We start from the raw sequence: 126,246 nt of genomic DNA on the forward strand, positions 1-126,246 counted from the left end.
GAAGTCAAAGGGAAATAAATACCTTAAAACAAATGAAAATGGAAAGAAACAAAATTTACCAAACCTTATGGGATACTGCAAAAGCAGTTCAAAAAGGGAAGTTTATAATGATAAAGATCTATGTTTAGAAAAAAGATCTCAAATAAAACATCTAACTTATACCTCAAAGAACTAGAAAAAGAGGAACAAACTAATACCAAAGTTAGCAAAAGGGAAGAAATAACAGACTGGAGCAGAAATAAACAGGATGGAGACTAGAAAAACAATAGGAAAAAAAAAATCAGTGAAGCTAAGAGCTGATATTTTGAAAAGATAAAAAAAAAAAACCCTTTAGATAGACTAAAAAAAGAGAAGACTTAAATAAAAGCAGAAATGAAAGAGGAGACATCATAACTGATAACACTGAAAAAAAGGATCCTAAGAGACTACCATTAATAACGATATGCCAGGGACGCCTGGGTGGCTCAGTTGGTTGGACGACTGCCTTCGGCTCAGGTCATGATCCCGGAGTCCCGGGATCGAGTTCCGCATCGGGCTCCCAGCTCCATGGGGAGTCTGCTTCTCCCTCTGACCTTCTCCTCGCTTATGCTCTCTCTCACTGTCTCTCTCTCAAATAAATAAATAAAATCTTAAAAAAAAAATAACGATATGCCAAGAAACTGGATAACCTAGAAGAAATGGATAAATTCCTAGAAACACACAACTTACAAAGACTAAACTTACATGAAGAAAAAGAAAATCTGAACATACCAATAACGAGTAAAGAGATTGAATAAGTAACCCAAAATTTCCCAACAATGAAAAGTCCAGGACCATATGGTTTCCAAGGGGAATTCTACTGAACATTTAAAGAAGAACTGATGATAATCCTTTTCAACTCTTCCAAAACATTTAAGGGGAAGGGACACTCCCCAACTCAATTTATAAGGCCAGAATTATCTTGATACCACAGCCAAGTAAGGACACTACAAGAAATAATGAATACAGATATATAAATATATAAAAATTCTCAAGAAAATCTCAGCAAATGAGATTCAACAGCATATGATAAGGATCACACGCTATGATCAAACAGGATTCACCCTTTGGATCCAAAGATGGTCCAACATATGCAAATTAATAAATGTAGTACACCACATTAATAGAATGAAAGATAAAAATAGAGAAAAAGCATTAGACAAAATCAATTTGGGGTTGTAAGTTTGAGCTCCATGTTGGGTATAGAGTTTACTTAAAAAAAAAAAAAAAAAAGGAAAAAAACTATGATGCAGATCTGAAGCCTGTGAAGGGAAAGAGGGGAGGAAGTAGGTGTGGGTAGGCAAAGCATCAGTCTCAGATGCAGAAATGACAAGGTCTTATTGGTCTAATGGGAAGATCTAGATAGAACAAGGATTACCTATTAGAGAAGTCCCGCATTCAGTACTAAGGGCCAGGCCATGTTACTGGCTGGGGGCTGCTTGGGGAAAGTGTGATTTAGGCTCTACATCTGAGGTGGATCCTGAAGGGCTACAGTTGAAGGATACCAACCAGCCAACTGCACTAACTGAAGCTGACCAGCAGGCTATTTCATGAAGGAAGGTGGTGCACTCCCACAGCAGCCACACCCACTTTGTGGTCACTCGAGATTATATATTATAAACATACATATATCTATTTATTTAAGACTGGAACGTGCATATTTCAACAGATCAGAAATCACAAAACAGTATGTAGAATTCAGTTACTCAAATAGAAACTAAAGAAACGACCATTTGGAACCAGCATAACTTCCCCAAGAATGTGTTGCACCAGAATAACCAGCATTTCCTTTCTTTGATCAACTATATAGAAACGTGGCCTGACAGATCATAGTTTGAGGTTTGGTAGCAAAATAGCAGAGAGTAGTTAAAAGGTTTAAAGAACACACTGTGCTGCAGACACTAAACAGTATGCTGTAGGCTCATGTCTTACTTGCTTTTTTAAACACTGGAAAGGTATAGAAATTCTTAGGTGTGGTACCGAAGAGAAGGAAGAGAGAGTATAGCACATGATGGAATTAAAAAAAAACCCAAAAAAACCCCAAAAAACACAAGGCCCAATAGAATGGTGGAACTGAACAAAGTAAAATCTTATGGGAATAAGTAACCTACTTAAGTGGACCCCATCTCCCCGCAAAAAACAAATGGAACAAAACCAAAAACAACCCTACGTAGATACAAGAAAAGTCAATGATGTACCTTTTACTGATCAAAATCATGGGGCGTGGCTGCTAAGAAAGTGGATTAAATCTTAAGCTTTATTAAAAGTATCGTCTAAACTACTGTTTTCCAAACTTGTTCTTTATTTAGAGCTATTTAGAACTTTATTTAGAACTAACAAGTTCTAAATAGCAAATCCCTTCTCCTAATGTAATTTTATGCAGAATTTATAGGATATATATATATATTTTTTTTTTTTAAAGATCTTATTTATTTATTTGACAGAGATCGCAAGTAGGCAGAGAGGGAGGCAGAGAGAGAGGAAGAAGCAGGCTCTCTGCTGAGCAGAGAGCCCCACGCGGGGCTCGATCCCAGGACCCTGGGATCATGACCAGAGCCGAAGGCAGAGGCTTTAACCCACTGAGCCACCCAGGCGCCCCTATACGAGATATATTTAAGTGTGCCCTGAAGTACATCCAAGAAATTCCTGAGAAAGAGCTTAAAAACTCCTGACCTAAACCAGAGAGCAAATTCTGTTCTGTTTCGTAGATCAAACTATTTGTAGTAAGATCGGTTTTGATGACCACACTTTGAGGCATCTTGACCCTACAAAAGAATGAAATTATTTTAAAATGTATTCTGTGGGGGCGCCTAGTAGCTTAGTAGGTCAAGCATCCAGCTCTTGTTTTTTGCTCAGGTCATGAGCTTGGGATGCTGAGATTGAGACCTGTGTCAGGCTCCTTACTCAGTGCTTTCCCTCTGCCCCTCCCCCAACTTGTGCTCTCTCTCTAAAGTAAATCTTTAAAAAAAGAAATAAAGAAAATGTATCATGTAAAAAACCAGCAAGGGAGATATCTTCTTGAAACAAACAAACAAACAAACAAAAACATGTTTTCAAAACATCTGGAAATATCTGGAGAAGAGACCAAAACTTATTCCATGTATCTCCAGAAGGTAGAATCGGGAAAAAAGAGCTAGAAAGTGTATGATTAGTTTCCCAGAGCTGCTGTAGCAAAATACCACAAACTGAATGGCTTAAAACAACAGACATTTATTCTCTCACAGTTCTGGAGCACGAAGTCCAAGATCAGGTATCAGCAGGATCGTGCTCTCCAGAGGCTCCAGGGACAAACCCTTCCTTGCCTCTTTGAGCTCCTGGAGGTTCCCGGCAATCCCTGGTGTTCCTTGGCTTGTAGGTGCATTACAGCATTGTTACGTGGCATTCTCCCCTCAAAGTGCCTGTGTCTCTGTGTCTTCTCCAATTTGCAGGACATCACTCATATTGAATTAGGGTCCACCCTCCTCCAGGATGACCTCACCTTACCTAATCACATCTTCGATGATTCCATTCCCAAATATGGTCACATTCTGAGATACTGGGAGTTAGGACTTCAGCATTATCTTTTAAGGGGACACTCTTTAATCCAGGTCAGATAGTATGTAAGGAGACTTCAGTCTGAAAGAAATAACTTTCTAATAAGATTTATTCAAAAGTGCAGTAACTTTCTGAGTTAATTCCCATCAGTGAACGTAGTCAGGGGTGATCACTTCAAAGATGTTAAGAAATAACTAATTCATTGGTTAGGTTATTAGCCTAGAAAATATTAAATTCCTTGTTAGCTGTAGGTCAACAGGCAATAAGCTCATGACCTAAGTAAAATTACATCACTGTTTCATTAGCATTGCCACATAAAAACTTCGGCTTACATCTCCACTCACTGACTATATAAGCTACTGTACTCGGTGCTATGAGAAGTACAAACACATCTCCTCCCCCAGATCTGCCCCTCACCTGGTGTTTTGGTGAAAGTCATCAGCCTCCTCTCGGTTGTCCAAGCCAGAAATACGGGGTTCATGTTAAGTATAAGCATATTGACTTAGAGCCTAGATTCTGGAGTCAGTCAGATTCAGACTTCAATTCCTGCTCCATCACTTCTAAGCTGTCATCTTGGGCAAACTGATGATGGTTGAGCCGTCCATTTTCTTATACTCGACTTCAGGCCATTGCCATCCTTTGTCTTTATTGCTTAAAACTTCCTAATTCTAATTGAGGTATAATGTTCAGTAAACTACTAATGCTTAAGTGTGGAATTTAATGTTTTGACATACATATACACATGTGAAACCAGGATAATCAAGTACCCATCACCTCCAAATGGTTTTTCCCACCACCCCACATCTCCAGGCAGACACTTCTCTGATTTTTGTTACTATACGTAAATTTGCATTTTCTAGAATTTTAAATAAAAACATAGTATACTTTTTGTGTGGGCATTTTCACTCAGCATAATATAAATTTATCAATGTTCTATCCCTTTTTTATTGCTGAGTAGTATTCTGATGTATGGATATCCCACTTTGGCTACCCATTCACCTACTGATGGTCATTTGGAATGTTTCCAGTTTGGATATTTTGCGAACTTGATACAAACCCTTCTGTACAAGTATTTGTGTGGAGTGAAATGGCTGATTTGTATAGTAGATATATGTTTAATGTGGGGCTTGAACTTATAATGCTGAGATCAATGCCTGAGCTTAGATCAAGAGTCGGACACTTAAGTGACTGAGGCACCTAGGGGCCCTATGTTTAACTTCTTAAAAAGCTACCAGATAGTTTTTCAAAGTGGTTATACAATTTCACATTGCCATCAGTAGTGTAGAAAACTTCCCATTACTCTACATCCTTGCCAAAACTTGGTAAGGTCAGGGTAGCAAGTGTGCAGTGGTTATCTTGTACTTTTAATCTGTTGTCCCCTAATAACACATGATACTCAGCAGCTTTTTCATCTATTTACTTGCCATCTCTGTATTTGCTTCAGGTTAGTTCAAGTAAAAAAATTCACAAACAGTTTAAAATTGGGTTTTTTGCTTCATGTTATTATATCCTAAGAGCTTTTAAAAAATCTAACTACAAGTCTGGGGCACCTGGGTGTCCCAGTGGGTTAAGCCACTGTCTTTGGCTCAGGTCATGGTCTCAGGGTCCTGGGATCAAGCCCCATGTTGGACTCTGCTTGGCAGAGAGCCTGCTTCTGATCTGTCAAATAAATAAATAAAATCCTTAAAAAAAAAATCTAAATACAAGTCTTTATCATATATTTATTTTGCAACTATACTGTTTTGCTGTTTCAATTTGTCCTTTGAAAACCTAAATTTTAAATCTTATTGAGTCCAATTTATCAATCGGTTTTAGTAATTTGGTTCATGGCTAAGAAATCTTTGCCAAATCCAAGATCTCAAAGCTTCTGTCTACCTGAAGAAGTTTCAGTTTTACTCTTTGAGTGTATGATTCATTTTGGGCTAAGTTTTGTATAGAAGATTTTTATTTTTATTTTTTTACAAATAGTTTTTCAAATGTTCTAGTACCATTTGTTGAATAGACTATTCTTCCCCCCTACAAGGACCTTGTTAAAAACCAATTTCTAGACTCTCCTTTCTGCTCCACTGATACGTCTATCTTTATGCCAATACTTTATAATAAATTCAAGTCGTCATCATCATTTGTCTGGTACTGATAATGGTCTCTTATTTTTAACTGTCCAGTTTTCTGATCCTTCAAGTTCACTCTCCAGGACTACAGCCAAGGTATGTGTGTCTTAAGTGAAAATCTGAACTCATCAGTCCCGGTCAACCATGAGATAAAATCAAAACTCCACTAATATGGTCTTTCAAATTCTAGCTTTAGTTTCATCTTCCATTTTATTTTTACCATTCCCTCATCCAAATGCAATGCTCCAAACACTGCTCTCTCTCACCCTGGGTACCTCCTGTGCGTTTTATCTCGGATGCCCTCATTTTCATTCTCCCAACTTTGCCTAGCAAATGCCCACCACTTCCCCTGGGAATTCTCACCTGAACTTAAGACACCGTTGGCTGTCCTCGCCTTGATGTTCATTCAACACTCGGATTAGCCTATCACACCAACTGGCACACTATTTTAATTAACCACTTGTCTTCCCTACCAGATCATAAGCTCCTTGAGATACAGCAGGCACTCAATATTTGCTTTAAAGATGAACAAGACGGGGCACCTGGGTGGCTCAATGGGTTAAAGCCTCTGCCTTCAGCTAAGGTCATGATCCCAGGGTCCTGAGATCCAGCCCGTATCGGGCTCTCTGCTCAGTGGGGACCCGGCTTCCCCCTCTCTTTGCCTGCCTCTCTGCCTACTTGTGATCTCTGTCAAATAAATAAATAAAATCTTAAAAAAAAAAAAAAAAAGATGAACAAGACAGTTCCTTATTCTTTAAAAGTTCGCAACAGGATATGGTATGCAGAGCAGTAAACTGTATTAGATCCTGTCACTCCCCTCCACCCCCATACCTCCAGTGCTTTCTAGGTCTATTGTTCCATAATGTCTTGTTTCCTAGAAGGAATAACCCTGATCCCAGCGTCCTGGGACAGAGCCACACATCCGGCTCTTTGCTCAGCAGGAGCCTGCTTCTCCCTCTCCCTCTGCCTGCTGCTTTCCCTACTTGTGCTCTGTCAAATAAATAAAATCTTTGGGGTGGGGAGGTGGAGGAAGGGATGACCTTTGTGTATTGGTCACTGTATTAAAATAAATCATTTTTAAGTATAGTAAGTGGAGGAAGCTATTCTCTTCCTAGGTCTTCAAACTTTCATCTACTCCTTGCCTCCTTCTGAGGACACTGCCAGAGACATCACCTCAATCCAAATTCAAAATCTGACATTCCCTGAACCATTCCAAGATGAACATCTCAACAGAATTGTTTCCTCAGGGGCCCTTTACTCTGGGGATGGAACTCTGCTGGTTTCTGGGTTTCAACTAGTTCTGATGGGTGGGATGTTGGTATAGTGGCTCAGACTCCTGGTTTTATTTTCTGGGCAACATTCCCTGCCATACTGCCACTGACACAGTGGCTCAGCTTTATTATCTCCTAGAATTGATAAAGGAATGCTCTAAGGATGAAAGGAACAGAGTACTAGAGCCTCCACTGTTTACTGGAAACTGAAAGACCAATTTCTAACTTACCCTCACTCACAAAGCCCTACACATCATTTGGCCTTTGGCTGCTGCTCCCCCACTGGCTTACTCTGAACCAGCCACAACTTCAACTAGTTCGGCATTCATACAGGCATATCCTCTCCCAGGGCTTCTGTACTTGGAGTCATTGGACTTGCCAAGAACTCACCCACAAGGTTTATAATTTTCAAGTCATTACAGTTCTTGCAGTCAACTCACTTCTGTGATTACCAAAAACTGCTATTTGCTGCACCTTGTAGTGCTCATCACTTTTGATGCTGCATTATTTTTCTTTCTTATCCTGCCTATAACACAGGCCCTTTGAAGATAATGTGCTTTCTTTTATCTGTCATCATTTTTAGCATAAAAGTACTAAGTATTTGCTCAATGCCTGTTTTTAAGCTTAGTATTAGGTTTACCTTTATAATCTCTGGTCTCCACAAATATATCTAACTTAAACCAATTATATTCTTAATTTGTAAATAATTCAAGGTAACTGATTTTCCTCAGGTACAGCAAAATATATGAAAACTTTTTTTAATAAAATAAAATCAAACCAGTTACAAATGGTTAATGATTTACTTCAAAGTAGTTATTTTCAAACTCTCTGCAGTAGTAAGGATAGGGTGTTCTGCTTTGACACTTCACACAGATAGGTGGTTTAGATCTATGTTTCAAAATTGCTAGCACCTGAGTAAGTTTCTTGGGAAAAGTTAGTATAAAAATACAAGTACAATCAAATTAATTTAACAAACATTTATTAAAAGTTTATAGGATAGGTACTGTATACTACATGCTGAGGACACAAGCACCATTGAGACATTGTCCCTTTTATTAAAGAATCCAGGATAGAAAACTGGTAAGGAGTGGGAAGGGAAGAAGGACAAAGATACCCTGTAACTACATTTGAACTAGACTTTTCAGGTAGAAAGAGAGATGAACATTCTAGGAACATGGAAGAACATTAGCCAAGTACAGGTAGTCTTGTTTTGCTATTACTTATATGGAACAAGGTGTGTGGATGGCTGAAGAGCAGCCTGGGAACACCAGGATAACGGCAATGGCACTGGAGGGAAGAAAGAAATTTTAGATATATATTTTTTAAAGACAGGCTCAATAGAGATTAATGATGGAAAAGTGTCAGAGAGGACTAGTGATAATTCTTCATCTGGATAACTAGGTTGGATAGAAATGCCATCGTGACAGGAAAGAAGAGAAATATGTATTTGGGGGTGTGGGGGGGAGAAACATAAAAAACTTTAATATTAAGTTGGATACCTTTTCTGCAGGATATAGCCATCCTTATTATGTTCTTGCCTGATGAGTTTTATCTACCCACAGTAGGTCCTTGAAGGCCAAGTACCTATATGAGAAGATAATTTCTACCTTAGTTTCTTATTTCAACTTTCATTATTAAAACATTTCCACACTCCACTGAATTAGAAAGAGCACACAGGTCTCCCACTTATATATTTTGCCTTAAGCAAACATTAAAAAGAAATCTCATAGGCAATTTAAAATATTTATTGACAGGAATTCCCAGGACAGATATAGAACCACTGTGGCCTTGGTCCATATTACCCAAGCACAGAAAACCCTGAGTTGCAGCACTGGACTTCAATTCAGTTCAAGTTTAATTCTGCCATATGTTAGAGTGAAAAGTACTAAGGAATACAGGGATTTCAACAGAATCACTTATTCACAGTGGCTTAAACCTTCTATGAGAGGTAGAAATTATTTTAAGGATTATAAAGGGAAAGAGTGTCACCAAAGTCCAAATACAAAGGAAGCTGGACCTTACATTTATCTAACCAGCTATTCATCTAATGTTGAGGGATGCAGAACGAGCATGCTGAGATAAGGTAGTTTTATGATAGCACAGCTGCCCCAGTGAGGAGTAAGGTGCTCCTGGGCAGGCACATGCCCCGTGAATAGAAAACCTAGAAATCAGCAGAGAATATTAAATTTCTTCCTGCTATGAATAACAGAGATGCAGAGAGATACCCCTTCTTCTGCTTATCTCCTTTTCTCTTCTCATAGCTTCCGGAGTCACTCATCTAAGTAAGTTATTTGATCTGTGTGGATATTCAGGAAAACATCCCAAAGTTCTCTACAGAATATCCTTAGGAATCATACAACTTAAAGCTCAGCAACATCAGACTCATGGTAACTCTAAGCAAGTGCCTGAGTCTCAATTTCCACCTTTTCTGAAAACACCCACCTTTTACTCAGGATTTCATTAATTAAAGCATGAAGAACCACTAAGACATAGTAGGCTACACTACTAAGTAAACATTATCTGTTAAATACATAAGTGCTTTAGTGACTATCTTCATTTTGTTGCACTTATCTTTGGAAATGGGCATTTTACTGTTTCCACAATCCTTTGTAGATCACAGTCCTTTGTAAAGAGAAACTAGTACGTAAGTAAATTTTTACATTATAAACTACAAAGAGATTTAATATCTATTCAATTTAATATTCAAGTCTACATAAAATAAATCAATGACAACTGCTTTATTATTAAAAGTTACTGAATTCCATAAAGCACACAATGTAATTTATATTCAACTAACAAAAGTTTGATACATGTATTTAAAAATATATAATATATAGATTTGTCTTAACATTTATATTCTATTCAAAAAGCAGTAGCTTTACATATTTTACAACTTGAATTATAAAATATATATACATCCACCCTATTCAAACCCTCAAGCATGAGCTTCCATTCCTATTAATAAAATGCACAATCATATTTCTGAATATTGAGAGAAAAATGGTACCAACTAAAAACAACAAACCCATTTTAACTTGAACATTGACTTAATTCTTGGCTATAGATAACTGATATATTAATATTTTCAAATAATTATTTTACCCCGAGCCTGATAATCAATATTTATATAAATAATCTGTGGTTAACTATGAAGAGACTTGATTTTCACGGTTTCTATCAACCACATTCCTTACTCAACTTGTTTCCACTTTAAAATTAGAGAGGTGGGATTACGCAATCTTTCCATTAACTGCTAAATTTGACAAGTGATATCACAACTAATAAGCCAAAGCCCAGAACCATGCTTTGCCATTGAGAAAGCAGCTTAGAATGACTGCAGAAGCAAACTTTTCACAAAACCCTGACGATGTATGCATCAAGAAACTGTTCTCTTTTTCACTGTCAACTGCACTCAACTTGCTCAATTAGTTCTTTACGCATGTTTAAAATATACCAGCTTCTATTCAGGCATTCCTTCCACATATTCAAAATGTCTTCAGATATTACAATGTTTTATAAAAAATTTTTCATAAAAAAAGACATTCATGTAACCATTCTGGAGATTCATCCCTAAATGTAAGTCCCAATACCATTTGAGAATTAAAATCCAATAAACACCTCAATTACAGGACCATAGTCAGGAGCAGAACTTCAACTTTAAGAATAAAGGTCTAAGTCTGAAGTACATGTTTAGACTCCAAAGGCCTCTAATGATAATGATGCATACAAGCCTGTCTTTAATACACAGTTCATGCTGAGAAAACAAAAGTCTCCCACAAATTATTAAAAAATCTCAAAATGGCTTAGAAACTTAAATGGACAAACAGTTTTACCAAAACAAATAATTTAATTCATTTGGGAAATAATTAGGCTTTGGGAATTACTAGTTAACAGCTCATTTATTAAGCAATTATTCAACAAATTTAGCCACATACTGATGAACTGAAATAAGGTATCAGAAACTCTATGTATTTTATTTGTAGGAAGGAATCTTTTTAAAGAAAAAATTCTGATGTAATTTCACTAATCTTCCTCTTTTGGATTCCCTAACCTCAAGAACAGGAAAGGGGAAGAAAGGGAGGAAGGCAGGAAGAGAGGTAAGGAAGGAGAGGGGAAAACTTAGGGAAACTGCTGAAGACTGACATATTGGACATCTCTGAAGAGAAAGGAAGAAAGAAAAATGAAAGAGATAAAAACAAACAAAAGACTGCAAAGAGGATTAGGGCCAAGGGGTGCAGACTAAGACACACCTTCACAGATCTTAATCATGCAAAGGCATTAGCATAACACAGAACCATGCAGTAGCTGATTTTGTTAACAGTGAATCCGCAGAAAAGATATGGGAAAGCCTCAGTTCTTTTTGAAAACCAATTTATATACACTTAATAAATCCTAAGCATTCAGCTAAAATATGTACAAAAAACTAAATAAAAGTGAGACTGAGAAATATAAGCAGCAGTAACCATAAAGGCTTAGAACTAGTGACACTGAATTCTTTATTTAAAAAACTTCTGAACATACAGTACCTCCTCTTCTCATCTATTTTTAGGAAGAAGCTTTAACAAGTTTTAAATATCTCAATTCTCAAAAACAATAGGCTTTTTAAAAAATAAGACTTGATTACCAGAAACAAGTAATATGTGGTTACATACCATTTGCATATCACTACTCATTTCCATTATTTGTCAATTCATCTTTGATGCAATCTGGAAATAATTAAGCAGTCACTAGATACCTGCTTTAGAATCTGAAGAAATTATTATTTGCCACAGAAATCTAATGATATATATTTGCATATATTTAAAATTTCAGAAGGGAAAAACTAATAAAACTATCCTAGTTATTTTATATCAAATATTTATATACCTAGTCAAAACAATAAGGATTAAGATCTTTCTCCAGATGAACTGTATATAAAAGCTATTTTAGCATTTTCTTTTGGGGATTAAAAAAAGCTTTATTTCCCTGCTAGCTAAAAGGAGGAATTCATCCACTACAAGTTAAGTCCTTTAGAGGTGAATATTAAATTCCTTAAGAGAACAGCCATAAAATTTATTTTAAAAAATTTATCTTAAAAAAACTGAAAACCATTTCTTTCTTTAAAATCTATGGCATTAATACCTACTTCACATAATATTTTTGAGAGGGCACCAAGTTCATGATCTAAGCATGCAAAATAAGGAAATGAATGTATCACTGTCTTAATAGAATTTGGCAAACCAGAAGAATGGCCTTAAAATAAATAAATAAATAAATAAATAGAGAGTACATATTGTCTAAATATGAAAGTATAATTCTGTAGGCCTATGCAGCAGATAGTGCCCCACGGAGCAAGGAAAGAGGGAAGTAGCAAAATCCTATGTACATTTTCTTGGTATTCTGGTTGTTGTTCAACAACACATTACAGAGAAATATTCTTTTTATTATTACAAAGCCATTAAATGCCCTCTCTAGAGCAAAGACTTAGGTAAACGTCTTATGTCTTTTAATAATGTTTAACTTACATTTAAAATTAACTTAATTAAATCGAAGTGCAAAGGAGTTTCCAATAATTCCTAAGTTCAAGGGAGTACTGCAATGAATAAGGTGTTACCTTATTGCAAATGCTGAATGGTTGGTATTCCTATATTTTAGGTATTTCATCTTATCTTCTCTTTAAACCATAAAATGTACTGAAATTATTTGGTTTCCTTTACTTTCCTCTACTTTGTTTTATTTTATGGTATCTCTATGTAGAGAAAGAGGTATGTTAAAATACTGCTTCTTTTATTTTAAAAAACTCAATTGAGGCTATATAAGACCTATTAATCTACAGGACAGCACTGTTAATCTTTGACCTGGTATATTAATTCCTTTGGTGACTAAATGTCACAGGTCATTTCTTTATAAAAGAATTTTAGTACGTGGACCAGCAATACGGAGAAAGATCCCCCACCCCCACCCCTGAAAATGATCAAGTCAATCAGTAGTTTGGAGCAGTTGTGTAAAATATGAGAAATACATAATTTGCCGCTGCAGATTTCATATTAAAAAGCAGTTAAAAACTAAGAGTAGCTCAAAGCATCCCAAAAAACATTTTCTGTCTTAGTTAAACAGGCCAAATGATAAGACTGATAGACTATTATGAGAACTTATGTGTATCTAGTCAAGAAAGAACAAAAAATGTGTTTAATTTTAAAAAGTGTTAGTTGCTAACTATAGTATAAACAGTATCCACAATTTGGTGGCTGGCCATAGTTTTAATTTTTTTTTTTCAAGTTATTTCTACAGCAGACATATTTTTGAAGTCTACCCACCCCTGAGTTCAGCAATTATACTTTTAGAGTGTAAAATTATATGCCCTTAATTAACAACATGTACAAAGCTACAAAATGTCATCTATACAGAGATTAAAAACAATTTTGAAAATATTCCTTGCCAATTATTGATTGGATGTTTTGCTGGGGTACATACTTCAAACCTTTTAGCCAATTGGCCTTTATTTTTAAGCCCAAATTGATTCATATATTTATTCACTGCAGGATATGTCAAAAAGAGTGCAACAACAGGCATTAGTAAAAATAACATTGTAGTAGAAACAGATTTTTGCATATGTGAAAAGGTAATTTATAAAATACATAATTGCTTTTTAAAAAGAGAACCTAGTTGCAATATCATTAACTTACATGGTACTGAGAATTGGACGTTTCAACAATTTTTTTTTTCTATAGAAAAATTTTATCTAGCTGTAAGCAAAGTCTTTTCAACAACAAGAAAACAAAATAAAACAAATCCCTCCAGGAAAAACTGTACGGTTATGTGAAACAAATAAGCAAACATACCATTCTAGAGTGTACTTTTGCCTAAATTTTAAAATAAAAATGTCCACACTCTTTTGTTAAAACATTAAGCCTCTGTCAAAAATGTATTTCTTATTTTAGGGTACAGGATTAAAGGACAAAATGATACTTACAAGTAAAGAAAAAATTACAAGAAAAAACTTGACAAAAGCTTTTCAATTGAAGTACTGTAACATTCAAACTTGACTTAAAACATAACAAAAGAAACAAAATTGCAAATGAAAACTCTTTATGGATTTTTCAAACATAAATAAATGAAATAGTGTTTAGGCAGTAGGGCTCATGCTGATGGCTAGCAGGAAGTAACAGAGTGTAGATTAATCTACTTGGAAAAATCGTTACTGTACAAACAAGCCCCAATTAAGGACTGCAGCAGTTTCATCCTCACTGCCATTGTTCTTACTTCCAAGATCAAGCCTTGATTCAACCGTTCATACCCTAGATTTACTCATACCTTTACTCCAGAGATTGAGGAACTATATACAACAAATGAATTTATTTTCACCATAGGGATAAACAATATTGTACCTCTCTGCCAATGTTACTTGAAAACCTTCCATGTCAAAACAATTTGACAGCAGATATAAACAATTCAATAAATACGCAATGATCTTTCATTACAGTCCTTTAAAGACGCATGTTAATTCATGCTGTTAAACCTTAGGATCACAGTGCATAGAATCCAAATATAAACAGTTGGGGTGACTTTCAAAGTAATGTTGGATCCCTCACTTTATTTATAATCCCATTATAACCAGTAAGTTCATTTCATAGGCCCTATCATGCATTAATTATTGGGTGGCAGGAGTTAATGAAAATTTTTCCTGTTTAACGTCCATTGCCGGCAATGAACGTCCCAAAACCGCCAAGGAAGTCATTGTTATTGCACAATACATGAGGACCTGGAACTTTTCCAAAAGCTTAAAAAAATAAAAATAAAAAATGGAATTATATTGACATTTCCTGACACCTGCATTAATACTGTATGACTAATAAAAGCATGTCAGTTGCCTGGACTGAACCAGCGATCAACATGCGCCCAGAATGCACACGAGTAAAAATGCAGTAAAAGGAAGTAGTCTTCATTGCCTATAGGTCACTTCCAGTCAAAGGTTAAAGTTCAAAGACTGAATGATCAAAGTGCTCATTTTCTCAGTAGGACTATCTTCTGCTAGGAGGATGATAACAGTGGCATCAACAAGTATCATCTTTAAGAAAAGGAGAGAAAAAGACAATTAAAAAAGTCAAACATGCATAAGTAAAATCCATACAAGTTAGTCTAACAGAAATAATTTCAAGAACATGGTTTACATGTCTAACTTGCCTCCCCCAATCTTTACAAATAAAAAGTCCCATTTGTGTTCAATTATATAACAAACAAATCAAGTTCCATTCTTTCACAGAAATAGTAGTCCACACAAGTCTTAAATGATGCACCAGTATGTTAGTTCTATTTAAAATAATAAATTGATTATGTTAGCACATATTAATGATTTATCAGTCGTAAAGAGTTATTTTATGAGCAACAATTTTAAGTTGTAATGATAGGAAGTAAACTCCTGACGAACAATGTCATAGTATTTAACACAGGATAATCCATGTTTTGTCTTTATAAAGGAAATAACTTCACAAATGAGGCACAATTAACAAATTAATTAATACACTGTTAATGTTTAAGTGTATTTTCTAAAGATAAATTAATAACATTTTAAGCAAATATAGATACATATACAAACGAGGCCATTAAAAAAAAAACACCTCACAGATTTAATAATGCCTTCTGATAACCTCAACACATTATGTAAGATTAAGGAGTTCCTAACTTATTTTACAAAATTATTTCACAAGACATATCTGAAGGATTTATTTTGAGGACTGGTTACTCTTCAGAAAGCAGCTTTAGAAAGAAGACAGACTAATGGCAACTACCCAAGAGTTGTGAAAGCTCTCAAGGAGAGCGCTGCTGAAAAACTGGCCAAAATACTTTACAAACTGTTCCACCTTAGGATCCATACACTGTTAATAAAACTCAAGGAAAACTAAAAACCAGTAAATTTGATTTCTATACTGGGCAAACTCACAGACTATTACTCTATATTTTAATGCCAATCTAAAGGGTGAAATATACTAGATTTTTAAAATACATCATCAGAAATCTTTAAAGAAAATATCTTTAAGAAGAAAATAAGCAGATAGCCTATAGCTTCTAAGTGTCACATCAAAGTATCTGTTTCTTAAATTACTATGGAACTTGGAACAACAAGGAGATATGGATGCCATGGATGCAGAACAAACTTAAGAATGTAAAGAGGGTCCTTAAAACATCACTCTTCCAACGGAGTAATTTATAACTCCAGGGTCCTTGTAAAAAAAAAAAAAAAAAAAAAACAACTAATCACACAGACCTCTAAGCTAAGAGATGGCACTAAATTCTACCTAATAAGTCAAACCTTAAGTATTCTACCACATGACAATGTATACGGTAAGAAAAGTGAGACAAAATTCAACCTGAACATCAAGTACCTAATTAATCACCAATAATAAGATCTTATCTCCAAAAGGTATATCATCTTTGATAGACTACAACATAAATGTATTTCCATCAGGTTGCTCATTCTGAAGTACTCCAGTATAGTAAGTGCTGTAGAATGTGCTACAATCCACCAAAATGATTAAGAAATCCATATAAAGCTATTCTCCCTAGCCCAATCCCTACCTTGGATTAGATGTTTAAAAAACAAACAAACAAACAAAAAAACGACTAATATTCCCTGGCTTGAATACTCTATCTTTAGAGAAATAAACTTATTAGTAAGTTTTGAAAATAGAGTTCTATTATCTCTGATAGTTGGACCCACAGGGACACAATGACTTAAACATTACAAATCTGTCACAGCTCTAAGTAATCAAAGAATCTACAAGCAAATACTTAAGTATGGAGACAAGTATGAGCTAAAGCCATGGCTAACTTTTCCCCAAATAAAAAGGCCATCACTAAGAAGTAAAAAATCCATTTGTTATCAAAAGGAATACTGTTTCCTAGCTAGATGAAAAAACATTATTGAATCTAAGATGGTTTACAAAAAAAAAGTTTTTAGAGCAAACCCATCGTGGATCAAGACAAATATAAGTCTGTAAAACATGATCAAAGAATTCAATAAGTAAAGGCAGTCCTAAGGGGGAAATACATATCCATCCAAGCCTCCCTCAAAAAAAGGAACAATCCAGAACACAGCAGCTGTCTCTGCACCTTAAAGAACTGGAGAATCAACAACAAATCAAACCAACTCCACATATAAGAAGGGAAATCATCAAGATCAGAGCTGAGATCAGTGAGGTAGAAACCAAAGATACACTAGAACGTATCAATGAAACTAGAAGTTGGTTTTTTGAAAGAATCAATAAGATCGATAAGCCATTGGCCACACTAATCCAAAAGAAAAGAGAGAAAGCCCAAATTCATAAAATTATGAATGAAAAGGGAGAGATCACAACTAACACCAAGGAAGTAAAAACAATCATCAGAAGTTATTATCAACAGTTATATGCCAATAAGCTTAGCAACCTTGATGAAATGGATGCATTCCTGGAAAACTATAAACTCCCAAAATTGAAGTAACTAGTAACGAGATTGAAGCAGTGATCAAAAACCTCCCAACAAACAAGAGCCCAGGACCTGACGGATTCCCTGGGGAATTCTACAAAACTTTCAAAGAAGAAATAACACCTATTCTCCTGAAGCTGTTTCCAAAAATTGAAGCAGAAGGAAAACTTCCAGACTCTTTCTATGAAGCCAGCATTACCCTGATCCCCAAACCAGGCAAAGACCCTACCAAAAAGGAGAATTTCAGACCAATATCACTGATGAATATGGATGCTAAGATTCTCAACAAGATCCTAGCAAACAGCATCCAACAGCACATTAAAAAGATTATCCACCATGACCAGGTGGGATTCATTCCTGGGCTACAAGGATGGTTCAACATTTGCAAATCAATCAATGTGATAGAACAAATTAATAAGAGAAGAGAGAAGAACCACATGGCCCTCTCAATTGATGCAGAAAAAGCATTTGACAAAATCCAGCATCCATTCCTGATTAAAACGCTTCAAAGTATAGGGATAGAGGGAACATTCCTGAACTTCATAAATGCTATCTATGAAAGACCCACAGCAAGTATCATCCTCAATGGGAAAAAGCTTGCAGCCTTCCCGTTGAGATCAGGAACAAGACAAGGATGCCCACTTTCACCACTCTTGTTCAACACAGTATTAGAAGTCCTAGCAACAGCAATCAGACAACAACGAGAAATAAAAGATATCCAAATAGGCAATGAAGAAGTCAAACTCTCTCTCTTCGCAGATGACATGATTCTTTATATGGAAAACCCAAAAGACTCCACCCCCAAACTACTAGAACTCATACAGCAATTCAGCAACGTGGCAGGATACAAAGTCAATGTGCAGAAATCAGTGGCTTTCTTATACACTAACAATGAAAATACAGAAAAGGAAATTAGAGAATCGATTCCATTTACTATAGCACCAAGAACCATAAGATACCTGGGAATAAACCTAACCAAAGAGGTAAAGGATCTGTACTCGAGGAACTACAGAACACTCATGAAGGAAATTGAAGAAGACACAAAAAGATGGAAGACCCTTCCATGCTCTTGGATCGGAAGAATAAACATTGATAAAATGTCTATACTGCCTAGAGCAATCTATACTTTTAATGCCATTCCAATCAAAATTCCACCAGTATTCTTCAAAGAGCTGGAGCAAATAATCCAAAAATTTGTATGGAATCAGAAGAGACCCCAAATCGCTAAGGAAATGTTGAAAAACAAAAATAAAACTGGGGGCATCACATTACCTGATTTCAAGCTTTATTACAAAGCTGTGATCACCAAGACAGCATGGTACTGGCATAAAAACAGACACATAGACCAGTGGAACAGGGTAGGGAGCCCAGATATGGACCCTCAACTCTATGGTCAATTAATCTTCGACAAAACAGGAAAAAATATACAGTGGAAAAAAGACAATCTCTTCAATAAATGGTGCTGGGAAAACTGGACAGCTGTATGTAGAAGAATGAAACTCGGCCATTCTCTTACACCGTACACAAAGATAAACTCAAAATGGATAAAAGACCTCAACGTGAGACAGGAATACATCAGAATCCTAGAGGAGAACATAGGCAGTAATCTCTTCGATATCAGCCATAGCAACTTCTTTCAAGATATGTCTCCAAAGGCAAAGGAAACAAAAGCGAAAATAAACTTTTGGGACTTTATCAAAATCAAAAGCTTCTGCACAGCAAAGGAAACAGTCAAAAAAACAAAGAGGCAACCCACGGAATGGGAGAAGATATTTGCAAATGACAGTACAGACAAAAGGTTGATATCCAGGATCTATAATGAACTCCTCAAACTCAACACACACAAAACAGGCAATCGTATCAAAAAATGGGCAGAAGATAGGAACAGACACTTCTCCAATGAAGACATACAAATGGCTATCAGACACATGAAAAAATGTTCATCATCACTAGCCATCAGGGAGATTCAAATTAAAACCATATTGAGATATCACCTTACACCAGTTAAAATGGCCAAAATTAACAAAACAGGAAACAACATGTGTTGGAGGGGATGTGGAGAAAGGGGAACCCTCTTACACTGTTGGTGGGAATGCAAGTTGGTGCAGCCTCTTTGGAGAACAGTGTGGAGATTCCTCAAGAAATTAAAAACAGAACTTCCCTATGACCCTGCAATTGCACTCCTGGGTATTTACCCCAAAGATACAGATGTCGTGAAAAGAAGGGCCATCTGTACCCCAACGTTTATAGCAGCAATGGCCACGGTCGCCAAACTATGGAAAGAACCAAGATGCCCTTCAATGGACGAATGGATAAGGAAAATGTGGTCCATAGACACTATGGAGTATTATGCCTCCATCAGAAAGGCTGAATACCCAACTTTTGTAGCAACATGGACAGGACTCAAAGAGATTATGCTGAGTGAAATAAGTCAAGCAGAGAGAGTCAATTATCATATGGTTTCACTTATTTGTGGAGCGTAACAAACAGCATGGAGGACATGGGGAGATAGAAGAAGGGAGTTGGGGGAAATTGGAAGGGGAGGTGAATCATGAGACTATGGACTCTGAAAAACAATCTGAGGGGTTTGAAGTGGTGGTGGGGGGCTGGGAGGTTGGGGTACCAGGTGGTGGGTATTACAGAGGGCACAGATTGCATGGAGCACTGGGTGTGGTGAAAAAATAATGAATACTGTTATGCTGAAAATAAAAAAAAAAAAAAAAAAAAAAAAACACCTCAATATTTCTAACCTCTTGACTAAATATTTGTAGCAAGATGAAGGCCTGAAAAAAATGTCTCAGGTTAACCATTTAAATTTTTTTCTGGAACTGTAGAAGCCCTTATTAAAAGTATACCCTCAAATATAATATACAAATAACCAGTTCCAAAGAGATGACATCTATCATGGCTAACTTCACTGACTTTTGGGAAATATGAGTGAGAGAGAAATACATTAGAAGAAGGTCAGTTAGTTTTCCCCAGAGCATAAAACCTATCACATTTTAATGGACTTCACAACCATCACATTATATTGGAGACTACCTCCCTAGATATTCCCAAAGACTAAAGACTAGAAGAAAAGGAACACAGTAGTAAGTAGATATGAAGTAGGATTTCACTTCCAAGACAAAACTAAATCTTTGGAGCACCTGGGTGGTTCGGTTGGTTAAGCGACTACCTTAGGTTCAGGTCATGATCCTGGAGTCCTGGGATCAAGCCCCGCATAGGGGCTCCCTGCTCAGCGGGGAGTCTGCTTCTCCCTTTGCCCCTCCCTCCTCTTGTGCTCTCTCTCTCAGTCTCTTTTTCAAATAAATAAAATACTTTTTTCGATGAATTTTTTAAAAGATTTTATTTATTTGTCAGAGAGAGAGAAAGAGTGAGTGAGCACAAGCAGGGAGAGCAGCAGGCTGAGGGAGAACCAGGCTCCCCGCTGAGCTGGGAGCCTACCCAATGTGGGACTCGATCCTAGGACTCTGGGATCATGACCTGAGCCAAACGCGGGCACTTAACCAACTGAGCCACCCAGGCGTCCCATAAATAAAATCTTAAAAACAAAACTAAACTAAATCTTTTTTTTAAAAAAAAAGATTTTATTTATTTATTTGTCAAAGAGAGTGAGCACAGGCAGACAGAGTGGCAGGCAGAGGCAGAGGGAGAAGCAGGCTCCAAGATGAGCAAGGAGTCCGATGTGGGACTCGACCCCAGGACGCTGGGATCATGTCCTGAGCCAAAGGCTGCTGCTCAACCAACTGAGCCACCCAGACGTCCCTAAACTAAATCTTTACACATAGGTTTGTATGTCAGCAGTTTTAGGAATTAAAGGTTTTTTTGTTTGCTTTTATGAATCAACTAAGAAAGATTCCACAGAAGACAACAGAATTGTTATCCAGCAAGAAATACAAGGAAAAAAACTGTTAGACTGAGTAAAATCTGGAATTAGAAATTTAGAAAGTGATTCTCTAATCCTAACAGGTACTGCAAATGTAAAAAAAAGTTCACAAATAATTAGGTAATTCTATGGACAGCTATAAGGCAGGAAATTTTGTTAATACTAATCTGATATGACTGTGTTCCTATCACCTAATAATCCTTAGAATTTTTATAGTAAATGTTCCAGCTGAATGGAACCAGAATAGTCTACAGTTTTGTAAAACAAGAAGATATTCTCTACTCCTCCCCAAATTTATAAACTTAACAGTTTATTGGACGTAACAACTAAACATCATGCCAATCTATTTCCTGTAAGCCTAGTCTTCTGAAGCCAATACTCAATTACAGTCTTGAGCTATACTGCTCAATTTTGTATCACGTTAAGGAAAATGCTTCAGGAACTAGATCAGTACTGCCATCTGTGGAAAGCAATCACTTATGAAACCAAGTTGTGTATGTTTAATCTCGATGCTAGGAAACAGATGGATCGTATTATTAATGAATTCTATTATCTATCTTATTGAAGTATTTTTATGGTCCCATAAAAAGATACTTTTTATCTTTTTCAAGCGTAATTATGTCTATTGTATGATTTTAAACTTTGACACTCATTCATTCATTTGGGTACTAAACTGTATAACATTTGTTTTCTATGGACCATTCTAGCCCTGAACTATAGGTCAATTCCTCAGCCCCTTTGTATGCTGAAATGAGCTGTCTATTCAAATACTTATTTTGGTTAGTTCCCTTTGTTAATTTTTAAATTTTTTTTTAATTAAAGATTTTATTTATTTATTTGACAGAGAGAAATCACAAGTAGACGGAGAGGCAGGCAGAGAGAGAGAGAGGGAAGCAGATTCCCCGCTGAGCAGAGAGCCTGATGCAGGACTCGATCCCAGGACTCTGAGATCATGACCTGAGCCAAAGGCAGTGGCTTAACCCACTGAGCCACCCAAGCTCCCCAATTTTTTATTTTTAAACCTATTGTGTTTAATTGATTTTTCAAAGCATATGGGCCTCTGGCTAAATTTTCAACACAGAATATTTGTATACCAAGGCAGATATGACCTTAACCCTTTAGTGAATAGAAACTGTAAAAGTAATAAAATTCTGGAGAACAGGTTAATAGCAAACTCAAAGTAAGTAACAATAAGGAGTATATATTCACATATCTATAACTTTTTACAGTTTAATAGGAGCTAGGGAGAAGTTCAAAAGAAATGCAAACAGGGGCGCCTGGGTGGCTCAGTGGGTTAGGCCTCTGCCTTCAGCTCAGCTCCTGGGATGGAGCCCTGTGTCAGGCTCTCTGCTCAGCGGGGAGCCTGCTTCCCACCTCCCTCTGCTTGCCTCTCTGCCTGCCTCTCTGCCTGCTTGTAATCTTTCCCCGTCAAACAGATCAATAAAAATCTTAAAAAAAAAAAAATAAGAAAAGAAAAGAAATGCAAACAGAAATGCCTACAGTATGATACCACAAGTAACAGTAGGGTAGCAGTTGACTCGCCTACATTTTCTTTTCTTTTTTTAAAAAGATTTTATTTATTTATTTATCTATCTATCTATCTATCTATCTATTTATTTATTTATTTGACAGACAGAGATCACAAGCAGGCAGAGAGAGAGAGGAGGAAGCAGGCTTCCTGCTGAGCAGAGAGCCCGATGCGGGGCTCGATCCCAGGACCCTGGGATCATGACCCGAGCCAAAGGCAGAGGCCTTAACCCACTGAGCCGCCACCCAGGTGCCCCTGACCTACATTTTCAAGATATACCAACAATGTGGAAGATAGTTTAAGTTGAAAGAGACTTTTTTCGCAAGAACTTAACACTGGTTATTTGGCAGCTCAATTTTGGTGTATCAGTGGAAATCTACTCTTCTATAACCAGGACATCTACTGAATTGCCAAATTACTGTTTTTCATTAATAGAGCATCCATCCTGCATCCAGGAAGCCCTCTCTGAAGCACACAGATATTATGAATCTAAACCCAAACCTCTCTTGCCTCTTTGATTCCAAATACTGAGAAACACTCTGACCCATGTTGACCCAAGTATGTTGGTTAGCACCACACAGGACTATGGAGCTTGTACCTGAGGGCTACAATTCCGCTTGGCTTATAAAAACTGAAATGTTAAGTGTTTCAGTGAGTTCATCTAATTCCAAGCAAGACTTTGCTCAGTCTCTGATCTTTTTATTAAGGTCTGCAGGTCACATCAGGACTCTGATTTGACCTTATAATCCTTTCAGAATTAGATGATGCTACGAAATAACAAGAGTCCATATTTCTTGATAATTTGTTGTTGTAAGGAGAATATGATTAATCCATGAAGATCTTTTTGGAACTAAAGCAGCTAAACAGAAAAACATAAGCTGACATCTGGAAAGATCAAAAACAGAGCAGACACGTTTTGCTTTATGAGTTAGCATGACTTAAAAGATTTTCCAATTTCAAATATAAGGCCAACGTGAGCTATTTTTCACATTGTTATAACTCACTCTGAAATGTATAAAGGCAAAGATAATATATGCTACACAGCTGAAATGCTTTAGTTTTTTAAAGGTGGAGGAAAAGTTCAAGGAAGATTGTCTATACCCAGTCCCCTTTATGAAAGAGCAGTTGCTCTATCATGTCAAAGTATAACTAGTATTACGTGCGCTTGATTTCATATGAGGGTCACTCCTGGAGCAAACTGTTGACTTAAAGGGGGATTCTGGGAAAGGAATGATTTAGATATGCAAGATCCAAGCATGAGTAGAAAAACATATTGAGATATGAATAATCACCGTAAGTCAATAAACTGGGATGTTTTAAACAGAATTATCTGTAAATGAAAACAATTTATCTGTACCTGGGACTGGGACCTGAACCAGAATAATCATAATTTAGTTGAAATATTATTCAGTCCTTTTAAGATGGCTAATTTGTACTGGGGGGAGAGGGGAGAGAGACACTTTTAATCTGTTTATTGAATAAAATGAATTCTTACACAAACCCTGGACTATTTATTATACATTAAGAGGCTAATTTGGGGATGCCTAGGTGGCTCAGTTGGTTAAGCATTTGCCTTTGGCTCAGGTCATGATCCCAGGATCCTGGAATTGAGCCCCATGTTGGGCTCCTTGCTCAGTGGGAGTCTGCTTCTCCCTCCCTTTCTGTCTCTCCCCATCACTCGCTCTTTCCCTATCTCAAATAAATAAACAAAATCTTTAAAAAAAAAAGGGGGGGGCAATTTAGTTTGAAAAGCCTCTCGGTATTTCTGAGCTAAGGTGGAAAATTTAATAGCTTAAACTACTAAAAGGCTTTTCTACTTTAGTCATGAAAGTAAAAAATTTCTTAGTTAATAGATTAAAAACTACTACAAAAAACTTATATGAAGTGTATTTTATTTTAAAGAATTTATTTTATATTTCTAGTTTCACTATGTGACCTTTCTCCATTTCTTATCAAAAGCACATAACGAAAAATTCTGGGAATAATCTCAGAGAAAGGACTTCTCATAAATCCTTTCAACTATAAAAAAGAGCATCAGAGGGCCTGAAAGATTGTAATCTTTCTGAAATTTCCCTACTAGGGAGGAAGGAAAGGGGAAAAAACAGGAATATACTATCTAACATCGGGACAGGACAGAATGGTAAAGGAGGTTACACTTTCAAAATAAAGGTTTTTTTTGTTTTTTTTTGAGAGAGAGAGAGAAAGAGAATGCATACAAGCGGGGGGTGGGGGAGGGCAGAGGGAGAGACAGGCTCCCTACTGAGCAGGAGCCGTATGCAGAACTCGATCCCGGGACCCTGAGATCATGACCCGAGCTGAAGGCAGACACCTAACTACTGAGCCACCCAGGTGTCCCAAATAAATGTATTTTTAAAATTCATTACTCCAAGACAATTTCCTCTCAAGTTTTATTAGAAAACTCCAGTGGTTTCCCATCCAAGTACTAACCAGGCCCGACCCTGCTTAGCTTCCGAGATCAGACGAGATCGGGCACATTCAGGGTGGTATGGCCGTAGACAAAACTCCAGTGGTTTAAAAACACTATGGAAGGGCACCTGGGTGGCTCAGTGGGTTAAAGCCTCTGCCTTTGGCTCAGGTCATGATCCCAGGGTCCTGGAATCCAGCCCTGCATCGGGCTCTCTGCTCAGTGGGGATCCTGCTTCCCTTCCCTCTCTCGGCCTGCTTCTCTGCCTACTTGCGATCTCTGTCAAATAAATAAATCAAATCTTTTAAAAAAATAAATAAATAAAAATAAAAACACTATGGAAAAGACAATGGGGGATTTTTCTATTATTAGTGAAGCTGGGTTGGAAATAGAGTAACTATACTATCTTTAGAACTTTGACACTTTAAAAAATGTTTGATTTAGCTGTGTTTGTGAATATTCTTGATCGATCCTAACTTTTTGTGAATCTGGGAACTTTCTATGCTAAGACCAAAGGGTCTGTGACATTCAATTTTTTTCCCTTTCTTTCTTTCTTTTTTTTTTTTTTCAGAAGGGCTCCTCAGAAGGGCACAGAGAGGAGGCAGTTTGGTTTTTGGTCCTAAAAGGCAAGAAGATGAGAAAGAATGAGAAGCCAGCAATGTAAATTGAAGTAAAGGGCTGTAGGTCTTGTTAAGTGTTTTAGCAGACTTTCAGCGCTCAGAAAGAATTAAGTCTGATTATTAATTCATTTTATACAGAAAGCTGTCCCTTTATACCTCAGGATCCCTTTAACAGTAGTTCTCAAGTGACAAGCTCCATCAGAATTACCTGAGGATTTCTTGAAAACTAAAACAAAACCAGCATTCCAAGCACAGTAATACAGTTTATTAGATTCTTTCAAAGAGAAAGTAATCAGCAAGACTTTGGTGAAAGAGTTCCCAAGAGGGTGTGTGCAGGGCAAGGACTGGTTGAGGCAGGAGGGTGTTTTTGCATGTGCCTGTGCAGGATTCATTCCAGAAAAATAGCACATGGGGAATAAGAAATAAAGTATATTATAATGCTCCACTGAACATTCCACTGTATAAAACACTTCTTGTTTTCAAGATGATTTTCTTAGGATGGATTCTCAGAAGTTTGGTAACTGAGACAAAAGCCTTGAATCTTAAATTTAAGCTTGTTAAATATTGCTGAACTTGCTATACCAACAGCAAATATGAGAGTACTATTTTATTCTACCCTTTACTCTTTTCTGGCACTGCACTTATTTTACTCAACTCTGCAATTCAATAACAGTTTCAAAATACTAAATCTGTAATTACTTTACTGTGAACTTTTTGGTCTACACTTTTAATTGTATGTATTATGTTAAGCAATTTTCATAAATGGTCTTTATTTTTAATAAGCTATAACTGTTTTTCACATTTTTAAACCTTATGCTGACTGTGCTTTGAGATTTTCCAGGGGTGCCTGGGTGGCTCAGTTGTTAAGTGTCACCCTTCAGCCTAGGTCCTAGGATGGAGCCACATGTCGAGCAGGAAGCCTGCTTCTCCCACTCCCCCTGCTTGTGCTCCCTCTCTTGCTGCCTGTCAAATAAATAAATAAAATCTTTAAAATAAATAAATAAATAAAAGGTTTTCTAAAAGGTTTAAATTTCCATACAACTATTTAATTTCTGATTCCTTTTAACTTCAGAAATTCTTCCTTTATCCGAACTGATACTCAGCTTAAAAAAAATATATATATATATTTTTTTGTTTTCTTAAAAAAAAATTTCAATCCACAAGGAAGAGTTTACATATGAAGTAAAAATTTAAGTATTTTTTCCCAAGATGATTACCAAGTTCCTAACAGGATTACTTACTAAATAGTCTTTTCCTCATTGGTTTTGTGACATCCAACTGATTATATATTCAAATCTTACATATAAAAAATAGAAATACAAATACAAATAGAAAGTAATTCTATTTTGATGTCTACTCTTGCATTAATATGTTTTGGTATCTGGTAGACCAATTCTCCTTCATTATCCTTTAGTTCAAAATCCAAACAGTTCTTCTTGCCTATTAGTCTTCCCCAAACTTTGAAATACCCACCCATTATTCCACTGGAATTTTACTAAGTTATATTAAACCTGTAATTTGTAAAGACTATACATTTTTCTATAATACTGGTTTGTCATCAAATATCTTTATTTTTTCATAGCTCTTCCAAGTTTCGTCATTTTTCTTCTAGATCATCTATAGTTGTCATTAACATTAGCTGGAATATTTATCTGTTGGCTCTCAAAAATGGCATTCTTTCACTGTGTTTTCTAACTTATAACTGCTGATGTAGTGCTATGTTGATTTCAATCATCAGTTATCAACACCTAACAGAACTCTTATAATTTAAGAAGTTGTTAAATGACTCAAACTAACTCAGTTAACAAGTTTCACAAAGGATAGAAAGGTAAGGGGGAAAGGCCATATTCCTATAAATTAGCTCTGTCAATTCTAATTTCTTATTAGACTAACATTTATAAAAGAAAAATAAGGGAAATGCTCTTATGGATACAAAAATCACAGGGGATAGTTTCTGTTCACGCACTTCAAAAAGAACATTGAGGAATATAAAATTTTGTTTTGAATTTCAAATACACCTCTTTAGGGAGGCAGTGAGGTCAGTTTAGAAAAGATGCTTGCAGTTTTCAATTATAAAGCTATTAGCACTCTCCCAACAAAAACAATAAAATAACATTAGTGAGAATACTGTACTCATATAGCTACAGTCATAAGAAAACACAAATTTTTGAGGACTATTAGAACAGGAAGAGCTTTCTTTAATTAAATGGGCCATCTCTCACAATGTGATCCCCCTCCTGCCACTAAGTACAGTACCAGACTAATTTCGAAAGACATCAAAACTTCTATTTCAAGTAATAGGTTTCCCAATAACTAATTCCATCTGGAGATTATTAAGGACCCTTTTTAAAGTAATAAAATGGTAGCATTTCAGAATGTTAAAGCAATTTTAGATTTTACTTGTATGGTAGCCATGATTTTATGTGCTCCATTAAAAATCCAGTCCAACATATCCTTTAAATGGCTTCACATTAAAGACTCTTCTCCATATTACAAAACTACATTAGTTATATATTCCTTTCTTTACTGCAAGCAAACAGATATATAATCCTTCAAACCAAAATGCTATGAAGTTATTATTCTAAAATAAAACTGTGCTTACCATGATACCACCATTTTGTTTTCTTTGGATTCTTGTTACATGTTCGAACATAAAAAGAATTATCTGGTGGTCGTCTCTGAAACCAAAAGGAGTTTAAATAAGAGAAGTTGTAAAATGGAAGAAAAAACTTTAGCAGAATTATTACATTGTCTAAAAACAATATAAATGCTGATGTGGCGCAACTGAAATTATATATTCCAGGAAAAGTAGACCCTTGACACTGAAACTTAAAAAATAAATAAAAACAGGGGCATGTATGTGTGGTTTGGATTAGGTTCCAGTGGGATTACTACAGAATGACTATTAACCCAAAGTGGCAGCATTAGGTTTTAAGGAATTTTGGTTCCATTTATTTTATCTAATTAAAAACCAGAAAAGTCTACCTAAACTCAGTTTGTCTGAGAAATTAATAGCAACTTATAAACCTCCAGTAAGGTAAACATCACCAAGGACAGACCAAAGGATTCAGTTTGCAAACAATATATGAGGAAAAAGGGGAAAAAGCTATCTTGGCATTTCTGCCATATATATGCCCAACTAGCACAATAATACATACATATGGCAGTTCTGCAAGGGAGCTACAGCAGAAATAGTGATGCCAACAACAATGAAGACAAATTTTGGACGGGAATTTCCTGAAAACTGTTGGACTGACCAGACATGAGAAATACTGTGAGTCAGGGAGCCTGAGTGGCTTGGTACGTTAAAGCCTCTGCCTTCAGCTCAGGTCATGATCCCAGGGTCCTGGGAACAAGCCCCACATGGGGCTCTCTGCTCAGCAGGGAGCCTGCTTCTTCCTCTCTCTCCCTGCCTGCCTCTCTGACTACTTGTGATCTCTATCAAATAAGTAATAATAAAAAAAAAAAAGAAAGAAATACTGTGAGTCTCTACAAAAATATGGAAACATGTCAAATTTGTATTAAAGCTACTGAGCACAGGTTAGTAGATAAGTCCAACCAAAAACCAATAGTGAGTAGGACTGCCTAGACAGCAGGTAGGGAAACAGGCAGTCTACCTGGCACTTCTACAACTCACGTACAGAACTCTGATCTTAATTGAGCCTAATAATGCCCTTACAAGTTAATATTAATAGTAACTTAAGAAAAGGGAAGAGTAGAGTTTATGTTAAACTACCCAAAGATTACCCTGCTGATAAAGTTTGAGAAAATATCTGAAAAAGTATCATGAAATTAGATGCCTGACTACTTTAAAGAATAGATCATCTGTTGCTAGCAACTTGCTACCCTATTGCAATTTGCAGGACAACTGCTGTTTGTCCTGCAAGCCATAATCTGTGTTAATGTGGAATAAATTGCTACCACTGTAACAAATAACTTCATAAATTCATTTTCCCTGTATACTGGTTAGAACCCAATCTTCAAAAACAAAGAAAACAAAACCAACAACCAATCTTAAAAAAAAAAAAAAAAAAAATTAAGGAAGAAAAAAACACTCATTCTATGTGCTTAAGAATATAACCAAACTGGTAAGAGATCACAGACATTTGGTTCTTATATAGATTTGGTTCTATATAAAATGATGGATTACCAAAATTGTTTTAGGAATGGAATACAAGCTAGAAAGTTTGGACTATCTGTATTATAAGGGCACAAAGAATAAATGGCATATTACTGAAAGACTTCTCAATATCAGAAATTACTTTTAATCTACTGAAATATTTAAGTGAAACTCATAGAACCACACTGACCACAGAATAAAATTTGCCTGTTTTAAATAAGTTTTTGAATATAAATGTTAGGATCAAAAAAAAAAAAAAGAAAAGAAAAGAAAAAAGTTTTTGGTGGGTGGTTAGAAGACTTTTAAAAGCTTATTTGGAGCTAGATCCCCTCAGTTCCAAAACAAGTTTCCTCTTCATCTTTATAACCTAGTACTTATTAGCACAGTAGAAACAGTACTTACTAGGTTCCTAATAAACATATACAGAATTTTACTGCATTTCACAGAACTAATGCTGCCAGAATTGCTTCCAAATTACTATCTTGGTTAAATATAATTTAGTTCGTATTATATAATATAGCTTACCAATAATTTAAATGGAGTAATAAGGCTTATACTAACTATGCAGGAAAAACTAGTAGTAGACAACTGAAATGTGAGGGGGATGAGAGAAGACTAGAAAAGGATAAAGGAGATGGAGAATAGAGTCATTTTCTAGTTTTTAATAGTAAGTCATTACATTTATTTATTTATTTATTTATTTATTGTAAATCATTACATTAAATGTAAACAAAGCACTAATCATTACAAGCCACCTGTAAGAGTTATGTGCACACGTCACTGGTGTTCACCTCAACTTTTCTTATTAAAATCCTATACTTACTGCTTCACCTTTCTAAAGACATTAAACATTAATGAGGACATAGAAGTCCTTCTAACTGCAAACTGCTCTACTCTATACCTAAAATTTAAAAGTTACGTGTGTGTAGAGGGTAGAAGTGTAGAGGAGAGAAGAGGGTAGAAGCAGAGAAAACATGGAAGCAATAAATAAGACTTGTTTTCAAAGCCCTCAAGGTTAACAAAAGCTCAAGTGCAGCCTTAAAATGCAACCTAGGAAAGCCCATAGGCAAAGTTAGTTAAAAAACACTACAGTAAGGTAATGTGTACCCTATTGCAACTATTCAAAGATGTATGTTTTTCTGCATATTTTAATATTCCTGAATGGGGATACATACCTTTTAACATGTATTAACTGTCACAGTTTAACTGACAGAAGTTTCTTACATTCTTATATGGTATATAGATTGCATATTAATGCTATTAATGCTGTAATTAAAAAATTCAATTTAAACCATTATTTCCCCATGCTTCTTTGAACAAAAAGAATCTGTTTTTTTAAACCTAACACCAAGAAACCTCTTATAAAACTAACATTTCAAGAAATTCAGTTTGTAAATAAACAATGGCTTAGAGTGTTTCAGCCTAGATAACCTATCATTTAAAAATAAACTACTTAAAGTTCTCTAAAAACTAATTTAAAGTTCTCTAAATGCTAATTTAGTAAAAATGAGAGTTCAATTTCAAGAAAACAGGGGGGAAAAACCGCTGTTATTACACAGACCCCTAATCTGTAAAGTAAAGCTGTTCTCCTTTAGACCCGATACAAAAGGAAAACCTCATGAAGAAAAGAGGTTTTAAAATAGAGAAATACATGAACACTGGGCTACACACTCACTCTCAGGCAGAAACCACAAGAGGGCCAGAAATGCACACAGGATTTAGATACTTTACAAGGGTATCCTAAATTTAACTCATGTGATTTTTCTTTCTGGTGTTTTTACCTTTCCATCAGACAGAATCTGTGGTTAAAAAAAAGGGAATGAGAAGAAAAGTCCTGAAAATTCTGCTGGTCTTTAACCTTTCTCTTTCAACCTAATCATGATGATCAAGCATGATAGGAAAGCTCTGGTTCCTGGGAAATTCCCTAAAGAGGCTGATAGGGTGGGAGCCAGCAGAGGGGAGAAGGGAAACATGCTCTTGGGACTTTCCACTGTGAAATCTAGAAATGAGAATTTCTTGTATACTTCTACCTTGTGCATGCTTACAGAAATAAAATTCAAATTATTTGAGAACATCTGCAGAAATTTTCTGTTTAAGAAATATAAAACAATGTCTGACTTCTACATGGAATGAAAGATTATCGAAGTAATTTTCTAATCCGTTACTAAGCATATTACCCGTAACTTCTTAATAAAAGGCATTAAGTCTTCCTTCACATAAATTATGTATTAAAATAATTTCTCTACCTAAACTAAAAAAAGAGATATTACCTGGAATAATTCTGAGAAGTCCTACCTTTTCTTTGCAGCTGGAAAGCATACTAATAATGCTAAGACAAACTGATTGGACTGAGAGCGCTGGGGACCAGTCTTCTGTTAGAATGGATAAACAGATATGACCATTGCTATAAACATGAGGATGAACGGGAATATTTTCACCAGTAAACATGACCTAAGAAAGAATAAAATTCCATTAACACTCAAATATTCTCTATTACCAAGAAATAAAATATTCTCCATAGAACTTACTATTTTAAAAACCAATTAAAAACAAATAAAGTAAGTGCCAGAAACAAGATAAACAACTGCTTGTTGTTTATTCTCATCAATCCACAAAGTACTGGTTTCACTGTGTGAATGAGGATGTAGGGAATGGAACATACAGAGAAAAAATCCAGGTCATCTCTTTTTTTATTTCAGCTATTTTTCACAAATCCCTTTAAAAATTTATAAATTACCATGCATTTTTAGCCCAATAAAGACAATTATAAGAATGTCTTTTCACATTCTACTCATTGCTCTCTGCATACAGAAATACAAAAGTATTCTATTTTGAGACAATATGAATTACATGTGACAAGAACACCCCTTTCACCCGTAACAATGCTACCACCTAAGGTGCTATGTGCAAAAGGAAATAATTTATATATACCATCTCCTCTAAACTTGCTCATCCATTATGATACATACACATTACTACTTGGTGATCCTCAAATAACTGTGCCTACACACACAAAAAAGTTTGAATGGGTCAAGTTTTTCTCTGCCTTTTTTTCTACTCAATTCTTCTAACAGTTTTTCCTTTCTCCACCTTGTCACCATACTAACTGTAAGGTATTCTCCACCTTGTCACCATACTAACTGTAAGATAATAAATCTATTATTCCTTCCTTTGCCCTAATAACTCATTAAGTATCCCATAGCAGTGTTTCTTAAACATATCTACCCTAAGCATCTGAACAGGGAGAAGACTGAATTCATACATCCCAAAGAACCTGTAAGCACAGCCCAAACTAGGACAAAGACACTGAAGTCTAATATTTCAGGCTGTTTATATTTTACCTCATAAAAATTACTTATTTTGATATAAAAATTAATCCACCAATCTTTATGTGTATTTTGTTCTGTGGTAAGATCTAACATTTTTACTCTGTTGTTAATAGTAATTACTAACTCCCGACCTTAAGAAAAAAAAATCACCTGAAGATCTGGGTAAAAATATAAATGCAAGATCGCCACTTTCACAGATACTGATTCAGTAGGTACGGTGGGATTTTTATAAAGCTCGTCAAATATTACCAGTAGTTCCCAAATGAGACTTACATGTTATCTCTCTCAGCCCTAAAACTCCCTCACACTTGAATACACAACAAAATCTTACTAAGAAGAAATTATATCAGTTATATCAGAAATTGATGAAGTATTTATTGCTCTAGGCATAACCTATTTCCCCCTTTATATAAGAACAAAAAAGACAGCCAGTGAAATAAGTGTGGCTAGAGTAAGGTATGTCAGCATTTAATATGGGACATGTTACGGAGAAGTACCATAAACTGGGTTTTTTGCTTTTATTTTCAAGTATCTAGCTACAAAATTGTCTTCATTTCAATTTCGCAAATACTTACATTTTAACAAAGCACTCTTTCATATATGTAGGAGTCCCCTAATATTTCAAACATACTACTAACATATGGAACTTGTTTCCTTGGCTGAAGCCAATATAAGAAAACAAAAGGAATTTTTTTCTCAAAGGAATGACTTTACACACTTGCATATTTTGTTTCTTTACATTTGGTCATGCACCCTCCATTCCCACTAAAAAGAGCTAAAATAAAGCTGAAAACTAAAAATAAGTCTCAAAGTAAGAGATACCAAGTTACTTGCCCTGCCTGATTGCAGAAGACCACCCAATCCCCAACTTTAGCACAGCTGTGTTTGAAGCCTACCATTTATCTCAATTTTATCTGTCAGTGCTAGTCTCCTTTTCATCATTTTTTGCTAAAAAAAAAAAAAAAAAAAAAAAAGCGGGGGGGGGCTCTCTGTAAAAGGAAATGACTGCTTAAATGGTCTTGCAGCTCCGTACTTTGAGTCTACCCACAATTATTCTAAATTTTATTTTTATAAACATGTAGTTTACTATATATATTTGCTATTCCCACAATGTGTTATAGATGTCTAGAGCGGGAGTTTACAAATCTCACAGAACATGCATCTGCTTTGGGGTATTCATTCAGCCACAAAATTCCATTTGACCAACAGGATATTTTCATTAAGAATACAAACAATGCCCAAGACCTTATCCCCTGGTCACAAGTATTTTTTAAAGGGTATTTCTTTTCCAGTCAGATTTCCTTTTTAAAAAGTCACATAGAATAGTGCTCTGAAAGTGCCAAAAAATGAAGAATTGCCAAGTTACCTTCTTTGGCAAAAACTAATCAGTGCATCAGCAACCACCAAGGAAAATACACAGACAGCAAAATACAAAGGTTATCACAACATGCTCTGACTAGCCAATCCACAAAGCAGAAGGAAAGCAATGAGTGCTCTTGGAGAGAACAGATTATAAACTAAATCACCTGACCTGAGAACCAAGGAGTACCCATGAATCAAAAGGAAATCAGAAGCGAGGAAAGGGGATGGAAAGCAGTAGTAGACACCTACAGCAGGAGCAGCAGACACTGATAAGCACCGAAGAGAGCCAGAAATCAAGACAGAAACAGCTTTAAAGGTTGAAGGGACTGAAATAAAAAGAAATCAGATCTCAGTAAACCTTAAAAAAAGAAAAGCAAAGGAAAGGGGGAGGGGGAAGCTGGGGCTTTTTAACATGCTGCATGCAGGGTAAATACAGCCAGCCTGAAACTTCCAGCAACCAAATAGGGGGATCAATTAGCTGCACATAATATAGGTAACTCCTAGGGCCTAACCTGCCAGATACAGAATTTTAGAAGTTTGTCTAAACATGGAAAGGCTGAGTTTACATGTCAGAGATGAATTCCTGAAATAAAAGAAAAAACTTTTTTCAAAGTTTATTCATGTAAAAACGCTGTTAAGCAGTTTCCACAGACACTTTTGATGTAAACTCTGCGATTCTGGTTCTTTGCATGTGATGTGAAAAGTAACCAAGGCTGAACTTCTTCAAGATCGTGCTCTTAACCGTCCTCATTTATTTAACACATGGTACAATCCAAAGGAGGAAATGGGACATTTCCGTTACTTTAAGAAAGCCTAAGAGATGATTCCATTACTTTAATACAGCCAAGCAGGTTCTGAAAGCCTAAGCAGGTTTTCAAAATTTAAAAACTTTTTGGGCGGAGTCCCAAGTAGCCAATAAAACTCACATTTAACAAGACATCTGAATACCATGAATTTGAAACCGAGGGAATAAATAAGAACTTTGCTAATTTATTTTTAGAATTATTTATTTTTAAAATAATTTATTCAAATTCAAACTTAGTCATATCAACAGTTAACAACCAGAGAACTGTACATATTCATAAACCAAACAATAAAATGGAACTACAGATTTTAAAGAATAAGCTGTTTTACGGAAAAAAAAAAAAAAAAGCCACAATTTTAGAAAAGGATCTTAGATCTAAGGCATGTGTATCACACCTGCAGTTCAGAGTCTGCATGAATCTAAATTCCCGAACATCTCCTTATCAGTACAGTGTATTTCCAAGCTAATGCATGTGAATCACACCTGAAGTTCAGAGTCTGCATTAGAAAGAGTATTCAGACGAATCTAAATTTCCAAACATCTATTAGTATGGCATATTTTCAAAAGCAAGTGAGACCTAAGAAAAACTATGCCCTGTATCATAATTTTGGAGTTAAGTAAGCATATCCCACATCCAACATTAAGTTTTAAGCAAGCCAACCTCTTGGTAACTTTTGGTACCAATACAGTGTGTCTCACAAAATTACCAATTTGAGAATGAAAGCCACCAATGATGACACAAAACAGAGGATGGAGCTTAGGTAACTGTTTCTAATATGAAATTCATATTTATGAGTATGAATGACCCAATACTGAATGACCCAATACTGAGATCTGACCACAAGGAAGGCATACTACTATGTTCAGGCTAGTGTTCTGCAACTAATTAGAAAGCGAGACACCTAATGTTGCATCAAACTAGGTCGAAACACATAATAAGAATAAGCAGTATGAATAAGTTATAAAATATAAAAGCCAATATACAAAATGGATACCAGAGACAATATAAGGGAATGTTTTCTCTTATTAAAATTCTAAGTTAGAGGGCACCTGGGTGGCTCAGTTGATTAACGCGACTGCCTTCGGCTCAGGTCATGATCCTGGAGTCCCGGGATCAAGTCCCGCATCGGGCTCCCTGCTTGGCAGGGAGCCTGCTTCTCCCTCTGACCCTCCCCCTTCTTATACTCTCTCTCTCTCAAATAAATAAATAAAATCTTAAAAAAGAAAATTTGTAAGTAGATGGCAATACTTAATGGGCAAACTACAAAAACTGAACATGTAAGCAGAATTTATTATGATCAGATATTTAATTAATAATATATGATATAGGCAATCTAGCATAAATGGTAAATATTTGACAAAAGTAATTACGGACTGGAGTTTTAGCATAGTTTTTAATCCAATTTTCCCCTTTTAGTCACTTAACATGTATTAGTAGCATCAATATTAATAGTTTTTTTTTGTCTTCCATAATTACCCTTATTACCCTTATGCAATTGTTCAAGTATTACAAAGTCAAAATTCCTGGATACAATGAAACTAAATTTGGGTGCCCTGGATGGTAACCATTCTCTCTCCTTTGTAAGCTGTGTTCTTCTAGCCTACCAGTCTTCTCCTTTATCTTCCCATTGTTTTACCCCCAAGGCTTCAACGAACAGAGTTCACTGTTCCCTTTCTCCTCGTCAGGTGTCCTAGATGCTAGACAATTTTAAGGCAATAAAAATGGTTACTTAAGACTTTGGAAAGCTTAACCACCATCACATGAAAGAGCAAGGAAAATGACCCCACAAATAAAAGGATGAGAACACTATGAAAATAGGTTCTGGATCTCTGCAATGAAGGAGTACTGAGCAACAGAACCAAAGGTTCTGGCATGAACAGGAAGGGGAATAAGGGTGAGGAGAAAGCAGCTACTCATTTGCACCAGTGTTTCTAAAGCTTTGTAATCAAGGTAAGTATATTTTCAGCACCACTTTTAGCACTGATATGGCTTCAGGACGAAGTACAGTATCCTCTTTCCCCTAAAAAAACATAAAACTTCGTCACCTATTTCTAAAATGCCTAAAATACCTTCAACAAAAATTAGAGTTGAAAAGCTTAAAAACAAAGTATAACAAGGACATTTACAAGATAATGTGTTTCAATTTTATTGCATTCAAATGGGATGTTCTGACAGGAAGAGAGTTTAAAGGCCAAAGATATCTGGAAGGGAAGAGCTGCTAATGTGAGGGAGGAAGTAGAAAGGAAAAGAAGCAAAACAGTAAAGACACTAAACTTGAAGACTTCAGTTTCGAAGGAGAGGTGACTATACCTCCCAATTCCTTTGAGATAAATCTTCAAATCCTTTACACTCTTGGATAAGCCCCAAAACATCCTTTCTTTTTCATTTCCTGCTGCAGCCCTCCATTTATTTATACATAAAACTACATTTGCTCATAAATCTCAGGAGAAGCCATGTCTTTTCATGTTTTGTTCCACTTCTGACATAAACTTTTCTTCTTCTGCTTTAAGTCCCAGAACAAACAGGTTTCTCTTTGCCCCCTCATTCTATTCTAAACCAATCATTGCTTTCTCTTTTGCTCCCAAAGCATATAATTTATACTTCAACTTATGCATCCAGTTTCACAGGCCAGAAGTTATGGAGTCTTCCCTGACTCCTTTTTCTCGCTCATATTTCTTATCAATTCATTAGTAAATCCTGCTGGCTCAACCTTTAAAACAGGTCCAGGGCCCCTGGATGGCTCAGTTGCCTAAAGACCAGCTCTTGATTTTTGCTCAAGTCATGATCTCAGGGTCCTGGAATCCCTGCTCAGTGGGGAGTCTGCTTGAGGACTCTCTCTCTGCCTCTTACACCCGCTTGAGCCCTCTTCCTCAAATGAGTAAATCTTAAAAAAATAATAATAACGTAAAATAAAGTAAGTCCAAAATATGGCCATCTTCCACAACCTCCACTACTACTTTCTGGTACAAGTCACCACCAACCCCTCACCTGGATTACTGCAAGTTGTCTCGTCTCCCTGTACCCTTATACACCCACAACAGTCAATGTGCCACACAGCAGTCAAATTCTTCCTTTTAATTTTAGGTAGGATCGTGTCATTCCTCTGCTCAAAATATTCAAAGGTTTTTCATCCCATTCTGAGTGAAAACCAAAACTCTTATACTGGGCTATACAATCCATGATGGATCCTCCAGCCCAAATTATCACTCAGACCTATGCCCTCGATTCCCCCTCGTTTGCATACACTCCAGGGACCTGCCACATGTGCTCCAGGTTCACAGGCTTTGCTAGATCATTACCATTATTTTATAATCATAGAGATTCTTGATTAATAAAAATTAAAAAATAGTTATCAAGTATTAGTAGACTTAGAGCAGCTCTGTTATTTTCTCAATCATGGATACTAGAATATACAACTTCTGTGACATGAGAGTGATGTTAAAAAGTGATATAAAATCTATTCTAAATGGCAACAACTGCCCCAGAGCTTTCAAAGTTATCATACTACATATTATCTTTCACTTTTAGAGATAACAATACTGTCTGGATAAATAAGCATTTTCCCCATTCTGGTACTCACCCCTAACTGGACAGTATGGAAAGGAGTAACTTGGGTTTGAGTCTTGACTATCCTATTAGCTAGCTTTTAAACCATGAACAAGACACTTTACTTCTAAGCCTTTAATTTCTTCACTTACAAGGATGAATCCCTAACCACTTCTTTAGAGCCGTTACAAGATAAAATAAAAATGGACGTTACATTAGAAAGTATAATACAAATACTACTACATAGTAGAAGGCACTTAAGTAATGTGTGGATGAAATGGTTAAGTTTGAACTTACATGAAAAGCTAAAGCACACTTGACACCGCAGAAAATAAGGAAGCATTAGAGGTTTTAAGGAGGAGACAGGGATAGTTGTGGTGGTGATGGTGGCATTGTGTGTCTGTGCAAATCAATGAGGTAACTGCACCTTCAAGGAAATCTAACAGCACTGTGAACAGATGGCTAGGCGTGGAAAGAACTAAAGGCTATTATGTATTAGTCCACATGAAAGATAGAAACTTGGACTACAGCACTGACAGTAGGATAAGAGTGAACTGAGTTAAGCACTGCAAAAGGATGTGCACAGCTGCATTTGACAGTGAGGGGAAGGAAAGAATTTCAATGCAAGCAGACAGGTGGACAATAACTCAAGGAAAAAAATTTTTCTCCTTATTTTGTTACTGGAAAAGATTGAATTTAGATGTGTTAAATTTGAGACATCTGGAGGTATTCAAGTAGTGATATCCAACAGTGGTGTGAAATTAAACCTCAGAAAGAAAAGATCTACACAGAACTGTAGATCTGGGAGTTAGCTGCTTAAGATGGCTAAAGACGTTAAAAAAAGAGAGAAAGAAGAACAAGGGGATGCTGAATAAAGAACACAGAAAACACCAAAATCAAAGATTCAGAAGAGAGGCCAGAAGTCAAAATAGGGAAGGAGAAAAAAATAATTTGAGATAAAATGATAGAATCCATTACAAACGCTCTTACAGAAATATTCAAGATGAAATTCAAATGATCTCCATAGTTTGGTATTTTTTAGATTTAAATACTAAGGAAAGAATTTAGAGGACACTTGATTTGGTTCATGTTTATTAAAATACTATTTTCCTCTGATGAAAAATCTGTGGGCTCCCAGAGTAAGCCTTCTCCAATATCCCCCCAGTCAACAGTTTGAAGTTGGTGAGTCACATTCTTCCTTCATAACCCTTCAAAAAACTTAGCTGAAGTATAGAAGAACTGGTTGAAGGTGACAAGGAGATACCACTGCCTTCAAGGATTAACTATCTTAAATGATGTTGGTAAGTCAAAAGGCTACAAAATGTGAAGATCATTTCTTAGAGAAAAGGAAGATGTTTGCTTTGGTTTCTTATCATAGTCTACACATGCTTAATAGAGAGGCCTAGAGGTCATGACAATACATAATCCTTAGCTTTATTTTATGAAAATGATAAAAATGGGTTTCCTAATCTTATTTTCTGCTCGCACAAAAATTGCAGAACTCAAGGAATCCATTTCCATTTAATTCTGTGCCTCTATTAAAGCAATTTCTTGTATTTATAGCATATTACAATAACTGACCTCCATCTCTACTCCTACACTCCTTGGTATATATTCTATTTAAAGTGGCAATGAAATAGGAATTTCCTCCAAAATAATGATTTTAGCACTTCACAAGTTTTAGGTATTTGAGAAGTTTCACTATTCAGAACCTCATTATCTAGGAGTACTACACTGAGGTGGCATTAAGTCTTATCATTTTGCCACTAGTAACTTATTTACCCATCTCACCAAGTCAGAAGTCTGGAAGTCATCCTAGAATCTCCTTTTCTCTAACTCCCAAAGATTAATCATTCACCACAGTTAAACAGCTCTCAGAAAAGTTCTTCTATCACCATTATCCCTTGCCTGAGTATTAACCCATTATGTAAACTAACTGTGCCTCAAATTATAATGATCAGACTTAGGGCTTATGTTTAGATACTTAACATCTTGTAATATATTCTATCTTTATGGTACTAAGAGACTGCAAGGACAACATGTCAATGCAAAATCAAAGAAGTATTCTTTTCAACAAATCACTTGCCCCCCTCACAATATCATTCAATCATCTTATCTAGGAATAAGTGCCTCCAGTTATTCCAAATGCTAAGTTCTCCCATACCCCATGGGCCTGGGTTAGATTTCCAACCCCTTTTCTGCTAATATTCATAAAAAACAATGTTAAGTTCTCAGAGTATAAAAGCAGCAAAGCTCTAATCTCAATAAAGTAAAATGTTCATAAAGTCTTGATTATATTACAGATAACATAAAGGAACAAATCTATTCACATAATTACAATGGATTTCTTTATAAGTTTGTATTTAGTCAAAAGTCACTAATTTAGCGTTTTGCTATAATCTAAAAATACAATAAAAAAAAATAAGGCAGTTACCTGAGGAGAGTCAAAGGGATATCGACTACTAAACTTAAATAGAAGTTGAAATTTTTCCCCTTCATATAAGGTACCTGGTGCACCTTCCATGTCTACAATCCACCTAGAATAAGGGGGGGAAAAAAAGCAAATTAAAAACTTCTGGTAAGAACTGGGCTGAGAAAGGGAACACTGAAGACTTGCTTTATACCAGGCATTGAGATAAGAGTCATTCATGTGCAACAGCATACTTCATCCTCCCAACAATTTTAACACCCTTCTCTGATGCTCACAGGTTAAGTAACCAACTCAAAGTCAGACAACTGGCAAAGGACAGAGCCAAATTTTAATCCAGGTCTGAAAACACAAAATGAAAACCCAACTCAAGTGTGCTGACACCAAAGTCAATTTTGATGACTTTACACTACCTTATTTTTCCCCAAATACTATTTTTGCAATGATTAGAAAGATTTTATAGGTAGCATCAAACTAATGAACTGCCTTTCTGATATCATTTTAGAAACAACAGTCGAAGTAGGTATCAACAACAACTAGAGAATCATGGCTATTAGACCTATCTTCTCATCAGTATTCTAGAGACGAAACAGGAAAAAGGATAAGCTAACATCAGTCCCCTTACTTTGATGGCTATTCAAGGCTCTATAACGCCTTTCCTTTGTCTCTCACGTTTCAGTTGTTTCCTAAAACTCAAAAGAGATTTTTTAAAAATTTTTCATTAACATATAATGTATAGTTTGTTTCAGGGGTACAGGTCTGTGAAACATCAGTCTTACACAATTCACAGCACTCACCATAGTACATACCCACCCCAAGGTCCATCACCCAGGCCCCTCCCCTCCAGCAACCCTCAGTTTGTTTCCTGAGATTAAGAGTCTCCTATGGTTTGTCTGCCTCTCTGTCCTCGTTCTATCCCACTTTTTCCTCCTTCCCCATGAGCTTCTGTCTTGTCTCTCAAATTCCTCCTATCAGTGAGATCATATGATATTTGCCTTTCTGTGACTGACTTAATTCGCTTAGCGTAACACCCTCTAGTTCCATCCATGTTGCTGTAAATGGCAAGATTTTGTGGGCTTTTTTAAAAAATTTATTTATTTGACAGACAGAGATCACAAGCAGGCAGAGAGACAGCCAGAGGAGGTGGGGGAAGAAGGCTCCCTGCTAAGCAAAGAGCCCGATGTGGGGCTCGATCCAACGAGATCATGACCTGAACGGAAGGCAGAGGCTTAAAGCACTGAGCCACCCAGGCACCCCTTGTGGTTTTTGATGGCTGCATAATATTCCACATGAAATCTATCTATCTCACATCTTCTTTATCCATTCATCTGTTGATGGACATCTAGGCTCTTTCCATAGTTTGGCTACTGTGGACACTGCTGCTATAAACATTCAGGAGCACATGCCCCTTCGGATCCCTACATTTGTAACTTTAGGGTAAATACCCAGTAGTGCAATTGCTGAATCATAGGGTAGCTTCTCTATTTTCAATCTTTTGAGGAACCTCCATAAAGTTTTCCAGAGTGGCTGCACCTGCTTGCACCTGCTTGCATTCCCACCAACAGTGTAGGAGGGTTCCCCTTTCTCCGCATCCTCGCCAACACCTGTCATTTCCTGACTGGTTAATTTTAGCCATTCTGACCGGTGTGAGGTGGTAGGTATCTCACTTAGAAGTGATTTCTATAGCCTCTTTATAAGCCTACTTTGTTTCCACATAAAATAATAATGAATATACATCTGTTTATAATTACAATCAATCCCTTGCTCACTTACTAGTAAGTCCTATGCCCAACATGGGACTTGAACTCACAATACTGAGATTGAGAGTAACATGCTCTACTGACTGAGCCAGCCAAGTACCCATATCTCTTCTCTTATAAAAAAAAAAGGGGGGGGTATATTTCTCACTCTGCCCCTCCCCTGCTCATGCTCTCTCAAATAAATGACCTTAAAAATTAATTAATTAATTAATTAATTTTAAAAAGGGAAAACTGGGACATCAGGGTGGCTCAGTTAAGCATCCAACTCTCTATTTCAGCTCAGGTCTGATCTCAGGATTCTGACATTGAGCCCTGCATCTTAAGCCTGTTTAAGATTATCTCTCTCTCCCTCCCTGCCACCCCCCTCCCCAACCCTGCTGGTCATGTATGTGTTCTCTTAAAAAAAAAAAAAAATTTTTTTTAAATAAATAAAAATTTAAAAAGGGGAGTAGAATAAGGATTATGGTGGCAAAGATGGTGGGGCCACATTGAAGCAAAAGTGGACTAATCATAAGACTCCTAATTAAAGCACTGGCCAATTCCTTTCATCTTAAACTTTTTAGGTATAAAAATTTATTACTTTAAGTACAGTATTAAGGAAGTAATATTGAGAATACAGTGTTGAGGTTCTAGTCATCACCCCACATACTATAGATTAGTATAATAAATGTGCCTGTTCTTAGAAAGCAATCAGCTAACACATGCATGCCTTTAAAAGGATAGCTATTCATTTTCAAAGTGTATGCTGAATACCACACATGAGAATAAAAGATATGACCAAGAAGCAATAGTTTACAGTGAAATACATAGGTCTGTCCATTCGCGGTGGCCATGAGTAAGCTGTTTTACTTTTGTAAAAAGTAAAACTACTGTTTTACCTATTTCAATTCTAAAACACACATTTAAAACAAAGTTAAAAGTTCATTACAAAAGGACACTCATCTCAAAGTGTTGCAAAGATAAACGGCATTACATATGCAAACACGTATGCAAACACTGGTTCTGACATCAGAACCAGTACATAGTAAATCAAATATAATGCATAAGCTGCATTAAAAACAAATAAAAAACGAAAACGTGTTCTCCTTACAAATTGGGTCTTTGCTAGCCATCAAGATCCCCTTTCATCCCTGACATCTACTATGCACAATGACTATTCCAAGGAAAAACCAGAGGACTTCCTGGTGCTCTTTCTTTAAAAGTTGATTTGATTTGTTTGATTGAATGAGTGATGAGCTAGTGAGAGCAGGAGAAAGAAAAGAGGGGAAGGGAAAGGAAGGGTCTCAGGCAGCTCTGGGCTCAACCTCAACGCAGGGCTAGATCTCAGGACCTTGAGATGATGACTTGAGTCAAAAACCAAGAGTCCAGGGGCGCCTGGGTGGCTCAGCGGGTTAAAGCCTCTGCCTTCGGCCCAGGTCATGATCCCAGGACCCTGGGATCGAGCCCCGCATCGGGCTCTCTGCTCAGTGCAGAGCCTGCTTCTCTCTCTCTCTCTGCCTGCCTCTCTGCCTACTTGTGTTCTCTGTCAAATAAATAAATAAAATCTTAAAGAAAAACAAAACAAAACAAAACCAAGAGTCCAGCTTTTTAACCAACTGAGCCACCTGGGCACCCCCTCCTGGTGCCATTTCATTCTCTTTATAAGGCAAATTTTAGGACAGAGACACCTGGGTGGCTCAGTCTGTTAAGTGTCTGCCTTTGGCTCAGGTCATGATCCTACGTCCTGGGATCAAGTCCTGAGTCAAGCTCCTTGCTCAGCAGGGAGCCTGCTTCTCCCTCTGCCTGCCTTTCCCCTTGCTTCTGTGCTGTTTCTCTGTCTGACAATAAATAAAATCCTGAAATAAAAATTTTAGGACAGGGACGCCTGGGTGGCTCAGTGGGTTAAGCCACTGCCTTCGGCTCAGGTCATGATCCCAGGGTCATGGGATCGAGTCCCGCATAGGGCTCCTTGCTCGGCAGGAAACCTGCTTCTCTCGCTGCCTCTGCCTGCCTCTCTGCCTGCTTGTGTGTACTCACTTGCACTTGCTCGCTCTCTCTCTCTCTCTGGCAAATAAATAAAAATCTTAAAAAAAAAAAAAATTTTAGGACATACTGTACCATAAATTTACCTGTGATCTATCCAAATACAGCTTTTAAATAATAGCTAAGCAAATATCTTAGTAATCTTTCCAATATCTGGGTGAGACACGTCAAAGGTGGCATATATTTTCAACATTGTGCAGGATAATTTTAAATAACTTTTTGCTAATTGAAAAAGCAATATATGTTCACTATAGAAAATTTAGAAAGGTATAAACAAACAAAAATCACCCAAATATAATCACTGTTGAAGTACTTTCAGTACATTTCATTCTAGTCATTTTATAGTTTCTTTATCAATGGAATTGATAAATTATGCGTAGTTAAATTATGTTAAATTATGTGTACACTTGAATCAGTTGGTTAAGGGTGTGACTCTTGATTTCAGCTCAGGTCACTATCTCAGGGTCATGGTCCCATGTCGGGATCCATGCTGGGGATGGAGTCTGCTTAAGATTCTCTCTCCCTCTGCCCACCTCCCCCTTGCTCTCTCTAAAAAATAATAATAAATAAAAATTTTTAAAAAATAACAAAACAAATAAACAAAAATAAATCCTCAGTGTGTATGAGTCCAATTAAGGGCACATGCCTCTGAGGATGAATAAAATGGGAGAAGTCTCAGTTCTTAACTTCCAGTGAGTAGTTATTGTTCTAGGGTTCTAATGTTTAAACAGTTATTTTTCATGCATTCATAGCTCCTAATCAAAGAAATGGCCAACTATTCCCCTCCAAAGGAAAAACTAGCTCCGCTGGATAAATTACGACAGGATACACACCAATATGGTCTCTCTCAGGGATTTTCAAAGGGATTATGTTTATACAAACTTTCTGCATTTCATGCTGACTACAGGCTGTAACTTAAGGGATGCCATTCCATGGTCTAACTTTGAGAAACCATTTCCCTTTTACTGACATTTAAATTGCTTCTAAATTGTCTCTAGAAATAGTAATGTTGAAATGAGTATAGTCAGTTCCAAGTTAATCTTTTTTTTTTTTTTTTTTTTTTTTTAAGGCAAGCTTTATGTCCACCAACATGGGGCTTAAACTCACAACCCTGAGGTCAAGAATTTCATGTTCTGGGCACCTGAACATTTTTTTTTTTTTAAAGATTTTATTTATTTATTTGACAGCCAGAGATCACAAGTAGACAGAGAGGCAGGCAGAGAGAGAGAGAGAGGAGGAAGCAGGCTCCCTGCCAAGCAGAGAGCCCAATGCGGGGCTCGATCCCAGGACCCTGGGATCACGACCCGAGCCGAAGGCAGAGGCAAGCTCTATGTCCACCAACATGGGGCTTAAACTCACAACCCTGAGATCAAGAATTTCATGTTCTGGGCACCTGGGTGTCTCAGTGGGCTAAAGCCTCTGCCTTCGGCTCAGGTCATGATCTCAAGGTCCTGGGATCAACCCTGTATCAGGCTCTCTGCTCAAGCAGGGAGCCTGCTTTCCCCCTCTCCCTCTGCCTGCCTCTCTGTCTACTTGTGATCTCTGTCTGTCAAATAAATATATAAAATCTTTTAAAAAATAAATAAATAAAAGAATTGCACATTCTACTAAATGAGGCAACCAGGCACCCCTGGTTAATCTTTCTATGTCTCTGTTCCTTCCTTAGTTCAGCATAGGGGTTTATTTATTAGTTCAAAGGATATGATATGCTTTTTCAAAAGGTCTTAATACATGCTACAAAACTGTCTTCCAGAAAGCTGAACGTGCTTTTTTAAAAAATCATCATTCTTATTCCACTTAAACATACCTTTTAAGATCTAATTTTTTAAGACTACTTTTATATCCTGGAAGACAGTCAAAGATAAAAAAACTTTTGTGACTCATTTACAGTAAATTATTTTAAAAGAAAAACTGTCTGACAAACATTTCTAAAAACGACAGGTTTATTCTACAACAAAGATACTGCAGTTTTGGTAGTTAAAAAAATTGTGGTAAAATTGCTTGCCAATCTATAGAAATGTTTCCATTTGTACAAATGTAAAACATTCCTTTAACCATTTATAAATCATTATATTACATTCTAAAAATGGGAAAGGCTGAAATAGGAAGCACTTGATTATTACTGATGAAAATGGAATATAATCTGTTCATTATACACAACCCCCCCCAAAATCTTAATTTAATTATATAGAACAAATGTCATACACTCTAAATATGTTCTCCATTTTCAAATTTCACTTGATAGAAATTAAAAATCAATCAAGAGTCACAACAAGAAACAGAAGAACCTTAAATGAATATTACTAAGTAATAGAGGCCATCTGAAAGGCTACATACTGTAGGATTCCAACTATATGAGGGTCTGGGGAAGGGAAAACTACAGAAACAGTAAAAAGATCAATGGGAGGGGTGATGAGTAGCTGGAGCACAGGCGATCTTCAGGGCAGTGAAATACTCCACATGATACCATAATGATGATACATGTCATTGAACATTCACCCAACCATACAGCACAACGAATGAATTACAATGTAAACTATAGACTTTGAGGGATTACGATGTGTCAATCACACCTCCTCAATTATAACAAATGTCCCACTTTGGTGGGGGATGTTAACAATGGGGGAGGGTTGTGCATGTGTGAGAGCAGAGGGTATGTGGGCAATCTCTGTACCTTCTGCTCAATTTTGCAGGGAACCTAAAAATGCTTGAGAACCCAGCCATGTTTTAAAAAGATTGTTATAGAGCTAGATATCCGTACTCATTTTCAAACAATATATCCATCCAAACATCAATAGATCCATTCTTCACATCCCTGTTTTTAAAAAGCTTGAATTCTGTCATAAGTATGGACTCAAATCTCAAAGTCAAAGCTAACTAAAATTATTTCTCTAAAAGGATAAATATGTCCATGAATTCTGGTCACTTTTGCTCTCTGGACCTAGAATATATCACTATTTGAATTATTCTTTTTGTCCTATAATTTGGTTTACTGTATACTTTTTTATCTTGTTGCCTCCTCTCTCTTTCATGTTTCTGAAGATTTTAAGGAAAGGTTCCATCATTTTAAATCCCTCTCCCCACGCCCCATTTCAGAACATTTAGCCTTGTCTAACACAACTATAAAGTCAAAAGAATGGTAAAAATAGACTGTACTGGGTTGTAAGATCTTAGGATGATACTTTAGAAAACATTTCAGGGCAACTCTGTCGGGACCCCTCTCACTTGAGAGCTTTTTCTGTGTCTTCACTTAAGAAACTTCTATCGCTTGGGGGCCCGGGGTGGCTCACCGGTTAAGCATTTGCCTTCAGCTCAGGTCACGATCCCAGGTTCCTGGGATTGAGACCCACATCAGGCTCCCTGCTCATTGGGCGGGAAGCCTGCTTCTCCCTCTCCCACTCCCCCTGCTTGTGTTCCTTCTCACTCTGTCTCAGCAAATTTAAAAAAAAAAAAAAAAAGAATAGAAAAAAAACATTTCAAACTAATTGAAATGCTCATCTTTATGAGAGGACACATATGTCTCTCTCCACTCTTCTTGGTTTCATATCTGAAAAAGACTTCTTTGTGCCCAAGGAAGGAGCAGAATTAGACTATTTCTGTGTCTTCCTTCTATGGTTTACTTTTCTATCCTCATGAAGTTTCTTATCTATTAAAAGAGGCTGCTGAAGAGTCTGGCATTTAGTTACCGTTCTGTACAGGGCAATTAATGCGTTCAGGGATTGGAGACACCTCTTGACTACTATTCTCTTCAAACCTCTACATGTGGTTTTGAAAAATTTGATAAACAACCTCATGCCAAACTGCTCTATTTTAGATGAAGATCATTTCATAAACAAAAGTCAAGCCAAAGTTTTTATATGCTGCCTCTTTAGTAGGAAACATTTTAAAATGTTACTAACCAACATATGGTTGGGGAAAAAAAAGGTTAACAAATCATACATCATATGCAATGTGTATGATGATACTATTATGGGAAATACAAAATGGGAACTACAAAAGCATAGGATAAGATCTATTTATTTACCTCTTGATGGAATAAAGTGGTATGAAACATGAAAATTCCACATTTAAAAAATTTTTTAAGATTTATTTATTTGGCAGAGAGAGCAAGGAGAGGGGCAGAGTGAGAGACAGCAAGAGAGAATCTCAAGCAGACTCCCCACTGAGTGCAGAGCCCAAAGAGGGGCTTGATCTCATGACCCTTAATCAAAATCAAGAGTTGGACACTTAACCAAATGAGCCATACAGGTGCCCCCAAATATTACATTTTTAAAAATAAGTGTATATTCATGCTTTACAATAATAAAAAAAGAAACAATGACTTCAAGAATTAAATACTTACTGTGTAATTGAATTCTGAACACTCTTTTCATTTAAAGTCATTCCGGGAGGTGGGTCATTTTGCAAAGCCAACAGTTCTTTCTGCAGTCGTTTCTAGAAAAGAATATCAACAGTAATTTGTACTTAAAAAAAAAAAGACAATATAAACATCCTTCTAGTTTCCATCTGAAATCCTTGAGTAAATTTCTTCCAAATGCTCACACCTTTTCTTTTGCAAGAACTTTTCATCTTGTATATATCTTATATACCTCTTTAATTTTTGTTTGCCCTGTAATTCACAATCAAAATATTTCTAAATAGATTTGTAAACAATGATGCTGTTAAGTGGTTACGAAAAGCAGACCACTACCTACAAAACATCACTGTTACTCCACTGAGGTTATAAGATCTCAGCCCAGATTATAACTGCTTAAAAGTTTCAGCAGTGTTTCCTTTACTACTTTCCAATTATAAAAACCACACTTCTCCATCATCCTTAAAAAATGTCACTTTAGACATACAAGCTTGCCAAAAAACTATACAGTAACCACATATGCAAAAAGCCTTTTGAAAATGTTTTGAATAATTTTAATTTACAATTTACAGCCCATATTTGTTTTCATTTTTAAATAGGATACCTACACACAAACTTTCAATTCCAGAATATAATGTCAGGACCTGAGATATAGTTATTTTTCCACACATTAGATGCCCCCAAATGGCTATATTTTACATTCTTGTTTATACAGTTTTTATTGCTCAACTCTTCCCATGTAATCACTAGTGGACAGTCTTTCCCAGTATACAACAAAGCAACACAAAAACCACAGAAGCCCACAGCTTATGGGTTTAAAAACCAAATAACTAATGTTATTAGAATTGATGTAACACTATAAAGACTCTTAATGAGCATCTTTTCTTGCATTAAAGTAAACAAGCATGGATATCTGTTCAGAACTCAACAATTCTCCATTTAAAAGCTAGCTTGTAGTTTTTCTGGACAATGAAATATTACTAACAATATAGCATGTTTCTAGATCTTTTCAATGCTGGATACTTTCAAGTAAGCTTAACATCATCCAACACCATTACAGGTTAGAAAACTTCTCCCTTCTTTCTTGAGAACTACTGCACAAGAACCTATTAATAGGCACATACTTGACCCACAGACAGCTAGCTATCTATGGACCATCATGTCTTTGCTTTGTTCTCTGCAGCCCTTCTGCAATTATGTTCTTACATTTGTCTGGCTGCCTCCTTACAAGGAGGATGGACAATGTTGTTGATCACAGCAAACCCAGGGCCTAAAACATGCTCAAAAACATTTGCTAATAAATCAATACAAATTACCCAAAAAACCCAATACAAAACAAAACAAAACAAAATCTCCTAAATGGCCCTTTAAATGGCCAAGAATGAAAACTTCCCTTGGATCTTGCAATATCACAATTGCTAATAACAATGAAAATAAAGTATCGGCTACTTGCAATTTCTGACGTCAGTTGCCTCCCAAGATGTAAAATAATTACAAACTGAAAAGTACTTAAGAAAAATTTTAACTACCTGAAATGTAAAAAAAAGCTGCCTGCCTAAATAACTTGTTTTGAATAAAGGAATGTAATTGTGATAAATTTTTGTTAGAACAAGGTTTTTAATTTATTCCACTTACAATAACAAATGTGGCTTATATGATCAAGTAAATGTTTTTATTAAGTTTTTTTTTTTAAAGATTTTTATTTATTTATTTGACAGACAGAGATCACAAGTAGGCAGAGAGGCAGGAAGAGAGAGAGAGAAGGAAGCAGGCTCCCTGCTTGAGCAGAGAGCCCGATGCGGGGCCCGATCCCAGGACTCTGAGATCATGACCTGAGCTGAAGGCAGAGGCTTTAACCCACTGAGCCACCCAAGCGCCCCTTTATTAAGTTTTTAATTTTAATTCCAGTATCGTTAACATACAGTGTTATATTAACAGGTATACAATATAGTGATTCAGTGATCAAGTACATTTTTAAAAACACTGGGTACAAAATGGAGAAACTATTTTCTTCAATGCAGGCCTTCTCAGAGACTTCTTTTTTATTTTTATTTTTTTTAAGATTTTATTTATTTATTTGACAGATCACAAGCAGGCAGAGAAAGAGGAGGAAGCAGGCAGAGAAAGAGGAGGAAGCTGAGCAGAGAGCCCGATGTGGGGCTTGACCCCACGACCCTGGGATCATGACCTGAGACAAAGGCAGAGGCTTTAACCCACTGAGCCACCCAGGTTCCACTCAGAGACTTCTAATATACTAACTAGCACATGATTCTCCAAGGGGAAGAAGATAACACAGAGGCTTCCAAAAGTAACGGAACCCCCTTAGTGTAAAGCATCTTGGAAAAATCTTGTTTCAATAACCACATTTTGGGGATCTTGAGAACCTCACTGAAACAGGGAAAGCAATCCTATTATCAAATCAAGGGAAGTTTATTTGCATAGCTACTAATTGAAACAGGAGGATAAAAAGGTAAGCCATGAAGAATTTTACTGGCATAATTAACCCTAGGTCTCCTGAATATAGTGATACAAAAAAGAAATGTTTTCCACACCCTGATACTACTCCTTACATGTTCTCAAGAGACTTGTGATGACCAAACTCCAAGAGCAATCTCCAATTAACTCTGTTTCCTTATATTCACATTTTTCTGTAGTTCCTTCCCACACTGTACCAAAACTGTCAGTGACCAACAGAATATAGCAGAAACAATGTTACTCCCAAGATTAGGTTCTAAAAGACTATGGCTTACATTTTGGTCACTCTCTGTAGAATCATTTGCCATACTGTGAACAGCCCAATTCAGAAGCTCACATGCTAAGATTACTGGCCTCCTGGGGCACCAGGGTGGCTCAGTGCGTTAAGCCTCTGCCTTCGGCTCAGTCATGATCTGAGGCCTGAGATCAAGCCCTGCATTGGGCTCTCTGCTCGGCAGGGAGCCTGCTCCCCACCCCCCCGCCCTGCCTACTTGTGATCTCTGTCAAATAAATAAATAAAATCCAAAAAAAAAAAAAAAAAGAGAGAGAGAGAGAAAAGAAACGAAACAGTAATTCATTGGAGAAGGCAGGACATTTATTTATTTATTTTTTAAAAAGACTTTGTTTGAGAGAGAGTGTGCCTGCCTGCGCACATGCAGGCAGAGGCAGAGGGAAAGCAAGCAGCGGACTCCTCACTGAACACAGAGCCCAATCCCAGGACTCTGAGATCAAAACCTGAGTCAAAGTCAGATACTTAACTGACTCAGCCACCCAGGTGCCCCAACATGTCTTTAAGTAACCAATCGGTTCTCTCAAGGGTCCACTGGATCTTCTAAGCAACTGGTTCTAATCAGTTATACTCAAAAAGAAAACAAAACAAAAAAAAGGGGGGGGGGCGGAAAGAAACTGATTCTGAGTTTCCTGAATGTGGAACCAGAAGCTAAAAGAGAAAGATCTAAAAAATTTGATGTGCTCGCTTCGGCAGCACATATACTAAAAAATTTGATGTAAAAATAAAAAAATAATTCCTACTCACTTGAGGATATGAAGAACGACTGTAAACTAGAGATCACACTATGTAGCCTCAATCAACAGAAAGCTATTATCTCATGAGGAGGTATTCAGCTCCTAATTTGGAAGACAAAGCTTAGGGAAAGCAGAAGAGAAACACTCACAAAAGCAATGATACCACTCGTTGTGAAAACTATAGCATGGCAATGTGGTCAGCTTTCCCAGACAATGCTGAAAATGGCAGCTACAGAATGAGGTAACTGGAAATAATGGGAAATAGCTGCAAAAGGTAACTACTGTAACCAAAGAAGCAGGAAACTACCCAGAAACCACTGGGTGAGGAAGAAGCCAAGAAATTAGAGTTCTAGTGGTTCTTGACCAAATATCACCCTTTTCTGTACCTAAACTGGTGAGGTATGGGAAAACTAATTACGTATATTGCAAATGTACCATGTTCTCTGAATCTAAGAAACATCATCATAAGATGCACCATTATCTTACAGAACACCAGAAAAGGAAAACTGCTGCCAATTAAACACCATTGGTAAGATATCGATTCCAGATGTTTAAATATTTTTTAAATGTACATTTAAAAATCTATGAACATTATATTAATAAAAGTTTAATTTCTGAGTAAGTTGAATATGGCTAAAATGATTATTTTTTCAATATTTAACACCTAACCAAAAATACATGATCTCAATCTTTAAAAATACACTTTATTTCCAGAATTTACATAACAGCAGTACACAGACATCTTCTCCTCCCTGACTAAAAGGCCTGAAGTTACTAGCAAGAGAATTTCTTTTTCTCTTCTTGTCCATCAAAAACAGCCAGGCCCAGAACCTAAATGTTTGGAAGCACCTCAAACATAGAATAAATCCGAAAACTCATATCTAAGCCTCATTTTATGTTGGCTCGAGTCTGGACGACTCAGGAATTTGAGCTGTGAGAGATCCTGGTGGATTTATATACTCAATAAGAAAGATCTTGATACATCTAGATACCTTGAGAAGCAATGCTTATGAACACTTTCAGAACTGATTTGGCTTGAGGCACCTCACTGGCAGACAGTAGAACCTGCGACTTTTGATCTCAGGGTGGTAAATTTAAGCCCCACATTGGGTGGGGAGCCTACATAAACCACCACCACCACCACCACCACCAAACTGGTTTGGCTTTTCAGTGGCTCTGGCTTGGTAGATCAGCCATGAATGCAAATGACTCAACCCCACCCTTCATTACCTAACAAAAGAGGCTGTTTACTTTTGGTGGATACGCCACATTATTTTTGTTTAACCCTAATCATCTTCAGTGATAGTATCAATACTACAAACATTTATTGCTTCACGTGTTCTTAAACTATAATCTACTGCCTCACTGAAACCAGCTGGAGAAATATGTTATTAAATTATCAAGGAGAATTTCTCCAACTCCTCATTCAATGGGAAGCATGGCCTGGTACCAGGTCCACACACCACACTTTGTGTAGCACAGGCTTAACCATAAAGTATTATCCTAACGATGTGATCTCTGCCTCTTCAGCTACTGTCATTTTCATCAATGTCCACTGTTAAATATTATTCCAGTTTTTGCTTTTTTTTACACAGCTGAGGATGATGGGTATGATAGTATTTTTTTTTTTAATACTACTATGGTTGTTCCACAATGCACACTACTGTTTAAGCTGAAAAATACTACATCGAATGAAATGCACCAAGATGCCAGTTGTGAATGCAACATAAAAGTTCATACAGGAAACTGAAAGTGCTAACTCAGTGAATACACAAGTGGTAAGAAGTTAAACAGCCTTATTGATGATACGGACAAAGTCTAACTGGTCTGGATTGATCAAAACAGCCACAAGAGCCCCTTCAACCAAAGCCTAATCCAGAGATAGGCACTAACTCTTTAAATCTGTGAAATCTAAGAAAGGTGAGGAAGCTACAGAAGAAAGGTCTGAAGCTGGCAGAGACTGGTTCATAAGGTTTAAGGAAAGAAAAGAAGCTGGTTCCATAACATGAAAGTGCAAGGTGAAGTGGCAAGTTCTCCAGAAGATCCAGCTAAGATAATTAACGAGGGTGGTTCACTAAACAACAGAGTTTCAATGGAGATGAAACTGTCTTCTATTAGAAGAAAATGCCATCTAAAACTTCCATAGCTAGAGAACGTAAGTCAATGGCTGGCTTCAAAAGCTTCAAAGGACAGGCTGACTCTTGTTAGGGACTAACACAGCTGTGGACTTTAAGCTGAAGTCAATGCTCATTGATGATTCCAAAAATCCTAGAGCCCTTCAGAATTATGCTGAATCTACTTTCCCTCTGTTCTGTAAACAGAACAACAAAGCCTGGATGACAGCACGTCTGTTTACAACAGTTTACTGAATATTTTAAGTCTACTCTTGAGACCAACTGCTCAGGGAAGATTCCTTTCAAAATACTGCTCCTCACTGACAATGTACCTAGTCACCCAAGAGCTCTGATGGAGACGTTCGAAGAGATTAATGTTGTTCTCATGCCAGCTAACATAACATCTATTCTGCAGTCATAGATCATGGACTAATTCTGACTTTCAAGTTTCATTATTTAAACACATTTCGTAAGATACAGTTCCAATAGAGTTGATTCCTCTGATGCATCTGGTCAAAGCAAACTGAAAATCTTCTGGAAAGGATTTACTCTTCTAGGTTCCATTAAGGACATGTGTAATTCACAGGATGAGGTCAAAATATCAACACTAGCAGGAGTGTAGTTGATTCCAATCCTCATGGATGACTCTAAGGGGTTCAAGAATTCAGTGGAGGAAGTAACTGCAAATGTGGTAGAAACAGCAAAAGTAGAATTAGAAGTGGAGCCTGAAGATGTGACAGAACTGCTGTATCTCATGATAAAATTTGAATGGATGACGAGTTGCTTCTTATAGATGAACGAAGAAAGTGGTTTCTTGAGATGGAATCTACTGGTAAAGATGCTGTGACAATTGTTGAAATAAGAAAGGATTCAGAGTACTACATAAACTTAGTTAATAAAGCAGTGGTAGGGTCTGAAAGGATTGATTCCTATTTTGAAAAAGTTCTACTGTGGGTCAGATACTGTTAAACACAGAAATAGTTCCTGAAAGGAAGAGTTGATTGATATGGCAAATTTCACTCTTGTCTTATTTTAAGAAATTGCCACAGCCAACCCCACCTTCAGCACCTAAAACCCTGAACAGTCAGTGACCATCAACAGCAAGACAAGAACCTCCACCAGCAAAAAGATTACAATTCACTAAGAGCTCAATGGTGGTCAGCATTCTTGAGCAGTAAAGTATTTTTCTTTTCTTTTCAAAGATTTTCATTTAGTTATTTGACATAGAAAGACAGAAAGAGAGGGAACACAAGCAGGGGGAGTTGGAGAGGGAGAATCAGGCTTCCCGCTGAGCAGAGAGCCTGATGCAGGTCTTGATGCAGGTCTCAATCCCAGGACCCTGGGATTATGACCTGAGCCATAGGCAGGTGCTTAACAACTGAGCCACCCAGGTGCTTGAAAATTATTTTTCAATTGAAATTGAAAAGTATTTTTCAATTATCCTATGCACACTGTTTTTTTCAGACATACTGTTACTGCATACTTAAGACTATAATATAGTATAAATATAACTTTTATATGCACTGGGAAACCAGAAAATACATCTGACTTTATTATGATATTTGCTTTGATGCAGTGGTCTAAACCAAATCCACAGTATCTCTGAAGTATGCCTGTATTCTAAAGAGTAAAAATTCTGGGGCACCTAGGTGGCTCCATAGGTAAAGCATCCAACTCTTGATTTCGGCTCAGGTTGTGATCTCAGAGTTGTGAGATCTAGCCCCAGCTCAGGCTCTGCGCTCAGCAGGGCATCTGCTTGAGATTTCTGCCCTGACCACAACCCCACCTCCCGCGCATGGTCTTTCTCTCGCTCTAAAATAAATAAATAAATAAATAAATAAATAAATAAATGTGTATTTTTTTTTTTTAAATAAAAGGTAAAAAAATCCTTATTTAGGTTAGGGAAAAACAGAAAAAAAAAACATTAAAAGCTTAGAGATAAATGTCAATGGTTGCTAATGCAACTGTATGTGAAATGGCTAACAATGCCTTTCTCTCATTTCATCTACCAACCAAGAGGAAGTGGAAGGTTATCAATAAAGGAACATAATGGAATAAAAACAAGATTACTATACACATTACTATCATACAGTATCAAACTACTACTATTTTTCCCCAACATTAAACAATTATAATGGCTCTCTTTGTTCTTTCAGGGTGAGAGGCAGGCAATGAAATGATCTTACCTTATTTTAAAATGAAGCAGAATTTGATTCATGCAAATTAAGGAAACATTTTCTTTCCTACTGAATTCTAAATACACTTCTACAGACCTTGGTGCCTAACAGTTACTTGTTGAAACTTTGTCCCCTTTTTGGAAATGGAAAGCCTCCATCAGACCGGAATGCAAATGTGACAAGACTTAAAGATTCCTCTTCTTAAAAACATCCCACAGCCTAAAGAAAGATAAATATGTAATAATTTCCACATGCTTTTGGGGTACAGTAGTGCCTAAAAGGGGAGGAGTGATCAAAGAAAGAAACCAGGATCATGGTAAGCTGAAAACCAAAAGAAGGATGTGTTTTAAAAACTAAACAATTTCTTTTTCAGCAGAATGGCAGAGCCAATACTCTAAAAAATTCTATAAAAAGCAAAAAGTGAGGGGCACCTGGGTGGCTCAGTGGGCTGAAGCCTCTGCTTTCGGCTGGGGTCATGATCTCAGGTCCTGGGATCAAGCCCCGCTTTAGGCTCTCTGCGCAGCAGGGAGCCTGCTTCTCCCTCTCTGCCTACTTGTGATCTCTGTCAAAAAAAAAAAAAAAAAAAAAAAAAAGCAAAAAGTGAGTGTAGGAATCCTGAAATAAAAGGATCATGGCTGGGGCGCCTGGGTGGCTCTGTGGGTTAAGCCGCTGCCTTCGGCTCAGGTCATGATCTCAGGGTCCTAGGATCAAGTCCCGCATCGGGCTCTCGGCTCAGCAGAGAGCCTGCTTCCCCTTCCCCCTCTGCCTGCCTCTCTGCCTACTTGTGATCTCTCTCTGTCAAATAAATAAATAAAATCTTTAAAAAAAAAAAAAAGGATCATAGCTGGATGTCACCTTGGGGACTTCCACCGAACCCAAGGAAGGGCAAGACCAAAAAGCAAGGAAAGAAGACTAAAAACTCTTCAACATAAGGGTAAGTTAAGATACAGGGCACAGAAATTTCCCTGTTTTGAACAGAGCAATGGGCAGAGAAAGAATGAACTTCTACCATGAAATGTCTTAACCTTAAGCGGACACTCAGGTGGGTTCATAGTATGAATTCCTGCCATCTTACGCAAGAATTTAATCAAAAGTGGCCCAAGAAGTAATGTCAGGGGGCGCCTGGGTGGCTCAGTGGTTTAAGCTTCTGCCTTCAGCTCCGGTCAGGGTCCTGGGATTGAGCCCACTCAGCGGGGAGCCTGCTTCCCCCTCCCCCCGCCTGCCTCTCTGCCTACTTGTGATCTCTATCAAATAAATAAATAAAAATATTAAAAAAAAAAGAATCATTGTTAAAAAAAGAAGTAATGTCAGGCAACTGGCAGAAGCAAATATAAGTCCTTGAGGAAAAAAACTTTTCAATCCCTTTGAGGCAACAATTTTGCTTGTGAGAATCTCGAAATAATGTCTATTTATCTTTGTGTTCCTAGCATTCAAAACTGCCTGGCACATAATGTTTTTTGTCTTTACTAAGATGTTTCAAAACAAATTAATAATTTTAATTAATTAATTAATTGAACTAATTCACTATTTGCAAGTACAAAATCCAGAAACAATATATGTGTATGTCTATCAATAGCTAAATTACACAAATTATGTCATATGGAAGTAAGGCTAAGCAACCACTAAGAATTATGTGTACTAACAAAAGAACCCTAAAATATACTGAAGAATAAAAAGCAAGCCTTAATCAGGGAAATACAAATCAAAACCACAATGAGATATCACCTCATGCCAGTCAGAACGGCTAAAATTAACAACTCAGGAAACAACAAATGGTGGTGAGGATGTGGAGAAAGGGGAACCCTTTTACATTGCTGGTAGGAACGCAAACTGGTGCAGCCACTCTGGAAGACAGCATGGAGGTTCCTCAAAAAGTTAAAAATAGAGCCATAACAGCCAAAATATGGAATGAACCCAGATGTCCATCAACAAATGAATGGATATGATGTGGTATAGGGGTGCCTAGGTGGCTCAGTTGGGTAAGTGGTGGCCTTTGGCTCAGGTCATGATCTCAGGGTCCTAGGATAAAGCCCTGAGTTGGGCTCCCTGCTCAGTGGGGAGTCTGCTTTTCCCTCTGCCCCGCCCCCTTGCTTGTGCATGCCCTCTCCACTCCCCTGGCAGCTCATTCTCTCTCAAATAAATAAAATCTTTAAAAAAAAAAAAAAAAGATGTGGTATAGGTATATGTATACTCAACTATCAGAAAGAATGAAATCTTGCCATTTGCAATGATATGGATGGAACTAGGGGGCATTATGCTAAGTGAAAGAAGTCAGAGAAAGACAATTATCATATGATTTCACTCATATGTGGAATTTAAGAAACAAAACAGATGAACATAGGAAAACAGTTGCTGGAGAGGAGATGGGTGGATGGATGGGATAAATGGGTGACGGGCACTTGATATACGAAGCACTGGGTGTTACATGCAACTGAGAATCACTAAATAACCTCAGAAACTTATAATACACTATCATGGTAAGTGAAATTTAAATGTTAAAAATATTTTAAAAAGCAAGGCTCAAAATATATATAATTTCTTTATGTTAAAACAAAAGCAAGAGATTTGGGATGCATTGGTGGCTCAGTTGGTTAAGTCTCTGCCTTCCGCTCAGGTCATGATGCCTGGGGGTGGTCCCACATCTGGCTCTTTACTTGGTCAGGAGCCTACTTCTCCCTCTGCCTGTTGTTCCCCCTGCTTGTGCTTTCTCTTTCTCTCTCTGACAAATAAGATCTTAAAAAAATTTTATTTATACAAATGTTATGTAAATGCATAAAAGGAGGTCAGAAGGAAGCACAACCATTTTACAGCAGTCCCCTCGAAGCAGTGGAAATGGAGGAGAAAGAAGACAGTCCTATTTGCATTATTATACTAGGACTTTTACAGCAAGAATGTAGAAGTGATTTCTCATATAATTAAAAAATAAATTTAAGGGCTCAATGGATGAAAACATATCCACGTAAGAACCAGCACACAAATACTGAGAGCAGCATTATTCACAATAGCCAAAAAGAGGAAGCAACCCAATGTCCATTAACTGACAAGTAGGTAAGCAAGTGTGTCCAGACAACAGAATGTTATTTGACCATAAAAAAGAGCGAAGTACTGACAAATGCTGTAACATGGATGAACCGCAAAAACATTATGCTAAGTCAAACAAATCTGTCACAAAAGACTACATACATAATACCATTTATATGAAATATCCAGAACAGGCAAGTTACAGATACAGAAAGTAGACTGGTGTCTGCCCGAAGGAGACAGAGTGGGGAGAGAAGTGATAAAGAGTGAGTGCTTATGGGTACAATTTTTCTTTTGGGGATGACAAAAATATTCTAATATTAAATTATGGGAACAGGTACACAAGTAGGTACATATACTAAAAACCATTGACTCTACACTTTAAACGGTCAATTTTATGGCATGTAAGTTGTATCTAAATACAACTTTAAAAAAATTCAATGGACAGATTAAATAAGAGATTAAATTAGTACCTAGACAATAATCTGAAGAGTTTATCCAGAAATGTAACAGAGAAACAGGGATAAAAGTATGAAATAAGACAAAAGAGAATAAGCGTCAACATTTATAAAGAGATAATGATGGAGAATTTCCTAAAAAGTTGCTGAAGATATCAATCCTCAGGTCATAGAAACCCAATGAATTCCAACAGCGTAAATAAAAAGAATTTCAAACTTTAAAAACGCAAAGAATATCAACTAAAAAGAGCTAATCCTAAATCCAGAAAGAAAAGACAGATTACCCACAAAGATACAGAAACTAGGCTGATGGCTATCATTTTATAAAAGTAACAATAAGGACGGGTAACATTACAACTTAGAAAACAGTGGAATTTTATCTTTAAAGTGAAAACAACAGGCAATTTTGGCTCTTATATCAAGCAAAACTAAGTTTCAGGATCACAGGTGAAATAAAGCTACTTTCAGACAAAACAAGTTTACCACCAAACAGTAACCAACTATAAAATAAATCTTGACTTCCTTCTGGAAAATGATCCCAAATGACAAGTTTAAGATCCAAGAAGGAATGGTAAGGAAAAATAAATATGTGAGTAAATCTGAACACTGAATATAAAATAATATAGGCCCAGGATTCCTTATGGAAAAACTCTTGGGACCTGATGTGTTTCAAAATCAAGAAATTTTTGATTTTATAAAAATAACAATGTCAAGAATGTCATAAAGCAGCACCCCATCAAGCAAATTAGGATTTAGCACTTAGGCAGGTAAATATTTACAGTCATGTACATTTACAGTACATGTGATTTCTTTCAAGACTATGCAGTCTCATGATCATTCAGGTCAGGTCTCACCACTAGAAAGATCTGTAGTCAACTTACACATAAATTTTGGTTTCTAAACTTCTTTTTTAGATTTTAGATTTCAATAAAAGATATGAGCTCAAAATATCAATTGGTAAGATTAAAACAGGACAAAACCAAGATACAGGGCAATCAACACATAAATTGGAAGACATGTGATGGGGAGTTAAAATCATCTGAAGGTCACTTTTTTTTTGAGAAGAGTGGCAACAGGGGTGCTTGGCGGGCTCAGTCAGTAGAACATGCAACTCTTGATCTTAGGGTCATGAATAAGAGTACAAATATTCATAAGCTTTATTTTTTTTAAAGACAACGATTGCTGTTTTATTATTTTAATTTCAGTATAATCAACATTGGTAAGCTTTAGGTTTTGATAACTATAGACATTAAATTAGATATCACTAATGACAAACCATTTGGCATTTTGTAAATCTGAATATAAACTACAACTCACCCACCATTTCCATCCCAAGGTATTTATCCAACATATGTATGAAAACAGAACACATGCATAAGAATGTTTATAGTGGCATTATTCATGATAGGCCCAACTAGGAACAGTTTATCAACAGTAAAATGGGTAATTAATTTATGGTCTATTTATACACTTCAATAAAAATGAATCAGTTCCACACAAAACATGAATCATCTTATAAACAAATGTTGACCAAATGAGGTCAGACAAAGGAAAGAGTACGTATCATATAATTTCATTTACGTAAAGCTCACCAACAAAGTAATCGATGGTGTTAGAAAGTCAAGATAGTGTTAACTTTTGGAGAGCAGGAGAAGGAGGTAGTGATTACTATCTTTTCTACTTTTCTTCATGTTTGACATTTTCATTAACAAAAAGTCTGGAATAAAAGCAATAATAACAGGGCTCCTGGGTGGCTCAGTGGGTTAAGCCTCTGCCTTCAGATCAGGTCAGCATCTCAGGGTCCTAGGATGGAGCTGGGCATCAGCAGTCACTCTGCTCAGCAGGAAGCCTGCTCCCCAACCGCCCTGCCCCACCTACTTGTGATCTCTGTCAAATAAATAAATAAATCTTAAAAAACACACAAACAAGAATAACAACAATAAAACAAATGCAAAAACCTCTTCGACCTCAGCCACAGCAACTTCTTCCTAGGAACATCGCCAAAGGCTAAGGAAACAAGGGCAAAAATTAACTACTGGGACTACTGGGATCAAAAGCTTTCACACAGCAAAGGAAACAGTTAACAAAATCAAAAGACAACTGACAGAATGGGAGAAGATATTTACAAACGACTATCAGATAAAGGGCTAGTATCCAAAATCTATGAAGAGCTTAGCAAACGCAACACTCAAAGAACAAATAATCCAATCAAGAAATGGGCAGAAGACACAAACAGACATTTCTGCAAAGAAGACATACAGATGGCCAAAAGACACATGAAAAAGTGCTCCACATCACTCAGCATCAGGGAAATACAAATCAAAACCACAATGAGGTATCAACTCACACTAGTCAGAACAGCTAAAATTAACAAGTCAGGAAATGACAGATGCTGGCGAGGATGCAGAGAAAGAGGAACTCTCCTATACTGTTGGTGGGAATGCAAGCTGGTGCAACCACTCTGGAAAACAGCATGGAAGTTCCTCAAAAAGTTGAAAATAGAGCTACCTTACAACCCAGCGATTGCACTACTGGGTATTGCACTACAAATGTAGTGATCCGAAGGGGCATGTGCACCCGAATGTTTATAGCAGCAATGTCCACAATAGCCAAACTATGGAAAGAGCCTAGATATCCATCAACAGATGAATGGATAAGGAAGATGTGGTATATATACACAATGGAATACTATGCAGCCATCAAAAGAAATGAAATCTTGCCATTTGCGACAACATGGATGGAACTAGAGCGTATCATGCTTAGCAAAGTAAGTCAATCGGAGAAAGACAACTATCATATGATCTCCCTGATATGAGGAAGTGGAGATGCAACGTTGGGGGGGTTGAGGGTGAGGTAAAGAATACATGAAAGAAGATGGGATCGGGAGGGAGACAAACCATAAGAGACTCTTAATGTCACAAAACAAACTGAGGGGGGCTGGGGTGAGGGGGGTAGGGAGAGGGTGGTGGGGTTATGGACAATGGGGAGGGTACGTGCTATGGTGAGTGCTGTTGTGTGTGTAAACCTGGCGATTCACAGACCTGTACCCCTGGGGCTAACAATACATTATATATTTATAAAAAATTAAAAAAATTTTTTTTTAAATAAATGCAAAAAATAGCTAGGGCAACTCCTAAAAGAACAGGAGTTATATCTTTAAAACAAGTGGGAAAAACAAAATGAGAAAAAGGAAAAATAAATCAATCCTAAGGGAAAGACAAAGATACAGATAAAAAGCAGGCCAAATGAATAGCAAAATGAATTAAATTACAAAATGAATTAAATTCCACGATATCAGTTACCCATTAAAAAAATTAGATGAAGTTCTTTAAATGGTAAAGAAAGTTAAAGAGGTGGTGAAAATATATAGTTACGAGGTTTTTAAAAAGACAGAACTAAAACATAAAAGCACAGAAACGGTTCAAAGTCAAAGGACAAAAAAGGATACCAGTCCACAGGAAAGCTGACATTCTTTACTAGTATCAAGTAAAACCAATTTTAAGGCCAAAAATCTAACAGAGATAAAGAAGAAATCTATATAGTGACAAAAGGTTCAACTCACCAAAAGCACAGAACTTGTATATTACCCAACTCAGGCTCAAAAATAGATAAGCAAAGGAAATTAATCTACCTTAACAATAGGAAATTTTATTAACATATCTCAAAGTAATGGACAAATCAATCAGACAAAAAAAGCCTATAAACTACTTTTTTGGCAAAAGTAGTTTACAGGCTTTTTTGTCTGACTGATACTACACTTGTAGGGTACTCCCTTGTAGGTTCTGCCAACAGGAGGCAGTGGGGGAAAAAAAGTAAGAAAAATGCCATTCCCCATCCCTGGTTCTGGTAATACCTTCAGTAGAAGGTGTCTCCTGTTGGAAGTCAAGAGCAGCAGGTTTCTACCAACAGCAGTAACTCTCAGAATAGCTCTAGCAACTCAGCAAGTTCAAGCTCTTCAGTTCCAGTCATTAAGCAGTACAACGCCCCTATCTTTTGAAAACAAACCTCCTTTGTTCCTCTTAAAACCTCTCCCCTTGCTTTGTAGTTCTAGTTCTAACCACTCCCTTATAACCAATACCTGAATTAAATCTCTCTCTGCTTTAAAATATCTAGAGTAGTTACTATTGTCTTATCTGCTCACCCATCAACAGAGCATTTCTAAAACACTGCTACTAATAACTAGAGAAAAAGTTTCTCAAGCATTTATAAAACATTTATAAGAAATGATCACCATTAAGCCATAAAATCTAACTGAATGAGTTTCCAAGAACTGTATGATACAAATCACATCCTCTGACCACAATGCAGTTCCGTTAGAAGCAGCGAAAAGAACTAGAAGAAAATACATATATTTGGAAATTTTAAACAATTCAATGATCAAAAAAGAAATCATATTACAGACAAAATATATTCAGAAATTATCACCAAAATATTACCTATAAAACTTATGAGATACAGGGGTGCCTGAGTGGCTCAGGGTCCTGGGATGGAGCCCTATATCGGGCTCTCCGCTCAGCAGGGAGCCTGCTTCCCTTCCTCTCTCTGCCTGCCTCTGGTCTACTTGTAATCTCTGTCTGTCAAATAAATAAATAAAATCTTAAAAAAAAGAAAGTTATGAGATACAGCTAAAAGTGTACTTAACATAAACTATATTATAGTTTTAAATGTTTACTTTAGAGCAATGGCCCTTGAACTTTTTGGTCTTAGAAGCTTTTGCTAACATGTGGCAAATATATGCATTAACACTTACTGTATTAGAAATTTCAACTGTAAAATTTTAAAGTTTGTTAATTCACTTAAAAATAAAAATAAACTTCTTGCTTAGTAACATACAAGTATTGGGGTGCCTGGGTGGCTCAGTGGGTTAAGCCTCTGCCTTCAGCTCAGGTCATGATCTCAGGGTCCTGGGATCGAGCCCCACATCGGGCTCTCTGCTGGGCAGGGAGCCTGCTCCCCCACCTTCTCTGCCTCCCTCTCTGCCTACTTGTGATCTCAAGTGAATAAATGAATTTTATTTATTCAAGTGAATAAATGAAATTACAAATGAATAAAATCTTTAAAAAAATAATAACATACAAGTATTTTATGAAGATAACTCTGATACAGAAACTGTAAGAATGGCATTATTTTGCAAATTTCCTTTAATGTCTGGCTTAAGAAAAGACACCTAGATTTGCAAGATGGCAGGACCAGCCCTGCTAGGTATCAAGATTTCACCATAAACTGTGAAGTATGGATACATATAGACCAAATAGGACAGAAGAGAGCCCAGATGGCTACCCATACTATTTGGAAATTTGACTGATGACCAAACAGGAAAGGCTCTTAATAAATGGGACTGAGACAAACTAGGTAGGCAGTAAAAGAAAAAATTAAGACTTACATGTGAAAGGCTAAACCATAAGACTTTGGAAGACAATATTTTGGGACAAAATTTTTGATAAATTTCACAAGCTCAGAGTAGAAAAGGATTTCTTAAACAAAATGCAGAAAGTATGAACAAAAGGAAAACACTGACAAATACTTTGGGGGGGGGTCATCAAGATACTGTGAAAGTGAAAAACCAGATCTGAAACTGGGAAAAGAATTTAGCCTGTAATCGATAAAGGGCAAATGAATCAAAAACAATCAACAGGCCTTTCATACAAAAGGAAACACAAATGGTCCATAAACAAATAATATTTGACCTATTATCAAAGAATTCAAAATAGAACCACAATGAGATGCCATCTACAAAACTTAACTCAGAAGAATATGAGGTGTCCCTGGGACTCCTGTACTACTGAAAAACATAAACTGACTTAACCACTTCTGACATATGGTAAAACTGAACAAAGACAGAGTACGAACTATCAAGTCCACTCCTAGATAAGCAGAGAGCCTGTTTCTCCCTCTCCCTGACCCTCTGCCTACTTCTGCTGTCAAATAAATAAAATCTTAAAAAAAAAAAAAATCCTTTGAAAAAATAAAGATTTTATTTATTTGACAGAGAGAGGGGGAACACAAGCAGGGTGAGTGGGAGAGGGAGATATAGGCTTCCCGCTAAGCAGGGAGCCCAATGCAGGACTCCCTCCCAGAACCCTAGGATCATGAAATGAGCCTAAGGCAGGCAGGTACCCAGTCAACTAAGACACCCAGGCATCCCAATGGTAATTTTTTTTCTTAAGCTAGGTATTTTATTATTTAAATATTCACCTATGATTTTCAATTTTTTTTTGTATGTCTATTTCATAATCTTTTTTTCTAGGTCACTCTCAAAAAAGTTTGGTTATGAAAGGAGGAAGAGCAATAGAGAGTTGGCAAAAGTGGTGGAGGATGGAGGGCGCCTGGGTGGCTCAGTGGGTTAAAGCCGCTACCTTCAGCTCAGGTCATGGTCTCAGGGTCCTGGGATCGAGTCCCACATCGGGCTCTCTGCTCAGCAGGGAACCTGCTTCTCTCTCTCTCTGCCTGCCTCTCCATATACTTGTGATCTCTCTCTGTCAAATAAATAAATAAAATCTTAAAAAAAAAAAAGTGGTGGATGGAGGTGTTTATTTTTTAAGAACTTAAATATGCGTAAATACAGAAAGAATCAAGAAAAGAGGAAAAGATAATAAATGATATGTAAAATGCCTATGAGAAGAATATGGGATCTAGAATTTAGGATCAAGGACTGACTCAGAATGGCTAGGGAAGGAACTGTCAAGGCATTGTCTTTTTATTTTTATTTTTTTATTTTTTTTTTAAAGATTTTATTTATTTATTTGACAGAGAGAAATCACAAGTAGTCGGAGAGGCAGGCAGAGAGAGAGAGGGAAACAGGCTCCCTGCTGAGCAGAGAGCCCGATGCGGGACTCGATCCCAGGACCCTGAGATCATGACCTGAGCCGAAGGCAGCGGCTTAACCCACTGAGCCACCCAGGCGCCCAAGGCATTGTCTTTTTAATGACATGAGTTGTGTACGTACAAAACAAAATATTTAAAAATTAAAATGGGGAACCTGGGGGGCTCAGTCAGTTAAGCATCTGCCTTCAGCTCACCCTACAGCAGGTCCTCTGCTCAGCAGGCAGCCTGCTTCTCCCTCCCCCTCTGCCTACTGGCCACCTGCCTATGCTCTCTCTCTCCAGCAAATAAATAAATAAAATCTTAAAAAATTAAAATTAAATTAAAATTAAAACAACCCCAGGGCACCTAAGTGGTTCAGCTGGTTGAACCCCCGACTCTTGGTTTCAGTTCAAGTCATGATCTCATGAGTTGTGAGATAGAGCCCCTTAACAGGCTCCAACAGGCCCTACGCTCAGCTCTCTGCTCAGCATGGAGTCTGATTGGGATTCTTTCCCTCTTCCTCTCCCTCCCCTCTGCTCTTCCCCACAGAGCATGAGGGCTCTCTCTCTCTAAATAAATGAATAAATGTTTTTAAATTTGTTAAAATAATCCCTTAGTCTCAACATCCAGTGATTTTCCTAGAGTAGTGATTCTTCTTTTTTGCTAATCTAATTTTCTAACATTTCAACAATAAATGTGTATAAATATTCTTTTTCTAATAAAAAAGAGTAACTTTAATAATGGTGTGGCAGATGTACTAGAGAAGTTAAGACAGAATAAAGGCCAGGAAATCAGACTGAAAACTAGAAAAAAAAAAAGAGTTGGGACATAACTAGTGAACAACCAGGGCAATCAAAGGACTAAATCAGGATGCAGAGTGGACTGATTTAGTGGTAACTAGATGGGAGGAGGAAGAAAGAGAAGAAATGACAATGACTATAGGATGTTAGTTTGGATGGATGGTGGTGCTATTATCTGAAAGAAATACAGTACGAGAAAAAGGCAGGAACAGCTGATCTCTATGTGTGGTTGGAGGCAGCTGAGATTAAATTCAGTTTAAACCTATAGAATTCAAGATTCTTGCGAACATTCAGAGCAACAGATGAAAACAAGTTAACCAGAGCTGAAGCACAGTTGTTCCTTTCAAATGAGGCTCTTTAGGCTGGCTATGATCTCTACCATGAACCCAATGCATGCCTCACACATACTTCGTATTTTAACCCACCCTGGCTTCATTCAGGGGGCAAAGAGTTTACAGCCCCAGAACCAAACTTGAATTTCTCAAGCTAGTTCAAAAGTTATCTATCTTTTGTTTTGAAAATTACCACTCCAAATAAAATATTTAAGTTACCCAGAAATACTGGCTCCAAATGAAGTAAAATACAGCCCAGAATCTACTTTCTCTCCTCAATCACATTTCTTCCCATAGATGGAAAGCTGTAATCAGCATTAAGCCTGATTGAGAAGAGATCTCATTTAAGCTAATCGTTTTTTAACTTTGGAAGAATAATTAAATTGGGGGTTTTTCTCCCCCTGTAGAGGTACAGTTCAAAATTTTTTTACCTTCCAGATCTGCCAGGTGGGGCTATATTCACGGACTTTGGTTAAGTGTTAATAAAGAAGTTACTCAGGAAAATAAAATGTCATAAAGCGTAAAACATGCTAGGTAGTGGAAAAAGCACATTATAGCCAGGGTTTGGCACACATCAAGCCTTAAATAAATACGCTGAATAAAATGATCGATAATACTGTCCTCAAAGAGTGGCAAGTTTGGTTTGACCTACAACTCAAACTGCAGATCTATCACAAGAAGTAAGAATTATGGTTTAGGATAACAGGATCTATCACTGATTTGTTCAAAATGTAAGCAAAGCACAAACGTTAAGAGTACAAGTTAGAATATGCTGTAAAGGATATGCTTAATTGAAAAAAATCAATACCTGCTTTCCAGGAGTGTATAATATATGCAACTTTGAATAATCATCTTTATCTTAATTTCTGCATAATTAAATACCTACCTCAGACTGTTCATAGGATAGAATGAGATCTTACAAGAGATAAAACATTACTTCGAAAAGTTTAAAGTTCAAAATAAACACACTAAAGTAGCATGAGAATTCCAAGATGGCAATAAAGAAAGAAAAAAATAAGATGGTAAATAAAAAGAAAAGATGACTGGAGCGCATGGGTGGCTCAGAGGGTTAAAGCCTCTGCCTTCTGCTCCGGTCATGATCCCAGGCGGCTGGAATCAAGCCCCACCTCGGGCTCTCTGCTTGGCAGGGAGCCTGCTCCCCACCCCCCCACCCGGCCTGTCTCTCTGCCTACTTGTGATTTGTCTGTCAAATAAATAAATAAAATATTAAAAAAAAAAAAAAAAAAAGAAGAAGACTATCCTAAAAATTTTTTGGTTGTTTTCCCTAACCAACTTTACTAGAGAGCAAATTAAAATATGCATCAGTTTCTTTTGCTTTGGGGAAGTATTTTTAAATAACAAACCAGCTTTTCTCTCAGCTGTAATCTATAAAACTAGCCCCAAATGTTCTCCAAAATTTATTAATGGAAAGCTTCCTCTTAGCAAAAAATACTAAACATGCAAAGAATGCAAACTACCAACTTGTTTCCCCATTTTTAGCCAACAACTAAATGGGAAAAAAGAGGAATCACACTTCCTCTATGTCCATCTCTGGTCCCTCACTTAACTCCCAGACAAAAGAGATTCTCTTCCCTTCTCAAAACGTTCCCATCCCTTTCTCTCTCCAGACCTTGTCCTCTAGGATCTTATTCATAATTAGTATTTTGACTTCTAATAACGTCACTCTTTCCCATTCCATAACTTCTTCCCTTCAGTCACCAACTGGATCTCTCCTAGCTTTAAAATAAGCAAAAAGTCGTCCTTTATCTTCTATCTCTATTTCCTCCTTTCCTTTCTCTGTCCCAACTCCTTGAACTCAGCCAACATTCACTGCCTCTAACTCCCCTCTAATATATTCACTTAAACTTCAATCCCTCAAAGCCTCAAGGTTCAATACCACTTACTTATTAAATCTACTGGTGCTCAGGGAGACTTGCTGGTTCAGTCGGTAGAGCATTTGACTCTTGATCTCAGGGTCATGAATTCAAGCCCCACACTGGACACGGGGTTCTCATTTTGGTGACTTACCACTCACACTTATAATCTTTCATGTGAAAAGCTGTAGCCCCTTTGATCCTGTTATACAAAACTTGGCTTCATTCCTATTTCTGCTATACTCCTTATGTCTTACTTACTGGTCCCTCTTTTTGTAGGTACCCCTAAAGCAAAGTAGTTTTCTACCATTTTTGGTGAGCTTTTTCCCTATGAATTTTTTTTTTTGAAAGATTTTTATTTATTTATTTGACAGACGGAGATCACAAGTAGGCAGAAAGGCAGGCAGAGAGAGAGAGAGGAAGGGAAGCAGGCTCCCTGCTGAGCAGAGAGCCCGACGGGGGACTCGATCCCAGGACCCTGGGATCATGACCTGAGCTGAAGGCAGAGGCTTTAACCCACTGAGCCACCCAGGCACCCCTCCCTGTGACTTTAAATTCACTGTCATCAAGTATTTCAAGAGACAGAAAACACTGAACGCCATCAGACTAAGTAACACTATTCTTGAAAACTTAAAGATAAAATTGAAGGTGGAGGGGGAGCAGTGCATATGAAAGCTTATTTTATAATGGGGAAAAATAAGTGGAAACAACAGGAACATGAGAAACAACAGGAAACAATGAGAGCATGACACACTATCAGAACAAACAGACACAACTCTCTATGTCAAGACAGCTTTCAGGGCCTTTACCTTTAAAGTTTTATGGTTAATAAGATTTTGTAAGATTCTTAAGCCACAAATTTGATGGATCTTAGTTGGATAAATCCTTCCTTCTTACAGATTTAATCCCAAAGGAACACACAGCCAATGATTTGTAATTTACTGATCATAACTTAGAAATTATTCTAATAAATATACATATTTTTAAAGATGTACTGCATTCTTATTGCGATTTTTACTGTTCTGAGTTCAACATCTTCCAGGGAACATAAAATCTAGTTTTATAATGGAACTCATCTTGGGCAGATAAAATTGATAATACAGACAATTTCTTTGAGACCATTTCTTTTCTGTCAAGTAGAATTATCTGAAAAGTATAAATTCTAAATACTTAAGTTAGGGGTGTACATTTCACAAATTGCAGGTACACGTCAAGTATCGTAAACCTAGCTAAGTTACCTCACTTTGGGCCCATTTTTTTTTTTTTTAAGATTTTAATTTATTTATTTGACAGAGAGAGATCACAAGTAGGCAGAGAGGCAGGCAGAAAGAGAGGAAGGGAAGCAGGCTCCCTGCTGAGCAGAGCCCAATGCGGGGCTCGATCCCAGGACCCCGGGACCACAACCCGAGCCGAATGCAGAGGCTTAACCCACTGAGCCTCCCAGGCGCCCCCCATTTTTTTCATTTAAAAAAAAAAAAAGATTAAATGATCTCTAAATTTCCTTTTAGTTTAAAGCTCCCAGAAACCAGGTTATTCTACTTGTTTTCACAAATAAAGTTATATACAGCTTTCTTTAGACATTGTTCTGTCTGATTCAATATATTTACCTAATATTAGTTTTCCATAGTTTAGTGATGTATATATTCTCATTAAAATTTTAAACACTTCTCTATATTATCTTGTAAATCCTGTATATTATATTCATCTAATGTGAACATAGTGTGACTTCTACACATCCATGTTTCTACATAACTACAAGTTTAAACACGTTCCCAAAATAAATACAGTAGTCCCCCCTTATCTGAGGGGGACACATTACTAGACCTCTTGTGAGATGTGAAACCGACAGACAGTACCAATATATACTATGTTTTTTCCTATACATACAATATATGATAAAGTTTACTTTATAAACTAAGCACATGAAGAGATTAACAACTAGTAATAAAATACAGCAACTATAACAATACACTGCAATAAGTTGTAAGAATGCGCTCTCTCTCTCAAAATACTTTATACTGAACTCACCCTCCTTGCAATGATGTGAGATAACAGAATGCCTACACGAGAATGTGAAGTGAGGTGAATGATGTAGCCTTGTGACCCAGCATTAGGATATTACTGACCTTTGACCTTCTACTGAAGATATGTCAGAAGGAGAAACTGTCTGCTTCTGGACCACAGAAGCAAAAATGCAGATGAAGAAGCAACTACTGTATAAATAGCTGTTTTTAGTACAAACTTTTTTAGTTGACCAAATGAACAAATCACCACTATGAAACAAAAAAGATCCGTAATTCATGTTATCATTACCTTTTATTGTTATCTAAAGCAAGTAAATTTCCATTTTTAATTAAAAATAGTATTGAGGGGGGAAAAGCTGCTCAGTAAAAACAATTTTTCTCTCTCCCCTTATCACCCTTTACCCACTTACATGTCCACAAAATATGATAGCTTTCTAAGCACTTTTTCCGAAGATTTCCATCAGCAGGAATAAAATCATAAAGTGAACTCTCAACCTTAAGATTCTGGGTTAGTTACTTTGTTAAATCCAAATATCCATTTAATGAAAAGATAGTTTGTGCATTTTACTACACTGATAGTACACAATTGTTTGCTTTCTTCTTCAGCATGCTCAGTTATGCTGTCCTGTGATTTTAGGGATTAATTCCAATTATTTCTCTTGACAAATAGATAGAAACTTTTTTAAGATTAGATTAACTTTAGCAGATAAGAATTAAAAAAGGAAAAGAAAATAAAAATGATATTTAATGCTTATAGGAAGATTTTTAACATAAAGAATACGGCAATGTACTTAATTAAGACTTGGTGCTCAAAGTAGATGGCAGAGTATTTCATGTATGTGTACCTACAAAGAAACGACCAAAATAAAAATACTTAACTTTTTCAGAAGTTTCAATTTATGTTTTATAAAAGACATTAATGTTATAAAAGGCTACTATTTTAATAAAGATCAAGTTCAAATTTCTAAGTCTTCTTTAAAACAAAAAAAAAATTTGTTTTAGGAGCACCTGGGTGGCTCAGTCAGTTAAGCATCCCACTCTTGATGTTGGCTCACGTCATGATCTCAGGGTTGTGAGACTGAACCCTGCGCTGGGCTCCGTGCTGGGTGTGGAGCCTGCTTGAGAGTCTCTCTCCTTCTCCCTCTGCCCCTCTCCCCCACCACCCTTCCCCGCCACCCTGCCACCCTCCCACCCCCTGCTACCAGTCTCTCTCTAAAAAAAAGAATCAATCAATCTTGGAGAAAAAAAAAATATTTTAAGTAATCTCTACACCCAATGTGGGGCTTGAACTGGCAAACCCAAGATCAAGAGCTGCACACTCCACTAACTGAGCCAGCCAAGTGCTGCAAATTGCTGTCTTAATAATAATTTTTGCTTATAAGTTTATATATAGTTGGGCCTCAGTTGTCAAAAATAGCCACAGTGTAAATCTGAGATTCTTAAGAATATCTTTAGCATGTTTTTTTTACTCCATGTAAACTCAGAAGCCAACAACTTCTTTAACACTAGAATGTAAACTTTCTGGAAATACAAGGCCATTGAAATTTCAACTAAAAACAACTTGTGGGCATACGGAGGGCTCAGCTTGGAAGAGCACACAACTCCTGATCTCAGGGTTGTGAATTCAAGGCCAAGATGGGTGTAAAGATTACTAAAACAAAGCAACAACCTAGTTTTTGTCCAGAGAGTAACATGAAACAGTCCATTTGAATAATAAAGAGAACATAAAATGTATTTACACTATATTTCATCCTAATAAAAATAAGAAATATGAAAAGTATATATGACTGATTTATATAATCAATTTTAGCAACCCATGTTTAAGAAATTATCAATTTACCTTTAAATTTTTTTTCAATTATAAAACTAGAGCTGGGGGTGCCTGGGTGGCTCAGTGGGTTAAAGCCTCTGCCTTTGGCTCAGGTCATGATCCCAGGATCCTGGGATCGAGCCCCGCATTGGGCTCTCTGCTCAGCGGGGAGCCTGCTTCCCCCTCTCTGCCTACTTATGATCTCTGTTAAATAAATAAATAAAATCTTAAAAAAAAAAAACTAGAACTGAATTTATCTTGTTTTTTACTACTTTATGAATGTAAAATAAGATAATAAAAAACATTAACAACATATTTTAAATTAAAAAATCTGCTTTCAGTCAGAAGCAGATACAAATAAGTAATTATAGAATAGTTGCTGAAAAGAGAGAGAAGCAGCACCAATTCCCATCACTTTCACTGTTTAGAATCATGGATAATTCCTTCCAAGCCACCACCATTAACTGTCTCAGCTTTCTCTGGTACTTCTATCACTGTCAACACATACTTCTAAGAACTACAGGCTTGCCAGGATTAAGCCACACTTCTTATCCTTTCAGAGTTGATTTGTGTGATGGTTTTTTGTTTTGTTTTGGTAGTAGTATTCTAAACTGACCAATTTCTTCCATACACCTTAAGCTGGAAGAATCTAAAGTAAAGCTCTGTCACTATGTAACAGCCTCAACTATATTTAAAAAATAAAAAGGCTTATCAGAAACAAGTGTGCATTTTAGAGATCAACAGATGTTGTCCTCTTCAACACATGAAGGAACTAATCACAAACAGCCTGTACCAAAACACCCCCACCCTAAACAACCTCATACCTCCACCTCTATAAGCACACATAAACAGGCTATACCCAAATCACACCCAGACACAACCCAAGATTAAACATCTGGAAAAATAATACAATTTAAGATATGAGAAGTATCTTGAGATGCAACATATTTGGGTTCAGGAAGAAAGCAATTACAAAGTTTTAGTATCAATGAAGCAAGATCTAAGATTATCTGCTGTTCAGGTAAGGTGTGTGGACTGGACATCTAATGAGAAAAAAAAAACAGATTTTCACTGAGTTCATAAAGGTCTCTCCAAAGTGAAAGAATTACCAATGAAATATTAATCTAGTTGAAAGATGCACAGGGGTGCCTGGGTGGCTCAGTGAGTTAAGCCTCTGCCTTCAGATCAGGTCATCATCTCAGGATCCTGGGATCAAGTCCCACATCCAGCTCTCTGCTCAGCAGGAAGCCTGCTTCCCCCCTCCCCCGCCTACTTGTGATCTCTCTCTGTGTCAAATAAATAAATAAAATCTTAAAAAAAAAAAAGGTGCATATAAGTAAAAGGAAATTTAATACTGATTTTAAGTTCTACATACTTTTTCCCATTCAACTCAATTCTTTAGCTTCTAATGGGGCCAGAGCAGAAGCTGAAGCAAAGACAGACATCAAAGAAATAAGACATACAGCAAGAAATCAATGTTTTCAAATCACTTCTGACCTATTTTGAAGAAAAAAAAAGCATTTAAGTTTCTGTTCTATTTAAGTAAATAGAATACTGAGAAAACATCTGTGTGCTTACCACTTGAGTGTACTGCTCTGAGTTAAAACCTAATAAAGACAAAGCACCTTTACAATATATACAAAGCAGAAATGAAAAGTAGTATGAAAGAGGTAAAAAGTGCTAGGAGTTTAAAAAAAAAAATGTGTACACCTGTGAAGACTGAGGCTAAGTTTGGTGGATTCATGATGTCTGGTATAAGGCAAAAGGGCTAACTAAATAACTTGCTAGTTTTTTGTTTTTTTAAATCCCAGAAACAACAGAAGATGGGGAGCTATCAAAACTACCCAGAATTCAAAATGGAATTTCAATATAAAGGTGACTGAAAAGTGGGGCACCTGGGAGGCTCAGCAGGTCGAACGTTCAAGTCTTGATTTCAGGGTTGGGAGATCAAGCAGGAGTTGGGGTCTGCCCTAGGCAGGGAGTCTATTTGGATTCTCTCTCCCCCACTCCTCCCCAAAACAACAACAATAACAGAAAAAAAAAAAAAAAAGAGAGGGGGACTAAAAAGAATTGCTAAGTATTCCTAGCAACAAATAAGGGTACGACAGAATTTACACGTTTGCGTCACTTCAACCAAAGGGGAGGGGAGACAGACCCAGTTCCCAGAATCATAAACAATTTTGATTCTGAGGGATTTTAATGGACTGATAAAAACTTCAGCACAGGACTTAGGATGGGAGATGCAAGAGCTAGCAAGAGTAAAAGCAAGACTAATATTCCAAAGGTTACTTGTATTTTAATACAGGGCTCCTAAGATTATTTAAAACACCACACCAAAACAACTTGAGATTGTAACTACACAAATTCAGCTCCAAAGATTCATGGCATAAAATTTGTTTGTCTAGGTACACAACTGGCACTGAACAATCATTCAACTCCTAACTGAGGCTACAGGACCACACAACAGCCACATAATGTATATTATTCATTAATCCTCTTCCACAAAGTAACTCATGGCAGACACTTTCTGTGTATAAAAGAGCCACCAAACAAGAGAATTCACTAAAAATGATAAAGCTGGGGCACCTGGGTGGCTCAGTGGGTTAAAGCCTCTGCCTTCGCAGCTCAGGTCATGATCCCAGAGTTCTGGGATCGAGCCCCATATCCGGCTCTTTGCTCGGCAGGGAGCCTGTTTCCCTCTCTATCTCTGCCTGTCTCTCTGCCTACTTGTGATCTCGGTCTGTCAAATAAATAAATAAAATCTTTAAAAAAAAATGAAAAAGCTGTCAACGTCTGTTTTATTATGTACAGGAAATGGGAGTCCCTTAATAGAACTGTAATGATACAGACAGTTTGGAATACATATAAACATTTTCAGGCTCAAATTTGGTTCTTAATTCTCTCCAGAGAAATGTCTACTATCTCCTGAATTCTAAATCTGGTCCATGAGGCCTATTATATCATATCCAAGTTATATCATTTGCACACCTAAGTTCCCCCACTACAATGAAGATTAGTTATACACTTAGGCTGTATATTAGAATTATCCAGGATCAGGTTGCCTGGGCAGCTCAGAGAGTTAACTGTCCAACTTTTGATTTCGGCTCAGGTCATGATCTCAGGGCCCAGAGATTAAGCCCTCATCGGGTTCTGTGCTCAGCATGGAGTCTCCTTGTCCCCCTCTCCTCAGTGCCTCCTACCCCCAACAGGCTCACTTCTATGTGTGTTCTCTCTCAAATAAATAATAAATAAAATCTTAAAAACAAAACAAAAAGAAACCCAGGAGCTGGGAAAAATTCCAATACCTAAGATGCATGCCAGACGAATTAAATCAATCTCTAGGGCTAGTTTTTTTTTTTTTTTCCTTTAAAAGCTCCCCAGGTGAAAATTGGATAGCTATATGTAGAAGAATGAAACTCAACTATTCTCCTACACCATACACAAAGATAAACTTGAAATGGATAAAAGACCTCAACGTTGAGACAGGAATCCATCAGAATCCTAGAGGAGAACATAAGCAGTAACCTTTTCAATATCAGCCACAGCACCTTCTTTCAAGATGTCTCCAAAGGCAAAGGAAACAAAAGCAAAAATGAACTTTTGGGACTTCATCAAGATCAAAAGCTTCTGCACAGCAAAGGAAACAGTCAACAAAACAAAGGGGCAACCCACGGAAGGGGAGAAGATATTTGCAAATGACAGTACAGACAAAAGGTTGATATCCAGGACCTATAAAGAACTTCTCAAACTCAACACACACAACCGATAATCATGTCAAAAAATGGGCAGAAGACATGAACAGACACTTCTCCAATGAAGACATACAAATGGCTATCAGACACATGAAATAATGTTCATCACCACTAGGGAGATTCAAATCAGAACCACATTGAGATACCACCTTACACCAGTTAGAATGGCCAAAATTAGCAAGACAGGAAACAACATGTGTTGGAGAGGATGTGGAGAAAGGGGAGCCCTCCTACACTGTTGGTGGGAATGCAAGCTGGTGCAGCCTCTTTGGAGAACAGTGTGGAGATCCTTAAGAAATTAAAAATAGAGCTTCCCTATCACCCTGCAATTGCACTACTGGGTATTTACCCCAAAGATACAGATGTAGTGAAAAGAAGGGCCATCTGCACCCCAATGTTTATTGCAGCAGCAATGGCCACGGTCACCAAACTGTGGAAAGAACCAAGATGCCCTTCAACGGACGAATGGATAAGGAAAATGTGGTCCATAGACACTATGGAGTATTATGCCTCCATCAGAAGGATGAATACCCAACTTTTGTAGCAACATGGATGGGACTGGAAGAGATTATGCTGAGTGAAATAAGTCAAGCAGAGAGTCAATTATCATATGGTTTCACTTATTTGTGAAGCATAACAAATAACATGGAGGACACAGGGAGATGGAGAGAAGAAGGGAGCTGAGGGAAACTGGAAGGGGAGATGAACCATGAGAGACTATGGACTCTGAAAAACAATCTGAGGGTTTTAAAGGGGCGGGGGGTGGGAGGTTGGGGGAGCCAAGTGGTGGGTATTATGGAGGGCACGTATTGCATGGATCACTGGGTGTGGTGCATAAACAATGAATTTTGTTACGCTGAAAAGAAATTTTTTTAAAAAAAGGGGAAAAAAATACAATGCCAAAATGGGAAACCACTAATCAGAATTGTATGGGTAACAAAAAAACTAGAAGAAACTGATCTATAGTATAAAATGGCGGGGGGGGGGGGTGACCTGGATGTAGCAAGGACATTACATTTTACCAGTTTCAATACATTTCAAATCAAAGGGAGACTGAAATTTACTTATTTGCGGGGCGGGGGGGGGGGGGAGCAGGAGAGAGGCAAAAGGAGAAAGAGAATCTTAAGCAGGCTCTATGGGCAGTGCAGAGCCCCACGAAGGGCTGAGATCGTGACCCAAGCCAAAATCAAGAGTGGGAGGCTTAACCAACTGAGCCATCCAAGCACCCTGAACAGACTGAAATTTAAATAAAAATACAACCAATTCTCATTATTTACAGTAGTTATGTTACAGAGTCTGAACAACTGTTCCTAAGGGAAATACAGAGTTAGGTTCCTGCATCCTTTGGCCACATTCAACCAATTAATAACGTAGGTTTTCGTGTGTGTTTAAAGACTCCTTAATATATGTTGTTGATTCATTAACATCGAACCCAAGGCTAACAGCACATGCCTGAACAAAGGCTATCTAACACACATTTTCTACAAAACGTACATTACAGTCTTCTTGCAATTTGGAACTCTAGACAGCACTTCAATACTTTGCTTGGAGGCCATTTTAAACAGTGAAATCCCCAAAAGTGCTGAAATGCAAAAAACGTGGCACTAAATAGACTGAGAAAAGGACACTTGTTTACAGCATGACAGCTGAAGCAAGACAGAATGTTACCTTGTTTGATCTACATCTAGCAACTCCCAATTTTTCAAAGCCCTGCACATGTGTGCAAATCATCACAAAAGCACCATGAGGATTGATTTTAGGCTTACAAATAAACTTTACTAGTAGGCAGACTCACAGATACAGAATCCATGAATACTGAAGTATCAAATCAAGGTAGAAGTATCAATCAAAGTAGCTTAAACTAATTGTTACAATGAATTCTATGAAGGTTTCCACTAAGCAACATCAAGAACTAAAGAACACCGGGATGCCTGGGTGGCTCAGTTGGTTGGACGACTGCCTTCAGCTCAGGTCATGATCCCGGAGTCCTGGGATCGAGTCCCGCATCGGGCTCCTGACTCCTTGGGGAGTCTGCTTCTCCCTCTGACCTTCTCCTTGCTCATGCTCTCCCTCAAATAAATAAATAAAATCTTAAACAACAAAAAAAAAAAACCAAAAAAAAACCCCACAAGAACTAAAGAACACCAACATGCTCATGTATATAATTTTCCCCACTAGAATCCCCCAACTGGATTTCCTAAAAATGTGAGTTTTTCTCATAACAAATCTACATTAAAAAAAAAACCCAATATATTCAATTTGTTCAATGTATCTTAATGTAGTACAAAAGTAAACAAACTATATTTTACCAACTACATCTAATCACAAAATGCAGCAATGACTTAAACAAAAAGTATGACGGTTGAACAAGCTGACCTCTAAAATGTCCTATGGCTCAAAACTTTTCAAGTCTAAAAACTGAAGTTGGTACGCCAATTTTAATTACTATAAAAGCTGATATATGAATAAGTATTCTCAGTAATTGTTTATCAGGACCACAATCACATTTCTTAGTAGTAGGGCTGCAATATAAATTCTCATCTGAAAAACAGTTTAACAGCTCCACTCAACCTAGAAAAATCACTTAAATCCAGCAGGATACTATCAAATCTGATGAGCTCTCAGCTTGGGCCTATGCAACTTCAAAAAAAAAAAAAAAAAAGCTGCTCTATTAATGCTATAAAACTAAATATGCCTCACCACATACAAAAGTTAATCAAAATGAATCAAAAACCTAAATATAAGGGCTAAAACTGTAACAATCTCAAAAAAAAAAAAAACCCACACAGCTGTAATAAAGTATAAATCTTTATTACCTTGGATTAGGTAATGATTACTTAGATATGACACCAAAAGCATAAATGACAGATTAAAAAAACAGATAAACTGGGGGCACCTGCATGGCTCAGTGGGTTAAGCCTCTGCCTCCCACTCAGGTCATGATCCCGGGGTCCTGGGACCGAGCCCCGCATCAGGCTCTCTGCTCAGCAGGGAGCCTGCTCCCCCCCCATCTCTCTCTGCCTATAAATAATAACCTTTAATAATCAAATAATATAATAATCTTTAATAATCAAATAAATAAAATCTTAAAAAAAAGATAAATTGGGGGCGCCTGGGTGGCTCAGTGGGTTAAAGCCTCTGCCTTCGGCTCAGGTCATGATCCCAGGGTCCTGGGATCGAGCCCCGCATCAGGCTGTCCGCTCCGCGGAGAGCCTGCTTCCTCCTCTCTCTCTCTCTCTCTCTCTCTCTCTCTGCCTGCCTTTCTGCCTACTTGTGATCTCTGTCTGTCAAATAAATAAATAAAATCTTTAAAAAAAAAAAAAAGATAAATTGGACTTCATCAAAATTTAAAAAATTTTGTGCTTTCAAGGACACCATCAAGAAAGTGCAAACACAACTAATAGTAGAAAATGTTTGCTAATCACTTATATGAGAAGGGGCCTGTATTCAAAATAAACAAAAAACTCGATTACAACTCAATAAAAAGTCAACTTTAGTTTTTAAATGGGCAAAGGATTTGAATAGACATTTCTCCAAGAAATTTACCAATAAATGCAAAATGCTCAATATCCTTAGTTATTAGGGAAATACAAATCGAAACCACAAAGAGGTATCACTTTACATCCACTAACAGAGCTTTAATTAAAAAAAAAAAAAGGACAACAAATATTGGCCAAAATGTGTAGAAATTGGAACCTTTCCACACTGCTGGTGGGAATGTAAAATAGTACAGCTGTCATGGAAATGTCTGGCAGTTTCTTAGAAAGTTAAACATAGAGTTACCAAATGACCCAGCAATTCCATTACTAGGCATACACTTAAGACAAATTAAAACATGTCCAAATAAAAACACATACATGAGGGACGCCTGGGTGGCTCAGTGGTTAAGCAGCTGCCTTTGGCTCAGGTCATGATCCCAGCGTCCTAGGATGGAGTCCCACTCACATCGGACTCCTTGCTGGGCAGGGAGCCTGCTTCTCCCTCTGCCTCTGCCTACCACTCTGTCTGCCTGTGCTTGCTCTCTCTAACAAATAAGTAAATTTAAAACAAAAAACAAAAAACACGTACATGAATGTTCATAGTGGCATTATCCAGAAAGTAGATGTGTAACAATACAAATTGCCAATTAATTGATGAATGGAAACAGGAAACCACCCAATGTCAATCAGTTGATGAACAGATAAACTGTAGACAGACAACCATAAAATGAACTCATAGCCATAAAAAATAAGTACTGATATAAGCTACAACACAGATGAAACTCAAAAACATTATGGTAAGAAGCCAGTTACAAAAGACCACATATTGTATGATTCCATTTATATGAAATACCTAGAATAGGCAAACCAATAGAGATAACAAACAGATTAGTGATTTCTGTGGGGCATAGTTAAGGAATGGGGAGTGACTGCAAATAGGTAAAGGGTTTCCTTTGAGGTGATGAAAATGTTCTAGAATTGGATAGTGATTGTGGTTATAAATATATTAAAACCCACTGAACTGTACACTTTAATAAAAATGGTTAAGTTTCATGGTATATGAATTATATTTCGATTTAAAAAATAAAAAACAGGGCGCCTGGGTGGCTCAGTGGGTTAAGCCGCTGCCTTCGGCTCAGGTCATGATCTCAGGGTCCTGGGATCAAGGCCCGCGTCGGGCTCTCTGCTCAGCAGGGAGCCTGCTTCCCTCTCTCTCTCTCTGCCTGCCTCTCCATCTACTTGTGATTTCTCTCTGTCAAATAAATAAAATCTTCAAAAAAAAAAAAAAAACAGAATTTGCCATTTAAAACTGATATAGGAGGTTCAAAATACTACTTCACTAATCCTCTTCAGTATTTGAGAATTAGTCAAGCATACATGCTAATTAGAAACCATACTTCCAATGTGCCTGGGTGGCTCAGTTAGGGGTCTGCCTTCGGCTCAGTTCATGATCCCATGGTCCTGGGATCCAGCCTCACATCAGGCTCCCTGCTCAGTGGGGAGTTTGCTTGTCCCCTCCTTCCTATCCCCCCTTTCATGCTTTCTCTCTTTCAAATAAAATCTTTTATTTTTTTTAAGATTTTATTTATTTATTTGACAGACAAGAGATCACAAGTAGTCAGAGAGGTAGGCAGAGAGAGAAGGGGAAGCAGGCTCCCCACTGAGCAGAGAGCCGGATGTGCGGCTTGATCCCAGGACGGAGATCATGACCTGAGCTGAAGGCAGAGGCTTAACCCACTGAGCCACCAAGGCGCCCCCCAACAATTTTTTTTCTTAAAGTGAGTATCTGATAGGGGTAGTTCAAAATAAGAGGTCTAGAGCATTATAACAACTATAAAAATCCACACGTGCAATGATTTTCAATTTTACCCCATGATTATTATCCCTATTTTATATTGGGCAAAAAGTTACACAGCTAGAATTCAAACCATTTATCTGAATCCACAAGCTGTGCTCATTTATTCCTTCGACATTTACTGAGGGCCTGCTACATGCCAGGTACTGAGTTATGTTCAGGAGAAATAGCAAATAAATAAATAAATAAATAAATGTGAGGGCTACGAAAAATTTAGCAGGGTAAGGGGAATTTTAAGTGGCAGGGATGGGAGAGCTGAAGACTATTTATTTCCTTTCTACCAAGTAACCAAATCCTGTATTACATTTCCATAATTTGTAGGTTTTTAAAATAGTTCTTACAGCTTAAGTAATCTCAACAGCAATAATATCCTGGCATAAGCTAAAGAAATCTGAAAACTTTTTAGGTAAGGACATGGTCAGAGCAGCATTTGTGTATGGTATACTTTTTCCTAAGCACTGTAACTGAAATCCCCAAAATATCCATTTCCTAACTCCCTTCCACGCTTTCTCTTAATAGTATTATCACCTAATATAATTCTTAAATATTTGCTTCTTATCTATCTCCCCTACTTACAGCAAGAAATCTTTGTTTTTGTTCACGGCCCTATCTCCAGCACCGTGACCCGTATCAGACACAGTAGGCTTTTGAAATTTATGAGTGAATAAACAAATTTCGTAATTTGGTTGCAGTTTTATATGTAATTCAGTTGTTCTGAACAGTTCAATTTTACTATTAAGGGGCTCCCGGCTGGCTCAGTTGGTACAGCATGCAACGCTTGATCTTAGGGTTTTGAGTTCGAGCCCCATGCTGGGTGTAAAGATTACTTTAAAAAATAGAAATCTTTAAAACAAAATTTTGGGGTGCCTGGGTGGCTCAGTGGGTTAAGCCTCTGCCTTCAGCTCAGGTCATGGTCCCAGGGTCGTGGGATCGAGCCCCGCATGGGGCTCTCTGCTCTGGGGGGAGCCTGCTTCCTCCTCTCTCTCTGCCTGCCTCTCTGCCTACTTGTGATCTCTGTCTGTCAAATAAATAAATAAAATCTTAAAAAAAAAAAAATTTATTAAGATGGTAAGGAAAAAATTTTGTTCAGCAAAGACAGAATAACCACAAAGAAAAGTATTATTGTGTTTCAAAAAGCTTGATTTATCTAGATTAGTTTTCAAGAAACCAGAAAACCTGTACCAAATATTTAAAAAATACAAACAAAAGGAAAGATTCGGTTTTAATTAAAATAGTAAACATCAGTTTTCCATTCCTCTAATCAGAAGACACAAAGGAATAAAGGGTAGTAAGATAGTTGGTAATACCTGGGACACAGAAAAATGCAGTATTTCACTGGCATGTATTTTTCTTTCTATTGCTTAAGTCACATGTAAAATTCAAGATTATCAATAAGTTCTGTACTGACTCAGTTCTATACTCACTTTTTCTCTTAAAAATGGCAATCTGCCCTTTTTCAGACTCTAAGTCTGAATCTAACCAGCTAATTAGTCATCCCAATAATTCTCTTGTCAAATATAATCACAAGCATTGTCGATTTTAACCATAATTTTTAGTCTTAAATAGTTTTGATCTTAATACAAATAATCTTATTTTATACGCCTTCTGTTCAACTAGTGTTGCACAGTTCCTTTTTTGGCCTCAAATGACAAAACTTCTCTAATGTCTCTGGGGAGACAAGTGTAAAGTATAATGTTTCCTCAAATTGTTCTTGTCCCCCCCCCCCGCACTGATCTGCGGAAAGTAGGAAAGTTAAGACATTTTTCTATTCTGCAGGAAAGTCCAGGGGAAGAAGAGAAGGTAAAGAGAATATCGCATGGAAAATAGGTTGAAAGGGGACAGACAACACAGAAGTAAACGTGAAGCAAATATGTGCGAAAAAGAGGAAGACGCAGAAAAGAGAAGAAAAACTGCTCTCGCCTAGAAATGGGGCGGGGTGGGGGGGGAGCGGGTAGGAAGGCTTGCTTATTCTTCCAGAAACAAAAGCACTAAATGCTAAGAAAAACGTAGGTGTCTTTAAGATGTTGTTAAAACTCTAAAAAGCACTCAGCTGCCACTCCAAACAGTTCTACCTTCTCTTCCTATATGTTCTCATTCGAGCTAGTCTTCATCTGTAAAATTAAATGCAGGCTATAGATAATGCAGAGACAATCTTTACAAAACTGCAGTTGTGGTTGCCATCTTTGCCTGGAAAAAAAAAAAATTCGAACTCCTTGGATTTGGAAAAAAGGAGTGCATTAAGTTGGAAAGCCAAAAAACCATGAACTGCTAAGTCAGATAGATAGGACACGGGTTAATAAACGCCTCCTATCAAACTAAGATTCCACTAAAGATCTAGGGAAGAGGGGCAAAAGCCTTACCGCGGACCATAAGGGTGGGGCACCGTAGGGGAAAAAAAATTTTTTTTTGAGGGCGAGCTATCCCGGAGGTATAAAGGGGCTGGTGACTCAGATCTCAGGAAGATTGCATATTAGGCGGCAAATGATATTCATGGGCCAAGGGCAGCTTCGGGAAGAGCGACAAAGTGAGCCGCCGGACTAATATTCGTTGAGAATGCGAAGACCAAGAGAGAAAGGTACCCACGGGGCAAAGGATTAAGAGTCAAAGAGAGGAGAGCCGAGGGGCCGGGCAGTCAGGAAGGCTGGGCGTGGGAGGCCTGGGCAGAGGCCGCAAAGCGCTTCTGCAGCCAGCCGCCTTCTCTCGGAACGCCTTTTCAGCTCCCCCACACTCAGCCCCTCTCAGGGCCGCCCTTGCCCCAGCGACCACGGCGAGAGCAGCTGTTTCCGCCCGGCCAAGGACCAGGGAGAAGGCATCCCTGAGGCGGGCGGGCAGGCCGACGTCTGAGCGAGCAAGAGGTGATTCCGAGACCACTGCCGCCGAGCCAACGCCAAACTTCTCCCTTTCCTCGTCTTAGCCTTCTTTATCACCCAACTTCCCAGCCGGCTGGTGTCCGCTTCGACCGACCGAGGACCCCCCTCCCCCGCCCTTCTCGCCACCTCTCACCCCTCCCCAACGTCCTGAAGCTGGGAAAGGACCGGCCACCAGGGCCACTCCCGAGCCCGTCCGGGTACCCCAGAGTCCCAGACGCCGCCCCCGACAAAACGCTTGCGTCCTCTCGGCGGCTCCCTCGCCCGCCCAGATGCTGCAAACTCCTCTCACCTGCATTGACGCCATGATGGAACCATCCCCCCTAGGCCGGCGAGGCCAGAGACGCAGGGGGCGGAGTTGCCGTGCTCGCGTCACGCCGCGGGGGCCCAGCATCCTGGGCGCCGGGGGCGGGGCCTCCGGTGGGAAGGGGACGGCGGGAGGGGATTGGCTGGCGCGCTGTGCCTCCGGGGGGGAGGGGCAGGCGAGAGCGCGGTAAATGGCGTTGTTGGTACCTTCAGTCACATCCTGCTCTCCGGCGTCCGCGGCTGCCCCACCCGCTGCTACTGTCGCCCAAGAAACGCCGCTTCTGGTCTGACCTGGCCACGGTTGTTGTTTTTTTTCTCTATATACCCTAAAATCTTGGTGATCTCCAGTCCCGTGGGTTTTTCTTTTTGTTTTGTTTTTTTAACCACAGGTGTATGGTTTGAAGTACCCCCCCCCCATCGATGTCACACCACCATGCCCACTTTCACATCCTTCGGGCGGGATACCACTTTCCGTGGGGCTGCTTTCTAGTCTTTACGGTCTGAAAGGCTTCTCATATTCCTAATTTGGGGGAGAAAGACACAGATTTCTTTGTACCATGGGATGAGGATTGAGAGCAACACAACACGTTGATTATTTTAAAGGCAAGGGTACATTTGTAGAGCTGAAACTTGCCTGAAAGGGAAGAGAAATTTTTGAAGTTTTTCTATTGTTCGTGTACTGTTGTCTCCCCTCTACTCCAACCCGTCAGTTTTAAACTTCACGTGTGTCAGTAATGGTTATGGTTGTTACGACATCCACATTTGTTTAGAGATTTGACTCTAGATGTGATTTTTTTTTTTTTTTTAATGTACCAGTGCACTTTGAGGATACACTTACCCCTTCTATCACATCTGGACTCCTCTTCAGCCTGTTTCACAGTGGGCAGTTTTGTGGTCGTTCGACCTAGGGATGTATTTGAATAGGGAAAGCTGAGCATTCAGTATTTATTCTGGGAATGCACCAGTTCTGCCAACATTTATCGGAAGCCACATTTTAAAAAGCTATCCAAAAACTGAAGATGTCATTGGTTAAGAGGAAAATGGAAGCCAAAGACTTGCACCTCCTGTTCTTGCTCTTTTAAAAATTTAAATGGCTGACATATTGAGTAGTAGGCTTTTACTTTAGCAGAACAAAAGCTTGAAATCTGTCATTTTATTAACTTGGAGCTCTTTTTAAGTAATTTCTGTAAGACTTAAATATAAGAGCAATGTAGAATATCCTCCTTCCCACTCTAAAGATAGATCATTTTGGGGGCCCCTGGGTGGCTCAGTCCGTTAAGCACCTGACTTCACCTCTGGTCATGATCCCAGGGCGTGGGATTGAGCCCCCACGTGGGGCTCCCAGCTTAGTGGAGAGTCTGCTTCTCCCTTTCTCTCTCCCTCTGCCTCTCCCCTGCTGGTGCTGGCTCTCTCTCAAATAATCTTAAAAAAATTAAAAAATCAGGGGGCACCTGGGTTAAGCCTCTGCCTTTGGCTCAGGTCATGATCTCAGGGTCCTGGGATGGAGCCCCCGCCATGGGGAAATCTCTGCTCAGTGGGGAGCCTGCTTATCCCTCTCTGCCTGCCTCTGTGCCTACTTGTGATCTCTCTCTCTGTCAAATACACGTTATAATTTAAAATACACGTTATCCTATAGTGAAATATTAAACCAACTGTTTTTAATTGATGGAGAGGAAGTTACACTGGTTTGCTTTTTCCTCTTAGAATTCCATCATAGTGCCAGAAATGGGCGGGTTTTCCCTTTGTTGTGCAAAAGAACGGTGTCCTTGAGGAATGTTTGGAGACTCTTAGCAACCAGGAATCACCTTGAAGCGTATCTGGTGTCAGCTCAGTTGTGTTGTTAACATTTCAACTGTGAGTAAAACCCATATATCTCAATGAAAGAGGAAAGTTTTTCCATATATATTTTCTTCCGGAGATCTGTATCCCCATGATCTCTGAAAATTTCTCCAGAAGATCAAGTTTTACCATCTAAAGTTCATTTTATTTAAAAGCTGATTCTTCCTAAGGTATAAGTGACATCAGATGACTCCACAAGCAAAGCATTGTGACATCGTCAGAACCAACAACCTGCCATGACATATGAATAAGAAAAGGGAGTCAACAGAATTCTTAACACTCCTCAGTAAAATCGACATCTGGTCCCTGGGGCTTTATGTTAAAAAGGTCCTTTTAAAAAGGACCTTCAGGGGAGGGAAAAGTCAGTACCCGTCCGTCATACCTTTCCTGGGAAATGTTAAATGATATATGCTTACTATCTTCTTCATGTTTTTATTAATATATAATGGAGAGATCCTGATGTACTCAGGAGCTAAAACAGTGACTTTCAGATGGGGTGGAACATATAGTATCTCCAGGGAGCATAATATTTTTCTATCTAAAACATTTGACTTATGCAGTTTTTGAAGATAAGGCTTACATATTTCTTTATATTGTGGGACTTGCTATCACATAGGCAACATATAAAATGTATGACAATACCAAAAGCAGAGTGAAGCTCTCTATAAGAGCTCTATGGGAGCAAATTTGGACAATCACTTTGGAAAACAGTTCAATAATAGTAAAATTAAAATTTCCCATGCCCTTAAAGAATCTTTTTAATAGCACCTTTTGCGAAAAAAGATAGAGACATATTAAGCCAATGCAGTCATGTTAACCTTGTTTGGATCCTGACTCAAACCAGCCGTAAAGAAGATATTTTTGAAACAATTGGAGAAATTTAAACATAAAATGCGTATTAGATGATATTAAGCGATTATTATTATTTTTCTTAGGTTTGATAGTTTTTTTATTTCCACATCAATTACAAATGACTATCATGTTCAAGAAGGTGATTCTCCCTCATATCACAAACTACCCCACCTCTACCTCCCTGAAGGACAAAAAAAAAAGGGCATGCAGAAGCTATGTATGTGCCTGAGGTTGTCCCCACCAAGGCAAAGATAGAGGCTGTGACATAGAAGACTAAAAGCAGCTGAACTTTCTGGCAGAAAAGGGGAGGAAATATTGGAAACCAGAGTCCAGTAACTTGGAGAACTCACAAGTGATCATTGGGCAAATGCCACAATATTGATAATATTACATGATTTATGAATGTTTGAGTTCTAGTGATTCACTAGACTGGAGAGTTAGGAGCAGTCCTATGAGAATCGTCTTGTCAGAGTGTGAAGAGGCAGAGTTGAGTCTTTGCTTGAGCCTATGTCTCCACAGATGGTTTGTTCATATTCTTCTACTGACTGATATCATCAGAGAAATGTCACAGTTCAGTAACCATTAGCTTGTTAACTGGATGTTGGAAAAGGCACCAAGCTAAGAATCCAATGTTTGTAGCCTTGTCCTAGCTCTGTCACAAGCAAGCTTGGTCAGGGCTCTTAATCTCTCTGGGTTTATTTATCAATAAAATGAGTAAATCAGACTGCATAATCTTCCAAGTTTTCTTCCAGATTTCAAATTCCATGTGCCTAGTAGATATCATCAAAAATTTAAATATGTCCAAAATACCATCTTAAAAAGTCTAAGATAAAATGCAATGGGAATGATGTACTATTTTGAATTTAAAACTCACATTTATAGATATACTAGGAATGAATTTGACTTCATCGTAATTTATGTAGACCTACTGGCAGGCCATAGTTAACATTTTAAAATTCTAATGTAATCCAATTGAGCCATAGATGGGATTTAATGAGTGGTACTTTAGGAAAAGCATAACCCAAATTAGTCATTTCATGTGACTCTCCTAACAGAGGACAAAGAAAGTTAGCAAAATAATAAAGCATTTATATATGTGACCTAATCTGTGTGACTTATTCTACATGTCAAAAATAGTTGATTCACATACATATCTGGCTTGTAAATAAAACCATGAATCAGGAGAACTTTGTCTTCACTTTCTTTCTTTTTCCTATCCCTTTAGCTAAAATTCTTTTCCCCAGGTATGTACTCTTTGAGCACATTCCTTTTTTACTTCTCCCCCAAACCTCTTACCAAACATGTTCCTAGCAAGTTATACTTTTTTTTTTCGGTCCATGGACCCACTTCACAGAAAAATGCGTGTATTCATGAAATTTTGTATTTCAGGGAGGTACTTGATCTTCAGAAGTTCATCCATTACCAAAAGTGTATAAACCTCAAGATAAGAATACCTTTACCGAAGAGGTAACCATCACTATAAATACCAGCTCAATCTCTTGACTTTCAAAACCTGTCTATCTTGTATGTAGACATAATTTCATAGCTCTTGTTTTCTTTTGTTCACTTACTTAATTTCCTATCTTTCTGAAAAGCAGGGTGTTATGTGAAAAGCTCAGATTAGGAACCAGAGGAGTTAAATGCTTGCCTTGATCCTTCCAGGGGTGACACAAACATTATTTAACAACAGATGGGGCACAGATGTAGCAAAGGTACCAACCAGGAAGAACAGAAGCTGCTCAGTGTTGGGGCAAGGACATGGATGCTCCTGCTCTGTGGACCAGATACTGTAAATAGATCATAGAGAGGTCTAGAGTGATTCCGAGAATTGAAGGGGGATTCTTTTGGGGATTTGAGGGAAGTGGCTATTTACTAACCACTACTGAAGTATTTCAGTGTTTTTTTAGAACAGAAATGTTCTAAAACTGGATTGTGATGGTTACCCAACTGTATAAATTTACTCAAAATTATTGAGTAATAATTATGGGTGAAATTTATGGTATATGAATTATATCCCAAAAAGCTATTTTTTAAATTTTTTTTGTTTTTTATTTTTCAAGTGATCTCTATGCTCATGAGGCTGAAACTCATGACTCCAAGATCAAGAGTCGCGTGCTCTACGGACTGAGCCAACCAGCCAGCTATCACCTCCCCAGTAAAGCTATTTTTAAAAAGGGAAAGGCATTTCAAGATTTTAACACACCCATACCAGTAAGTTGTGGCTAGTCTTTGGACTGGCTCTCCCATTAATGGTATGAAACTGAAGGGTGATCAGGTATCTCCCTACATCTGGATTTTTTCATCTGTAGTATGGAGAGTCAATGATTTCTTCAAAGCTTTCCAGATAAGTTATTTTCCTTGTCAAAGGAAAATAATTCATATTCATAATTCATATTACCCTCTTCACCAGCTCATAAGGCCTTCATTGCCCCAACACATATTTATCATTCTTATACTCCTCAGGAGGGATGGCAGCCCTTCTGATTTTGTCCTTGCCAGCTAGTTCTTTCTTATCTTATGATCTTTCTGCCTTACATCCCCAATCCCATTTTTGTGTTCCCTTTTGCCTGATCTCTTACCGTGTGTTAGAAAAGGCCCTAGACTTAGAATCGAAAGGCCTTCATTTGAATCCTAACTCGGCAACATCCTAGTTTCCATGACTTGGAGTTGGTTATTTAAACGTCTATGAATCTTGGTTCTATTACCTATAAAATGGAGACAAAAATGCCAACCCACGGTTTGTGACAGAGTGTAGATGAATCATGAATCTGAAGAAGTTTTGTAAACCACATAGAATTGTATAGGTGACAGGCAATAGCTAATTTTTCTTCTGAATTACTCTATAAGTTCTCTCTCCAGTGGGCAGATGACATGTTAGCTAGAGATAAGGAGTAGGGTGTGTGTGTCAGTGACTGAGAAATACCTATGACGAGATCCCCCAGTTTCTTGTGAACATAGAATAGTCTGGTCTATGAACCAGACTGCTTTGAACTGAGCTTGCTATAGACAGAGTTTCAAGGTTGGGATGTTGCCTTTCCCTGCCCCACCCAGTGTTCTTCCCTACATGTGGCATCTTTCCAGACCTGCCTTTATTAATAATAATAATGATGGAATGTTTGTATGTGCCATATAGGCAGTGTAAGAGGCACTTATATTTCTTGGGTTCTTTAATTCAGCACTATGAAGTACATAAAACAATTCTCATTTTACAGGTAAGAAAACAGGCCTAGAGAGTCTAGGTAATTTGCCAAAGTCAAACAGCTTGTGTATAACCATAGCAGGATCAGAATTCTACCTTGGGAACTCCAACTGTCTGACTCTACAGATTGAATTCTTTAACTAATACACAGTATTATCCTTCCAAGTATATTCTCTTAATGACCCATGTCAATAGAGTTTTAAAATAAAAATAACTCTAATCAAATTGATTCATTTTAAACTGCGGAACTTAAAATTTTATCAAAAAGCATATATTGAATGCCAGGCACTGGGGATATAAAGATGAGTAAGATACCATTCGCATATTAACATTGCTTATAATCAGAAAGACAGATGAAAGAAAGGATTTCGCTAGAATATGGAAAAAGCTACTTACTGGCTATTACAGGATCATAAGAAGGGAGCTCTTGACCTTGCCTAGCAGCTAAAAACAGTTATCTAGAAGAGCTAAGGCCCTAGCAGAGGTGAAAAGGGAACACAAGAGAGGCATTCCAGGCAGAGGGAGCAGGAACTGTGTAATTGGTGTCAACAGGAGGTAACAGTTTGGTATTGCCCAATAGAAATTGGATGGAAGGAAGTAGGAGACAAGAGGCAGGCAAGACCTGGGCATGGAAGGCTTTGTTAGTTGATGAGCAGGTTGGACTTTATCTTAGAAACCATTTACCAAATTGGAGGTATTTTCAGATGGGAAGTGGTAAGGCCAGATTTGTGTTTTGGCATGATGGCTCTGGTGACTGAACAGTTTTAATCAGGTAAGATCATAGAAGATAAGTCAGAAAAGGAGGCTATTGTAAGGATCTGACAAATGGTGGAAGAGAACTGGACTAGGGCATGTGCAGAAAGAAAAGGAAGAACTCTAGAGATATTTAGAATGGGGAACAGATAGAACTGAGGTTTGTGTTTGTTTGTTTGTTTTTTAATTTTATTTATTTGTTTGAGAGAGAGAATGGGAGAGGGAGAGATAGAGAGAGCATGAGAGAGGGAGAGTCAGAGGGAGAAACAGACTCCTTGCTGAGCAGGGAGCCCAATATGAGGCTTGATCCTGGGACCGAAGGCAGTCATTTAAACAGCTGAACCATCCAGGCACCCAGAACTAAGAATTGTTGTATGCAGGAGACAAGGAAAGAGTTGAGTGCCAGGTTTTTTTACTTGGAAATATAAGAGTTTGTAGAGATAGAAGGAATGAAAGTAGAAGGGGAAGGAAAAAATCATTCATTTTGGACATGTTGCAAGATTTTAAATTTCCTGTAGGACATCTGTTACGCCTTTTTCAAGTGAAAGTTGTAAAATCTATCTCAAATGAGTTCACAGAGTCTCAACTGATATGCAGGGCTCTTTTTCTGTCAGTCTTTGTGGTGAGCAGAATGGCCACTAGTCTCAAGACTCATATCCATCCTACCAGCTAAGTATCCCTAGTTCTAGCAGCAAATATCTGAGAACAGCTCCAGTTGGCTTAGCTCTAATGAACTCTACCTCTCAACTCATCAGTGATGAGAGAGGTGAGGTATCCTGGTTGGTTAGGGCTGGGCTGACTCTTGTCTCCTGGGTGCCAGTGGGGTCAGCCCTACTGAAATCAGATGTGATATCTCCTGTAAGAAGAAGCTTATACTACAATGAGGGGAGATGACACAAGAAATGCCAGAGAGGAAAAAAAAGGACAGAGTTCACTGCCACACTTAAAGAGAATATATTCAGCCAGCAATCTTACATCACAGACTCAAACTGGGAGAGGGTAGGGAGATGCTTTCATTTAAGTGAAATGTTGGATTTTGATATAACATTAGATGTGCTCAAAATTAATGCTCTTATGATAAGATTGTTCTTGTGACAAAGGGGCTGGAGAAGTTCTGGCTCCTTCCTGAGATTTTATCCAGGGCAAAGAAAGCCCAGTTTGGAATTTCAGCAGGAAATAGCACCACATAAATTCTGGCTCATTCAGTAAAATGATTATGTTTGAAACCATGAAAATAAAGAGATCGCTCCAAGTGAGAGTTTAGGAAAGAGAAGTACATGTTGCTGAGGTCAGAAGCTAGGAGGAGGAGAGTGACCTAAAAGCCAAAGAGTCTTGAACAAGGAGTAAGTAATCAGTTAGGTAAATTCATCCAAGAGTCTTGAACCGGGAGTAAGCAGTAATGTAAATTCATCCAAGAGGACTCGTAAAAATTAAAAAAAAAAAAGGTTCTACTGAACTTGCAATGTGGGGTCTATCAATGATAGTCATCAGATTATTTTTTATTGGAGTGAATTGTCAAGTGAACTGGCAAGGGAAGACATACAGACATTAAGAGATTTGTCAGAGAAGAGAAAGAAGGATGAAATTATTCAAGATAAATGCAAGGTCAACAGCTGGGGAGAAGTTTATTTCTTGTTTATTCTCAGAAAGTGATTTGAGCAATTCTATAGGGTAAAGGGAGTCAGTAGAGAGGGAGATGTTTGAAAATGTTAGCAGTACTGGGGCACCTGGGTGGCTCAGTCGGTTAAGCATCCAACTCTTGATTTCGGTTCAGGTTAAGAACTCAGGGTGGTGAAATCGAGCCTTGTGTCACTGCCAGTGTGGAGCCTGCTGAAGATTCTCTCTCCCTCTCCCTCTGCCCCTCCCCACTCACACACACACTCTTAAAAAAAAAAAAAAAAAGAAAGAAAAAAAGAAAAGAAAGGACAGTGTTAGCCATATGAAGAGGGAAGGCTGTGTTGGTCATAATTATTTGGTTTGATGTTGAGGAAGGATCCTAATATCTTCTTAAAACATAATATGCTAGGACTGAAGGAAATGTAATCTTAGGATATAACATACAGTATATGAAATCATAAGATAAACATGGTACATCCTCCTAGAGCATGAATTTTACTGTTGGATAAATTCTTTAAAATACAATATTCTTCAGACTCCTGGGGATTCAAGTACACACTTAGAATTACCTAAGTGAAAATTTAGAGAACTGATAGGTAAATATTAAACTTTATTCTGTTCCTGGCTCTATTTGCTTAATTGGTTTTATCAAATGAAATTTAAAAAGAACAAAGTTTAAAATTATCAGGGAAGCCAACTCTGAAGGAGATCTTCTGGCCAAAGATAAGATGGTTTAAGCAACAGAAAAGTAAGGACTGTAATAAATTGAAGTATTTAATTATATACTTGGAAATATATATGTATGTGTATGTGTGTATACATATCTATATACAGACACAATAATATAAAATCATAAATTCATAACAGTAACTGGAAAGAAACCTCATTGGTTGCCTTTGGCATTTTCTAGGTCACCAATTCATTGGTCAAAAAGGGGAAAGGGAAAAGTAACATTTTTTTTGGCCTTGACTCTATAAACTATTTCAAGGTAACCAAATGATTGATGAAAGGAAATTCTTCAGAGAAGAATTTCAGTTATTGTACATGGAAACTATGAAAGAATAAAAGAATAATAATTGTGCTAGCCCTAGTGAAATGATGGAGGCCGCCATCAGTCATCAATGGGTGCTAAAGCAATCAGTTTGAACAAAAAGTTGAAGGGGAACTTTGTTAGATGGATCATGCCAATATTCCTGAACCAATTGATTAACTTTAATATAAGTAATAGTGGGACAACCAGATACTATATGCCTTTTGAACACAATAAAATAGAAAGTAATGTGAAGTGCTCTTGCCAAGCAAACAAAAAAGCCCAAAAAAACAAAAAACTTATCAAGACTCTATATCTCATGATCAGTTTATAGGAAGTAAGGATGAGAGACATGTGAAACAGAGAAACTTATTAAATTGTATCACAAGGCTGCAAATAGCTAAAGTCAGATTATAGGAAATTCTACAGGACAAATGATGCAATTTTTTTAATAAATGGCAAAAAGGGAGGTAGAGGAAAACTCAAAAAATAAAAGATAAGAAGTTATTAAACAAATGTATTCTGTAAACCTTGTGTAGAACCTGATTCAAACAAACTATAAGAAGACATTTTTGAGAAAAATAGATAACAGATAAACACAGACTGGATATGTAGGTTTTTTTAAGGAGTAGAGAAGAAATTATAGATATGAAAGACATAAAAATACTATTAAATATATAAATATATAGGCATAGTTGATGGCTCCTGAAGAAAAACAGCAAATGGAACAAAAAGTATTAAAAGATTTATGTGGTATAATAAGGAATATATGTTTGGTGTTTGTCTCTGGTTCCTGACATGGAGTTCCTAAATCCCTTGGAATTTTCTTAGTGACAGGAGCATCATATGTTAACTCTTGGCAGGCCCCTAGTTATCTTCAGGTTGGGTGCTGATTGCCAAAAAGGCAAGCCTTGATTATAATCCTGAAACTTTCAGTCCAACTTCCCAAACTCCCAGAGAGGTGAAAGGTACTGGATGTTGACTTAGTAATTGAGCATGCCTACCTGATGATGTCTCTACAACCTCCCCTGCCCAAAACACTGAGAGTTTTTTGCATTTGTGAACATGTACCTATGCTATGAGGGCAATAGTTTAAAGAGACTGAATAAATACAAGAACCAGAGTTAGATATGGCAGGAATGTTGGGATTATCAGAACAGGAATTTTTTAAAACTATGATTAAATGCTAAGAACTTTAATGGAAAAAGTATACAACATGCAAGAACAGATGGGTAATTAAGCAGAGAGATGAAAATTTTAAGAAAGTATCAAAAAGAAATGCTGAAGATAAAAAACACTAACAAGTGAAGAATGGCTTTTTTTTTTTTTTAAAGATTTTATTTATTTATTTGTCAGGCATAGAGGGAGAGCGAGCGAGTGAGCACAGGCAGACAGAGAGGCAGGCAGAGGCAGAGGGAGAAGCAGGCTCCCTGCTGAGCAAGGAGCCCGATGTGGGACTCGATCCCAGGACGCTGGGATCATGACCTGAGCCGAAGGCAGCCACTTAACCAACTGAGCCACCCAGGCATCCCTGAAGAATGGCTTTGATGAGCTCATGAGTAGACTGAACATGGCTGAGGAAAGAACCTCTGAACTTGAGGATATGACAACAGAAACAGAAACAAAGAGAAAAAAGACTGGAAAAAACCCGGAAGACAATATCCAAGAACTGTGGGACATCTACAAAAGGTGTAATGTATATATAATAGGAATATCAAAAGAGAAGAAGAATCAAAGGCAATATTGAAGCAATAATGACTAAAAATTTCTCCAAATTACTATCGGACACCAAACCACGGGTCCAGGAAATTCAGAGTTACCAAGCAGGGTGAATCCCAACAAACAAAAGCAAAAACCTTAAGCCTATGCCTATATGCCTATGCCTAAGCCTACATGCACATTATATGCAAACTCCAAAAAAATCAAAGATTAAGAAAAAAAATCTTTTTTTTTTTTTGTATTTCTTTTTATAGATTTTATTTATTTATTTGAGAGAGAGAGAGAGAGAACGAGAGAGAGAAAGCATGAGAGGAGAGAGGTCAGTGGGAGAAGAAGCCACCCTGGTGAGTAGGGAGCCTGATGTGGGACTCGATCCCGGAACTCGATTCCGGGACTCCAGGATCACGACCTGAACCAAAGACAGTTGTTTAGCCAGCTGAGCCACCCAGGCACCCAAGGAAAAAAAATCTTAAAAGAAGTCACAAGGGGAAAACGGCCTATAAAAGAACAAAGAAAAAGCATTATATTCAACTTCTCAGAAACCATGCAAGCAAGAAGAGAATGATGTAAAATATTTAAAGTGTTCAGAGGAAAAAAACACCAAACTACAGTTCTGTGCCTTGTGACATTATCCTTCAAAAGGGAAAGAGAAATAAAGACTTTCTCAGACAAATGAAAATTAAGGAAATTTCTTGCCAGTGGACATGCTTGGCAAAAAATGTTAAAAGGAGTTCTTCAGAGAGAAGGAAAATGATATAGATCAGAAACTTGTATCTACATAAAGAAGAACAGCAAAGGAATAAGTGAAGTAAAATAAAAACTTTAATTTTTGTTTTTCTTAATTGATCTAAAAGGTAACATTTTTCTCAAAATAATGACAAAAATGTATTTATGTATGTGCATATATATTTATATATATTTAGGTATAAATGAAATGAATGATAGCAAATAATACAAGAGATGGGAGGAATGAGTTAGGACCACTTTGTTACTACAAGTTACTTGCATTACTCATGAATCAATATAGTGTTATTTGAAAATGGACTTGGATTAGTTGTAAATGTGGAAACTAGGGTAATCACTAAAAAACTACACACACACACATATACACACACTGCTAATGAAGGAAAGAAAATGGAATCCTATAAAATGTTCAATTAAAATCACAAAAGCGGGGTGCCTGGGTGGCTCATGGGTTAAAGCCTCTGCCTTTGGCTCAGGTCATGATCCCAGCATCCTGGGCTTGAGCCCCGCATCGGGCTCTCTGCTCAGTGGGGAGCCTGCTTCCTCCTCTCTCTCTGCCTGCTTCTCTGCCTGCTTGTGATCTCTGTCTGTCAAATGAATAAATAAAATCTTAAAAAAAAAAACAACACAAAAGCAGTCACTTGGGTGGCTCAGATAGTTAAGCCTCTGTCTTTGGCTCAGGTCATGATCTCTGGGTCTAGATCTCTGGGATTGAGCCCCAGGGAGTCTGCTTCTCCCTCCCCCCTCCCATTCCCTGCTTGTGCTCTTTGTCTCTCTCCCTCTCAAATAAATATTTAAAAAAAAAAAAAAAAAAAACCCCACAGGGGAACCTGGGTGGCTCAGTGGATTAAGCCTCTGCCTTCAGCTCAGGTCATGGTCTCAGGGTCCTGGGGATCGAGCCCCGCATCGGGCTCTCTGCTCGGCGTGGAGCCTGCTTCTCCCTCTCTTGCTGCCTGCCTCTCTGCCTGCTTGTGATCTTGCTCTCTCTGCCAAATAAATGAATAAAATATTTTTTAAAAACCCCACAGTAAATAAATATAGAGAGAAATAGATAAATAAAACCACAAAAGGTAGACAACAGGGAGACAAAAATAGGAAAAAAGAACTGCAACAAGTAGAAAGCAGCAAAAATACGGTGGTGGACATTAATCCAACTCTTATCAATAATCACTTTAAGCATCAGTGGTCCAAATACACTAATTAAAAGACAGATTATCAAGGTGGATCAAAAAAACAGGATACAGTTATATACAAGAAATATACTTTAAATATAAAGACATATTGACTAAAGGGAAAGGAATGGAGAAAGATATATCATGCTAACACTGATCAAAAGAAAGCTGGAGTAGCTGTTTAATTTCAAACAGAGCTGAGTTCAGAGCAAAGAGAGTTATCAGGGAGAAAGAGGAGGATTGTATTATGATAAAGGGATCAATACTTCAGGAGAACATAAAAATCCTGAATGTGTATGCTCTTTAATACAGGGGTGCCTGGGTGGCTATCGTTAACCATCTGCCTTTGGTTTAGATCATGATCCCAGGATGGGCTCCCTGCTCAGTGGGGAGCCTGCTTCTCCCTCTCCAGCTCCCCTGTAGTTGTGTTCCCTCTCTCACTATCTCTGTCATAAATAAATTTTTAAAAATCTTAAAAAAATAAAACTATCAAAATATGTGATGCAAAAACTGATGTTACTGCAAGGAGAAATAGATGAATCCACTGCTTGAGACTTCAACACCCCTCTTTCAGAAATGGACAAATCCAGCAGGCAGAAAAATCAGTAAAAACGATGTAGTTGAATTTAAGAGAACCATCAATCAACTGGGTGTAATTAGCATCTATAGACGGCCTCATCCAACAACAGCTAAATACACATTCCCCTCAAATTCACATGGAACATTCACATTCTTGGCCTTAAAACACACTTTAACAATTTTAAAAGAATAAAAGTCATACATTGTCTGATTTTAGACCACAATGGAATTAAACTAGATGCAATGGAAAGATAGCAGGAAAATCTCAAAATACTTGAAGATCAGTCAACACAATTCTGAATAATGCATGAGTTGAAGAAGAAAATGCAAGAATAGGTTTTTAAAATATTTTGAACTAAGTGAAAATACAACTTACTTTACAACTTTACAACTTACAGCAAGTGAAAATACAAACTTTAGTTCATGGTATACAGTGAAAGCAGTACTTAGAGGAATTTACAGCATCATATATATATATTAGAAAAGAAGAGGGGCACCTGGGTGGCTCAGTGGGTTAAGCCTCTGCCTTCGGCTCAGGTCATGATTACAGGATCCTGGGATTGAGCCCCACCTTGGGCTCCCTGCTCAGCGGAGAGCCTGCTTCTCTCTCTCTCCCTCTGCCTGCTGCTCTGCTTACATGTGCTCTCTATTTCTCTGTCAAATAAATAAATAAAATCTTAAAAAAAAAAAAAAAAGAAAGATCTAAAATCAATAAAACCTTCCACCTTTGGAAACTAGAAAAAGAGGAGCAAATTAAATCCAAGGTAAATAGAAGAAAAAAAATAATAAAAATTAGAGCAGAAATCAGTGCAATAGAAAAAAAATCAGTAAAATCAACAAAATCAAATCTGGTTCTTTGATAAAATCATAAAATCAATAAGCCTCAAACCATGCTATCTAAGAAAAAAGACACATATTACTAATATCAGAAATTAAAGGGAGATATCACTACAAATCCCATGCACATTAAAAGGAAAATAAAGGAATATTCTTATGAACAACTCTGTGCCTACAAATTTGGTAACCAGGATGAAAGGGACCAATTTTTTGGAAGATAAAATCTGCCAGAACACATACATAAAGTAATAGACATCTAAATAGTCCTACATATATTAAAGAAATCAAATCAATAGTTGGTAACCTTACAAAATAGCACCAGGCCCAGATAAGATTCACTGGTGAATTATACTATTTATATATTTATCTTAAAGACTTTATTTATTTATTTGACAGACAGAGATCACAAGTAGGCAGAGAGACAGGCAGAGAGAGGAGGAAGCGGGCTCCCTGCTGAGCAGAGAGCCTGATCCCAGGACCCTGGGATCATGACCTGGGCTGAAGGCAGAGGCTTTAACCTACTAAGCCCCGAATTATACCATTTAAAGGAAAAAAATTATACAAACTCTCCGTAATCTTTTCTAGAAAATAGAAGCAGAGGGAATAGTTCCTAACTCATTCTTTGAGGCCATCACTACCCTAATATCAAAACCAAACAAAGACGGTATAAGAAGTCCGGTGTATCTTGTGAAAATAGACTCAAGATCCTTAACAATATATTAGCATATCTAATTCAATAATATATAAAAAGAGTTATACACCTTGAATAAGTCGGAATTTACCAAAGTATGCAAGACTGTAACATAAAAAATGAATGAATGTAATCCATCATATCAATAGACTAGAAAATAAAAATCATATGATCCTATCAATAAGTACAGAAAAAACATTTGACAAAACCCAATACCCATTTGTAAGCTAGGAATAGAAGGGAACTTCCTCAACTTAATAATAATTATCCATAAAAATCCCATAGCTAATATCATACTTAGTGGTGAGAAATAACCTTTCCCACTAAGATTAGGAACAAGGCAAATATGTCCCTCTCATTATTGCTTTTCAACCCCATACAGGAAGTCCTACTAATGCAACAAGATAAGAAGTATATGGTTTAGGAAGGAAGTAACAAGAATGTCTTTGTTCACAGATGAAATGAACATCTACATGGAAAATCTAAAATAAATGATAAAACTCCTGGAACTAATAAGTGATTATAGCAAGGTTGTAGGATATGAAGTTAACATGCAAATATCAATTGCTGATGTATTTCAAAGAACAAGTGGAATTTGAAATTAAAAACACGTGATTTACATTAGCACCCCCCCAAAGGAAATAATTAGGTATAAATCTAATGAAATATAAGACCTATGTGAGGGAAACTACAAAACTGATGAAAGATATCAAATAAATGACAAAGAGATAATCCATGTTCATGGATAGGAAGACTGAATATCATCAAGATGTCAGTTCATCTCAATTTGATTTATAGATTCAATGCAATCTCAATCAAAATCTCAAAAAGGTATCTTGTGGTTATAAACAAACTGATTCTCAAGTCTATATGGAGAGGCAAAAGACCCAGAATAGCCATCTATTTCTCTACTGAAGGAGAACAAAATCAGAGAATTAATACTACTTGACTTTAAGATGTACTATAAAGCTACAGTGATCAAAGCAGTGTAGTATTGGCAAAATAATAGACAGATAAATGGACCAGAATAAAGAGCCCAGAAGTAGACCCACACAAATATAGTCAACAGATCTTTGGCAAAGGAGAAAAACAATGCAATGGAGTAAAGACAGTTTTTTTAAAAATAAATGGTCCTGAAGCTAGGCATCCATATAGGAAAGAGAATCAAGACACAAACCTTACATCTTTTACAAAAATTAACTCAAAATGAATCATAAATCTAAATGCAAACACAAAGCTATAAAGCTCCTAGAAGATAATATAGGAAAAATCCAGGTATCATTGGTTATGCAATGACATTTTAGAAATAACACCAAAGCTATGATCTATGACATAAATAATGGATAAGCTGGACTTCATTAAAATTTAAAAATCTTGTCTGGAAAAGATAATTTTCAAGAGAATGATAAAACAAGCCACAAAATGGAAGCAAATGTTTGCAAAAGACACATCTGAGAAACACTTATCCCAAATATATAAAGGATTCAACAGTAAGAAAATGAGATAGCAACAAGAAAATGACAACTTAGATTAAAAAATGGGTGAAAGACCTGAGCAGATACCTAGTCAGAGATATACAGATGACGAGGAAGCATATGAAAAGATGTTCAATATCACGTGTCATAGAGTACTGCAAATTAAAACAATGACATACTACTAAACACCTATTAAAATACCCACATGGACAGTTCCAAATGCTGGAGAGGATATGGTGCAATAGGGATTCTCATTCACTAAGGGTGGGACTACAAAATGGTAGATTTCCTTTGAAGACAGTTGGAGAACAAAACTAAACATATTTTTTATACAATCCAGCGATAGTGCTCCTTGATATCTATCCAAAAGAGCTGAAAACTTGTGTCCACACAAAAAGCTGCACACATATTTATAGCAGTTTTATTTATAATTGCCACGACTTGGAAGCAACTAAGATGTTCTTCAGTGGGTGAGTGGATGAGCTGTGGTACATCCAGACACTGGAATATTAGTCAGCTCTTAAAGGAAATGAGTTGTCAAGTCATGAAAAGATACAGAGGAAACAAGCACATATTACTAAGTGGAAGAAGCCAATCTGGAAAGGCTAGATACTGTATGGTTCCAACTATATAATATTCTGGAAAAGGCAAAAACTACAGAGACAGTTAAAAGATCAGTGGTTGCCAGGGCTTAGGAGGAAGGAGGGATGAATAGGCAGAGCACAGAAGCTTGTTTTAGGGCAATGAAACTATTGTGTATGATACTGCAATAGTGAATATATATCCTTATACATTTGTCTAACACCCGAAGAATATCTAACACCAAGAATGAAACCTAATGTAAAGTATTGACTTAATGTGATACTTAAGTGTCAGTGTAGGTTCATTGATTCTAACAAATGTACCATTATGGTGCAGGATGTCACTAGTGGGGAAGGTGTACATGTGTGAGGACGAGGGGTATGGTAACTCCGTACTTTCCACTCAGTTTTGCTATGAACCCGAACTTCTCTAAAAAATAAAATGTAGGGCACCTGGATGACTCTGTTGGTTAAGCGTCTGCCTTTAGCTCAGGTCATGATCTCAGGGTCCTGGGATCAAACCTTGGATCAGGCTCCCTGCTCAACTGAGAGCCTGCTTCCCTCTCTCTCTCTGCCCCTCTCCCATGCTCGTGCTCTCTCTTTCTCTCTCTGTCTTACGGTACTGGTGTATGAATAGACAAGTCAGTGTAACAGAATAGAAACTCCAGAAAAAGAACAAAATACATATGAAAATTTAATATATGAAAAACTTGGCATCTCAATCCACTAGAGAAGTGATAGACACTTAAATAAATGGTATTGAGATAACTAGATAGCCATTTGAGAAAAACATCAAGTTGGATTTATGCCTCACAGTATATATCATAATAATTTCCAAATGAATCGAAGATCTAAATGTAAAAAATGAAAGCACATAATGACTAGAAGGAAAGCAGTCTGAGCAAAATCAAAAGACAAATGACAAAATGGTAGAAAATATGGCAATATATATATCCCAGATGAAGGCATAATCTCCCAAATATCTAAGTAACTCTTCTTTTTTTTTTTAATCTAAGTAACTCTTAAAAATAAAGGGGGAAAAAGACCAAACACCTGACTGGCAAGTAGTCAAAAGACATGAACTGACAACTTACAGAAAAAAAAAAAAGAGAAAGATTCTTAAGCACATGAGAAACTGTTCACCTTTACCGATAGGAAGAGAAACACAAAACTGCATGGAGGGAATACCATTTCAATGGGAAATACCATTTCTCAGCTTTGAGGTTGGAAGAAATTAAAATGGTGTAAACCTGTAAGATTACAGGCAGGTTTATACATTATTGTTGAGAATGCAAGATGGTACAACCTCCCTGGAAGGGAATTTGGCAAGTCTAACAAAAGTAAATAGGCATTTACCCTTTGTCCCAGCATTCCTGCTTCAGAGAATTTATTTACCCCTCCACAACTACAAAACAAAATTTCTATGAGGTTATTCGTTGTGACATGATTTGTACTAGAAAATTATTGGAATAACTTAAGAGCCTATCCATAGTAGACCAGTTCATAAGCTATGGTGTAGTTACACAGTGGAATTACTGTGCAACTATGAAAAGAATGAGAAAGAGCTCTGTGAATGTACATGGAATGATTGAGTGAAAAAAGCAGGGCATGAAAGAGGAGGTAGTATGCTATCTTTTGCATACGAAAAAAAGGGGGGAAGACAAGCACACACAAACATGCATACATTTTCTAGCTCTCCCCACTGAAATGGTACAGAATTAATGATCATCCAGTAACAATAAGTACAAGACTTGTTTTCAAGTATTATTCCTCACTCAAAGGAAGAACTCATTGGCAACTGGCTGATTCCAGGTTTCCGGCAGGGAGAGCTCAAGGTTAGCCAAAAACTATGCCGTGCCAGAAAGTTAAGTGTTTATAGAATGATGAGGACATATAAAAAAGACCAGATATCCATCTTGAAAGGATTTCCACTGGTCATACAGGGATATTTCGGTTATGAAAAAGAATAATGATGGTAATGAATTATAAAATACTGAGAAAAAATAGATGAATCATAGCAGTACTCCAAAAGAAAAGGGAAAGGGGAAACCTGTTTTACAGAAGAATGCCCGCTAATAAATGAGGAAGTAATGATAGAAAATCACCATTTTGGGGGCACCTGTGTGGCTCAGCCGTTAAGCATCTGCCTTTGGCTCAGGTCATGATCCCAGGGTCCTGGGATTGAGCCCCACATCTGGCTCCCTGCTTGATGGGAAGCCTGCTTCTCTTTCTCCCACTCCTCCTGCTTGTGCTCCCTCTCTTGCTGTGTCTCTCTCTGTCAAATAAATTTTTTTTTAAAAAATCTTAAAAAAAACCCCCAAAATTTCCATTTTGTAACTATCAGAGTAATAACTGATTCAGGCAAAGATCATCCGTGGACACTAATACATTAGATAAAGTGTTGTTGAGGAACAGGGTAGTTACAAACCACCAACTCTCAGCTTACTCATAAATTCCAAAGGGTAAAGCATGTTCTTTATTAATAGAGATATCTAACTGATGATAACTATATGAACTGAACCAAAGAAACAAACTGAATGCCTCCTACTGGGATTTGAGGTTAAATATACAGCATTACTTATTTAATGTTCTTTGACTAAAATATTAACCTGAATCAAATCATGAAGGAATAGTCAGTCAAATCCAGAATGTGAAACATTCTGTAACACAATTGGCCTGGGCTCTTAAAAAATGTTAGCATTTTAAAAAACAATGCCGGTGTGACAAAAGGGGAAAAAATAGGATCGTGCTAGAATTAAAGAAGAGCAAAAAGATGGAGTCCCTGTCTGGTTCAGTTAGCATAGTATTGACTCTTGATCTCAGGGTTACAAGTTTGAGGTCCGCATTAAATATAGAGTTTACTTAAACTTAATTAATTAATTAATAAGAGTAAAAAGACAAAACAAAGGCAATAAGAAATCTTCAGTAAATGCTAGATTTTAAAAAGTTATGACAATTAAGGAAAATTTAATGTTACTGTATCGAAGTTACTTTGTTGCACTCACTGTATTGTATAGGAGAGTATACTAGTCTTTAGGGCAAACATGTTTTAGTCTTTATGGGTGAAAATGTCAAGAAATCTGCAACTTTCAGATGGTCAGTCAAAATTACAAATTTTACACACACACACACATATATATGTATTCTACATAATGAGAGAGCTAATTTTAAATCAGAACTTACAAAATGGTGGGATTTCTAGCATACACTTTCCAATCATTTATTTCTGGGAAATTCCTATCATTTCATCTGTTAGTTCTGTTCTTCTTTTTGTAGTTAGGGATCTTTATATTTAAAAAACTTACTATGAGGGACCCCTGAATGGCTCAGTTGGTTAAATGTCTGTCTTTGGCTCATGTCATGATCCCAGGGTCCTGGGATTGAGTCCCACATTGGGTTCCTTGCTTCTCCCTCAGCCTGCTACTCCCCCTCATTGTGCTCTCTCTCTCTCTCTCTCTGACAAATAAATGAACAAAATCTTAAAAAAAAAAACCCTACTATGAGACCACTATACGCTAAGTACTCTTAAACATATTATGTCATTTAATAAACTAGTAGGGTATTTAATTGTTCCCATTTTTGTATCCGAGAAATTAAATGATTTGGCCAAGGTCATGCAACAGGTGTGCATGGTAGCAAGTGAATAAGTGGTAGAATCAGTATTCAATCCTCTTTTCCTCTACACCACACAGTCACGTGGTGTCTAGACTCCAGGGTTCAGCTTAAACTCAGTATATATTTACAAATTGGCTGTGCACAAGGCCCAATACAAGATTTAAGGAAATTAAAAATATGTCCAGTGTTCCACAATTTGTAAGGGTAACAGACAAATGTAAATTATAGAATTATATAGGCACATATAATTATTTATGATCTAAGGCTAGTTGTGGTACATGCTGAAGTAGACATACAAATAAAAGCAAATGAGCCTGGGTGGCTCAGTGGGTTAAGCCTCTGCCTTTGGATCAGGTCATGATCTCAGGATCCTGGGACTGAGCTCCGCTTCAGGCTCTCTGCTCAGCAGGGAGCCTGCTTTCCTTCCTCTCTCTGACTGCCTTTCTGCCTACTTGTGATCTCTGTCAAATAAATAAATAAAAATCTTTAATTAAAAAAAGCAAATGAGAAAACAGAGTTTGGGAAAGGGATGTTTTGAAATGGGTCTTGAAGGAGAGCTGTGGGAAAAGAAGGGAAAGCATAAGCATCTTTTAAAAAATTAATTGATTTTTCTTGGGGCATCGGGTGGTTCAGCAGGTTAAAGCCTCTGCCTTAGGCTCAGGTCATGATCTCAGGGTCCTGGGATGGAGCCCCGCATCGGACTCTCTACTCAGCAGGGAGCCTGCTTCCCTTCCTCTCTCTGACTGCCTCTCTGCCTACTTGTGGTCTCTGTCTGTCAAATAAATGAATAAAATCTTAAAAAAAAAAGTCCAATATGGATCTTTTTGCATCTTATACATTTCTAACTCTCTGAACATATGGAATATAATTACAACAAACAGTTTTAACTTCCTCTGCTAATTCTATCATCTGTGTCAATTCTGTGTCCCTATGATTGATTAATTCCATTATGGGTCATATTTTTATACATATATTCATATATATATATACATACATACATATGCATATATATATGTACATGTTTTTATACAAATTGACTACTAGGGGCGCTTGGGTGGCTCAGTGGGTTAAGCCTCTGCCTTTGGCTCAGGTCATGATCTCAGGGTCCTGGGATTGAGCCCCACATCAGACTCTCTGCTCGGCGAAGAGCCTGCTCCCTCCCCCGCCAGCCACCTGCCTACTTGTGATCTCTGTCTGGCAAATAAATAAATAAAATATAAAAATAAAATAAAAATTAATTGATTTTTCTAATTCCAAATAGCATACAGTGTTATATTATTTTCAGGTATTACAATACAGTGATTCAACATTCTGTACATTACTCAGTGCTTATCCTGAATGTACTCTTAATCCCCTTCACCTATTTCACCCATCCCCTCCCCGACCCACACAGGCAATCAGCAGTTCTCTAAGAGTCTGGTCTTTTTGTCTCTTTTTTCTTGTTTGGTTTCTTAAATTTCACATATGAGTGAAATCGTATGATATTTATCTTTCTTGACTTATTTCACTTAGCATTATACCCTCTGGATTCATCCATGTTGTTACAAATGGCAAGATTTCATTTTTTATGGATGAGGAATATTCCGTTGTGTGTGTGCATATATATGTATGTATACACACATATATGTATATATAAAAATTTTTTTATCCATTCCTCTATTAATCAACTTAATCAATTTCTTCCCTATTTTGGTGATTATAATTAATACTGTAATAACCATAGGAGTATGTAAGGATAAGAATCTTTTCATGAAGACAAAGGAGTCAGAATGTTTGTAAGTGATAATTAGGACGGCATGGCTGCTTGTGAAGGAGGGTAGGGATAGAAGTTAGATATATACCATTTTGATTATGAAGCAGGACAGAACGTGAGTGGTGGACTGCAGGTGGGAGAGAAAGAGGAAAAAGAGGAAATGAGGGACAGGGGCTACATGAAAGGCCTGGCTCTCATAGCAGTGATCTGTTGACACAACTTCCAGGAGGACACATGACCTGGGACAGGGGTCAATACCTGTCAAGCTTGCTTTAGAGAGTAGACCACCATGGCTGGGACCTCTAGGCAAAACTCACCAGTGCAGCCAGCGGTGGAGGTGCATTACAGTTTCAAGACGTGTTTGAAACAGATCTCACTTTGTTTGAGTTTCCATGGAAACATTTTTAGTCCCATTAAGAACATTTTGGCAATATTTAGGCATGGTGTTTGGGCCCCAGTCAAGCAGGAAGTCCAGGTCTACAACATAATTGGTAAGGGAATTGAATTAGAATCAGAACCTTGCGGCAGATGTAAAGTCAGACCAATAAAGCATGGAGTCAGAGATGAGAGACAAGCTGTAATTCCATACATATATCCCAAACTTACTAGATATGAGCCTGAGAGCAAGAAATTTCACCCTATTCACCAGCAAATAATGGGGATGAAGTTTCTAAAATGCATTAGTTAACCATATTCGGACTGGGGACTCTGCATGACTCAGAGCTAAAGATTCTTGTGCCAGCTGCTGGTGGGATGTAATGTTAGAAATATAGGTTGGATTCAGAATGTGGATGGCCTTAAAAAAATATGTATTTTATATGTATATCGAATGATATCACAATATCTTTCAGAATCATCCAGTAATGACAGAAAATGGCTTCATTTTTCATTGGTCCATAATAATAGAAGAAAGAATCCAGAAAGAGACCCACACATACACAGTAACTTGATTTATAACAAAGGCAACTGTGCAGTGCAGCGGGAGGAAAGAATGGCCTTTTTTTTTTTTTTAAAGATTTTATTTATTTGTCAGAGAGAGAGAGGGAGAGCAAGCGAGCACAGACAGAATGGCAGGCAGAGGCAGAGGGAGAGGCAGGCTCCCTGCCGAGCAAGGAGCCCGATGCGGGACTCGATCCCAGGACGCTAGGATCATGACCTGAGCTGAAGGCAGCTGCTTAACCAACTGAGCCACCCAGGCGTCCCAAGAATGGCCTTTTTAGTCAAAGATACTGGGTCAATTAGACATTAATGTGGGAAAAAAGAAATCTTGAACTCTGCCTAATACCACACATAAATATCAATTCTAGATGGACTATAATTCTAAATGTGAAAGGGAACATAAGAGAATAGCTTTAGGGCCTTGGGGTAATCAAAAATTTCTTCTTTTTTTTTTTAAAAAAGATTTTATTTATTTATTTGACAGAGAGATTACAAGTAGGCAGAGAGGCAGGCAGAGAGAGAGAGGAGGAAGCAGGCTCCCTGCTGAGCAGAGAGCCCGATGCGGGACTCGATCCCAGGACCCTGAGATCATGACCTGAGCCGAAGGCAGCGGCTTAACCCACTGAGCCACCCAGGCGCCCTAATCAAAAATTTCTTAACACAGTACTAACACAAAGCATAAAGGAAAAATAATTTTATTATTTAAAATTTAAAACTGTTATTCACAAGAATCTAAGAATAAGAGGGTGAAAAGCAAACCACCAACGGATAGAAGATATTTTCTCTTTCTTCTTCTTTCTTCAAGATTTTATTTTACTTTCCTAAGTAGGCTCCACACCCAGCACAGGGATTGAACTGACAATCCTGAGATCAAGATTTGCATGTTCCTACCGACTGAGCCAGCCTGCACCTTCGATGATATTTTCAATACATCTAGCAAAAAAGATGCATATCTATAGTACATAAAGAAGTCTCATAAGTAAACAGGAGACCAGCAACTCAGTAGAAACAGGGCAAAAGGGGCACTTCACAAAAGAGAATATCTAAACAAAAACAGTATTGCAGTACCTCCTCTAGAATGGCTAAAATGAAAATGTCATTACTAAGTGTTAGTAAGGCTGTGAAGTAGCTAGAACTTCCATGCACTGCTGGTGAAATTGTAAACTGGGTACAACCATTTTGGGAGACCATTAGCCAGAAATTTGTAAAGCCAAACATAAACATTTCTTACAAATCTATAATTTTACTTCTGGCTACTAGCATAAAATGTGTATATATGAGCAGCAAAAGCCATGTACAAAAAATGTTCATAACAGCATTATTTGTAAGAGCTCAAAACTGGAAACAACCCAAATGTCCATCAACAGTAGAATAGATAAATGAACTTATATTGTTCTGTATGTCAGTTATAACTCAATAAAACTGGAAAAAAAAAAGGCACTACCCCTTCCCTGGAGAGGAGCGACTCAATGTTTTGTTAATTATTGAATTTAAAAACAAATCTGAGATCTCTACATGATATCTGTTTCTACTCCAGTTCTCTTGTGATCCCCTCAAGGACTAATTATAAAGTTAAACCTCCACAAGGGCTAAATGAAATAGTGGGGGGGAAAAGGAGATGGTGGAAAAAAGGGGAGGTGGTTGACACATGTAGATAAACAGGACATAGCAGGAAAGAATATATAGTTAGAGGCATACTTGTCATTTTTACAACTGGTTGTAAGGCTAAAGCAGGTTTTTTTTTTTTTTTAAGATTTTATTTATTTGACAGAGAGAGATCTCAAGTAGGCAGAGAGGCAGGCAGAGAGAGAGAGAGGGAAGCAGGCTCCCTGCTGAGCAGAGAGCCCAATGCAGAACTCGATCTCAGGACCCTGAGATCATGACCTGAGCGGAAGGCAGAGGCTTAACCCACTGAGCCACCCAGGTGCCCGCTAAAGCAGGTTTTTATGGTTTTCCTCTTCAATTGTATTTCCTCTGCCTCCACTCAGGAAACATTCTGGCTGGAATTCTTTACCAAGTGGGGTGGCCTAAACTCCTGGTGATCCTAGTGATCCTGTCTTCATGGAGTTACAGTAATCTTTCATTAACGTTGATGCTGGATCTAAGGAATCTCCAGGGTTCAATTTATATTCCTAGTCTGAAACAATGATGTGTGAGGCAAGAATTAGCTCTCCCCAGAGTATATTTCCTAGGTATAAAGGAGTCCCTGCTTCAGAACATTGTGGCAGATTTAGTTGTCGAGAAGGGTCATGAGGGATTAGAAACTATTCCTATTTAATTTGAGGGGTTTCTACTCTTTTCTTAATCAATATCTTAAATTTTACATAGTAGACATGTAGCCACAGTGATCAACTCAACTGACATTTTATTTTTATTAAATTAAATTAATTTTTTTTAGAGGGAGAGAGTGTGTAAGCTGGGGGTGGGGCAGAGGGGGAGAGAGATGGAGGGCTTGATCTCACAACCCTGAGCCAAAATCAAGAATTAAAGTCTTAACCGACTGAGCCACCTAGGCACCCTTCGACTAACATTTTAATTCAGCAATTTATTGAGTCAATCTTCAAATTTAGTTTTATAATGATCAAAAAGCTGCATGTGGCTGAAGAACAGAATACTAGAAATTTCCTAGAATTCTAACTGCCTTGAAACAAAACAGATTTGAGGTTGTCCTCTTTTTTCAAGCTATTCATTACAATTAAAAGCGATCCTTCCACCTCTCAGGCTATACTTTCACACTGTTAATTCTTTATATCTTCCATTTTCTTCTTTGGTAAGTGCTTTGCAAGCATTCAAAGCCCTGTCCTCAATGGGCAAGAAATAACTTGAATAGCTAATTAACCTCCCTGAGCTCTTAATTTTCAGATTACCATTTATCAATACTATAGAATTGCCACTCCTTTGACCCTACCTAGCCAAGGTAATTTTTAAAAAAATCAGATTCCCCCATTTTTCTTAAGAGTTTATTACCCTTAACCTACTTTTAACATCAATTTCTATAAGACTCATCATCTTCAACTGAAGCCAAGATAGAAAATAAAAAGCAAGTATTGAAGGATGAGGGCTCCTTGATCACATCCCATTGCGTGGGTAGTCAGGAAGCTGGGAAGAAGTCTCTTTTTGGCTTCTCTAGTAGAAGGTTGGGAGCTCCTCCTTCACTTGTATTTAGATGATGGGTATTTTCCAAATCCAGGATGGGAACTTATATGATATACAGCTAAAACAAAAGTAAACAAACAAAACATCCCACAAAAATGTCCACTGCATTTTCAACTTCTTTCTTCTAGACTTCAGAATTTTTCAGTTGACACTTTGAAGACTTTCTGTGAGACATCACATTGCCTGCACACATTATTGTCTGTTTTTTTACTCCAGTATTTATACCTAATTTAAAAAATGACAACTTTCTGGAAATTTCCAAGAAACAGTAGTGTGTTGATAGCAAGTATTCTTTTTTTTAAAAGATTTTATTTATTTATTTGACAGAGAGAGATCACAAGTAGGCAGAGAGGCAGGCAGAGAGAGAGGAGGAAGCAGGCTCCCTGCTGGGCAGAGTCCAATGCGGGGCTCGATCCCAGGACCCTGAGATCATGACCTGAACCCAAGGCAGAGACTTTAACCCACTGAGCCACCTAGGCGCCCCAATAGCAAGTCACCTAGGCGCCCCAATAGCAAGTATTCTTATGTTGGTTCTCTCTCTCTCTCTCTCTTTTTTTTAAGTGATGTAATTGACATAAACACCATATTAGTTGGTTTCAGGTGTACAACATGACTTGATATTTGTATATATTTCAAAATGGTCATCACAATAAGTCTAGTTAATATCTGTCACATACATAGTTAGGAATAAAACCTCTTATGATGAGAACTTTTAAAATCAACTCTCAGCAACTTTAAAATATGCAACACAGTATTATTAACTACAGTCGTCATACTGTACATTACCTTCCCATGACGTATTTAATCAGGAAATTTGTACATTTTGATCTCTTTTACTTATTTCAGTCCCCCACCTTCCACCTCTGGCAATGACCAGTCTATCTGTTCTCTGTATCTATGAGCTTGATTTGTGTTGTTTTGGTTTGGTCTGTAGGTTCCACATAAAAGTGAGATTGTATGGTACTCGTCTTCCTCCTTCTGACTTATTACACTTAGCATAATGCTTTCAAGGTCCATCATGTTGTTGCAAATGGCAAAATTTCATTCTTTTTAATGGCTGAATAGTAGTCCATTCTCTCTGCGTATGTTTAAGTGTATATACATATATGTGTGTGTATATATGTATTTATATGGCATTTTCTTCATTCATTCACTGATGAATACTTAGATTGTTAACATATCTTAGCTATTGTAAATAATGCTACAATGAACATGGGCAGAGTGGGGGGTGGCATATATCTTTTTGATTTAGTGCTTTTGTTTTCTTCGGATAAATATCCAGAAGTGCGATGGTTGAATCATATGATAGTTTCATTTTTAATTTTGTAAGGAAACTCCATACTGCTTTCCATGGTGGCCACACCAATTTACATTCCCACGAACAGTGCACAAAGAGCTCCCTTTTCTCCAAACCCTCACCAACACTTGTTATTTTGTCCTCTTTTTTAATGAAAAGTCCTCTGATGAATATTTTAAGTTCAGTGTGATAATTATTGGCTTGATATTGTTTTAAAATAATGTATGATATATTCTGTTCCTAGTGTATTAGGTTAAAATCAGGAGTAGAAATATTTTACCAAATGACTTTTTTTTTTTAAAGATTTATTTATTTATTTATTTGACAGAGAGAGATCACAAGTAGGCAGAGAGGCAGGCAGAGAGAGAGAGAGAGGAGGAAGCAGGCTCCCTGCTGAGCAGAGAGCCCGATGCGGGACTCGATCCCAGGACCCTGAGATCATGACCTGAGCCAAAGGCAGCGGCTTAACCCCCTGAGCCACCCCGGCGCCCACCAAATGACTTTTAAATGTCTATTGAGATGATCTTTTTTCTTACTTTTTTCCTTTGGTAAATTTATATCAAGACATCTTCTTGCCATCATCTATCTTTGCTTTCTTAGAATAAATCTCAATTATGGTGTAGTATCTTTGACTATAGTCTGGTTTTGATCTGAAATTATTTCATTTAGAATTTTTGCCTCTATATGCCTGTGGAAGAGGCTTCTGTGAATATCTTTTTTTTTTCTTTTCTTTCTTTTTTTAGGAGGGGATGTTTGGTCAGAGATTGAATTCAAGATACAGTTTTATAAGAGTTACTTGGAAATTTGCCATCTTTTTCTATGCTAAAATAATTTTCTAAGGGAATTATGTTCCTTAAATATGAAAAAACCAAACACTTAACTGTAAAAATAATCTAGTCTTATACCTCTTTGGGAGAAATACCTTGAAAATTTTTCTTTTCTTTTCTTCCATGGTTCATTGGTCAACTTAGATTTTATCTTGGTTTAGTTTTCATAATTTATATTTTCCTAAAAAGTCAATCACAATTCAAAAATTTATTGGAATCATTTTTTTGTGTATAACTTTTCTCATAACAAATATTGGGCATTGTTTTTTCTTTTGATTTTATCTGTGCATTTTTGCCTTTCCATTTTTCTCTTGGTATGTCCCATAAATTTGTCTATTCTGAATCATCTCATATTTATAAATGTCCTTATAATCTACTAATTCTTATTTTCTGTTTCTAGTTTTGTTAATTCTTTTTTTTTTAAGATTTTATTTACTTATTTGTCAGAGAGCGAGAGAGAGCACAAGCAGGCAGAGTGGCAGGCAGAGGCAGAGGGAGAAGCAGGACCCCCCCACCCCGGAGCAAGGAGCCTAATGCGGGACTCGATCCCAGGACTCCGGGATCATGACCTGAGCCAAGGCAGCCACTCAACCGACTGAGCCACCCCGGCATCCCATAATTTTGTTAATTCTTTCATCCTACTTTCCTTGGCATTTTTTTCAAATTTTTTAAATTTAATGCTTTATTTTTTTTCTCATTCTGTCATATATAATCGAGGCTATGAATTTCCTTAAGATAAATAGTTGCCCCTCAAAAAATTTTACTCTTTTTTGTAAGAGTGTCTTGTAATCATAACTATTTTTTCCCCTTCAGCTAGCTATTTTGATGTTTAAAATTTCATTAGAAATTTTGAGTATTTATCTAGGAGTGTAAATCCTGAGTCATATGATAATTCTGTTTAACTTTTAAAACAGTTTTTAAAATTTAAATATAGGTGACACAAAATGTTACATTAGTTTCAGGTGTACAATTTAGTGATTTGGCAAGTTTATACATTATGCTTTGTTCACCACAAGTGTAGTTACCATCTGTCCTATTATATCACCATTACAAAATCATTGACTATATTCCTTATGCTGTGCTTTTTATTCTGATAACTTGTATATCCCATAAATGGAGGCCTATATCTCTTGCTGCTCTTCACCCATTTTGCCCAACCTCTTACCTGCCTTCCTTCTGGCAACCATCAATTTGTTCTCTGTATTTATAGTTCTGATTTGTTTATTCCTTTTTTAAAGATTCCATTTATGGGTGGAGTCATATGGTAGGTATTTGTCTTTCTCAGTCTTATTTCACCTCGCATAATAAACTCTAGGTCCATCAGTGTTGTCTCAAATGACATGATCTCAACCTTTTTTTTATAGCTGAGTAATATTCCATTGTGTGTGTACCACATTTTCCTTATCCATCTGTCTATTGATGAACACTTAGATTGTTTCCATTTCTTGGATATTATAAATAATGCTTCAATAAACAGGGGTAGGTATAACTTCTGTTTTTGTTTTTGCTGGGTAAATAATTAATAGTGCAATTACTAGATCATATGGTATTTCTATTTTTATTTTTATTATTTATTTTTTATTTTTATTTATTTATTTTTTAAAGATTTTATTTACTTAGACAGAGATCACAGGTAGGCAGAAAGGCAGGCAGAGAGAGAGGAAGGGAAGCAGGCTCCCCGCTAAGCAGAGAGCCCGGTGTGGGGCTTGATCTTAGGACCCTGGGATCAAGACCTGAGCCAAAGGCAGAGGCTTTAAGCCACTGAGACAACCAGGTGCCCCTCTATTTTTATTTTTTTAAGTTTATTTATATATTTTGGAGGGGGAGGTGCAAAGGGAGAGGAAAAGAGAATTTTAAGCAAACTCCACACAGAACCTGATGTGGAGCTACGTCTCACAACCCTGAGATCACAATCTGAGCCAAAACCAAGAGTTGGACACTCAACTGACTGCACTACCCGGGTAGTGCAGTCATATTTCTATTTTTAATTTTTTGAGGAAACTCTGATTCTGTTTCCCACAGTGGCTATAGCAATTTACATTCCCACCAACAATGCACAAAGTTTCCTTTTTCTGCACATCCTTGCCAACATTTGTTGTTTCTTGTCTTCTTGATTTTAGTTATCCTAACAGGTGTGAAGTGGTATCTCATTGTGGTTTTGATTTGCATTTCCCTGATGCTTAGTGATATTGAGAATTTTTCATATGTCTGTTGGCCATCTGTATGTCTATATGTCTACTCAGGTCCCCTGACCAGTTTTTAATTGGATTGTTTGCTAGTTTTGATGTTGTTTGGCTTCTTTAGAATTGTATACGTTTTTTAAAAAGATTTTATTCATTTATTTATTTGAGATACAGAGTGAGCAGGGGGAGAAATAGAGGGAGAGGCATAAGAAGTGACAATTTAACTTCTTCTTTACCAATATGGATGCCTCTTATTTCTTTTTCTTATCTAATTACTATGGCTAGGATATCTAGTACTATGTTGAATCAAAGTGGTAAGAATAGACATTCTTGTCTTGTTCCTTACCTCAGAGGGAAAGCTCTCAATATTCCCCCATTGAGTATCATGTTTACTGTGGGGTTTTCATATATGACCTTTATTATGTTGAGGTGTGTTCCTTCTAACTTTATTTTGTTGTTTTTGTCATGAGTGGATGTTGAATCTTGTTAACTGGTGTTTTTTTGTTTGTTTGTTTATTTGTTTTGTTTTGTTTTGTTTGCATTTATTGAGATCATAAGATTTTATCCTTTTGTTGATGTGGTATATGACAGTGATTTGCAACCTTCCTTATATCCCAAGAATAAGTTTCACCAATCATGGTGAATAATCTTTTTAATATATTATTATATGTGGTTAGCTAATATTTTTTTGAGGAGTTTTGCATGTACATCAGGGATTTTGGCCAATAGTTTTTTTGTGAGTGTGCGTCTTTGGTTTTGCTAAAAGGGTAATTCTGGTCTTATGGAATGCATTTGGAATCTTCCCTTCCTCTTCTGTTTTGGAATAGTTTGAAGAGAATAGTTGTTTTTTTGTTGTTGTTTGTGTTTTAAGATTTATTTATTTATTTATTTGATAGAGATATAGACAGAGCCAGAGAGCACAAGTGGAGGGAATGTCAGAAGGAGTGGGGAGAAGCAGGTTCTGCGCTCAGCAGGGAGCTCAATGTGGGGCTCAACCCCAGGACCCTGGGATCATGACCTGAGCTAAAGTCAGACGCTGAACCATCTGAGCCACCCAGCCACCCCTTAGGAGAGTAAGTTTTAACTCTTCTTTAAATGTCTGGTAGGATTCACTTGAGAATCTGTGTGGTCCTGGACTTTTATTTTTTGATAGTTTTTAAATGACCAATTCAATTTCATTACTTGTAATTTGTTGTTAAGATTTTCTATTTCCTTTGCAAATAGAGCTTCCCTATGACCCTGCAATTGCACTGCTGGGTATTTACCCCAAAGATACAGATGTAGTGAAAAGAAGGGCCATCTGTACCCTAATGTTCATAGCAGCAATGCCACAGTCGCCAAACTGTGGAAAGAACCAAGATGCCCTTCAACGGACGAATGGATAAGGAAGATGTGGTCATATACACTATGGAGTATTATGCCTCCATCAGAAGGACGAATACCCAACTTTTGTATCAACAAGGACGGGACTAGAAGAGATTATGCTGAGTGAAATAAGTCAAGCAGAGTCAATTATCATATGGTTTTGCTTATTTGTGGAGCATAAGAAATAACACGGAGGACATGGGGAGATGGAGAGGAGAAGGGAGTTGGGGGACATTGGAGGGGAAGACAACCATGAGAGACTCTGAAAAACAATCTGAGGGTTTTGGAGGGGCGGGGTGTGGGAGGTTGGGTGAGTCTGGTGGTGTGTATTATGGAGAGCACATACTGCATGGAGCACTGGGTGTGGTGCATAAACAATGAATTCTGGAACAGTGAAAAGAAATTCAAACAATAAATAAAAATTAAAAAAAAAAGATTTTCTATTTCTTCCTGTTTCAGTTTTGGAAGATTGTGTTTCTACGAATTTATCCATTTTTAAAAAAATTTTTCATAGTATTCTCTTATAATCCTTTGTATTTTTGTTAGTTGTTACTTCTCTCTCTTTCCTGATTTTATTTATTTAAATCCTTTCTCTTTTTTCTTTTTTTTTATTTTAAAGATTTTATTTATTCATTTGAGAGAGAAAGAGCACAAGCACACACAAACATGAGCAGAGGGGAGAGGCAGAGGGAGAGGAAGCAGAGTCCCCACTGAGCAGGGAGCCTGACACAGAGCTATTCCCAGGACCCTAAGATCATGACCTGAGCTGAAGGCAGATGCTTAACCATCTGAGCCACTCACATGCCCCCTCTCTTTTTTTCTTGATGAGTCTGGCTAAGGGTTAGTCAATTTTATCTTTTTCTATTTTATCTTTATTTTTCTATGGCTTTTCTAGTCTCTATTTTATTTATTTCTGTCCTGACCTTTGTTCTTTCCTTTCTTCTAGTTACCCTGTGTTTTGTTTATTCTTTTTCTAGTTCCTTTAGGCACAGTTGAGGTTGAGCTTTGTCTTTTTTTTTTTTTTTTTTTTTTTAAAGAAACTAATTTTAAGTAATCTCTACACCCAACACAGGGCTGGAACCCACAACCTCAAGATCAATAGTTGCATGCTCTGATGACATGGCCAGCCAGGCACACCTGTTTGAGTTTTTTCTTGTTTTTTGAGGCAGACCTGAACTGCTGTAAACTTACCTCTTAGAACTGCTTTCACTGTGTCCCAGAGATTTTGGACCATTTTGTTTTTATTTTCACTTGTGTCCATGTATTTTTTTTTTTTTTAAATTTCTTTGATTGCTTCATTTACCTGTTGGTTGTTTAGTATCAGTTTGTGATTTTTCCACTGTTTTTCTTGTGAATTATTTCTAGTTTCATGCTATTTTCATTGGAAGAGAAGCCTGGTATGATTCAGTCTTCTCAAATTTATTGAATCTTGTTTTATGGCCTAATATGTGATCTATTCTGGAGAATGTTCCATGTGCCCTTGAAAAGAATGTGTATTCTGTTGTTTTTGGATGTAATGTTTTCTATATATCTGTTATGCCCATCTGATCCAGTGTGTCATTTAAAGACATTGTTTCCTTATTGATTTTCTGTCTGGATGACCTATCATTGATGTGAGTGGAGTAGTAAAGTCCCTTACTATTATTGCATTACTGTCAGTTTCTCTCTTTATGTTTATTAATATTTGCCTTGTGTATTTAGGTGTTCCCAGTGTTGGGTGTGTAGATATTTACAATTGTTATATCCTCTTGTTGGCTTGATTCCTTTACCATAATGTAATGCCCTTCTTTGTCTCTTGTTACAGTCTTTGTTTTAAAGTCTATTTTGGGGACGCCTGGGTGGCTCAGTTGGTTAAGCAGCTGCCTTCGGCTCAGGTCATGATCCCGGCGTCCTGGGATCGAGTCCCACATCGGGCTCCTTGCTCTGCGGGGAGCCTGCTTCTCCCTCTGACTGTGCCTTCCACTCTGTCTGCCTGTGCTCACTCTTGCTCTCTCTCTCTGACTAAATAAATAAAATCTTTAAAAAAAAAAAATTTAAAGTCTATTTTGTCTGATAAAGGTATTGCTGCCCTGGCTTTGTTTCCATTTGCGTGGTGAATGTTTTTCCATCCCTTCACCTTTAGTCTGTGTGCATCTTTAGGTCTGAAGAGAGTCTCTTCTAGGAACATGTAGATGGGTGTTGTTTTCTTTTAGCCTTTCTGCCACTCTGTGTCTTTTGATTGTATCAGTTAGGTCATTTACATTAGGCCATTTACATTTAGGCATGTACTTATTGCTATTTTAAAAACTTGTTTTCTGGTTGTTTTTGTAGTTCTTTGTTCTCTTTGTGATTGAGGAGTATCTGCAGTGTTTTGTTTGGCTTTTTTTTTCTTTATTTTTTGTGTATCTGTCACAGGTTTGTGGTTATCATGAGGTCCATATAAAATATACTAAGTAAATAACAGTCCATATTAATTCAATGGTCATTAAGTCCAAACACATTTTTTTTTAAAAAAGGGAAAAAAATATTCTTTCCCCCTCTATCTTCCTTTTTTTACCTCTTTCCCCATACTTTATGTGTATTTTTGTCACATTTTACATTTTTTAAAAAGATTTTATTTATTTGACAGACAGCAATTATAAGTAGGCAGAGAAAGAGGGGGAAGCAGGCTCCCAGCTGAGCAGACAGCCTGATGTGGGGCTCGATCCGAGGACCCTTGGATCATGACCTGAGCCAAAGACAGAGGCTTTAACCTACTGAGTCACCCAGGCACCCCTAATTATGGCCATTTCTTTTCCACTTAAAGAAGTCCCATTTTTTTGTTAGTTTTTTTTTTTTTTTTGTAAGGTTAGTTTTATGGTGATAAACTCCTTTATCTTTTGTTTGTCTGGGAAAATCTTTATCTCTCCTTCGTATTTGAGTGACAACCTTATTGAGTATTCTTGTTGTTAATTTTTTCCTTCCAGAACTTTGAATATATCATGTCCCTCTCTTATGGCTTGCAGTTTCTGCTAAAAAAATCAACTGATAGTCTTATAAGTTTTCCCTTGTAGGTAACTTTTTTTCTTTGCTTTTGATTCTTTTTGTTTTCTCTCTCTCTCTCTCTCTCTTTCTTTTTAAAGATTTTATTTATTTGACAGACAGAGATCACAAGTAGGCAGAGAGGCAGGCAGAGAGAGAGGAGGAAGCAGGCTCACCACTGAGCCGGAAGCCTGATGTGGGGCTTGATCCCAGGACCCTGGGATCATGACCAGAGCTGAAGGCAGAGGCTTTAACCCACTGAGCCACTCATGTGCCCCCTTTTTTGTTTTCTTTCTGCTTTTAGGAGTCTCTATATCTTGTTTGAACTTTCTGTGCTTCTTGGACTTGGATGTCTTTTTCCTATCCTAGGTTAGGAAATTTTACAGTTATTTGTTCAAATAAATTTTCTACACCTTTCTCTCTCTCTCTTCTTCTGGGACCCCTATAATACAAATGTTTGTTTGATTGATGTTGTCCAAGAGATCTCTTAAGTTATTCTCATTTTTTTTCTCTTTTTCCTGTTCAGTTTGCATGCTATTATTCTCTTTCAGATCCTGATATGTTCTTTTGCATCTTCTGATCTAGTGTTGATTCTCTCTAGTGTGTTTTTTACTTATTGTATTCTTCAACTTTGATTCTGTTTAATATTTTCTATCTCTTTATTGAAGGTCTCACTGAGTTCTCCAATTATTTTCTCCAACTCAGTATCTTTGTGATTTTAAATTCCTTATCAGGCATTTTGCTTGTCTGTTCCATTTTCTTTTTCTTAGTTTTTATTCTTTCTTTTGGAACTCTCCATTTGCTTGATTTTCTTTTTATTTCTGTCAATTGGTGAAATGGCTACTTCTCCTAAGTTGAAGCGATGGTCTTGTGTATGGTGTCCCCTATGCAGATTATGTCTGTTTGGTGACTTTTGCTGGCTACCTGGATATACCAGTTACTCTTTTGAACTGTGGCATGTCTCCATTTCTCTTGCTATTCTTTGTTTTTCAGTAGCTGTTCAGCCTGTTCTTCCTCAGGAGCAATTGTTCTGTTAAGAGATGTAATCTGGCATGCTCTCTGGAGGAGGTGAGTTCAATCTTCAACATCACCATCTTGAACTGGAACCCCTCCTTTTAATTTTTTGAAGTGCCAAACTGTTTTCTATAGCAGCGGTTACATTTTATGTTCACACCTGCAACTTTTTAAGTTTGGGCCAATATTTGGGCCAACATTTATTTTTGTTCTTTTAAAAAATAGCTATCATAAGTATCTTATTGTGGTTTGTTATTTCCCTAAAGACTTATGACATGAGGTTTGCATTTATTGTTGGTTATTTCTGTATCTTCTTTAGAATGTTTATTCAGAGACTATTATTTTTCATGGGAGAACATCAAGAAGCTGGATCATTAACAATGTTCTTGAACCAAGCTTTCCTTCCTTTCCATTCAGTACTCTTCCCTGCAAGTGGCGGACTAGATGATGTGCAGATATCTCCAGTTGGTCTCAGACTAATCTTTTATTTCAATAATTACATATCCGTAATTAAGACATAAAACTTAGGGTTGCAGTGGAACATGACTGAGACACTACCTTTACACACCAGCGGGTTTGCTTCAACTCAACATTTATTGAATGCTTGCAGTGTAAAGGTACTGTGCTGGGTACCAGGAAAGATAACAGAGTAACACCCCTAAAAAATAAAATAATTCTCCCCCTTCATTCCTACTGTTTTACAATCTAGTTTTTAGAAGATGTGCATAAGGCAAAAATTGCCACTAGGAAAAGAATGTTAACAGTTGCATTAAAAAACAAATAACATAAATTGTTTTAGTTTCAGAAGCTTTTGGCCTTTTATAACTTTAGTATAGCCATTTCCCTAGTCAGTGAAACTTCCTGGATTCAAATCTTTAGGAATAGGTTTTCATTAGAGTAACTTCAGTGTTAAAAAATGGTATGGTACTTTACCAGATAGAGCTGTTCTTGCCCAGAACAGGAATAGTCTTTCAATATGATGTTGGAAAAAAACAACATTCCAAAATGTTGCAAGCACGATGCTTAAACCCTGTCTACTTTGAGCAAAGTAACAGAGATGTGCTAAATTGTAAGTGAGCAATTTTATAAAACCCATTTGAATTACAACTTTGATGCTGCTACATTCTTCTTTTTGGTTTTTGTGACATGCCATGATACCTAAACCAGATTAGTGGCTACATGAGAAAGCTACTCTAATTCTTCTAGTTATACACCTTCTTCCAGAACGAGCCTGGCCATTTACCTTTATTCAGTAAGTTTAGATTAAACAAAACAAAAACACACCAAAAAACATTTACTGGCTATTGCAAAACATTTAAAGAAAAGCATCTCACACTAATGAGCTTATTCAAAAGAACACTTATTATAAGCTCTAAAATCTGGAAACATTTTGAGCAACAATAGCCCTAAGTGAAGGATAATGTTCATTTGGATAGAAATGTTATATATTTAAGCATTTACTATTTCATAGGCACACCTCATGCATTAACTCCCTATCTCAATGCTGCCATTTCAATATTCTGTTTATGTCAATATTCTAACAACCATGACTTCCTTTTCTGGATGTAGCTGTCATAGGTCATGTCTAGCATCTAAGCAGCTTGTTTATTCTAATTTGAACTATAATCTGAATCTAGAACCTCACCATAAATTAGCTTGTGACTTTCGTGGACTGTAAGTTTAGTCTTAGTTCTTCATCAAAATAAAAACCAAATGGCAAAAGGCAACATATTGGTTGATCCAAATGATGGCTGTAAGAAACTAAAGAAACATGCATTTTCAAAAATGGATGAATTATGGAAAGACAAAAAATGTCTGAAGAAAATCTGAAGAAAATGTACTTTCCAATTCAAAATTATACTTGACCTGGGATTCACAGAAATGACACTACACTGACTCAAAAAGTAAAATATATTTGGTAAATCTGCATCAAAACTTAACATGCCTTATAGTTAAAAATCCTAGTGATATATTACAAAAAATCCAACAGTGGAACTAGAGCAGTTGATATGCATAGACATAATTAATCACAAGCCTTACTTCATGATGTAAAAGGCTGATTAAAAGATTTTAGACCATTCTGATTGAATAAAGTCATGAAATTCGAATTTTTCATATCCTAAGCTATCATCATATACATGCTTCTCTAATGAAGCAATAGATCTTACCACAAATAAAGGCCTTAACATATAAACTTATATCTAGGTAAATACTGTAAGACACTTTTATATTAAAAATGACTGTAAGCATCTCATACTACAGAGGGGTAAAGTAATCTAATTCTGATGCCCCTGGGTCCTATTTAAGAGTAACAACTAACACAAAACTTATAGAACAATTTGATGATTAAGTTTTGATGAAAGTTCTATCTTAAAGCAACTTTAAAATATTCAACAAGGGTACCAAGGCCATTAAATGGGGAAAAGAGGGGCGCCTGGGTGGCTCAGTGGGTTAAGCCGCTGCCTTCGGCTCAGGTCGTGATCTCAGGGTCCTGGGATCGAGTCCCGCATCGGGCTCTCTGCTCAGCAGGGAGCCTGCTTCCTCCTCTCTCTCTGCCTACTTGTGATCTCTCTCTGTCAAATAAATAAATAAAATCTTTAAAAATAAATAAATAAATAAATAGGGAAAAGAATAGTCTCTCTCTCTCTTTTTTAATAAATATTTTATTTATTTATTTTATTTGACAGACATAGATCACAAGTAGGCAGAGAGGCAGGCAGAGAGAGAGAGAGGAGGAAGCAGGCTCCCTGCTGAGCAGAGAGCCCGATGCGGGGCTCGATCCCAGGACTCTGGGATCATGACCTGAGCCGAAGGCAGCGGCTTAACCCACTGAGCCACCCAGGCGCCCCAAGAATAACAAATGGTACTGGGATGCCCACATAAGAAAGAATGAGGCTGGATCATTACCTCACACCATATACGAAATTTAACTTAAAATCAAAGGCCTAAATGCAAAAGCTAAAATCATAGAACTGTTAAAAGAAAGTATTTGCAAATGACTTAGGGGCACGGAGGGACCAATTAAGGGAATGTGGAGGAAGGAAACAATATTCCAACAGGGCATTGGAGGGGGGAAACTTGTTTTAACCTAGAAATACATGAAGTAAGTAATTTACACATGTATCTGTTTCAACGTAAATTACTGATTTAGGGTATGAATGAAAAATGAGTTTTGGGTTGAGCTTGCATTACATAATACTGGTTTGAAAACAGCCAATATTCCCTTTATATTAACAATTATTGATAACCAGAACTAAAATTGGATTTTA

General features: G+C 37.3%; 1 protein-coding gene and 1 long non-coding RNA gene across 2 annotated transcripts; one reads left to right on the plus strand and one right to left on the minus strand.

The window, feature by feature from the left end:
- Nucleotides 1–7,896: 7,896 nt before the first annotated feature.
- Nucleotides 7,897–86,843, minus strand: UBE2W (ubiquitin conjugating enzyme E2 W). The gene is made up of 6 exons (XM_032316909.1): nt 86,727–86,843; nt 49,555–49,646; nt 41,437–41,539; nt 32,255–32,410; nt 28,442–28,517; nt 7,897–14,981 (listed from the first exon to the last, which is right to left on the minus strand). The coding sequence occupies exons 1-6, from the start codon at nt 86,826–86,828 to the stop codon at nt 14,968–14,970; spliced, it is 543 nt and encodes a 180-aa protein (XP_032172800.1). The 5' UTR covers nt 86,829–86,843; the 3' UTR covers nt 7,897–14,967.
- On the plus strand, nt 86,029–92,807 carry LOC116575542. Its single transcript, XR_004279817.1, has 6 exons — nt 86,029–86,142; nt 86,285–87,040; nt 88,445–88,594; nt 90,821–90,898; nt 91,492–91,642; nt 92,644–92,807. It is a non-coding gene; the product is annotated as an uncharacterized LOC116575542 (long non-coding RNA).
- The last annotated feature ends 33,439 nt before the right edge of the window (nt 92,808–126,246 follow it).

Source organism: Mustela erminea, chromosome 16 (assembly GCF_009829155.1).
Source record: "Mustela erminea isolate mMusErm1 chromosome 16, mMusErm1.Pri, whole genome shotgun sequence".
Taxonomy (NCBI): Eukaryota; Metazoa; Chordata; class Mammalia; order Carnivora; family Mustelidae; genus Mustela; species Mustela erminea.

Coding starts and splice junctions, on each gene's coding strand:
- UBE2W (XM_032316909.1), bottom strand. CDS start 86,828: ATGCTGGGCCCCCGCGGCGTGACGCGAGCACGGCAACTCCGCCCCCTG. Junction 41,540..49,554: donor GTTCAGAATTCAATTACACA/GTAAGTATTTAA, acceptor CCCTTATTCTAG/GTGGATTGTAGACATGGAAG. Junction 28,518..32,254: donor TTTCCAGCTGCAAAGAAAAG/GTAGGACTTCTC, acceptor TTTTGGTTTCAG/AGACGACCACCAGATAATTC.